At 42.5% G+C, this 144,179-nt stretch overlaps 1 protein-coding gene across 1 annotated transcript; it reads left to right on the top strand.

The window, feature by feature from the left end:
• Positions 1-25,775: 25,775 nt before the first annotated feature.
• Positions 25,776-132,389, top strand: LOC126428529 (uncharacterized). The gene is made up of 3 exons (XM_050090413.1): positions 25,776-25,864; positions 96,859-97,011; positions 132,281-132,389. The coding sequence occupies exons 1-3, from the start codon at positions 25,776-25,778 to the stop codon at positions 132,387-132,389; spliced, it is 351 nt and encodes a 116-aa protein (XP_049946370.1).
• Positions 132,390-144,179: the final 11,790 nt, after the last annotated feature.

Here is a 144,179-nt window from a genome sequence, read left to right as displayed (position 1 = left end):
CAACGTGGCTTCACAGCTGGTAGATCACGCGTATTCATATTTTCACATTAAGACAGATTTTAGAGAAGCAAAGGGAAAAATAAGAAAACATATGATTAATTTTCATAGATTTATAAAAGGATATGATCTTCTCCCGAGAAAACTGCTTTGAAGAGCATCACACTTGGCAAATATAAATGGTCCTTTAATTAAAATAATACAAGAATTGTATAAAAATAATATATGTCAAGTGAGAATTGGAAGTATACTTTCACAGAAATTTAGAACAGGCAAGAGTATGTTACAAGGCTGCCCCATGTCACCAACATTATTTAAAATATATATAGATATCAGTCTTAAAAACATGATCTCGTAAATGCAATGGGATTGACATAAATTACTATTTGCTTATGATTTAGTAGTTACAGCACATGACGGGGAGGCAGCAAATTATATGTGTAACCAATCAGCAACGAAATACGGAAACTGGGGATTGAAGATTAATTACCAGAAAACAGAATACCTGACTAATGATCGATATGACTTATACACAGAGGGAAAGAAAATTGACTTTCCGTTATTTAGAATCCATTTCAGATCTGCAGGGAAAGTCAAAAGTATAGATTAACAAAAGAATTAGCAGTGGAAGGAAGGCCACTGGGATGATCAACTCAATCTTATAGAGCAGAAATGTAACAAATCGAACCAAAAAAATCATATATAAATCGGTACTATAGAGCGTAGTGGAGACTTGGACTACAAATCTGAAACACCTAGAAAAACCTGCAAGCAATAGAAGTGGACTTCTGGAGAAGGCCAGCAAGAATTTCTAGAAAAGAGAAAGTAAAATACGACGAAATAATAAAGAGAATGGAAGTAAGAGAAAGAATACATAATGTGATCGAGAGAAGGATGTTACAATAGTATGGGCGTGAAAAAAGTATAGAGGAAGCCAGAATTCCGAAAATTATTCTGGAACGGGAACCACAGGGAAAGAAGAGAAGAGGACACCCTACGTACGATTGACAATGAGAAGACTTGGCGCACAGGAAGAAGATATACAAGATTGAAACGCCTGGAGGGACATCCTGAAAAATAAAAAAAAGTCTGAGAGGGTTGATAATGATGGTGATGAAGTTTGTCATCATCGTCACCATGATCGTCATCATCGTCTTGATATTTTGTACATTCATTAACAATGCTGCCTCATTTTATTACTTTCATTCCATCGGAATTTTCATTACACTAATTGCCTAGTTTCAGTTCAAACCACATACTTTTTTTTTACAGAATGAGGGTGCTAATGACGACGCTGTTGTGCGCGCCAAAGGCTAATAGCAGCGACGACGGTGTAATTCTCGCGCCTGCACATGGGCTGATGCACATCGTAGTTGGCATTTCATGGGCACGCCTAGTGCACTTTATTCGTTACATGTGTAACAGCCTAATGAGCACTGCTAAATTCTCCTCAACGCGGAGATGAGCTGCTTTCTCAGTTGCAAAACCGGCCTACCTGGAACGTGAATGATGCGCGCCACGGACGAACCGGTTTGTGACTACCGCCCGCTGTCATGATTTGTTCCGTACAAGGCTTTCCCGAACCACGGCAGATGCTCGCCGACGCTATTAACTCTCTGACAGCGCTCTCTGGGCAAATTACCGTGCGTTTAGATGCCTTGTTACTGTAAATGGGAAAACTAAGAATCACAAGTCCAACTAAGTTGTGCCTAATGGGACAGCGCGCATGTAATTATAATGCGCTCTTCGGTTTACGCACAGAGAAGATGTTATTTCGCAAAAGTTCACAAATACACAAGTAAATGTTCACAATTCATTTATTCGATAAGAGTAACTTTTCTTTGTTTTGAAGTTTTCCTAGAATTCTGATTATACGCAAAAAACACTACAATGAAAGCAATGTACACATTTTGAAGCACCTTTGAATTTTGTCCTTTTTCATGACAAATCCAATACCGTATTTTTTTCGATAGCGTTTTTCAATATTTCAAGCACCTTTATCGATAACAGTTCTTCGTGATCGAAACAAATTGGTGTCAAATTTTAAAAATTTCTCAGATCTATTATCTGACCCGGATCCTTGCCTTTTGCAGCCAATTTCGTTATCAACTGAGCCGTCCGCCAACACCTCACACTCAGATAACAGCGTCAGGGTGTCATCCTCTGTCCCAGATTCCACAGAAGTTATTTCCTGTTCACGTTATTTGCCTAGCACTTCTGGGAGATAATAATATGGTACACAATGGCGTAGGCGTAGCCTAGTGGCTATACTCAGTTTGAAATTGTCTCCTTTCAACAGATAAAAAGTGTATTCCTGATTGGCACTCGATCTGATACCTTATTTTGTAACAGTTGCTCAAGTCCCTATGCTACTGTATCATCTACTGTAAATACGCCGTGATGAAATGTAGAGCATTGTACGTCAACAGAGCATTATTTTGCTGCGCCTTCACACCTCCCCCTCCTCCCATTTTCATAACCCAACAGACGCTCGCACAATCAACATTTTCAGAAAACTGTCACCATCCATACTAAATTGAACGAATCGATACAAAACTTTCACATTCGTGCAGTTCTGAGACATGTTATGGTTCAAATGCCTCTGAGCACTATGGGACTGATGACATCGGAGATCATCAGTCCCCTAGAACTTAGAACTAATTAAACCTAACTAACATAAGGACATCACACACATCCATGCCCGAGGCAGGATTCGAACCTGCGACCGCAGCATTCGCGTGGTTCCGGACTGAAGCGCCTAGAACCGCTTGGCCACCGCGGCCGGCAGACATGTTATGCAAATATGGAACTACACTGCTGTATCAAAACTCGTTTGAGAAAATATATGAGAAATCGCAAGGCACAGGTATCACACAAATGTTGTGCAAGTCGGCAGATTGTTACTTCATAATTATCTTCCTAACAGACAAGCAGGTACGATGAGAGAAGGGCTTTAAAAAACCACGTCGATAATGTAAACAGTATTCGGCATTGGTCGTCTGTGGCAACAGAAGAGTGCCTAATGCATATTTACTAAAAGCGACATTGCAACCAGCAGCTGTAGGTATTATAACAACTTCAGAGGACTCGCGGTTTTTGGAACACATTCCCAACATTTCACTACACTTTCAGTTGAAAGAAGTTCGCCTGTGGTACAGATTCCACAAAGCGTTTATCACATCCGACCGGTATGGCAGGGCTTTGTAACAGTAAGTTATGCATTTTCACTGTTAGTTTAGTATTCTCTTCGTTATGCACTACGTAGAAATTTAACTTATAATTTACATAGCCGTATTCATCTTCCAGATAACTCTACGCTCACTTTCGTCTCTTCGTGTATCCTACTAACCACTTATTTGGGAGGAGTAAAGTGTGTCATGTAATAGGGCTTATATCGTTCGTTATCATTTTGATGAGCAGTATACGCGTTTTCATGAAATCTAATCAGTTGGGCAGTAATCGATTTTTCCGTTTATGCACAGAATACTTCAGCCCCAAACAACCATGCGCTTATAGATGGCTATCACGAACACAAGATTGTGAAGTAAAGCGAAATGGTTGCCTTTCGGCGACCAACGGTCTCTCTATTACAATAAGTTGGGTCTTCCATATAGTTTACCACTTGGATGTGATTTCTCTGTGCGACTGATCTTTTTAGCTATATTGTAGCATCACTTTGCTGCGGACTGTAGCTGTGGCGAAACGTCTAACGAACTAAATTGATCCTGGAAACGAACCCAGATCTCTGCCTTTCGTCGGTGACGTTCTTAACTTACTTTCCAGCAGCGAAAATCAGATATATAGATATATGTAGATAATAATTGTACTAAATTCTTAACTGAGTTTTAAGGGCCTATCAACGCTCATCAGTGAGAAAAGCGTGTATTGACTCTGAAACTAAAATTCTATCATCTGATCTGAATAAAAACCGTAAGAGGTTTTGATCTTCTGTAAAATCAATAAGTAATTCGACGAAATGGAAGATAACAGTGAGAATGCCGAAATAATGAATTTGGTTGTCCGAAATTGTTTCACAGAGGATGATCGTAACAAAATCCCTCCCTTCAGTCATCGTACGATCGTCGAAATGGCAGATACTGAGATAGCCGATCGCGCAACAAAAAAGCAACTACAATCGCTTATTAGTGGAAAGGTATCAGGACGAGATGAGGTACCTATAAGATTCTCCAAAGATTATGCGAAATAACTTGCTCCCCTTCTAGTAGCAGTTTATCCTAGATCACAGGAGCAACGAAGGGTACCTAGCTACTGGAAGAACGCCCAGGTCACTCCCATTTTCAAGAATGGTGTTAGGACAGATGTACACTATTATAGACCCATATCGCTGACTTCAATATGTTATAGAATTATGGAAAATGTCTTATGTTCAAGCATTATGACATTTTGTAGAACGATAATCTCCTCTATAAAAATCAACATGGATCTCGCAAACAGAAATCTTGATAAGCTCGCCTCAGTCTGTTGGTCCATGAGATTCATAGCACTTGTAGACAACGGCGCTCAGGTTGATGCCGTGCTCCTTGACTTCAGGAAGGCATTTGACACCGTCCCGCAATGCCGATTAGTAAAAAAAAAAAAAAAAAAAATACGAGGTTAGCAAATACCGGACAAGATCTGCGACTAGATTATTCAAGACTTCTTACAAATGAAACTCAACACGTCGCACTTAACAGAACAAAAGTGACAGATGTAAGGATAATATCGGGGGTATTCCAAGAAAGTGTGGTAGGGCCGTTATTGTTTACAATGTGTATGAATGAACTAGTAGAAAGCGTGGGATGCTCTTTAAGACGGTTCGCAGATGGTGTCGTTGTCTATAGCAAAGTAGCGACGCCAGAAGACAGTATCGATTTACAGAATGACTTGCAGAGGATCGACGAATGGTTCAGGCTCTGGCAGTTGACGCTAAACCTAAATAAATTTAACATACTGCTCCTGCATAGGAAAAGAACTACTCTATTGATGAGAAACTACTGGAAACAGTATCTGCCGAAAAATATCTAGGAGTAACTATCCAGTATGCCCTGAAGTGAAATGATCACATAAAAATGTAGCGGGAAAAGCACATGCCAGACTGAAATTCGTAGGAAGAACATGGAGGAAATGTAACTCACCCACGAAGGAAGTGGCTTATAAGGCGCTTGTTCGACCGACTACTGAGTCTTGTTCATCAACATGGAATCCTTACCAGGTAGGACTGATGTAAGAGACAGAGAAGGTCCACCGAAGAGCGGGGTGTTTCTCACGGGATTGCATAGTCGACGCGAGAGCTTCACCGAAATCCTCAACGAGCATCGCTGCCAGAAGTTAGAAGAATTGTGCACCACGCGGAGGTTTACTGTTGAAATTTCGAGAGATCACTTTCCGAGAAGAGTTGGACGACATCTTACTTTCTTCCAGATACGTCTCGTGCAATGATCACGACAAGAAAATGAGAGAAATTAGAGCTAATGCAGAGGTTTACCGACAATCATTCTTCCCATGTGCAATTCGCGAGTGGAACGGGGTTGAGACGATTAATTAGTCGTAGCAGAAGTACCTCCATCACACACCATGAGGTTGTTTGCGGTCTATGTTGCAGATACATCAACAGTTGTAGGTAAGAGTTCTGTTTTCAGTGTGATATACAATAAATCGTGAGCTAGTGTGAATATTATGTGCGATCCTAAACGTAAACAATATTTCTTAACAATATTGGAGAATTGTAAAAGGTTCTCAGATTCTCTAACCATTCTTTCCAATGTTTGGGTGTCTCTCAAAAATTGCACACCTGCTTCTACTGACTGACTGTAAGATGTACAGATACATCAAATATGTTTGAATACGTATTTTCCTAGTGATCTGCTTTTGTATATGAAAGCCTTCTCTGTGGATAAATGAAAGATTTTTCCGTAACTGTCACACAGCTTCTGCATCTTTCAATGCATACCTTGCGACTGTTTTCGCCTTTATCCTGTAATTGATCTGCTAATGGCCTGTTAGTAGCTGCTCCTGGAGCACTTATAGGACCTTTTAATAATACACACATAAAAAAAGAAACTTTTGCATCACCTTCTTTCCCAGAACTCCTGGAGACATATGTTGACCGTGGATATTGTATCAAAGACACAGTCCATTTAACTGTTTAGAGATGTCACTGAACCCGCTCACAGATGTAAAAAACCATGCACGAGCAGCGCCTATTAGACGTGGGGGGGGGGGGGAGGGAGCGGGGGGGGGGGGGGGGGGTCGTCCAACAGCCGATCAGTTGTTCCAGTCATTCCACCCACCAGGATGGAGGTACACGGCTCGTGTTGTCTGTAGTTCGACTATGCCTAGGCGGACAACACCGCGGTTCGATCGCGTACGCATTGTTACTTCGTGCCAGGAAGGGCTTTCAACAAGGGAAGTGTCCAGGCGTCTTGGAGTGAAACAAAGCGATGTTGTTCTGACATGGAGGAGATACAGAGAGGCAGGAACTATCGATGACATGTCTCGCTCAGGCCGCCCAAGGGCTTCGACTGCAGTGTATGACCACTACCTACGGATTATGGCTCGGGGCAAACCTGACAGTAACGCCACCATGTTGAATAATGCTTTTCGTGCAGCCACAGGACGTCGTGTTACGAGTCAAACTGTGCGCAATAGGCTGCATGATGCGCAACTTCACTCCTGACGTCCATGGCGAGGTCCATCTTTGCAACCACGACATCATGCAGCGCGGTACAGATGGGCCCAACAACATGCCGAATGGACCGCTCAGGATTACCATCACGTTCTCTTCACCGATGAGTGTTGCATATGCCTTCAACAAGACAATCGTCGGAGCATGTTTGGAGGCAACCCGGTCAGGCTGAACCCCTTAGACACACTGTCCAGCGAGTGCACCATGTTAGAGGTTCTCTGCTGTTTTGGGGTGGCATTATGTGGGGCCGACGTCCACTGCTGGTGGTCATGGAAGGCTCCGTAACGACTGTACGATACGTGAATGCCATTCTCCGACCGATAGTGCAAATATATCTGCAGCATATTGGCGAGGAATTTGTCTTCATGGATGAAAATTCGCGCGCCCATCATGCACATCTTGTGAATGGCTTCCTTCAGGATAACGACATCGCTCGACTAGAGTGGCCAGCATGTTCTCCAGACATGAACCCTATTGAACATGCCTGGGATAGATTGAAAAGGGCTGCTTATGGACGACATGACTCACCAACCACGCCGAATCGCCGTTGAGGAGTGAGACAATATGGACCAACAGTGCCTTGATAAAATTGTGGATAGTATGCCACGACGAAAACAGGCATGCATCAATGCAAGAGGACGTACTACTGGGTGTTAGAGGTACCAGTGTGTACAGCGGTATGGATCGCCACCTCTGAAGGTCTCGCTATATGGGGGTACAACATGCAATGTGTGGTTTTCATGAGCACTAAAGAGGACGGAAATGATGTTATGTTGATCTCTATTCTAATTTTCCGTACAGGTTCTGGAACTCTCGGAACTGAGGTGATGCAAAACTTTTTTGATGTTTGTATTATCCCACCACGTCTCTAATACGTATGCCAGTGTGTGTTCGTTGATAATTTTTTGAAACGACAGGCCTAACATCATGGGCTGCAGAGAATAACGATCAACAACGTACCTAATAATTCACAGCACCATCTTTTATGTCGTAACAGTATTTGGTAAATTAGTAAAGTGGAATAAAATATAAGCTAATTTTTGTTGTTGTAATGCTACCACTCACATTATTTATTTTGTTTTAATTTAATACATTGCCACACGATTCGAGTACGTTTTCCTCATCATCAGGCGTTTCTTATTGCATTTCATGTTGTGCTCTTCAGTTAGAAGAGTGGGATTACTGGTTTCGCTAAATAGGTCAGAAGTCCATTACACGCAGGACGGGGCTGCGTGATTAGCGGGGCTGTATGGAGGGGACTGGGAGGTTTTTTACATTAAAGGGTTTCCGGAAAGTACAGAAAGGGCTTCAGTTTCAAAGGGTGCAGGGCGAACACAGGAAGAGGGTCGACGTAGGAACAATCAATATTGTGGCTGTAAACTGTCGTAGCTGTACTGGAAAAGAATCAGAGCTCCAAGCGTTAATAGAAAGCACTAAATGTCAAATCGTTATAGGTACAGGAGGCTGGCTAACGCCGGAAATAAGTTCAGCCGAAATTTTTACAAAGAACCTAACCGTGTTCAGCTTGTGGGGGAGTGTTTATTGCCGTCAGAAGAAGTTTACCTTGTTGTGGAATTGATGCAGATTGTTCTGTGACCTATTAAGGGTAGATGTCATACTTGACAATCAGAATAAATTAAAAATTAATTCCTTTTGTTGACCTCCGACTCAATTATATAGTTGTTGACTGATCAAAGAAAACGTGAGTGTCATTTCAAGTAGGTAGTATAGTTGGTGGTGACTTCAATCTACCATTAATATCTTGGCGAAAATACGTGTTTAAAGTCGGTGGTAGGCACGAAACATCGTCCGAAATCGTTCTGAGTGCCTTCTCAGAAAATTATTTTGAACAACTAGTTCATGAGCCCACTCAAATGCGAAAACATGCTTTACCTCTTAGCAACAAATAATCCTGACCACAGAAGGGGCGTCATTACCGACAGGGATTAGTGACTACAAGGTTGTTGTAGTTAGAGTGGATACCGTAACATCCAAACCCTCAAAAATTAACGCAAAATGCGTCTATTTAAAAAAGCAGATAAAAATTCGCTTGTCGCCTTCTAAGAGACAGTCTCCACTCCTTCCAATCTGACTTGTAAGTGCATACCAGATGTGGTTTAAATTGAAGGAAATAATATCGACAACAACTGAGAGATATATAGCAAATAAATTAATAAGGGATGGCACTGATCCCCCTAAGTACACAAAACAGGACAGGTCACTATTTCAGAAGGAACGAAAAAAGCATGCGTGACTTAAAAGTACGCAAATCCCCAAGATTAGCGAAGTTTTACGGATGTTCGAAATTTAGCGCGAAATACAGTGCGAGATGCTTTTAATAGGTTCCACAATCTGACAAAAAACCCAAAGAGATTCTGGTCGTATGTAAACTACACCAGTGGCAAGACGCAGTCAATACCTTCATTGAGCGATAACACTGGTGATGTTATTGATCACAGCTCCACTAGGGCAGTGTTGCTAAACACCGTTTTCCGAAATTCCTTCACAAAAAAGACAAAGTAAATACTCCAGAATTCTAATCAAGAACAACTGCCAACTTGAGTACCTTGTAAGTAGATATCCTCGATGTAGATAAGCCACTTAAAACACTTAAGAAAAGCAAGGCTTCCGGCACAGAGTGTATACTAGTCAGGCTTCTTTCAGAGTACGCTAATACCGCTCGCTAGTAGAATTATCCGTACCCGATGACTGTAAATTTGCGCAAGTCACACCAATACCCAAGAAAGAAAATAGGAGTAATCCGCTGAATTACAGGTTGAATAACAGAGCGGACAGGCACAACTGCGTCTCCATCCCTTTTCAATTACCTCCGCCCTCTTTTGTCCTCTGACTCTTGTAACTACAGTCTCGTTTCTGTACAAGTTGGAGATAACCCTTCATTACCCGAATTTTATCCGAGACATTTTCAGAATTTTTAAGAATGTATTGAATAAAAGCTATCAATTTTTTTTTAAATCTACAATTGTTATAAATTTAATGTTGCCTATATTCAGCGCGTCTTCTAAGACAAGCGATAAGGTCAGTGTTCACGCATTTTTCAGAAACACAAAAATGATCTTCCGTGAGGATAGCTTCTACAATTTGTCTATTCGTCTGTAAATAATATTTTTCAATATTTTGCTTTTTATTGTATTTATAAGAAAATAAAAGTTACTGAAATGAATGAAAAAAATTGGAATAATCTAAAATTAAGTATTTGGTAATATTTCAGCGTTTTAAGCTTCATTTTTCAAGTATTTCGTGACGGAATCGGAAGTACATCACAACATTATAAACACTGAGCACCGAGCAGCTTGCTGCATAATTTTCTGAATTACGCTGCAAGTAAACTTTCGCAATAGTACTTCAGTATTACAGACATGTAGTTTCCGCCAGGATGTCGATTACTGATTCTGTCAGCATCGATCTTTACGGTAATGATAGCTGGATACAACTGATGCGAATTTCAGACACTGTAATATGCTAGGTTTAAGATTTCATTCCATGGTTTAGTTATTAATTCCATGGTATCATTATTAATCCCATAGTTTCGTATTTAAAGAAATAGTTATTGGATATACTGTATAAACGAATATTTTGTATGTTGCACTCTTGTACAATGTGCTAGTACATGTTCCTATATGAAACCACATGATTACAAAATATACATGAATTATTTAACAGTCATGTCGTATGCATAGATCAATATTAACACCGTTAATACTAATTTTCACGTTTAACATCAACTACTGAGAAGCATGTACCATATTATTAACTTTTTCTCAAAGTATTTAAATACATAAATTTGGTTAACCTTTCATTTGTGCTGTATAACATATTAGTTATTTCATATATTTACACTTCTGAAACATCGTCAATACAGTTTGCTATTTTCTTTCTCATACTCCGTCTTTGAAAACTATGTGCGTTCATACAGTACTGCAAAACATCATCTGGAATTACTTAATTGAGAAGGCATATGCAACATTAATTAGCAAATTTTAGATACAGTACAGATTTTGACAGAAAGTTCAATATATTATTCTGTAATTATTGTATGTCCCACCACGAATTAGCAAATTTCATCTACAAACGCTCTGTAGCGTCCAATAGATACGCTTCTCTGGCATGTTGACATTTCAGTGAAGGTTGGATAGAACTTTAGCAGTTAGAGTTTTCATTATTTTTATTGATCCTGTATATAGGTGGCTTGTTTTCCTCTCTCAGCCATTTAACCTTTTTATATTGCCATGTAGTTTATGATACATATTTCTTGTTGGAAAACGTAACAATGAAGTCCGTCTACTGTATTTACAGTGCTGTCTTTATTTCACCATTGTAATTTCAAACCACAAAGTCTTCGGTAGGAATGGCGAAATAAAAACAGTACTGTAAAGACAGTAGACGGACTTCAGTGTTACGTTTTCCAACAAGAAATATGCATCATAAACTACATGGCAATATGAAAAGGTTAAATGATTGAGAGAGGAAAACAAGCCACCTATATACTGGATCAATAAAAATAATAAAAACTCTGATAAAGTTCTATCCATGGGTTGAGAACACAATTTAATTCAACTTTAGTCAGAACGAATAAAAGATTGCAGATCAATACAAAATGAGAAAAAATTATCAAAGTGTTACAAAGAACACCATATGCTCATTATACTCGTAGATAGCTGCAGACTGTGCAAAATTTAGTACGAGACCAAAAAGCCAACAAAATTATACATTAACACAAAAATATCCACAAAACAAAGAAAAATATTTTTGAAATAAATTTTCTTAAATCCAATAACAACAAACTCCTTAACAGTTGAAACAGATATGGGACCCACAATAGTCCGTCCGAACAGCGGAATAAATAACCAGTACTTCACGAGGCACGGATTCTTCCGTCACTGTGTAGCGGAAGATTTTCAAATTTAACAAAGAAAAACACGTGTTGTGGGTTATCTAGAATACTGTAGGGTATCTACCGCGTGTGTTTTTCATTGATAAACACTTGATAACTTTCATAGCCTTAGTTACTGATTGTTGACTCGTACTTATTACTTTGTATGATCATGATCTTTCAGGGTCCGTTGTTACTCCAAAAGCCGTAATATTCTTGCTTGTTCTCAAAAAAAATGTTCAGCCAAATTGGAAGTGATACTAGAGAAAGTTGATGTCTGGACGACACTGTCATAATGATTTCATGAGGTGTAAAGAATTTATGCTGAACAAAATTGGATTAATTTTTTCTCACTTTTTAACTACACGGAACACTTTATACATTTTTCGTATGTGGAGGTCTTAATTCTTGAACATGTAGTACAGTTTGCCAAAATATATCCCTCCAGAGCCTTATATGCATTTTTTATTAACTAAGGAAGCTCAGTCAACCGAAAGCACTTTCTGTTGAATCGCTTTGTGTCGATCTAAAACGTTGTAAAATACACAACTACAGGTCGTGACCATGCAGCTCGTTAGAACGAAATTACAATGAAATGAACACCCTTAACTGCTTACAGGCGTTGACATACGTCAACGGGTACAGATGAAAATGTGTGCCCCGACCGGGACTCGAACCCGGGATCTCTTGCTTACACGGCAGATGCTCTATCCATCTGAGCCACCGAGGACACAGAGGATAGAGCGACTGCAGGGATTTATCTCTGGCACGTCTCTCGCGAAATCCACATTCTCAACGTATTGTCCCGCGCTACATTCGTAGTGCCCCCGCCCACTATACTCACTACTCGCGGCGCGTTGCCGATTCCCGTAAGAGTTCGGGAACTGTTTGCGCATTCGCACAGAAGAAGAAGATGGTAAAGTGGCCGGTGAGCCTTAACTATATATATACTAAGATGGTTCCGAAAGAACAGATACCATCTTAGTATAAAGGATTTTAGTAGCCAAATAATGTGAGAAGGATAATATCGCCAATAAATATTTACAAAAACTTCTATCATTCAAAAATTATTCACCTGTAGTGAAAGCTCCTGGTACACTATCTTAACCACACAGAAACATACTCCAAAACCAAAGATGGGGTCGCCATTCAACAAGATCTAAATAAGAACATTATGCTTGGGAAAGGCGTTCATTCACAATGACAACGAGACACTGATAAATTATTTGTGAATTATTTGTGGATAATAAGGGTCTAATAGTGATCAAAATTAATCACTTAACAATTATTGACATGTGGGTGGACGCTCCTAGGAACCAACACCTAAATAAGAAAAAGTCACGCTTGTGAAAAAGGCATTCACTCTCCATGACAAAGAGATACTGATAAATTATGTCTGACTTACTTCTGAATAATAGCGTTCTAATAATGATTAAAATTAAACGTTGTTTCATAATTCAATGACTGAGCTTAAAAGACCTGTAGTTAAAATATTGCAGTCAAGGCAAGAGTTAATTGCAATGGTGTCCCCTTTGGAATAATTGTGATGTATCTGAAGTGGGAGTGTATGGTAATGATAAGTGTAATGAGAGCTTATATTAAGTGGCATTACAGATGAATACGCAGAGCAGAGGAAGAAGCAGCGTACATCCTGATGCCTAATCACAGCTTAATCCCACGTAAGGGCGTTACGAACACAGCGAGGCGTCCAAGCTAACGAACAGATTACCTGCTGAAACTGAGATTTTCAAGTTCCAATAGCGATTTGCACTTTACGGCGATTTACCGACCTGTTTTCTGCAGATGAACCAACAATTGTTACTCAAAGTAATGCGAATACGCTAAAATAATAAACACACTGGTGAGATTGACTACAGTGTGTAGCGATTTCGTTCATACCTAACAGGAGTCCTCAAAAAATAAACTCTACGAACTAATGAACAACGGGCAACCTGGGCTGAAAGACGTTTGCATAAATACAATTGGTGGCTCGACTGGAGTATATATCCGAATGGCAGAAATTCGAATACCTATGCAGCCATCTTGATTTCGAATGAATGAAATTTCTTGACTGACCAAAACAATGTGAAATCGGGACTGGAACTCTGTACACGCCGACAAACACCGCACACTCCGCAATAGAATGAAAGATTGTTTTTGGAAACAGTCCTCTATATTGTGGCTGAGCTATTTCTCTGTAGTTTCCTTTATTTCAAGAGCGCTAGTTCCGATAGGCTTAGAGGAAATCTTCTGTAGACTTTGGAATGTAGGGGAGAGTCACTGGCAGAGGATAACCTGTGGGGGGCCTGGATAGCTCAGCCGGTAATAGTATTGCCCACGGAAGGCAAGATTATGGGTTCTGGTTCCGGTTCGGCACCATTTTGATCTGCCAGGAGGTTCCAGAAAGGCGCAGACTCTCTGTAGATTGAACGATTCGTACTGGAATTAAGCCGCATGCTGGATTCGTCCATCCTCAAAGTTATTTCGTTTCCCACTTTTGTCCAACAGAAGTCTGCAATAGTTATAATATAAACCACTTTCCGTGTTGGAAAGTAGAGTGTTTAAAGAAAGGTTCTAAAATTTCGTCGCTTGGTAATCTTAAGGAAACACAACATACACAACATTTTTACTCGTACTTGGTATACTGAATGACAGTTCTCTATAACTGTCGATAAATGCAAGGTATAACTCTACAAAACAGTATGGAAGAGAATGAAAACGAAGTCAGTAGTACAAAAAGCGAAAGGAAGACTTAGAATTGTTGGGTAAGTGTGGGGCATCTATACTGGAAAGTGAACTCAAAAGGCTACTGCGACCAGTTTTAGAGTACCACTCCGGGACTGGAGTTCTCATCCAGTAAATTGACGAAAGACACTGAAAGAATTAGCAGATGCACTTCTAGGATTGTAAAACGTCAGTACAAACCATACGAAAGTTAACTGAGATGCTAAGATAAATAAAATTGGAACTGTATTATCTCATGTTGAGAAATTAGAACGAGCGATCTGCTATACTTAGCAAAATAAAAACTTCCAATAGTCAAGACAGCATTTCTGGACTTCAAAAAAAAATTTGTTACTGTACGTGTTCATTGTGAGTTGGAGCCTCATGCCATGTTGTCATTATAGCGGGTAAAATATAGCGCTTCACACAGAGATTTGATAGAAATGAAACATTTGCAGAATAAAAAGCACCTTCCGCACATGGCCAAATCCGTGTAGGTAGCGCTCACAAATGAAGCAATTGTGCATTTTAACGTACATTGCGATTTTTGAGTATGAAACGTTTTATTTCTGACTGACCTTTGTATGAAATGCTCTATTTTATACACCATAATGGCAAAATCGGTTACCAAAGATGAAGATGAATTTATGCAATCTTGACTGTTGAAAGTTTTTACCAAATAAAATTGGAATGTTTGGATGAAACACCATGTTCACTCTTACTTTGTTGTATAAAATTAGAGAAATGGTATTAGTGAAAGACTATGCTATAAATCCTCTATCTCCATCCTATATCTGACGTAAGGATCGCAATAACAAAACGAAGAGACATTCGGTATCGTTGGGGAGTACGCGGTTTCATGTCTCCGCAGTCGGTAAGTGAATGGAATAGGGCAGAAAGTGGCTGTTATCGTTATGAAACACCCTCTGTCATCCGCATTACTACGGCATGCGGACTATACATATAGAAGTAGATAACAAAAGGAATTACTAGTTATGTTTCATAAATATGGAAGATAAATTCTTGAATAAGTTGCCGAAGGAAATGATAGACATGGAATACTTTTCATCGTAGGTTCCGCCCCCAGACAGGAATTGCGTTGATTCCGCACCGTCATGAATTAAGAAGACAGCAACATTATTAAAGATACTTTCCTAGAGGCTTTGAATTTAATGATAATGTGATTCTTCATCTAGTACACTAAGTAAGAAGTTTATTCGATGTAAAAGCTATAATATGAATGTGATCCGTATGGGTAGAAAATTCACAACACCCTAATATGTATTTGTCAAACTGAACATTTCCAGATTCAAGCCTAAGGAAAAACACAATAAGTGCACCACCGTCAAGACGACGTAAATCTTCTATAAAATGTTTTCGCGGCTCAATAAGTGATCCATTAGGTTTCACGCGCGCAACCGCAGGAACTCCCATTTCTTCACCTGATAATTCGGCCGTCTCGAAAGATAGTCGAAGGCTATGCAGCAGTAATATCAGGTAAATAAATAGTTTCAGCGATGTACATCCGAAATCTAATGGATCAACACAGCAGAGGCAATGATCTCTGGCCTGGGTGCTCTACAAGAGCCCATGATGTGGCTACTGGTTTGAATACTCGCCATCCGGTTCTCTTCTACGTGACAAAGGACATCTTCAGAGTCAAGAGCGTGGCGCCTCCGTGGAGCAGCACAGTCAGATCTAGTTGTTGGCAACTTACCAGTTTCTACCAGCCGTCGTAGTCGAACGCAACTGATATGTGACGTCATAAATACAACAGGGACTGACGACGGCGTCCTCTTCCCAGCTTGTGTGCGAACAGTGAAGCGGGAAGTTTGAAAGTGATCCGATCTTCAAATTTTTACGCTTTCTTACATTTCTGGGCATGGGTTTCTTATCAAAACGTTACCTACTAAAAACCTCTACAACCCCTAAAAATCGGTAATAGGAGTTGTGAAATATCCAATACATACAGGATGTCTCTAAGTCTTTGCGTCAAACGTGTAAGGATGATAGATCACGTCATGTGGAAAAATGTTTGTTCCCAACAATATGTTCGCTTCCCAGCGACACTAGGTCCTGGGCCTAGGATCTATTCCCGAGACGACGAGATTTCACCGAGATAGCAGGATCTCCTACCATGTGAGCCGCATCCCAGTAAATTGATACAGCGACTTTCAACAACAGCAAAAAACGTAAGAAAGTCTTTGAATGGAGAAAGATACGTATTTTACACTACTGGCCATTAAAATTGCTGCACCACGAAGATGATGTGCTACAGACGCGAAATTTAACCGACAGGAACAAGATGCTGTGATATGCAAATGATTAGCTTTTCAGAGCATTCACACAAGGTTCGCGCCGGTGGCGACACCTACAACGTGCTGATCTCTCATACACAAACAGCAGTTGACAGGCGTTGCCTGGTGAAACATTGTTGTGATGCATCGTGTAAGGAGGAGAAATGAGTACCATCACGTTTCCGACTTTGATAAAGGTCGGATTGTAGCCTATCGCGATTGCGGTTTATCGTATCGCGACATTGCTGCTCGCGTTGGTCGAGATCCAATGACTGTTAGCAGAATATTGAATCGGTGGGTTCAGGAGGATAATACGGAACGCCGTGCTGGATCCCAACGTCCTCGTATCACTAACAATCGAGATGACAGGCACTTTATACGCATGGCTGTAACGGATCGTGCACCCACGTCTCGATCCCTGGGTCAACAGATGGGGACTTTTGCAAGACAACAACCATCTACACGAACAGTTCGACGACGTTTGCAGCAGCATGGACTATCAGCTCGGAGACCATGGCTGCGGTTAACCTTGACGCTGCATCACAGACAGGAGCGCCTGCGATGGTGTACTCAACGTCGAACCTGGGCGCACGAATGGCAAAACGTCATTTTTTCGGATGAATTCAGGTTCTGTTTACAGCATCGTGATGATCGCATCCGTGTTTGGCGACATCGCGGTGAACGCGCATTGGAAGCGTGTATTCGTCATCGCCATACTGGCTTATCACCCGGCGTGATGGTATGGGGTGCCATTGGTTACACGTCTCTGTAACCTCTTGTTCGCATTGACGGCACTTTGAACAGTGGACGCTACATTTCAGATGTGTTACGACCCGTGGCTCTACCCTTCATTCGATCCCTGCGAAACCCTACATTTCAGCAGGATAATGCACGACCACATATTGTAGGTCCTGTACGGGCCCTTCTGGATACGGAAAATGTTCGACTTCTTCTCTGGTCAGCACATTCTTCAGATCTCTCACCAATTGAAAACTTCTGGTCAATGCTGGCCGAGCAACTGGCTCGTCAAAATACGCCAGTCACTACTCTGTGGTATCGTGTTGAAGCTGCGTGGGCAGCTGTACCTGTACACGCCATCCAAGCTCTGCTTGACTCAATGCCCAGGCGTATCAAGGCCGTTATTACAGTCAGAGGTTGTTGTTCTGGGTACTGATTTCTCAGGATCTATGCACTGAAATTGCGTGAGAATGTAATCACATGTCAGTTCTAGTACAATAGATTTGTCCAATGAATACCAGTTTATCATCTGCATTTCTTCTTGGTGTAGCAATTTTAATGGCCAGTAGTGTAGAAACAACAGTAAATGTTTCGTCTCTACCAAAGTTATTGACCTATAAGTGACAGTCAAATGAAAACGAGACTGATGGAAAAAAGTAAGTGAACTATTTATTACTTCATAAGCAGTCACGATAATGCATATTTATTCCAGTGTAAGACAAGACAGTCAATACCTTTATAGAATAATGTTTGCGGTTACCTGCATAACCATGATTGTAAATATGCGTCATCTGCACGCCATATCAGCCTGACGGCTGTTCTAGTGCCTGAGGGTTAGACAACCCCTTCGACACCCCCTGGTTGCGGTTTGCCTAGCTTCACGAGCTAGAGCAGCCACCTGGCTGATTTGGTATCAAGGTTTCTGACAGGTGTATTTGTAACGTGCTCCATAAAGTTGCGTGGGTGGCACCGAGGGTGTTACCGAACTGGGGTCTCAGTGGGACCGTTCGCCGTTTTATTCACGCACATGTCAATGTTTCACTCCCGCTTGATAATGACACAGGAAGGCGGACAACAACAGGGTTGATGGCTCTGAGCACTATGGGACTTAACATCTATGGTCATCAGTACCCTAGAACTTAGAACTACTTAAACCTAACTAACCTAAGGACATCACACAACACAACAGGGTTGATAAAACATAGTACCTTCTGCTCCTTCGCATCACGTTCAAATTTCGTTGAATGGTTTTGAGCTGTACCTAGTGATTACAAACTATACTCGAGAGCAAAAATTATAGTCGCACTGCACTTCAAAATGGTGCGATCACGTACAGTGGGGATGCAGCCCCTCAATGTTCTTAGAGAAGGGTTAAACGTCCGACGGTGTCAGCAGTGTCAAAGGTTGTCAACAATATCTTCCTGTTGTTTATCGCACTGCGATCTGTCGTTTACGACCGCGCAATGTGTGGAAATCAACCCCCCCCCCCCCCCCCCCTCCAGGGAAAGTGGTGGTTTCACTGACGTCGTTTATGCCAACCCCTAAGCCTCTCTCGTGTCTATTCTGAGCGGCGGTGTGTCGGATATGTTGTCCTCGACCACCCTCAAGAAAACGACGTACTTTCAACGCTGGGTGTCGCTGTTCTGACATCCATCGCAAAACCGTGAAAAGAAGGGCTGAAATGTGCGTGAGAGTGGCTGTGTCAACCTTCTTATCGAGTAACCCGTCCAAGATGGCGTTGGGCAAAATTAAGGTGAATTTTAGTGCCAATGTGATAGCATTAACTCATCCTACAGCTCACATGAATTTTTGTGCTGTTGACCTTTGTTCGCCTTTGTCGGCAGCTTGCTGTCTGAGGCGTCGCCGAGCTCAAGGATGTCGTCTCAGGGCTCCACGCTTTTGTATCATTTCAGAGAAAGGCTGTAGGTGCCTCTGAGCCAAATTTCAAACTTTCACGCCGTAATGGGAGACAATTACGAACTTTCGAAAAAGCGAGCCTTTAATTTTATTGCGGAGCATTATATGGTTTATTTTTATGGTGATTGCCTCATATATTTTACAACACTTGTAACATAAAAGGGAACTAACAAATGGACAGAAATAAGTAAAGAGGGGAAATAAGAGTATCTCAGATAGGAAATGGAGCGTTAGGCTAATCTTCTGGCGGTTGTCACTGTGTGGGCTACATTGTGGGACGTCACTATTATCAAATACGAGCCCAACTAGCCTGTCAAAATAATTTACTTTCCATATCTCTCAAAAATGTATTTGTGAAGTAGGAAACGACGTACACCAATTCTGTCACGCGCGAAGTATTTGCCTATGCAGAAAAATTTCAAACGAAATTGAAAGAGATTTATGTATTTAGAACGACTTGCGAAACGACGTTCTGCAGTGAATAATCGTTAATGAACCTGAGAATTACAAGCCATTAAGTAGGTGTCAGCAGAAGTCCTATTTCGTTGGACCAATCATTTACACCTTAGAGTACTTCATTACTGGAGGTTAGAAGCGCCATTTCACTGTTTGGTCTGGTGCTTATCTGCCGGCCGCGGTGGACGTGTGGTTCTAGACGCTTCAGTCCGGAACCGCGTGACTGCTACGGTCGCAGGTTCGAACCCTGCCTCGGGCATGGATGTGTGTGATGTGCTTAGGTTAGTTAGGTTTAAGTAGTTCTAAGTTCTACTGGACTGATGACCTAAGATGTTTAAGTCCCATAGTGCTTAGAGCCATTTGAACCATTTTTTTGTGCTTATCTGCAGCTAAAGATCATCTGAATACTATAGATGCATAAAATAGTGGTAGTATGGAATATATGCAGTTTACATAGTACTAAAGGAAAATAAAAATGGTCCTACCACTCACCACTGAGTAACATCTGGTCTGATGTCTCTCGACTGCGTTCCTTGTATTCCCTTCATTATACATCACTGTCGCCGTATAAGATTCAAAGCACTTCTGAGCCATTTTAAAGAACATTAAGTTTTCTTTTCCTGCAATTGCAATGTAACAATTTTATCGAAGGCTTTGCTGTAACCGAGGCGGATCAATGCAGTAGCTTGTCGTCTGCCTATAGAAAAAAATGTTCAAATGTGTGTGAAATCTTATGGGACTTAACTGCTAAGGTCATCAGTCTCTAAGCTTACACACTACTTAACCTAAATTATCCTAAGGACAAACACACGCACCCATGCCCGAGGGAGGACTCGAACCTCCGCCGGGACCAGCCGCACAGTTCTGCCTGTAGATATTTTCATGTATGTCACTTTGGTAAGGGCAGTTGTGACATTGTATTTTTAAGGAATACCTGAATGCTGGGTGTCTTTAAGTAATCAGTCAATTTATCAATGGAAATATATTAGTCGATCATGGAAAACCAGATGTTAATTGATTAAAAAAGAATACCCTCGACTACATTTATTCATAAGGGTTTTATTACGGCATCGTGAGAAGTACATAGGAATGTTAGCGTGTTGTGAGATTTATTAAAAAAATACATTCTTTAATTAAAACGAGTTTGTGAATGATGCTTCTATGAATCACGTGGTAGGGACAAGCCATCGCCCAACCGCAATACTTTCTCGAGCACCACGTGCTCTCTGTGTTTCTTGTTCTGCAGGTACCGGAAGCGCCTTGACTATCGTGAGTGGCTGCACGTCGGCAATACCAACCATCCCCCCACCCCCTCCCTGAAAGTACAACCACTCGACTTATTTTATTCAAGTTATAGTAGCAACTAACAAGTACTACACCGATGCAAATACTACAGATAGCACCATCATTTCCTACCGCAACAGCTTTGATCCGAATAAGCGCTTTTCTACCTCACGATCAGTGACACGTCTAAGAAGGAACTTCTCAAGTGTTTCAATTTGCACTGAGGGCGTGTAATGTATTTTTCACAAGGAGTTTGTTTCCACTCTAGGGCGTGAAGAAATATTCATTTATCTCTTCACAGAAATACGTATCCTGCTAAGGGCAAACTTCAATATTGCTTGACTACGCAATTATTACTTTCTTTTATAGATCCATAGAGGTCCGCGTCCATGACCGAGCTACTCCCCTCGAAAGTGGCCAGTTCGAGTCCTGTTGGTGGAAGAAGTTTTTCGTCCCTATCAATTGGCCGGTGAGGGAAGACGTATAGTTACGATTCACCAATGTCCTGGGCCAGATTCCAAATCTCTACGCAATGTTTCACGGGGTGATAGCAGGTGAAACTTTTGATGGTGATCCACCAGTTGGTTGGGGGCGATAACTTCTGTGGTCCCTTTAGAGCTACTAGCAAACAGCAAACAAAGTCCAACATAGGATTTCACCCTCTCCTTTCCCTTCCTCCACAACAACACAAAAATAGCATTTAGAAAACTCAGCCATAGCGCGCTGCTTTGTAAATACTATAACGATAACATCGAGTATTACTTGGTTCATTTGACTAGTTTTGCTCATCGGAAGCGAACATTCTCAGATATGGTTGCCTTGGTGGCAAAACATTAGAGGCTTAAATCACTGCTCGGTACCACATTTTGTGTTGACGATGCAGCTTTTAACATTTCATGTGTTGCCACCAGGGCAATAAACATCCGAAAATGCTCCTGTCTGATGAGTGAAACTAGTCAAATAATACGCTGTAGTTGCTGGTCAGTCTTCCGGGCTGTATGGTCGTGGTCCACCGAGCTGCTTTGTTAACGTTTCGTCTAGACCTGCGTACATGTACTGTTGTCTGTCGAATACAAAACCCATGTACCGATTCTGTAGAGCTAGTGTCCACACATCATTAAGTTTTATAGCGTCTTCTTTTGCATTACAATTCTCTTCCTCCTCCTCCTCTTCTTCTTCTTCTTCTTCTTCTTCTTCTTCTTTTCTTCTTCTTGCTCTTCCTCGCCTGTTTCCGTTTTCTGCGAATACGGCATTGTCATGATAATAAATAAGTAAATAATGAAATTTTCAAACGAGTTGAAGAAATGTAAAGTGGCACTTGGAGGCAGAGTGTCTTTCTCGATGTCACTAGCACCTTTGGTGAGGAATCTTTGTAGCTCATCTGTCTGTGTCTAATTAAATGTATGTTAGAGCATTTTCTAAATGTCAGCGTAGCGCGTATCTGAGAAATAACGTGGGTACCAGCCCGGCATTTACCTAACTAGAAATAGGAAACAGCCTAATAACCGCATCTAGGCCGGTCGGCTCACCATTCTTCATCGTTAATCTGTGAGGCTCGCTTCCCTGAATCCAAGAGCAGCATTCTATTCACGCGAACTTTTTCTGTTAAAGTTGTCCTCACGTTCATATACCTGGTGAAAGGGGCATAAGTGCAGATATTGTTATATGCGTTACTTTAATGTGTACACACATCACTGAGTTGGTCGCTTTTCCCCTGCCTTGAACAGTCTTCCCACAAACTTTATGACCTGACGTTTACTACATGGACGTATCTGGGCAGCGGAGTGAACGACGCCTGGCAGAATAGACTACCTGTTTTGCGTCCATGCGTCCATACTTCAACATCCGACTTGCTGCTCCTGGGAAAATAACCATGATGTGTTGCTCTTGTCACGTGTTTTTAGACGTACTACCCAACCTAAAAACACACGACTCATAATAGCTATAATTATTAGGCTGCAAATTACGTAAATACCTAAGTAATGTTGTTGAGTACACAGCCATCAGTCACCAATAGAATCATATGCACTTATTCCACGTTACATCCTGTACTTAGATGCCTTCTCTAAAAGTGGCGAGCATGTTCTACTACAGCTGGTGTTTCTACTTTCCCTAATCGATAAAAATTTCTGTCAAGACACAGAGGAATTAATGACATTAGCTGCCAGTTGGCATTGATTTAAATCAAACGAGAAAGTTGAAAATCTGTGCCGGATTGGAAATCGAACACGCTCACTAGGCGGATGCGCTAACCACTGGGCCATCCGGACACAGTGGTCATCGCAATTGCACGGACTACCCTAGCATACCTCCTGTCAGACCAAACTTCTCAACTTATCCATACACTACGGATGCAATGTTCCTTGCCCATTAACCTCATTACTCGCGACATGTCATCGATTGCCATGAGGTTTCGAGCGTGTTGTGCTTTTGCACTGAAGTTATCATTGGCCATCGTCGCCTTAATTATACGTGCGGTGTCTGTTCTTTCGGACTTGTCCGAAAATTTTGAGTTCCTTGAGACACCTCTGAAAGTGCTGAATGCAGCTCAAGATGAAATATTATACTGGGATAGCACAACCGTGAGATACATCATCAACTAAGAGAATATCCTGTTTATCGGTATATTAATTAAAAATGCAGTACAACAGTACACTGTAGAGAAGCACTCGTTGCAGTTGTCCACACGACACAAACGTATACTTCGTACTTTTTAGTAGTTCAAGAGAAGGCAACTACAAACCTCTAGGACTTTGCCCATGAGAGTATCTACTCTCAACGCTCATTTCTTAAGTATGGGACTGACATTCCGATAGTTATAGACGGAATATATCTGAACTCAGATTGGCACTGCCTGGCTATCACGAATGAGTAAATGGTTATATGAATACTCATGTTGAAGTTGGAGCTCATCTGTCCTTTTTTTCTTTATCAATAAATTTGTTTTTCCAAGGGTTTCTGCCTTGAGAAAAAGACAAATCTGACATTTCTTGTATTTTCCGTACATGTTTCGCTGGAGTTCCAGCATCATCAATGGTCTTCTATTTTCTTAATGTAAAAATGGAAAAATGCTCTTTACTGTTTGCAAACATAGAAATTTGTGTCTTTAAGACAGTATTTACAAATTTGGAAAACAGACAAATTTTGTATTTAAAGCTTGTTACCGTACGATGTGGTTTTCCTACGTTTTACACCGCTTGTTTTCTTTCGCAGATTGTCATTACAACCCTATATAGAACTTAATAAGGAAAGTTAATTACTTCGAAATTTTACGGATGGGAACATTATTGACGTTAACTACTTCTGTGTGGAACACTATCTCCGTGTGTGTGTGTGTGTGTGTGTGTGTGTGTGTGTTTGGAGAGGGGGTTGAGGTATGATTATGGGTTAGTGTTGTCTGATAGTTCCATTGCAGAGAAATGCGTATTCATGAATACACATTTCTGTGCAATGGAACTCTGGTCTCTGCCCTCAAAGATCCGGCCGGTGTGGCCTAGCGGTTGTAGGCGCTTTAGTCTGGAACCGCGCGACCGCTACGGTCGCAGGTTCGAATCCTGCCTCGGGCATGGATGTGTGTGACGTCCTTAGGTTCGTTAGGTTTAAGTAGTTCTAAGTTCTAGGGGAGTGATGACCTCAGATGTTAAGTCCCATAGTGTTCAGAGCCATTTGAACCCTCAAAGAACTATCAGACAACACATTAACACCCCAAACCCCCTCTCGAAACACACACACACAGTTTTACAAGCAGAATTAGTTAATTTCAGACCTAACCATAAAAGCCCATTTGTAAAACTTCGAACGAATTAACTTTTCGACATTAAGTTCTACAAAGTATATATGGCTGCAGATGACAAACTGTGGAAGAAAACAAGCGGTATAAAAATTTAAAACCCATGAAAACCACAGTGTGTGGTAAAATGTAAATGTCGTGTGACTAGGGCTTCCCGTCGGGTAGACCGTTTGCCGGGTGCAAGTCTTTCGATTTGACGCCACTTCGGCGACTTGCGCGTCGAAGGGGATGAAATGAAGATAATAAGGACAACACAACACCCAGTCCCTGAGCGGAGAAATTGTCCGACACAGCCTGTAATCGAACCCGGGCCTGTAGGAGTGACATTCTGTCGCGCTGACCACTGAGCTACCGGTGGCGGACCAGTGTGTGGTAAGAACGTATAAATACAAAACCTCTCTGTTTTCCAAATTAGTAAATATTGCCTAAAAGCTCAAATATATATGTGTACAAAATGTTAAGAGCGTTTTTCCTTTTTAATAGTAAGAAAATAAAAGCCTACTGATGTCACTGAAACTTCAGCGAAACATGAATGGAAAATGACAGAAAATACAGAATTGTGTTTTGCTCAGTGCGAACCCCCTGCAAAAATGTGTGAATGTTGGTTTTCTGAGAGTAGGTGATCCTACTACAACTTCTATGTGTAGCAACGCTCAAATCTGTGCTCAACGATGTCCCACGACGCCGACGTTTTGTCCCCGACGTTCCTTCCTCCTGTCACCGCCGTGGCGCCTATTGACAGTTCGCGGGGAGGCAGCAAGAAGCGGGCGGTAGGTGCCGGTGTGAGGGACACGTGCTGGCGACAGGTGCCGGCGACGCCGCGACTACGAATATGGCGGCAGGCCGTGTCCCAACTTGGCATTTGACCTGGTTTGGCCCGCTGCGCGCGTACCGTCGTGGCGTATGTGTGGATACAGACAGGTATTGGAAAGTGGTGACCGGCGGAGCCTCGCAGTGGCGGGTGGAGGGGAGGCGGCGGCAGCGGCTGCAGCCATGGCGGCCGGCGGGCAGTCGCAGGGCCCGCGTCTGCGCGACCCGACCGCACCGCCACGACTGGCGCGCCGCCGCCGCTCGCCGCTCAGGTAAGCACCAGCCCGCCGCCGCCGCCGCCGCCCCCAGAAGCGCCCCGCAGAAGCAGACGGCACCGGCCCCTGTCCGCGCGATACCTCCAGGACCACTGTGCCTGGTTGCGCGTACGACAGTGCCTGCCCCTCGCTGAACCCAGAACTGTAGCTCAGGTAGACTGAGCAGTCAGTTAACCCGATTCTCACCTAACAATGGCTTGCATAACTCTGTGCCAAGTGCAGGAAGTTTCCCACCTGCACTGTGATTACATCCGAAGACAAGGCCAAGCAGCTACCAAAGAGACGAAGCTTCGAATAGAGGAAGACGCGGAACAGAGTTACAAAGTTCTTTATGCATCGAAACTTAAGCCCTGTAGGAGCAACATATCGTCACCAACAACCGAAGCAAATTTTCTTAGTAAGAGTAACGCGTCATATGGCTGAGGTTAGGGCGGACATTGTCAAAATGCACTGTGGTGGCCGCATTTTAAAATAAGCAAGTTGGTGCCGTGACAGCTACTCGAGAAACACTTGGTTTCGTGCTGTTTCTATTAAAATCAAGCCGTCACATTGCATAAAAAGATGTGCTAATCAAAATAACGACAGCCAGTGTAACAGGTTTTTCTCATCCAGCGAACTTTTGCATCAAGATAAGAAAGCGGAAGCAAGTTTATTACACGGCCTGGCCTCAATTTTACGTCACGATTAGACGAATCTGGTGGCCTACATGTTTCTAGCTGTTATGTTGTGTCTCTCCTTCTATCTAAACTCTTTGCTAGGAGAGTTGAAGTGTGCAGAGTATGACAAGCTCAAAATGGTTCAAATGGCTCTAAGAACTATGGGACTCAACATCGGAGGTTATCAGTCCCCTAGACTTAGAACTACTTAAACCTAATCAACCTAAGGACATCACGCACATCCATTCCCGAGGCAGGATTCAAACCTGCAACCGTAGCAGCAATGACAAGCTCACCGACTTACTAGGGAAGTGATCAGCCCATTACAGCGTGCGGTCTCGGTGTTTTGTGAGTTTCCTAACGCTGTATTCCTCCTTTTACAGCATATCTTGCACAAAAGTTTTGTTAACTGTTCTCGATTTTGTTTTCTTGAGGATAGAGCAAATGTGATTGTGTCTGCCATTTAGCAAGTCTGCATTTTATACACTTAAGCGCATTCATTTCACAACGTACTGGCAGGGGCACTGATAACCAGGATGTTGAGCGCCCCAAACAAACAACTGGTCGCACTCTCACGTGACACCTCTGAAGCGACGAGAGCAATGCAGCCTGTCCCGCTGAAGTTGAGGAAGGGAAGAGGTAGCCCTGGAGCCACTTCCAGCCCCATGGTATCATGTCCTGCTCTGTACTATGTGGAATGGGAAGTGGCGGTTGCAAAGATGATCGCGTACAAGAGTTACCTGTTGACTAGCAATGACGCATCAGCCGGCAAATTGTTCTCAGCACCCATAAAAAGCACTGCCGGTAGCAAGATTCCCCGATCTGACAGAACATTCCACGCACCATCGTCTCGACGTTCAGTAAAACGACATATGGTAGCAGCAGTTGCCATTCGCTAGATCGGCTTATTAGTTGCTTTTATCCCTGAACCATCACTTACCTTTAAGCGTAGAAAATCTGTCAGTTTGACGTCCGTGTATACTGAATGTTCTCGGCAACCTCGTGCCGTTGAAGTGTTACAGATTTTTAACGTTTGATTCCTCGCCATAAAAAGCACCTATAGGAGATCTTTGTTGGTGACATTTTTAATATGTGAATCCTTGTAGCTAAAAATATAAGGTTATGAAATGTAAATTATAGTTAGTGACTAGCGTTCCTCATTGCACTTAGCCGGCCGGTGTGGCCGAGCGGTTGTACGAGCTTCAGCCTGGAACCGCACGACCGCTACAGTCGCAGGTTCGAATCCTGCCTCGGGCATGGATGTATGTGATGTCCTTAGGTTAGTTAGGTTTAAGTAGTTCTAAGTTCTAGGGCACTGATGACCTCAGATGTTAAGTGCCACAGTGCTCAGAGCCATTCGAACCATCATTGCACTTAACTCCTTTTCTGAGCGAAAATTGTATACCCGTCAACTGGTATTTCTGAGCGAGACATTTGTGTCATACCGATGTGAAGTGACACGTTTTATACCTGTAATTTCACAACTGACTGAAGCAGTAGCAGGTACTGGGGTGGTAAACATGGTTATTCCGAGAGGCCAATATGAGTCTCTAACATGCGTTCATGGCAGAAACGGTCCACTTAAATACTAGATTCCTATGTATTTCCGGTTTATATTTCTTGTCTCATAGAGTCTTCTTTAATAACAAAAACATTCGACAAATCGGTTAACAAGTAATTTGCTCACGTGAATTAGTTTCTCAACATTTTTCTATTTCATTGATTAAGAGAGGTCCGCTTCAGTTGTACTAATTATTTATTCAAATCACGACCGGTTTCGAGAGTTTAAAATCCCACTTTCATATCTATTTCAAAACCATTTTTGCTCCTCATATCTGAAATGAGAAATATATGTAAATGTTTTCACATATCGCTTCTTTTTCCTTAGAGTTACATGTTTACGTGCATGCATGGTCACCAAAAATCTGAAATAGCCTTCGCATTAACTCATTGCTTCACCATTCTCCGCTGTCATATCTTAGTGTCGATTTCTTATACTCTACCAATAGTCGACTATGAATGTCTATATCGTTTTTTTTTTTTTAGTTGTTAGTCATACTGGTGTCACACACAAGAGACCTCATCCATTTCGGTTATAGGCAGAATATAAACTACTGAGACTCCACACACAGTTTCTGCTGATGTGTCGTAGCATGCCGTATATGACTACTGTGCGATTCAGCTTTACCCGGTCAGCAAGAGGCATAACATCCAACACGCTGCACAAACAAGTCCAATACATATTAAAATCAGGACTCGTACCCGCTAGACTTTCCCTATTCTTTCCTCGTATCGGTGTTCAGTACCAACTAGAGCAGCAATATACTTTTAGTAGTAGTAGAATACAGACCATACAATGTAACTTTCATTTTCTATAACGTTCATATACTGTATAATGCTCATGTTTGAACTGTGTAACTTTTACGTGGGATGTTCAAGCTGTAACTTTTACGTTGATATCTGTGACTGTGGTTGCAACGTAATTGTGAATGGAAACTTTGTAGCTGTAAATTGTTTATACGACGCCCTATTAATAACGGCTATTCCCTGCTGTAATACGTGCAGTTCATACGCTGGAACTAAGTACTGCATAACTTAGTGGCCGTTTGTTTCTCATGCGAAACTTTAATTTATAGACTTTTCCCTGATTTAATAATTAATGATTTCATCACGAGAAGTAATTTTCTGTGAAACACATTACTCAACAACTTGCCGCTCAACAACCAAGACTTTGTAATATTAACCATCGTATGCGAAAACCTCTTGGAGTTACTGATATTACTTCGGAATTATACATAAACAGATAAATGTTTACTGCTCCATAAACACTCCAGACGATGGTTCTCATAGCCCTGAAATTAATCTTTACTTGCACAACTAAGATCTCTCCTGTTCTGCAACAGTACATGAAATGAATCAAGTAGTGCTGTTATGCAATACGTATGAATAAATCACGGTAAGTGCAACGCGTGAATGCAAGCTAATGAATCAAATCACGCGACTGTGCCATGCGTATAACAGCGCTCATGCTAAGTGAGTTTTTATTCATTAAGAGGAAATATGGAAGTTCGGGATAAAGTGAATCATAAACCTGTTTCAAAATCATGCTTATATTTTAATGAAGAAAACACGGACGGTTAAAGAGTTGATATTTGAATGCAAGTACATGGCTTTCTTAGACAGCATTGTAGCAATCAGTTTGGCACAAGCAAGGAGAGAAAAGGCTATTTCATTTATTACTTAGATTTTGTTAAGAAGAAAAAAGGAAAGTCCCTTGATACAATCCACTTAAATTCTTATACAACTTCCTGAATATATGCGTGGCAATTGTAAGATAACTGCCAAGAGAAAGATTTGATAACCGTGAATTTAGTCTCCACCAACGACCGCGCTATAAATAATTCTACGCAAATTCCGCGAATATTAACGATCGTAGCAAATTCAAGAGTTTTGATGTACGTTACATTTCTTACCATATACCGACAGGGAAAATCAGCGTATCAAAATATGGTTCAAATGGCTCTGAGCACTATGGGACTCAACATCTATGGTCATCAGTCCCCTAGAATTTAGAACTACTTAAACCTAACTAACCTAAGGACAGCACACAACACCCAGCCATCACGAGGCAGAGAAAATCCCTGACCCCGCCGGGAATCGAACCCGGGAACCCGGGCGTGGGAAGCGAGAACGCTACCGCACGACCACGGGATGCGGGCAAATCAGCGTATCGAAAACCGGTCTCCACACACTATAACCGCCATTACTACTATGTAACGAGTTAGGCTGGCAAGAAACAAATGCCGTCATCTATCCGTAACGTTTGCCGAAGAGATCTACTCCACTCATGTGCTCAACTATAAACATGGAGGAATAATAAGGAGAGCTGTCAAGACTCACAAACTTGAAGTCGACGTCCGCCATGTTACTTGCCCCAACGATTAACTTCTGGTGGAATCGTTTTGTTCAAAAATGCCGGCTTGCTTCGTTTTGGGATGTACTAATCATTCTGATTTTAGTCTAAAGTGTGAAGGAATCACATTCCATTCGTAAGTGGACTCGTTCAAGCGGTATTTTGTTTTATATACATGAAGTTTGGTTGCACTTATTTTCTTTGACTGTGGTGGTTTTATTTCTCTCATTTGACTCTAACATTTTATCAGTCTAGCTCTAAAAGCTCTCTAAGTGAACGCTGTGAGAAGAAAATATTGGAAACCGCCCAAGCATAGCTAAATATATTCTCAGCATTTTCGGGAAGTAGACATAGACCAAATATTAATTTCATCAGGGGTATTAGGGAAAAATGCCGAACTACCTTTTCATATCACATATTTCTCTTCTTGGTTATTCGAAATGTATTACAAAAAGAAGGTTACATAAGCGAGGTGAAATTCGTCATGTTACTGAATCAAATAGGTTATATTATATTTATGACCAGAAAAAAATCTTAAAGTTCTTTCCTAACGCTGTGTTGTTCACGGAAGTACTGGAACATTCTCTGTGTAAAACAACTTTCGGGTGCCCCCGACATAAATTAAGAACAAGAAGCAATCGTAACAGTAGTCTGCTAATGTTTTGAGGCATCTAACGTGGAAGTGCAAGCTTCGAAGCAACGTACAGCGTAAATCCTTAGCGTCACATTCCCTTATTATACCTCCATAGCTATAAGACACTTTGTAGAAAAAATTCGTAAAAACTACACCGACCTTTCATCATATAGGCACTTTTCATACCGTCGAAGAGAAGGAGAAGCGTAGTGCTAGATACACAGACAAACTCAGAAGAAGTTTTGACAAAAAAAACCGTAATACATCTGAAAGCTGAACGAAAGTATCAACAAAACGTTCCATAAATGCATAGAAAATCGCCTTCTAGTTGCCAGCAGCAGATCCTGAAATTCATGGAAAATCCGCTTGTGACTGTTAGAACAAGTATCGCGAAATGCACAGAAAATGTGTTTCTGGTTATCAGCAGGAAAATCCTGAAGCGTAAATCTGCTCATTAAATACGACGGTCTTCTCGAACGTCTTCACAGTTTGTGATTACCCGGTAGTAGATGGCATGGCAGCTATTCCTAACAAGCTGGGCCCTATAAACACTACATTATAATAGTCAAGAGCAGTAATTTATCCATTTGTGGTCCACGTGAAATATACACCTGAGAATCAGTACTGTGGCGGAACAATTTTTACCTCTAGAAAAACCAAGCGGCTTTGATCAGCGATATTGTGCTGACGTCATGCGAAGCGGAAGGAACAGTGTGCGGTAATTAAAGACGAAGGTTTTCATTACAGTATAGAAGTTTTTAACACACTAAATCTAGCAGGTTTCGTGTATAATAGGATTTTACTTCCGTGTTGGCACACCTCTGATGCAGAGAAGTTTGAAGTCGCCAACTCGTGGATGGCTGAATTTAAATTTAGTGATTGCCAAATACTGTAATTTTTCCGTACTTCAATTGAGCGGATGAACCGGAAGTCCAGATTAATGGCGGCAGGATAAACGACGTTACACTGAGTCTTACTCAAAATGAATAACGGAACGTTAAAATTACACGAACTCCTGGCAGAGACATGTGAAATTCCGGGTTCTGACATCGGTTCTGTCACATCGGTTAGGCGATTCATTAAGCTTCAATCTCTCGTGATCGCAACACTAAGGGTTAGCTTTAGTCCACGAATACTCTTCGCTGACGTTGTATTCGAGTAAATCGTGTATGTCGCCATTGCCTTGAATTAACTTGCTTGCCATACTTCTAACACTGTCTTCGATAGCTAGTTACAAAAAGCTGCTTTAGCTTAGAGTCAACGAGGTCTCTGACTTTATCTGGTCAAAGCCTAGACAGCTGCACACAAGAATACAACGCGTTCCAACTTTCCATTCTCCGTGGTTTCGAAGGGAGATACGTTTTAAACTGTGTGCTGTGACGTTATGACAGTTAAACCATTGGGAGTGTATCGGCATGGAGTACACTAGTAATCATTTTAATGAGAATGAGAAAGTTCCTGCTCGAGAACACCAATTTCCTGAGCGAAGTACTGGCCGGATTTTTTGAAACACTGTTTTTATGTAGTTTTCTTAGTGGCGGTATTTATTACAACATTAAGGCCAATAAAAGTTTGAAATTTTTCCAGCAAAGGGATTAATGGTGGAATACGTTTCTTCCGAATATACTATAACGGCGCACAATGCACGAGCCAGACATGTTTCGCGCGGTTCCAGACTGTAGCGCCTAGAACCGCTCGGTTACCCAGGCCGGCTCAAATCACTTACCACAGTTTCACAAATTCGTTGGGGGGAGGGGGGAGGAGGGGGGGGGGGGCTGTCATTTACGCTTGCGTGCAAAACTTAAAGAGCGAAGGTAATTTTCGTATGATGTGACACTGCCAAATTGCACAGGTCGATGAATTTTGAACCACACATAGAAAGAACTGCTACAGTATAATACAGAAGGTAGCCGAAAGAAATGTGCTTTGAGACGAATAGAAATGACACTTTTATTCAAAGACAGTAACTACACTGGAGTAACCGCGATTCCTGACTGTCCGCTGGCCTTCACAAACTATAGGACATGGTTCTAAATAGGGTGTGTGATAATCACGGACAGCAATACATAATCTGCAATGTGGTCCCATGTTGGCCACAAATTTGGTAAGGAGTTTGTGAGGAAATTGGCGAGTTGTGGCGCCCTGAAAATATTTGAAGTTCAGAGTTGGCGGCCGCCGCTGGGGCCGCTCGGCCAGCCGTGGCTCATTAGCAACTGCGTGATGCTGCACAACGGCCGAACCAAGTGGTCCATCGACTGCGTGGCTGGGAATTCCATGGTGACGCTGTGTCGATGAAGGAGACATGCAGGGAGTGCCAAAGTTGGCGGACCTTGTGAAGCGTTAATGGCAGACATTTCACAGTTCGTATAGAAATTAACAGTAGCCAGATGAATCACGATACCTTAAAAAACATGTAAATTGCCATTATTTGCAAGACGATACTGATGGTGTAATCAGATTTTCAATATCTTTAATAGTTTAAAGTTTAGTATCTGGCGGTAAATTATACAAGTAACACCCAGCAACGAGTTTCCAAAATCTAAACGGTTCATCCGATTTTGTCTGTCGGCGTGTCTTTTGAAAGCTGTTAGTGTAAACCTAAATTGGTATAGATTACAGGCATGTAACTTGAATAGTACATGAGTTATTGGAGATCAAAGTGGCCAATTGCTACCGATCGCGTCAGGCCATAAGTACTCCACAGTTACACGAAAAAACGGTATCAGCATGCTTATAAATATATTTATTCATCTATGTCTGTTTATATCCGATATATACTATTCATGAAGAAATTAGTCAATTGTTTACTGTGTTTAAGGAAAGCACAGAGACATTAGGTTACTTGCTTACGGCTGTTCTAATCGTTTGATATATGTTTATATAACTTGTGTGTGTCTTTAATAATGTGTGTTAGAGATTGTTTATGGTCCAGCCATAGGAATATTTATTTAATTTCAAGTTATTTAAATGTAACTCCAGTATTTCTAATGTATTTCAAAATGTTTGTGAGTGTGTGTTGGCTTGGAGACATGACGGGATCGCCATCTCCAATCACAGCGCTCATTACTAAGGGAGGCGACTACCGAAGTGAATGGAGGGGCAGCTCTGAACAGTGAGGAGCGAGGGACAGTCACAGAGGACACGGGGGAGTTCTGGGCAGGACAGGAGAGGACACTAGAGGGTCCTGGACAGTACGGCGCGACGGACGCATGGTCACGGGAAAGACTAGGAGAGTGGAGCAGTTTGCGTGTGGTCGCAGGAGATAGAAATATTTTGTAGTGCCAACTTGTGCACTTGTGAGATTTCCGTGGCTTCTGCAGTGAAGACATAGTACGCGTTTGGAAGTGAATGTCTCGCGAGCTATGTTGTTGTTCATAACTAAATTACGTGAAGTAGGAATCTATTGTTTCCCTGTTATTCAACATATGTTTTATTCAACTGCTGGACCATCGACACCAGTAAGTGTTTTGCAGTAATAAAGGACATTCTTAAAAGTACTTCTGCTATCGTACTCATCATTTAAAGTCGTTAAAATAGTAACTGCAGAATTTATTTAATTGCAATATGTCATTTATAAATTTATATTTTATATTCATAATTAGGAACTGCCGAGTGACAGGAACGTTCGACCATTCGGTTCATGAGTGTATTCATATTGTATACTGTAGACTCAGCAGTATTTGGCTTGTAATTGCGACAACTACGTATCCCAGACCCTAGACAATGAAACCAGCCAAAACCTTTAATATTTCAACTCTGAGTCAGGGGGTATGTAGTTGAGGGCCACCACACCCCCTTATCATTATTTTTGAAAGCTTGCAAGTTTCTGTGGTAGGTCTTTCCTTTTTCCCACCTGCGCGGCCGACAACTTCTTGATGGTGCATGGTACGTGTGGACGTGCTGTAACACGTCTTCTCAGCGCATCCCACACGTGCTCGATGGGATTTGAGTGGGGGGAAGAGGCAGGCCAGTCCATTTGCCGAATATCTCTCCTCCCAGGAGCTCCAACACATGCATCTATATCTACATCCACATCCATACTCCGCAAGCTACCTGACGGTGTGTGGCGGAGGGTACCTTGAGTACCTCTATCGGTTCTCCCTTCTATTCTAGTCTTGTATTGTTCGTGGAAAGAAGGATTGTCGGTATGGCTCTGTGTGGGCTCTATCTCTCTGATTTTATCCTTATGGTCTCTTAGCGAGATATACGTAGGAGGGAGCAATATACTGATTGACGCCTCGGTGAAGGTATGTTCTCGCAACTTCAACAAAAGCCCGTACCGAGCTACTGAGCGTCTCTCCTGCAGAGTCTTCCACTGGAGTTTATCTACCATCTCCGTAACGCTTTTGCGATTACTAAATGATCCTGTGACGAAGCGCGCTGTTCTCTGTTGGATCTTCTCTATCTCTTCTATCAACCCTATCTGGTACGGATCCCACACTGCTGAGCAGTATTCAAGCAGTGGGCGAACAATCGTACTGTAACCTACTTCCTTTGTTTTCGGATTGCATTTCCTTAGGATTCTTCCAATGAATCTCAGTCTGGCATATGCTTTATTGACGATCAACTTTATATGATCATTCCATTTTGAATCACTCCTAATGCGTACTCCCAGATAATTTATGGAATTAACTGCTTCCAGTTGCTGACCTGTTATTTTGTAGCTAAATGATAAGGGATCTTTCTTTCTATGTACTCGCAGCACATTAAACTTGTCTACATTGAGATTCAATTGCCATTCCCTGCACCATGCGTCAATTCGCTGCAGATCCTCCTGCATTTCAGTACAATTTTCCATTGTTACAACCTCTCGATATACCACAGCATCATCCGCAAAAAGCCTCAGTGAACTTCCGATGTCATCCACAAGGTCATTTATGTATATTGTGAATAGCAACGGTCCTACGACACTCCCCTGCGGCACACCTGAAATCACTCTTGCTTCGGAAGACTTCTCTCCATCGAGAATGACATGCTGCGTTCTGTTATCTAGGAACTCTTCAATCCAATCACACAATTGGTCTGATAGTCCATATGCTCTTACTTTGCTCATTAAACGACTGTGGGGAACTGTATCGAACGCCTTGCGGAAGTCAAGAAACACGGCATCTACCTGTGAACCCGTGTCTATGGCCCTCTGAGTCTCGTGGACGAATAGCGCGAGCTGGGTTTCACACAATCGTCTTTTTCGAAACCCATGCTGATTCCTACAGAGTAGATTTCTTGTCTCCAGAAAAGTCATTATACTCGAACATAATACGTGTTCCAAAATTCTACAAGTTATAGACGTTAGAGATATAGGTCTATAGTTCTCCACATCTGTTCGATGTCCCTTCTTGAAAACGGGGATGACCTGTGCCCTTTTCCAATCCTTTGGAACGCTACGCTCTTCTAGAGACTTACGGTACACCTCTGCAAGAAGGGGGGGCAAGTTCATTCGCGTACTCTGTGTAAAATCGAGCTGGTATCCCATCAGGTCCAGCGGCCTTTCCTCTTTTGAGCGATTTTAATTGTTTCTCTATCCCTCCGTCGTCTATTTCGATACCTACAATTTTGTCATCTGTGCGACAATCTAGAGAAGGAACTACAGTGCACTCTGTGAAACAGCTTTGGAAAAAGACATTTGGTATTTCGGCCTTTAGTCTGTCATCCTCTGTTTCAGTACCATTTTGGTCACAGATTGTTCGATACGGTCGTGCATTGCCTTCTAAGAAAATAAAGCCAGCGGCGATCGCACCGCATGAAAAGACGCACATGAGGAAGCAGTACAGTGTCACAATAACGTCGACCGGTGAGTGTACCGTGTTCATTGATTTGGAGGTCACACCCGAGCAACATTATACTCCCCCACACCGTAACATCTGTATCATCAAAACGTCCAGATCAGCTCAGGTCGAGCAACTGTTGCAGTGACAGGATATCCAGCGAATGGACTGGGCTGCCCATACCCCCGACTTCAGTCCCATCGAACATGTGTGGAATGCGTTGGGGAGCCGTACTGCAGCACGCCCACAAGCACCAACGACCATCCAGGAGTTGTCATCTCCGCTGCTGGAGGAATGGAACGCCATACCTCAAAAACTCCTTCCCAGTACGTGGCCAGCACGACAGTACGTTGCAGAGCAAACTTTGGATCGAATGGCTCTGAGCACTATGCGACTTAACTTCTGAGGTCATCAGTCGCCTAGAACTTAGAACTAATTAAACCTAACTAACCTAAGGACATCACACACATCCATGCCCGAGGCAGGATTCGAACCTGCGACCGTAGCGGTCGCTCGGTTCCAGGCTGTAGCGCCTAGAACCGCACGGCCACTCAGGCCGGCAGAGAGAGAGAGAGAGAGAGAGAGAGCATACTTTGTCGTGCGTGGTGTTCACACATCTTATTGGGAAATATGTCCCGCCTTTTTTTTGTGCCAGGGGACCATCGTAAATCGCGCTGTTTCCAGTGTAATTATTGCCTTTGAACGAAAGTTTCACTTCTGTTCGTTTCATTCATCCAGTTAGCTACTGTACTTTATTGCAGCAGTCCCCAAGTTCCATCGAACTACGTTATTTGGCAGCGACACATCATCCGCAATTTACTCCTTCCTCAAGTTTGCACTCAGTGTACCTTCGATATTTTAGTTCGTTGTCATCCTGAGACAGCGACCACGATAACAAGAATTGTGTATAAAATGCATATTTGACCATCAGCTGCTTTTTTATTTAAAACTCAAATACCGACGGGTTTCAGTCACAGACAACCTTCACGGATTTGGGTTAAAACAGTTTAAGCCACAACATAGCATTTGTCATTATTTAAATAACGGCCACATCTCATATGTAGAGTATGTCATAAATTCCATTATCCCGCACAGGACTTTTAAAGGCAAACATACTAATTTGAATGACATGCTCTACATATGAGACGTTGGCATTGTTTAAGTATGTGATGATGTGGCTTCAACTGTTTTAACCCTAATCCGTGAAGATGGTCTGTGACTGAAACCGGTCGATATTTGGTTTTTAAATAAAAAAGCAGCTGATGGTCAAATATGTATTTTATACATTACTTGACAGCTGTTAATACCCACCTTCCAAAATTGCTTATAACAAGAATTGTGGCTACAAACTCACACAGGGTATTCGTAGGGCCCTGTGGCAGAGCTAGACCTTCACGTTGGCTGGTGTCGGCAATGTGGCGCACACTATGCCCCATTTAATCGAATATCCAGGTATGGACTCCTGTTAATAATCAAAACATATGTTTTGAATGTAGCCAGGTAGCAAATACTAATAAATGTCGCATCAAGAGCGTACAATAATTGTGCTACCAGAGTATTTTCCAGAAATGTTCATTCTTACAAACTCTCGTAGCTTGCAGCAATTTTCAAAGGCAGCGCTGTAATACTGTCACTTTCTCAGTGACAGAAGGCTTCCTTTGTGCTCATGGGCCTTCCATGACCAGCGCCACACAGTTTCCTTGCCTTGTAGCACATTAATCCCATGCTGTGACCTCACAATCTGATCATGGTACTGCCCAACACCACATCTGTCAGTTCAGACTGTCAAACTTCATAGTTCTAGATGCGATTTCAGCCACTGATTTCTTTTCTATATGTATAAATGTGTGTGTGTGTGTGTGTGTGTGTGTGTGTGTGTGTGTGTGTGTGTGTGTGTGTGTGCGCTCCACATCTCTTCCTAAAACACAGTATCTATTTAACAAAAGTCGGTACATATGTTACTTATTGTGTGGAAGAAGTACTATGGGGGTAAGAAAAACACGTAGCTTCCATATACACTCCTGGAAATTGAAATAAGAACACCGTGAATTCATTTTCCCATGAAGGGGAAACTTTATTGACACATTCCTGGGGTCAGATACATCACATGATCATACTGACAGAACCACAGGCACATAGACACAGGCAACAGAGCATGCACAATGTCGGCACTAGTACAGTGTATATCCACCTTTCGCAGCAATGCAGGCTGCTATTCTCCCATGGAGACGATCGTAGAGATGCTGGATGTAGTCCTGTGGAACGGCTTGCCATGCCATTTCCACCTGGCGCCTCAGTTGGACCAGCGTTCGTGCTGGACGTGCAGACCGCGTGAGACGACGCTTCATCCAGTCCCAAACATGCTCAATGGGGGACAAATCCGGAGATCTTGCTGGCCAGGGTAGTTGACTTACACCTTCTAGAGCACGTTGGGTGGCACGGGATACATGCGGACGTGCATTGTCCTGTTGGAACAGCAAGTTCCCTTGCCGGTCTAGGAATGGTAGAACGATGGGTTCGATGACAGTTTGGATGTACCGTGCACTATTCAGTGTCCCCTCGACGATCACCAGTGGTGTACGGCCAGTGTAGGAGATCACTCCCCACACCATGATGCCGGGTGTTGGCCCTGTGTGCCTCGGTCGTATGCAGTCCTGATTGTGGCGCTCACCTGCACGGCGCCAAACACGCATACGACCATCACTGGCACCAAGGCAGAAGCGACTCTTATCGCTGAAGACGACACGTCTCCATTCGTCCCTCCATTCACGCCTGTCGCGACACCGCTGGAGGCGGGCTGCACGATGTTGGGGCGTGAGCGGAAGACGGCCTAACGGTGCGCGGGACCGTAGCCCAGCTTCATGGAGACGGTTGCGAATGGTCCTCGCCGATACCCCAGGAGCAACAGTGTCCCTAATTTGCTGGGAAGTGGCGGTGCGGTCCCCTACGGCACTGCGTAGGATCCTACGGTCTTGGCGTGCATCCGTGCGTCACTGCGGTCCGGTCCCAGGTCGACGGGCACGTGCACCTTCCGCCGACCACTGGCGACAACATCGATGTACTGTGGAGACCTCACGCCCCACGTGTTGAGCAATTCTGCGGTACATCCACCCGGCCTCCCGCATGCCCACTATACGCCCTCGCTCAGAGTCCGTCAACTGCACATACGGTTCACGTCCACGCTGTCGCGGCATGCTACCAGTGTTAAAGACTGCGATGGAGCTCCGTATGCCACGGCAAACTGGCCGACACTGACGGCGGCGGTGCACAAATGCCGCGCAGCTAGCGCCATTCGACGGCCAACACCGCGGTTCCTGGTGTGTCCGCTGTGCCGTGCGTGTGATCATTGCTTGTACAGCCCTCTCGCAGTGTCTGGAGCAAGTATGGTGGGTCTGACACACCGGTGTCAATGTGTTCTTTTTTCCATTTCCAGGAGTGTAGTTAGGAGTGAGGCTGAAAGAGTTAAGAGCGCCTGACATGTGGGCTGCTTTGCACGACTGGCTTGTTGTGTGGGTAGTATCGGTAGGTGCTCCAGGGTGTACACACTCGGATCGCCACTGCTGATGAGAGAGAGGATGGAGGGAGCAGATGGATTATGAGAGGGAGAGGGGAAGGTGATGAGAGAGGGGGGAGGGGGAAGAGGAGATGTATGTTACCTATGCCACATACACATACGCGAGTAAAGCAGCAGGTGAAAAGCGAGTTTTGAATAAAATTTATCAGTAACAGTGGCCGAAGAGTTCCTCTTCAAGAGTCCGCAGCTCGTGGTCGTGCGGTAGCGTTCTCGCTTCCCGCGCCCGGGTTCCCGGGTTCGATTCCCGGCAGGGTCAGTGATTTTCTCTGCCTCGTGATGACTGGGTGTTCTGTGATGTCCTTAGGTTAGTTAGGTTTAAGTAGTTCTAAGTTCTAGGGGACTGATGACCACAGATGTTAAGTCCCACAGTGCTCAGAGGCATTTTCCTCTTCAAGGACTCAACACCGTTCTGGCAATGGCCTTGTCAAAGTGGGTGGAGGAGCAGGAGGTTCGAGTGGGAAACTGTCCCTAAAATGCGGAAGAATCAGCAATGATTAACGGCATGAGCATGCAGAAAGCCATGGAAACCATTCCAATAACGGCACTTATTGTAAACGAAAAACACGTATGGCCTGTAACCGAAATGTGACATGGTGATCTGTCCAGTGCTAAAAGATTCCGGATTAGCGCTCATTCGGATCTCCTGGAGGTGACTGAAAAGGGATAACCGACAATGAGAAAATGTAACGAAAAGACGTCATTCCACGGTGTGAAAGAGAGCAAGGGCAGATAAGTCAGAAAAATGAAGTAAACCAGATTAACAGCTCATGAATCCAAGATGCTAACAAGAATAACATGCAGAAGACTGGAGAAGGAAACTAGGGATCTCTTAGGGGACGATCAGTTGAAAAGGTAAGGACACCACAAAGGTAGCTGCGACGTCGTAATCGATAATGGAAGCAAGACTTATAGAAAGTCAAGACACATCCATAAGGTTTGTCGGCCTAGAAAAAGTTTTCGGCAATTAAAATAGCGCAAAATGTTCAGAATTCTGAGAGAAATAAGAGTAAACTCTATGAAAATACGGCTAATACACAATATTGACGAACCCATCAATGCTTTTCAATTGCTAAATATGTGTGGTAAGTGCATATACGTCCTGATCCTCTGATTCCCCTTCTCTCAGCCCCTCAGCTCCCTCCTCTCTCTGTTTCCTCCACCCCTTGTCTCCATCTCCTTCTCACCCCTCTCTCTGACCATCTTCCCCTTCGCTTTTTCTATGTGCATTTTCTCCCCCCGCTCTCCCTCATCCTTCTGTCCATCCCCTATTTCGTTTTTTCTCTGCCCCTGAAATTTGTTTATTGTTACTCAAAACGAAACTTTGATAGGGAATTGAAGTCGATTAAATGAATGGGTACACAGTATGAGAGGTAATTCTCCAGCTCCTGGTCTGTGAATAGTAGCTCCAGAGGCAGTATTTCGCATAGCTTTAATCTACGAACGGGTTGGATTACGAAGTTTTGGACGAAGCAGTATTCGAATCATATGCCAATAAGCCACAAATACAACTTTCCTGTTTTTTTCTTTTTTTTTTTTTTTTGTTAAAATAGAACTGCGAGGATGAGGACAAGTGAACTTTTGTTTAAAATTGTGTATAAATGGAGAAAGAATAAATATTGAAGAAACACTTTGTTTAAGCGTTTCAATGCACTGCTGTTTTGCTAAAACTGACTGCAAGAAAGAAAAAGAAACCGCACGTTTTCATAGTACAGCACAGCATTTTCTTTCTTGTAGTAGATTTTCACGGAAAACCTGTCCATTATACAACTTATGAATGTTTATTAGAGTATCATGTAAAAATGTGAAGTAAATCGTTCTAGAACTTCTCGTGATTTTTGGTAACAACATTATAAACATCTTGTCTTTATACAGTAGTATACGCATAGATGAATCAGAACCAAGAGGGAACAATGAGAATGGAAGACAAAGAACGAAGTGTTCGGATTGAAAAAGATGTGTGTCATGCATGTGTATTTCACTCCTACTTTTCAGTTAACAGATCCAAGAAATAATGACGAAAATACAAGAAAGGTTCAACAATGACATTGAAATTCAGAGTGAGGGGACATCAATGGTAAGATTCACTGATGACATTGCTATCCTCAGTGAATGTGAAGGAGAATTACAGGATCTGTTGGATGGAATGAGCAATCTAATGAGTACACGCTGTATCGCCACGGGCCACAGCCACGGACCGGTGTCGTAACAATGACATTAACAGCCGCTTCCAGCATCTGCAGTCAGCGACCTACCGACGCAGCAACCAATCCGCCGTGTGCCTGCTTCCGCGCCGGCATTCTTCCCCATGAAGACAGCCATGACTCAGATACTCTCCCATGTTCGAGACGTTTCAGTGTGACACAGGCGCGTGACGACTTTTTTTTTTAATTCACTGGCATTAACGATTTAGCAAGAGAAGTAACTACAGATTTGATATACTATATCATATACACTGAAGAGCCAAAGAAACTGCTACACCTGCTTAACAGCGTGTAGGGATCCCGCGAGCACTCAGAAGTGCCGCAACACGACGTGGCATGGACTCGACTAATGTCTGAAGTAGTGCTGGAGGGAACTGAAACCATGAATCCTGCAGGGCTGTCCATAAATCCTTAAAGGTACGAGGGGTTGAAGACCTCTACTCAACAGCTCGTTCCAAGGCATCCCAGACACGCTCAATAATGTTCATGGCTGTGGAGTGTGGTGGCCAGCAGAAGTGTTAAACTCAGAAGGATGTTCCTGGACCAACTCTGTAGCAGTACTGGACGTATGGGGTGTCGCATTGTCCTACTGGAATTTCCAAGTCCGTCGGAATGTGCAATGGACATGAACGGATGCAGGTGATAAGACAGGATGCTTACGTACGTCTCCTGCCAGAGTCGTATCTACGTATTAGGCGTCCCTTATCACTCCAACTGCACACGCCCCGCACCATTACAGAGCCTCCGCCAGCTTGAACAGTCCCCTGCTCACATGCAGTGTCCATGGATGCATGACATTGTCTCCATACCCGTACACGTCCGTCCGCTCTATACAATGTGAATCGACACTCATCCGACCATGCAACATGTTTCCAGTCATCAACAACCTAATGTCGATGTTGACTGGCCCAACGGGGCGTAAAGCTTGGTGTCGTGCCATCATCAAGGGTACAGAGGTGGCCTTCGGTTCCGAAAGCCCATATCGATGAGGTTTCGTTGAATCGCTCGCACGTTGACACTTGTTGATGGCTCACCACTGAAATCTGCAGCAATTTTCGGAAGTGTTGCACGTCTGGCACGTTGAACGATTCTCTTCAGTCGTCGTTGGTACCGTTGTTGCAGAATCTTTTTCCGGCCACAGCGGTGTAGGAGATTTGATGTTTTATCGGATTCCTGATATTCACTGTACACTCTCCACTTCAACACTACCTCGGAGATGCTGTGTCCCATCGCTCGTGCCCCGACTATGACACCACGTTGACACTTACTTAAATCTTAATAAACTGTCCTTGTAGCAGCTGTAACCGATCTAACAATTGCGCCAGACATTTGCTGTTTTATATAGGTCTCGCCGACCGCAGTGCCGTATTCTGCTTGTTTACATCTCTCTGTAACTGAATACGCATGCCTGTAGCAGTTTCTTTGGCGCTTCAATTTATATAGCATAGGCATTAGAAATTGTATTAATTTCAAGTAAACCTCATGGAACAGTTTGTACATTCACACGCGAAACACAGTACGTATATCACATCTCCTCACGCTCGATCCTTTATGTCTTATTTATAACTCGGGATCTGCTTCTTGCAGAATACAGAGATTTCTGACCTAGTCTGTTGCGTTCTGTTGTCGAAGCAGGTCCATCACAGTCTTAGAATGGAGAATTCCTCCTCTGATCAAGTTGTTAAGAAAGCTGCGGCGTTGTCCGCCATAGTGTGAATACCTTAGTGTCTCATGATTGAGGTCTGTCCGCATCTCGTGGTCGTGCTGTAGCGTTCTCGCTGCCCACGCCCGGGTTCCCGGGTTCGATTCCCGGCGGGGTCAGGGATTTTCTCTGGCTCGTGATGACTGGGTGTTGTGTGACGTCCTTAGGTTAGTTAGGTTTAAGTAGTTCTAAGTTCTAGGGGACTGATGACCGTAAATGTTAAGTCCCATAGTGCTCAGAGCCATTTGAATCATTTGAATTTGAGGTCTCAGTACGGAGATGGCTGAACTTTCATCCTATAAAGATGTGAAGCCTAACAGCCATGACCCAGTCGGATGCGCGTTATAATAGTGGTACGACGTCTGGATAGCTTGGTTTCAGAGAAATAAGTTCTTTGCGGAATACTCGGCTATATTGCGCCACAATATCTTCTTCTGGATTGTTGTGGGGTCTCCCACGTATGTGACCATTCTTGATGGATGCCTCGGGCATGGATGTGTGTGATGCCCTCAGGTTAGTTAGGTTTAAGTAGTTCTAAGTGTAGGGGATCGATGACCTCAGATGTTAAGTTCCATAGTGCTCAGAGCCATTTTAACCATCAATCACACCATCGTTTCACCAGCGATGCCTTCCGCATGGTCAGTCCCGAACAGCTGTATGTACCACCCCCCGCTCCCCCCCCCCCCCTCACCCGTAGTACAGCCTGTTATCGTATCAGTATTGTGACGTGCAGTCTGTGCCAGTGAAAGCCACCTCGCCAAGACGGTCGCCACAGCCTTATCCGGGCTTTGATCGTTCAACCGCCGCGTGACTGGCTGTGCGCTTCGGCAACTCAGCACTCTGCCGTCTTCGGAGATCTACTATGGCGGCGCCCAGCCACCTCTGCATCTGCCGATGTTCACACATAGGAATTCTTCGCCCTGCCGCACTGCGGAGAGACGCAGTCTGCCGTCTTCTCGACGACAGCAGTTGACGCCTGAACGTCCAGCTTCGAGTCAGTAACGCGGGACATCGCTTGACACAGAAGCAGCGGCGGCCGCACTGCCGCTGACAGAGTGGGAGATCAACACACCGGGAGGCGCTGTGTAGGTGCACCTGCCCCGCTCGCCAGAGATAACACTAGCAGCATCGAAGACGGGTGAATGTAAATAAACAGCCATAAAGTATTTCTTGTATTCACGGGCTGTCTTCTTCTGCTGCGCCCACATCCATCTCCAGCAGGTAATCACCACCCCCACCATGCCACCCTCGATATTCCATTATAACGCAATGAACTGAGAGTAAACCGAAGAAAGACAAAAGTACTGAGGAGGAACAGAGATGAGGAGGGCGATGAACTTAACATCAAAATCGGTGACCACGAAGTAGTCGAAGTGAAAGAATTTTCGTACCTTGGATGCATAACAACACATAACGGGCGAATCAAGTATCATATAAAAAGCAGAGGGCATTCCTGCTAAACGAAATCTATTAGCATAAATCATAGCTCTTAGTTCGAGGAAGAAACTGTTGACAGTGTAAATTTGGAGCTTAGCATTCCATGGCAGCGAATCATGGGCAGTGGGAAAACCGAAAAAGAGGAGAACCGAAGCGTTTGACATGTGGTGCTACGGAAGAACGTCGAAAAGTAGGTGAACTGATAAGATGAGGAACGAAGAGATTATTCTTTCAAATCAGCGAAGAAAATAATGTATCGGAAATACTGAGAACTTGTTATCTTCCATAGCCTTATTTGAGAGCTGTAGAGGGTAAAAATTGTAGAGAAGATAGAGACTGGAATAAATCCAAAAAATAACTGAGGATATAGGGACAGGTACTATTCTGAGATGAAGAGATTAGCACAAAGGATGAATTCAACGTGGGAAAGAAAAGCGTTAGTCATCGGCTGGTACCTTCGAGACATGTATTGTTATAGGGAAATACAATCTGATTTGTGATGGGATAGCTTACGTTTCATGAGAATGTTTTCAATGATGGGGAACGCCCTAAAACGGTTGACTTCAAAAGATTTAAACAAAGCATCAAATAATGTAACATCAACCGTAAAGTATACTTTTAAACCATTTTGAACCATGATTTCTATCACTAATCTAAATATACTAATCACTACGCTGTGTGCTCAAGTGCGGAAAAAGGTAGATATACTTCTGGAAAAATCACAACACCGAGAATGAGTTATACCACATAAACGAAAGTTGGTAGGCTTGTGTCTGCATCTGAAAGATGAAAGATGATGTCTATTCAAATTTCACTCCCGTCGCATAAGAGTCGTGCTAGTAGCGCCACTTCCTTGTTTTTTTGTTGTTGTTTTTTTGGGTCATCAGCAGCAGTTGGCACCAAAGTGACACAACGAACTGTTAAAGATCGGTTATGTCAAGGACAGCTCCGAGCCAGACCACCAGTAGCGTGCATTCCACTGACCCCAAACCACCGCCATTTGCAACTTCAGTGGTGTCAAGCGAGAGCTCTTTGGAGGGCAAAATGGAAGTCTGTTGTCTTCTCTGATGAAAGCTGGTTCTGCTTCGGTGCCAGTGATGGCAGTGTTTTGATCAGAAAGAGGCATTTGAGAGCCTGCACCCAGCCTGTCTACGTGCTGGACGCACTGGATCTAAACCTGAGGTTGTGATCTGGTCTGCAATTTCCTACGACAGCAGGAGCACTCTCGTGATTAAGTCACCCACCCTGACATCAAAACTATGTCAGTCTGGTGATTCGACCTGTTGTGCTGCCACTCATGAACAGCGTTCCAGGGTGTGTTTTCCACCAGTATAACGCACGCCCACGTACCGCTGTTGCAACCCTACACTCTCTACCGGGTGTCAACAGGTTGGCTCGGCGTGCTGGATCACCAGATCTGTCTCCAGTCGACCACATATGAGACATCATCGGACGACAACGCCAGCGTCATCCACAAAGAGCATTAACCATCCCTGCATTGACCCACTAAGTGCAAAAGGCATGGAAGTCCATATTAGAAACTGAGATCCAGCACCTGTACAATTCATGCACGTTTGCATGCCTGAATTCAACATTCTGGAGATCACACTGCTTATTTGTGCACCAGCATCTCAAATTTGCAATGGCTTATCTCGCTTTTGTGCACCAGCATCTCAAATTTGCAATGGCTTATCTCGCTTTTACATTAACCTGCGATCTTGCAATGTTAATCAAATGGTTCAAATGGCTTTCAGCACTGTGGGACTTAACATCTGAGGTCATCAATCGCCTAGATTTAGAACTACTTAAACCTAACTAACTTAAGGACATCACACACATCCATGCCCGTGGCAGGATTCGAACCTGTGACCGTAGCAGCAGCGTTGTTCCGGACTGAAGCGCCTATAACCGCTCGGTCACAGCTGCCGGCCAATGTTAATCACTTAAATATGTTAATCACTTAAATATGTTACCTAGGCAAATGTATTCCCCAAATTTTATTACTCTACATTAATTATTTTTTGGTGTAGCGATTTTTTCCGTCAGTGTAATAGTGTTTCTACGACAGCAGTTCCATAAATATATTATGAAGAACGTTCTCAGTGTCCATCTACTATTCCCAAGTGTTTTGCCCCACTTGTCGTAGCGTAAGGGAGAAGAAAGACGCTTGAGCCAGAGTTCAATTTCGGTGCTGAGTGTAGTTTGAAACATTTTTACGGAGAGCGTTAATTATGCGCCTTATATGGAGATGAGCGGCACGTTGCGCAGACCGGAAGCCGCACAACGTCAGCCGGTGCCGCGCGCCGCAGCTAATTTCCGGCGTTGGCACTGCGGCGCTCTTTGAGGGGGCACAGTCTGCGGGGGCGGCAGAGGCAGCGCGTCTGTCGAAGGACGCCTCGGAAGGCGGCGCGGAGGCGGGGGCGTGCACCGCCTTACCGGCTAAGGCCACCGCTCGCTGTTGCGCTCTTTCCGTCTCGTTGCCGCTTGCAGCTGTCCACAGTATCTGTTCACCAGATGCCAAGTTTCGCCATCATCTACACTGATCATGTGAAATCCATCTTGCTTTCTCCGTTCGTGGGACACAGGAGGCTGTCGTTCGTCCCCGGGATGGAAATGTGTTACCTCATTTTTCTGGAGTCTTCGATACGTTTCCGCAATATGCTAGTGGTCCGTCCCGTGGAGTAAGAAAATTCTCATAGCGCGATCAAGCTACATTTTTATTTACTTTTCCTTGCTGCGGCTCCTCAAATTCGCAATTTCTTCTTTTTTAAATGTTACCTCAATCCGTACTTTATTTTCTATAATAATTAATTCTTTAAATATTAATACAAAACACTATTTATTTCATTCATATCCAGTCACCTACATCCACATCTAAGTCTACATGATTACACCACAGTTCACACTTAAGTGTCTGACAGAGCGTTCACAAAATCACTTTCAGACTGTTTCTCGACCGTTTCTCTCTTGACCAGTACGGGGTTAAAAAGTAAGCGACTAAATATTTCCAAGCAAGCTCTGATTTCTCTTATTTTATTTTATTTCATTTCTTCTTATGTAGGTAGGAGTCAACAGAATATTGTCACATTTGGAGGAGAAAATAAGTGACTGAAATGTTGCGAAAACATCTCGTCATAAAGAAAATCTCTTATTATATCCTTTCACGGTCTTGATCGGAATAAAATGTAACTACATCTTAATGATTACCGGTTTCAGTTGACCAGCAACCATCCTCAAATGATACTTACAGTATTAATAGTACACCAGTACAGTGTCGTGCACAACAACATCGTTATTAGAATCAAATTTTCACACTGCAGCGGAGTGTGCGTTGATATGAAACTTCCTGACAGATTAAAACTGTGTGCCGGACCGAGACTCGAACTCGGGACTTTTACCTTTCACGGCGTTATTAAGTTAAACTTTCCAGTATTAAATGGATGGTCAAAGCACTTCATTTGCATCTTCACCCATGCTCTACAAATCATTGTGATGAGCTTGGCAAAGCGACGTACCAAAACATGCTTGGACCACCCTTTTAATACCATTTTGAAATTTGTTTTAATCTTCTAACGACTTTGCTAGACGGTAGACTACCTCTTTTCCAGACAGTCTAAGAGACTCCGCAGACTGTCTCCTAAATCATTTATATAGTATTTTATCCATTCTCAGCAACTGTAGTCGTATATAATGAAATAATAAGCAATGAGCTGCATAAAAGAAATTTAATTTCTTTACCGATTCCGGGCACTTAGTGTCCTTCTTCAGAAGGTTATACCTATCGCATTATTTGCGGATGTGAACAGTGAGATGCATACAGCAAAGTGCCATGATCATATGGATCATACTGTCTGTACAGACTAACCGCAACTTCCGTTGCTGTTGAAGATGTTTACGAGCTCTCGCACTGTATGCGTCACTAGAGTGAGCAGCATATGAGAACAACTATTGTGAGTACACTGAAAGGAACATTGGAACAATATGGTTTTGAACGTCCAAATGTAAATGAAATTTATGAGTGTTTGCATGAAAAGGTAGAACAATGACGTAATAAGCTTTCAATATGACTTTGTTGCGTATATCGTACAAGAGACAGACCAGAAACAATATTTAACGTTGACAACGTAGTTAAGAGTGCCATTACTGATTTGAACGAACATTTCCCATCATACGTAATAAATTCATGAATTTAAAGCGCTTGTAATATACGGAGGAAAGCCGAGCACTTGTGCAGAGGCTTGACAGAAGTGTGGAAAGACCACAAACACAACACATTACAATGCCCATAACGGTGAAGTAAAACAACTGGTATTAAGAACAGCTTCTAGTCGTCTCGGAATGGATAAATTGAGGTCCTGCGTCGTTTTCAATGGAATCTTGTACCATTCCTCCTGCAAAACAATGGCTAGTTCAGTTAACCGCGATGGAGGTGGATAGTGATCACGTACCCTCCTCTCCAAACTAGACCACAAAGGCTCAACGATATTGAGATTTGGAAATTTGTGGTAAGGTCTTATGGGACTAAACTGCTGAGGTCATCGGTTCCTAGGCTTACACACTACTTAATCTAACTTAAACTAACTAAGGACAACACACACACAACCGTGCCCGAGAGAGGACTCGAACCTCCGACGGTGGAAGCCGCGCGGACAGTGACGAGACGCCCTAGACCGCTCGGCTATCCCGCGCGGCGGTATTGACATCTGGTGGCTGTGGTGGCCAGGTGAGACGTGACAATTCATCCTCGTGCTCACAAAACCAGTACTGGACGATGCAAGCTGTGTGAATAGGGACCCTGCCCTCTTGAAACACAGCAACACCACTAGGGAACAGACATTGTAGTACAGTATGGACCTGATCACGCAAAATGGTCACATAATCTTTGGCAACCTTGCAGGTTAACCATCGGGCTTTTGGAATTTCACGATATGTTTGCCCAAATTACCACCGAACACCTGCTCTGATTCACTCTGGGGACGTAAACTTGGCACGAAGTTGGAAACAGTGAGAAACAAGACTCTTTCGAAAAAGTAACATTCTTCCACAGCTCCTTAGTCCAGGTTTTATGACCTCACGTTTTCCTGTTTCGGACATTTCCATCACGGTGACTGGTTCTGTAATTCCAGTTCGCCCAACAATTCCCTGCTTATGGTGCTCCCGTTGTGTTGTTTTGGTGCTGGCAGGGTCCGCGAGAGCAACATTCAGTTCTGCAGTGACTTTTGGAGGTGTCGTCCTCTGAGTTTTCGTCACAGTTCTCTTCAGTGACCGTCCGTCATGATTACACAACATACTGTCGTCTGCGTTGTGGCTTATCGGGTGATGTTTAGCCTCTTTCGCTGTATGTGGTATAAATCTTCGATAAGGTGTCTCTTGAAACACTAACCATTTCGCCTGCCTTTCTTACAGAAGTACCCACCATACGGGCAACATCAATTTTCCCCCGATAGAATTCACTTAGTCCGATATAACACACTCACAACTACAATGAATGCTGTTCTGACCACGACTGACACTTACAACATATTGACGACATTACATGCGTGCATATTCATGGTCAACTACAATACAACCTACAGACTTCATTTACATCTGTGTTTATTTTCAAGCACGCATTTCTCGCGGCGTTTCCATATTCGTTCAATCCCTGTAGATCAACCGGCCATCTGAAATTACCATGTCGAGAAGCAAACAATCCTCACAAAAATATGGGCGTCCACCCAGACACGGAACGTGGAAAGTCAGGTAACAGTCTAACATAGATAAGTGTACCAAGCACACAGACAATAATACTACGAAATTAGAAGCAACATACCTAAACCTTTATGATAACTCCGGCACAAACGAATAACTTTACAGCGAGAACTGTGACTCTAAAGCCTAACCAACTTACTAATGTTGCTTAATAGGACAGACGAATAACTGCACCCGAGCCACAACAATCCCCTTCACCTGTAACTACTAAGAGGGTAGGTACGGAACTTGGTCAGCAACAGGAAGAGTAAGCGAAATGTCAACTGGCAGCGCAGCGTGTAATTCTACTACAAGCAAAATCTATTTCGACTAATGCTGCAAAATCAAAAGCTATAATAACAGATGCGGCCACAAACTTAGAGGAAGATGACACACAATGTAGAGGACTGAAGACCGAAACAGACCACCCGTAAACAAATTTCTGTAGAATTACTAAAATTAAAAAACAAATCACGAAAGACGCATAAAACGTTGAATTGGAAGAGGGAAGTCGCACAGACATATAAGTCGACAGATATTGAACTATATGAAAGAAAAAGTAAGTTAGTTACAAACGACGGCGTGCACATAATTTATTCAACATGTAAACGTCACTATAGATATTTTCATTTAGATTATGACATGTTCGATATGCCTGCATCATTGGCGATAATGTGGCGCAGACGTATAGCGAAATTCTGCATGACCCACTGAAGTATCGGAACATCGACGGTGTCGATGACCTCCTGAATGCTTGTTTTCGGCTCAGCAAAGGTTTTGGGGTTATTGCTGTACAAGCTGTACAACTTGTGCTTAATATAGGCCCACGAAAAGAAGTCGCGTGTGCTCAGATCCGGAGAATAGGGCGGCCAATCGAGGCCCGTGTCAATGACTCTGGGTACCCAAGGGCCACAGTGAGGTCTTCGAAGTGCTCCTCCAATACATCAAACACTCTCTTGCTTCGATGGGGTCGAGCTCCGTCTTATGTGAACCACATCTTGTCGAAATCAGAGTCACTTTAGATTTTGGGCTGCAATCATTTTCCAAAACATTCACGTACCGTTCGATTGTCACTGTGCCATCAAGGAATATCGCACCGGTTATTCCGTGACTGGACATTTCACACCACACAGACACCCGTTGAGTGTGAAAAGACTTCTCAATCGCGAAATACAGATTCTCAGTCCCCCAAATGCGCCAATTTTGCTTATTCACGAATCCATCCAAACGAAAGTGGGGTTCGTCGCTAAACCAAACCATACATGCGCATACTAATTCCCATCATGCCCCCCATGCCAACTGCGCAGTTTGAACGTCCTAACGCAAACCGTTCGGAAGTTATGGCGGTTTTATTTCAAGTAGTTCAATAATTGTAACCCTGTAGGAAGAGAACGCATGAAATCCCGGAACGACGAAGAGATGGCTCTGAGCACCATGGGGCTTAACTACTGTGGTCATCAGTCCCCTAGAACTTAGAACTGCTTAAACCTAAGTAACCTAAGGACATCACACACATCCATGCCCGAGGCATGATTCGAACCTGCGACCGTAGCGGTCGCGCGGTTCCAGACTGTAGCGCCTAGAACTGCTCGGCCACCCCGGCCGGCGACGAAGAGATCGATGGTGCGAACGTGCAGGAAACCGAAGCTACGGAAACGAACGCACTGGACACTATATTAGACTTCTTTGAAGAGGTGCATGACTGATCACCAGCCCGCATGAGCATAATGGAATCGTAAATATCGAGCCGTATGTTAAAATTAAAAATTGAGTGGATTATCTGCCTGCCGCGTATTTACACATCTTTATACCCGCAAGCAAACTCGTTGTCTTTATACAAGAAGCCGTGACGCACAAAATAAGCAACATCTTAGCCTATGATGTAGTTTTTAAACGCATATATGCTGCTAAAAGGAAAAAAGAATCCTTTTAAATCGCCTCCAGACACTTTCAGAGACTATACTACCTGAGTCTCAATACGGGTTTCGACCTTCAAGAGGGACAATTGACATGATTTTCTGTGCACGACAAGTACAGGAGAAGTGCAGAGAACAACAAAAGCCTTTACTACTTGTTTTCTACGATCTAGAAAAGGCCTTTGATACAGTTCCCAGAGAAGCCATGTGGATGGTCTTAAAACGCTTCGGCTGCCCTGAACATTTTGTTGACCTGATTGAAGCTCTCTACGATGATATGACAGGACAGGTCCTCTGCCAGAATGAAACGACTGGTGAATTCCCAATAACAAGTGGGCTTAAACAAGGATGCGTTCTTGCACCAACATTATTTGCATTGTATGTGGCAGCTATGCTTTACGAGACAACCGTAAACAATGCAGGAATAGAACTAAAGTACAGGTTTGATGGAGGATTATTCAACCAGTCCAGACTCCATTCAAAAAGGTTCACCAGTACCACTCCTGTGACAGAGCTGCATTATGCTGATGACAATGCTTCTCCAGCTCATTCACCTGCAGAGTTGCAGCTGTCAGTTGATTTCTTCAGCAGGGCGTACGAACGATTTGGTCTCTCCATCAATATTCCAAAGACAAAGGTGATGGCGCAGCCAACTCCTGGCTCCTCCGTTCCTGACTTCAGCATCCATTGATGATACACCCTTGGAACAAGTGGACCATATCCTCTACCTGGGAAGCATACTGTCATCTAACTGCTCATCTGGAAAAGATGTGGAGAATAGATTACGTGCTGCCCATGTAGCATTTTGACGTCTTACAAAGCGTGTCTTCCTGAATAAAGACCTAACACTGTACACCAAACTGATGGTGTAAAAGCTGTAGTCATTTCCACCCTGCTATATGGTTGCGAAACCTGGACGTTATATCGCTGTGATCTGAAGAAACTAGAACGCTTCAACCAACAGAAGCATAATATCATGTACCTGAAATGGGATGACTTCATATCCAACACGGCTGTTCTTGAGAAAGCAAAAATGTATAGCATGGAAGCTCTTATCATTGGGCATCAACTCAGATGGGTCGGACATGTCCAGCGAATGAAAAATTACAGACTTCCACGCCAAATGCTGTACAGCGAAGTGAGCACAGGTAAAAGGCCACGAGGTGCCCCTCTCAAACGTTATAAGGATCAGTACAAGAAAAATCTGAAAAACTTGAACATCGATCCGAGTAACTGGTCCACAATAGCAGAAGATCGAAGTCGCTGGCGCATAGTTACCTCAAATGCTCTTCAAAACTTTGAGCTGGAACGTCGAAGAATGGAGGATGACAAACGCCGGAGACGTAAACTCCTCCAGGCTCAGCCACGTCCTCCACCTCCCATCAGCTGTAATGTCTGTGGCCGCCTGTTCCACGCTAGGATTGGATTGCTAAGCCATCAACGACACTTCCACACCTGAACCGTGACAAAGGAAATCTCAGGAGAGAAATGAAAACTCGGATACGAGTATCAGCCGCCGCCGCCGACGACGACGACGATATGCTGCTAAGAGAAATAGTGGACGGAGACAAAAAAGTATATTATAATGGGACGAAATAACCAAAGAGTAGATTAAATTATGTTTGTGTTACCATGAGACTGATAACTTTTCTGATAAATGAAATGCAGTTTAAAGAGTCGATGAAGGAGTGAGCTGAAACACTCAACTTAGCGTTTCGTTGTGTGACGCTTAACACAACACCACGAGCAGATACAGCACCAGAACAGCACTGACGACAGACAACACTTCCTCCGGAACTTGCAGTTCTACCAGATAGTGCATATGGGCACAGTGAAGGTTGCTGCCGCCTTAAGTGAACGGCTCGAGTTCAATCTCTGCGGTAAGTGGTGGGCAGTTAGGTATTATGAAACTTCCTAGCAGATTAAAACTGTGTGCCGGACCGAGGCTCGAACTCGGAATCTTTGCCTTTCGCGGACAACTGCTCTACCATCTGAGCTTCCCAAGCACTTGCATGCGAAAGGCAAACGTCCCGAGTTCGAGTTTCGGTCCGGCACAAAGTTTTAATCTGCCAGGAAGTTTCATATCAGCGCACACTCCGCTGCACAGTGAAAATCTCATTCTAGTTAGGAATTATGTCAAACACTAAACGTCCCAAGACAAGTATAGAAAATATTTTTTCCTCCCAGATACGCCTCAAGTAGTGACAATGACTTAAAAGAATTTACGGCTTACCTGAATGCGCCACACGTGGTGTCCTCATGTCCAATAGAAATTACAATGAATTGCGGACTACATATTCCCCTGCCCAACATACAACTCGTCACAGTCTATCTACTATAACACGTGTAAAGCAATACCCCCTCTAATCGACACCATTTCACCCAGACAACTCCGTGCGTGCTTCATTTTTATTTGTAAGTTCTGTTCCGAGAGTTAAAGCGCTAGATATGGAGAATCTGGAGGTTTGACTGAAATTCTCCTGGTTTTTTTTCCCCCTCCTACATTATTCTTACAGTCATCTGGTTCATTCGTACCACCATCGTGCGATGCGTCTCACTAATTACAGTAATGCATTCGCATAGTGAATTGGACATGCGGACTCGCAATTTGAAAGGTTCTATATAATCAGTTTTGATCAGTATCTCAACAGGTTCTCTGACAGCGGCACTATTAATTGCTTCTTCTCTCTAAAATGAGACAGTTGTCGCTCTACAACGACGTCGTTGAAGAAATATCGAATACTAAAACAAATTATTCTTACTCAGCAATTTTTCTGACAGATGAAAAGCAGCTGACGACCGAAAATGGTATTTTGAACCACAGTGCTTTGAAATGGGAAATATCCTCCCAGTCGTCTTACGTTCTGCCTAACCCGTATACAGTTCTGTTTACTGAATCAGTCTACGGTACGCTCTGAGAAAATAAAAACCTGTAGTCCCGTACGAAATTGAAAGTACTGTTAGACAATCGTTTTTAGTGTTCTTCTATGACAGCAGTCTGCAGTAAATAAATGTCAATGAAAAGATAAGTGAATGAAAAAGATTTCTTAACGCGTGTGGTGGCAGAGAAACTATGAGAAAGCGGGTGACTTGCTCACCGGTGACAATAGACCTTTTTGGGGTTCCGCATCGTGGTTTCTGCTCCCTTCCTCAATCGCCATCACACGATACGAGCAATATCGAAGGAGCGAAGGCCATCTTCCCTAATTTGTGTCACCAAGGAGTTATGTTTACGTTGGACAGTAGGCGTGTACACTCTCGTATTGACCTTAACTAATTGCTAACCATAGCTGCTTTAAGAGCTTGTTTACTTACCACCTGTGGGAATATTTAGGTGTATCTCTTCGGCGCTCACATTGTTATATCTGTATAACTACTTTCATTTGACCTACTCGGGCAGTTCTGACAAGTACCAAGCCGTCCGAGTTGGCCGAGCGGTTCTAGGCGCTACAGTCTGGAACCGTGCGACCGCTACGGTCTCAGGTTCGAATCCTGCCTCGGGCATGGCTGTGTGTGATGTCCTTAGGTTGGTTATGTTTAAGTAGCTCTAAGTTCTAGGGGAGTGATAACCTCAGAAGTTAAATCCCATAGTCCTCAGAGCCATTTTTTTGACAAGTACCCACATTAGCCTCTAGCCATTTATTATCCATGCTCAGAAGATATGGTTTTAAAGGGCATGGATGTGTGTGATGTCCTTAGGTTAGTTAGGTTTAAGAAGCTCTAAGTTCTAGGGGACTGATGACCTCAGATGTAAAGTCCCAAAGTGCTCAGAGCCATTTGAACTTTTTTTTTTTTAAGAGGCTGCCACTTTGCCAGGCACAAACCCCAGACCAATTGAAAATTTCATCTAAATGAGGAGAAGTATGTTCTAGAGCACCACAGCCATTCGTTGCCTTTTCCATCTCTTTAGCGTTCTACGTTATCAAAGCATATCGAGCAGTATCACGGTTAAGCTGGTTCAATGATTTGGGGGAGAGGACCAAACAGCGAGGTCATCGGTCCCATCGGATTAGGGAAGGATGGGGAACGAAGTCGGCCTTGCCCTTTCAAAGGAACCATCCCGGCAATCGCCTGAAGTGATTTAGGAAAATCATGGAAAACCTAAATCAGGATGGCCGGATGTCTTCCCGTATGCGAGCCCGGTGTGCTAACCATCGTGTCATCTCGCTCGGCCACTGTTCAATATTGTTGTATCTGTTGCAGGGAATATGTTGTTTTCACATTTGCTGCAAAGAGTAAGTTGTGCTTCTTTTAGTGTATATGCCATTTACATTTCTGTGCAAAGAGCGTGAACGAATTGATATTATATACTGGGTCAGTGAGTTATTGCTTACGGCATTTCCCATGTACCACACGAAATTAAATTGAAATTTAAAAGACCTCACTTATCTTTCATGTGATTTCATCGTAAATGACGTATATAGAAGTGGAAATATCTTGTAAAGGGAAACTTTAGTTTGTTTTGGGAAGAGTTGAAACTACAGCGAATTTAGTTACTGAAGACAATCTTTTGTTGCCGATGGCAGTGAATAAATAAGATTAAATTTTAAAAATACATAGGCAGTGTAAAATTTATTTTTTGTATCGAGAAACTTTATATTTCCTTTCGTTTGTAGATGTAGTCTGCTCATTTCTCGAAAGCTTGTCAGTTTTTCAGTGATGAAATGCTATTGTCATATCTCGTAATTGCATATTTGTCAATTTGCATGTGTCATTGGTGTATCGTTGTTAAGACGAGATGTCCTGAGAAATAGTATGGAACACTGAACGGTATCTATTTGCCTTTTACAGCTCATGGGCCTGGCAGTTATCACGTCACATCGGCTTGTTGTCGTATAAAATACAAAACTACTACATCTCTTCAATTGCATTAATAACACATTGTCAGCCAACATCCATCTATCATTGTTTCTATTAAGAAATGGTGTGTACTGTATTAGATTTAGTCAATCATTCGATCATTTCACGCTATCAGAAGATAATATAACGGGTAGTCAAATGAGAACGAGGGAGATGAAAAGAACGATATGAGACAAGACGATCAATGCATTCACGGAAATAGTCTGAGGCTGCCTACGGAACTGTGATTGTTCCCAGGCGTGCACCTTATCCGCCCGAAACAAATAGATAACCACAAATGTGTGTCTTCAGGAATCCAAAAATACGTGTCCACGTGGACATTTCGAAAAATTGAAACGCACCATTAAATTCAAACGCCACGAATGTTGACGGACGGCATCATACTGTTGCTGGATAATTCCCGCCCACATGTTGCCAAGGTTGTTTCAATTATATTGCAGAAGTTTCGCTGGGACGCCCTTACACATCTTCCATGTAGTCCTGGTCCCTCCCCATGCGATTTCCGTATTTTTGGAGCCCTGTAAAAAGACATTCGTAGCCGTCCGTTTGCTTCAGACGAAAACGTACACGCTAGGTACAATCATGCTTCCGTAGGCAACCGAAAACTTTTTTCCATCAAGGCATTGACCGTCTTGTCTCCCAGTCCGATAAATGTATTAACAGTTATGGCGAATATTTTTGAATTAATAAGCAGTTTCTTACCTCTTTTCCCTCTGTCTCGTTTTCATTTCACTGCCGCCGATACAGTGTCTCCAACTGACAGTAATACTCGTATCGCCTTGTAACTTTATAGTTTAGTTTCTGTTACCTACAGATCTCATTTTAAATTACTATACTACGTAATTAATACTGCAAATTGTCACATGTTTGAGTTTACAAAAAATGGTTCAAATGGCTCTGAGCACTATGGGACTTAACTTCTGAGGTCATCAGTCCCCTAGAACTCAGAACTACTTAAACCTAACTAACCTGAAGACATCACACACATCCATGCCCAGGCAGGATTCGAACTTGCGACAGTAGCGGTCGCGCGGTTCCAGACTGTAGCGCCTAGAACCGCTCGGCCACTTCGGTCGGCTTGAGTTTACAGCTCCAGTCACTTGGTGACATCTAGCCACTATAAGGAGCCTCCTTCGATGCGCGATACCCACTTTCTTACATCTCAATTGTAAACTAAGGATGTACAATGTATTCCAAAAACAAATATATTAAAGAACAACATATAAATGCGGCAGATGCTGCAGAAATGTAAGCACCGTCGCGCTGGTCCTAGGATTGAAGCCGATCTCTTGCGTTCCAACCTAATCACAGTCTCAGAACGTGCAGCGTGTTCAATATAACGACGCTCAGGAGGCTGAGACAGTTACTGCGGAGCCATTAAGCACTCTCGCTTTGGCAGCGCCACTTTAAAATAAAGTCTGACGCTTTAACGTAGACTTGGGCTACTCTCTGTATGGGCAAGAAAGGGAAAAGTAATGAACATGTTTATTTTGCATATCGATTTCGGAGCATTATAGCTATCTTCACAGAATTATTTCTATGGGCACTAAAGCTGCCTGTTAGTGAATTAGGGATTATTAGGGACTTTACACGAAAATTTTACATTTCTTAAAAAATTCTATTAATATTTTAAAATTAATAAATCATTTTGACGATGGAGAATTGCCACATTAGTTGGCAATGGTTGATAATATCTGATTACAGAATTAAATTTTCACTCTACAGCGGAGTGTGCGCTGATATGAAACTTCCTGGCAGATTAAAACTGTGTGCCGGACCGAGACTCGAACTCGGGACCTTTGCTCTACCACTTGCCCGCAAAAGGCAAAGGTCCCGAGTTCGAGTCTCGGTCCGGCACACAGTTTTAATCTGCCAGGAAGTTTCAGTATCTGATTAACTGTTGTAAGGATTTCGTTTACTGTTTTGAATAAGGGGTACGTGCAAATAAGATATAATTTACATCTTGCACACTCATCTGTCATATTCACAGTAAATAATATTTCTTACGTGTAATCAGAGGAGATGGCTGAATAGTGATCCATATTTAAATGTCATCCGAATTGTGGAACATATGATTTCTTCCATTCGCTTCGGGTGTGTGGACCGTGTGCTTCGAGAGAATGTTTGGGTGTGTTTATGTTCAACATTTCTCCTTACTGCATTTCGATACTTGGTATTGCTCTTCCCATTCGAATCTTGTTCTCCTTGACAATGTAGTCCTTATATCTGATGCTGGTACTTTAATTTTTTAAGTGTGTCCTTTTGAACGGCCATGTTAGCTATGTCACCAGTTATTTCAATATTTAATGTTTGCGTGTTGCTAGACCCGTAAAATTTTATCTTCTTCTCGAGGTTTTCGTTTTTACTGGCGACTTTTATGACGCTCATTACCAGTGGGTTAGATTTCTTCATAATAAAATTAGTTCTGCATCTACTGCAAATATACAAGTACAGTTGTGGCTTCTACAGAAAACCTAGAAGTCTCACTGGAACGTGATATCAGCTATTTGCACCTAGAGACTGAAAACAGGAATGCACAACTCACTCCGCCAGTATTATAAATGAAGCAATCCGACATATTAATGCTGTTTACGTTGCTAGGCAAACATATTTGAGAATTGGGGATGCACAAGTACTGTACAAACACCAGCTAAGAGCTTTACCACACAGACCACCATAAAAAGGAGTATATGTGCCATTAAAAATGTCACAATGTGGAAAAGCCTCAAGATTGTAAGAAATAACGAAGGGCATGAAACAAACTCCGAAAGATATTGAAGCCTTTCAGTTTTAGCAACTGTTTTCTCATCACTCTTTCATTTTCCTGCAATACCGTCGCACAGCCTATCCACATACAATACAGAAAACGAATCCCGGTCGTCACTGCCCCATTGTTAACTTCAGTCTTAAATGTTAGTTCACTTCATGGGTGAATTACTAAAGGTAAAAGACAGAGAGCGTTTCCCGAAGGTAAATAATTTGCTATTGGTTTACTATCGAGAAATCAGTATGCAAGTAAATGGATCGACAGTGGCAAATACTTGACACTGGTGATTGAGGACGTCAGAGACGTCAATGAGTCTAATTATTAGGGTTTGTCTGTCAGATTTTACACTTCAGTTCCACGTATTTTGTCACCCTAGGCAACTAAGGCCCCTCCCTCCCTACCCAACTCCTGGTCGCTCCTTCGTACACTCTCCAACACTGCTACAGTTGGTGAGTTGTAATAATGCGTTGTGTCAGCGGTAACACGGGTTCCCTCAGATCACCGAAGTTAAGCGCTAGCACTTGGATGGGTGACCGTGTGGTTGTGCAGAGCGCTGTTGGCAAGTGGTGTGCACTCAGCTCTTGTGAAGCCAATTGAGGAGTTACTTGTTGACAAGTAGCGGCTCCGGTCACGAAAACTGACATCGGCCGGGAGAGCGGTGTGCTGACCACATGCCCCTCCGTATACACATCAAGTCGGGCAAGGATGATATGGCGGTGGGTCGGTACCGTTGGACCTTCCGAAGCCTGTTAGGACCGAGTCAGTACTGCGCTGGTTAAATTGATAATATATGGAAATTGGTTTAACTAAATTTTGCTAGATTTGATTATGAAAGACTAGAAGAGCTGAATAGTGTAAAACTGTGACATAATTATGGGAACTCGAGAAACAATAATAAATATTACTGACTGACCAACAGTTACCGAGCCAAAGTTCACTCGTCGCAGTCCCGCCAAGATTTAGTTTCTTGTTTTAATGTGACTAGTCTGCACACCTTCGTTTGACGTATATTGTAGAATACGATGCACAGTTAAATCCACAATACGATCCAATAGTATACAAGTTGAAATTTAACATTTAGTGTAACTTTGGCAAAATAATTACCATTATTTACATTTTCTTTTCATGCACAGATAAAACACGTGAAATCAACTTCAGATTTATTTCTGAAGAAACAATTATTTTTAATATTTACAATTTTTTTCGATATTGTAATCACATTTGAAAGTATTAGCTTCTTTCTGCAATTTATCGTGAGTAATAATTTGATGATATTTGTAAAAGAATTAATTATTTCTGTAGTAATCTCTTCGCATGTAAAAGACGGATACTTTGTAAATTGCTGTGCTGTAACCTCTTGTATCTTTGTTCTTGTTGATCTGCGTAGATCGTTGAAGAGACTCTGTTGTGAGTAGCTGTCCTGTGGAGTCGTGTCTTTGCAATGCAGGAAGATTTGTGTTAACAATAAGACTCCGTGGCCACGTGTAATTGAGGAGAAATAGATTTGTCAAGTTCCAAATGGTATCGTTAAAAATTGGAGACAGTGCACCATAACCTCACCGCGGTGTAGACGGCGTTCTCGGTAACTTCAGTCTTTAGTACATTTTTTTATAATTGAAAATTAAGACTTGTTACATGGTATGGAATGTTAGAGTGCCTACATCACAAGTTGGAGGCAACTCGAGATTCAAATTTGATTCTTAGAGATTTTCTCAGAAACTGTATTCTCGTACGACACGGCCTTCGGAATATGAGACTAAAGACCGGACCTCAAGAGAATTTGAACCCGTGAATTTGGGCACGAGTAGCACTAACCATCGACACTAACAATAATAATACAAATAATCACATAATCATTCATTAAGCGTACAGGAAAGAACAACTAGTAACAACAACTTTCGTGGTGCAAATTAAACGTTTCAGATTTACAAAGAATAAAAAAAATACTCTTAATAAGTATACAACACCTTTTGTAAATATAACTTGTAGTTTTTAATGTGCTATTGGGAGCGCCAGCGAATGGGCTCAGAAATAACTCCTGACTGTGTAGCCACAAGAGTAAAGCTTTTAAGTATTGATCAGAAGGAGAAACCAGTGAGAGAGTAAACTGACAATAAACACGATTTGTCAACATTCTGTGTATTTCCTCCCCGAAGTTTGGCAAACCTTCGTTCCCACCAAGGAAAAAAGTAATAACCCTGTGTTAGGAAAAGGGATTGACAAAGACTTACTTTTATTTGCTGTCTTGAGATCTTTAAGATTAGGTTTGAAATTCTCAACTGTAAAACGTATTCATGAATTTGCTTATTGACTTCTACATAGGCGTAATATTTATCTGAGTGAGACCAGAGTGAATATACTGCCTACCTGCCATACCGGAACACTAGTGCCGTTGCTTGACCGCACTGTAACACAGAAGATCGGCACACAGGTTTTCTGAAGAGTCGTGATATTGGGAAAGATCTAATGAACAATAAGGTACCAGAAATTTACAACGTCATTAAAACATAATCAGCGTTCTGCGAGGCTCTGTAGAATTTCATAAGCATCCACTTCATAATAGTTGTTGACAGTACATCCGACCTCATGTTGTTGTTGTGTTGTTGTGGTCTTCAGTCCTGAGAATGATTTGATGCAGCTCTCCATGCTACTCTATCCTGTGCAAGCTTCTTCATCTCCCAGTACTTACTGCAAGCTACATCCTTCTGGATCTGCTTAGTGTATTCATCTCTTGGTCTCCCTCTACGATTTTTACCCTCCACGCTGCCCTCCAATGCTAAATTTGTGATCCCTTGATGCCTCAAAACATGTCCTACCAACCGGTCCCTTCTTCTAGTCAAGTTGTGCCACAAACTTCTCTTGTCCCCAATCCTATTCAATACCTCCTCATTAGTTACGTGATCTACCCACCTTATCTTCAGCATTCTTCTGTAGCAGCACATTTCGAAAGCTTCTATTCTCTTCTTGTCCGAACAAGTTATCGTCCATGTTTCACCACCATACATGGCCACACTCCATACAAATACATTCAGAAACGACTTCCTGACACTTAAATCTATATTAGTCCTTTGCTGTCTCTGACATCATAACCATTGATTTAGATACGAATTTTAAACGGAGCACGCGTTGATACGGCACGCGTAAGCACTTAACGGTCTTATGTAGACTGCCGTTGGAATACTGAGCTTCCTTTTCCTAGACTGGGCCGTATGCGAAGAGAAACTGTTGACTGGATGCGGATGCTGCTACGTAGTTAAGAGCCGCGTGGCGCGATGTAACGTGCGGAGCCACCGAGCTGCCGGTTTCTGTCGGCAGCCTGGCGCCTTGCTGCGCGCCGGAGACGAACTGCAGGAGCCACTTAATCACTGGCCGGCAATTATGTACTTGTTTGGCGGGAAAGCGCCGCGGTGCTACACCCACAAACTACGCCTTTTCTGCATTCATTTAAATACGTAATTATCCGCGGAGTGGCGCATGCGAGGTGTTGCCGAGGCGGCTCGGTAAGCCGGGCTGCCGCACGCTGTTATCTCGTGTTGCCTGCCTCCTCAGCCGAGGCTGCAAGCGCACGCTGGTGGCAAGGTGCTCAACCGGGAACAGTCCTGGAAATATGGGAAAAACTTGTCGCTAATAGCTGAAGAAATGAAAGGATTCTCCTATCTAGGAAGCAAGTTACAGGGTGGCCGAAGCAGGGAAAAAATCAGGAGTATATTAGCTCAGGTGAAGAAAGTGTCATTCAGTAAAAGAGCTCCGCTGGTATCAGATTTTGAAATGTCACTGACAAAGTTTAGTAGTTAACAAGGATTACACAAAGATTTACCGAACATGACTAAATTAAAAGTTACACTTCTGGCCATTAAAATTGCTACACGAAGAAGATGACGCGCTACAGACGCGAAATTTAACCGACAGGAAGAAGATGCTGTGATATGCAAATGATTAGCTTTACAGAGCATTCACACAAGGCTGGCGTCGGTGGCGACTCCTACAACGTGCAGCAGTTGACCAGCATTCCCTGGTGAAACGTTGTTGTGATGCCTCGTGTAAAGAGGAAAAATGCGTAACATCACGTTTCCGACTTTGATAAAGGTCGGATTGTAGCCTATCGCGATTGCGGTATATCGAATCGCGACATTGCTGCTCGCGTTGGTCGAGATCCAATGACTGTTAGCATAATATGGAATCGGTAGGTTCAGGAGGGTAATACGGAGCGCCGTGCTGGATCCCAACGGCCTCGTATCACTAGCAGTCGAGATGACGGGCATCTTATCCTCAAGGCTGTAACGGATCTTGCAGCCACGTCTCGATCCCTGAGTCAACAGATGGGGACGTTTGTAAGACAACAACCATCTGCACCAACAGTTCGACGACGTTTGCAGCAGCATGGACTATCAGCTCGGAGACCATGACTGCTGTTACCCTTGACGTTGCATCACAGAGAGGAGGGCCTGTGATGGTGTACTCAACGACGAACCTGGGTGCACGAATGACAAAACGTCATTTTTTCGGATGAATCCAGGCTCTGTTTACAGCATCATGATGGTCGCATCCGTGTTTGGCGACATCGCGGTGAACGCACATTGGAAGCGTGTATTCGTCTCGCCATACTGGCGTACCACGAGGCGTGATGGCATGGGGTGCCATTGGTTACATGTCTCGGTCACCTCTCGTTCGCATTGACGGCACTTTGAACAGTGGACGTTACATTTCAGATGTGTTACGATCCGTGGCTCTACCCTTCATTCGATCCCTGCGAAACCCTACATATCAGCAGGTTAACGCACGACCGTATGTTGCAGGTCCTGTACGGGCCTTTCTGGATACAGAAGATGTTCGATTGCTGCCCTGCCCAGCACATTCTCCAGATCTCTCACCAACTGAAAACGTCTGGTCAATGGTGGCCGAGCAACTGGCTCGTCACAATACGCCAGTCACTACTCTTGATGAACTGTGATATCGTGTTGAAGTTGCATGGGCAGCTGTACCTGTACACGCCATCCAAGCTCTGTTTGACTCAATGCCCAGGCGTATCACGGCCGTTATTACGGCCAGAGGTGGTTGTTCTGGGTATTGATTTCTCAGGGTCTATGCCCCCAATTGCGTGAAAATGTAATCACATGTTAGTTGTAGTATAATGTATTTGTCCCATGAATACCCGTTTATCATCTGCATTTCTTCTTGGTGTAGCAATTTTAATGGCCAGTAGTGTAGATGTGTATGAAACATTGCATCTACATATTATCCACATTTATGTTCAGCACATAAACATTTCTTATCTACGACAAAGCAACCCTTCTCTATGTCATCACAATGAATAACGATGGAATCTCGCCTGTCAGGTAGTAGGTGCACGAATCTTTTCTTGTAACAGCGACAAAAGAGTGGGCCGATCTATTTTTACCAAATACTTGTGGTCACAGCTATAGACTGCAGCTATAAGCAAACTGGTCTTCGCTATTTTTTTTTTTTTTTTTTTTTTTTTGGCACTGTAAAAACGCTCATACGCGATTCGTTCGGATAGCGCTGTTGAATAAATGGGCTCACAATTCTATACATATAACTACTATTTCCTGGTATGAAGCGGAAATACGTCTAAATTTAAGCAAGAAGAAAACTTGACAATTCGTTACCTTTACGCATCATGTCATCTGCACCATTCGTAGATACGTGCGACATTATTGAATGTGAGTAGTTTTGTTCGTTTCATGAATTGGTGAATAACCACGTTCCTTTATTTACGCAGTATTCTTGGATCTAATCCAAAACCACAGTGTTGCCGATAAATGTTACAATCGAGGAGTAAATGTTCAAATAGTCCTGTATTTACACGTGACTTTCCTTTCCTGGCAGTGCAGTGTACGGCAGTGACCACTGTACCACATTATTAGAACAGAGTGGGACCCAAATACTTCTCCGGAACTCTTGATTTACATGTTCTGTGGGTCCCTTTCACTACCAGAAGCATAAGTAAGGATATTTATCTTCAATTTAAGGCCAATTTCCGTTCTGATATGTATGTATTCAACAAAACCAGTAGTATCAAGGTCCACATACTAATTATGTTCCCTGGGATTTATAGGATATCGGACTTTGGATATGGATTATGACGTCTGAGTTAATAAAAACAAACAGTTTCACATCCTGTCTTTATCAACAAAATTCAGTATTCGCAACGATGAGCAAGAAACTCGCTCTGATACGAGTGAGAGCCGCCAGTTCATAGTTAAGTTTGCTTATACAGATCTGTACATTAGGGGCAGAAGTTTCGTGCACTCTGGATGGGCTACGAAGACTGTGAAGCCACGATCCGCTCTGCCCTGTGTCACGACACCGACTTCACTGACTTCTCGTAGTTTGTTTCGACAGTTCTCATTTTATACTCATAGAACTCTAAGCACCTGTATTCTGTAGGAGGGCTGCTCAAATTGAGCAAAACATTGGCTGCAGTATCTTACATTCTCGAATAAAGACGTAAACAAACACCAGGCCTCCATATTTTTATTGGATTCCCTGTCTCAGAAAAGAACTAAAAGTAGTTTCAGTCCCTGGTTCCTATCGAGACGGTAAATCCTGGAACTGGCGACCCGCTCCTAAATGTCCCCCCCTGGGAACCCGTCTGACCAACTCTCAACTCGTGATTTGGCATTAAAGAAGCGCTCTCTATTTTTAGGTGATTTCTTACTTGCTACAGATGCTTCGGAAATGTGACCAGAAATATGGGGGAAGGCTGGAGTTAGACGTTCTTCACAGACGGGACGGTCACACCTGCCCCGTGAGACGTTTCAGGAAACGTTCTCTGTGTCGTTGTTTAAATCATCGTTAATATTACCGTGCAAATGTTACTCATTTACATTTTAATTAGTACCTGAAACCAATTACGAACAACTTAAATTACAACCACGACTTGGAAAAAACTGCGAGTGTGCCGAACCAAAGACTATGTTTTATTAGAAGCTACAACCAATCTACTAAAGAGAGTGCCTAAGTGCCTACGCTACGCTTGCCTGTTGTGTTCTGGACTACTTGTAATCTGGTAGTCAGGGAGAGCCAGGATAAGGCAACGATTGTGGATGGGGCCATAATCAGCTACCGTTGGCTACACTAATCACATACACTTTATTTGAAGAAATAACTTCCAACAATCATTTTAAAAGATTTTACTACACTAAACAAGAAAAAAAATTTTTTTGGTTGGCTGATGGCTACAAGCAACTTCAGAATACTCAACAGCTGAAGGCCTGCATTACAAGTGAGGAAGGCAGTCACACATTAACAAATACTAAGATATTTTCTTCTTAAACAATGAAAACTGTAACAAGCTATAGTGACAGCTGAAGGCCTTATCAAGACAGCATTGAAAATTATTTGTCGGCTGAAGGCTACAAGCAGTGCTACAAACAGTTCACGGCTGAAGGCGTGAATTACAATTGAGGAAGGCAATTACATGTTAAAACATTAGGGTAAATTTTAAACAATTAGGACAACTTGACCAAGTAAGACGGAGTGATCCACAGACAGTGCTCCCTGAATCGACCTGAGGAAGGTGACTACAGCTGTGTAAGCGGTGAGACTGGTAGCCAAGAGTAATGTTCACCTAAGGAGGACAACTCAAACTAGAGACGGTTTAAACGCCGATCAACCTTCTTAACAAAACCATCTAACACCAGATAACAGGTACAACGATGAAATAATTCAGGCGAGAGCGGAGTGATAGACAGCACTGCGTCTCCAGAAGCCGGTGTTTAAAACACCAAAAGCAGAAGGAACCACTATAACCCAGGTAGACAAGGAAAACAATTATCGATACCCCAATCAAGGAAGCTGTCAAATTACACGCCATGCCGGATGGCATCGGCAAGATGAGGAAAAGTACACTGCCGCAAAATACGCTAACCCGCAGGGCAGGTAACTGGGGTGTTAACGGCCACTAGGCAGTAACATACCGCTGGTTGCACTTCAGCAATAATAACACTAAATCCAAACTAACATCAAGCAGCAGTAGGCAGCTAATAGCTTCCGCCACCCTGACAGACTCCACTTGCTGCGGCTGGTCTCACCGACCCTGGGAGCAGCAACACGCAAACAACAGCGAGATCTCAAACAGTGGAAGTTTCACTACTCGATAAGGTTCATTCAACTTCAGACGTCCTGGGTTCGGTCGTCGGCTACAGCCCCTCGATCCGACAGTGCCTGCACGTCGCCAGCGGTCCCGGCCTGCTCTCGCTATTACAAGACGCGAGGCGCACACGGTACGGGATCCTTACCAGAGGACTGAAGCAGGATATCAAAAAACTTCAAAAAAGGCAGCTCGTTTTGTACTATGGCGAAATGAGCGAAGAAGTGACATGAGTTGGGGTGGCAATCATTAAAACAACGACATGATGGTGAGAATTTTTCACAAAATTTCAATTACCAACATTCTCCTCCAAATGTAATAATATTTTGTTGATGCCCACCTACACAGGGAGAAATAACAATAAATCAGAAATCACCTGGAAAAATTCAGATTTCCATTTGTCCCACGTTCTATTCGAGATTAGAACGGTGAAGAATTAGTCCGACTCTGGTTTTGTGAACTCTGTCAAGCATTTCAGTATGAATTGCAGAATACTCATGTACATGTAGATATAAATAAGTAAATAATTTATTTTCTGGTACAATCACAACAGTTTCAATACGATGTTTACCGATTTCGTTCGACACCAGCCATCCCCAGAACTACGAGTCGAATAAGTTTAAAAGTTAAAACAGAACTTCCGCAGTATGTCTTGAAATACGGCATCTCTTTATTTTATTGCACTTTGATTTTGACGTAATCCGTATAACTTCTCTTTCAACTTGCAGACTTATTGATTGTAGATGAGAGGCTGGCCGGTGACGGCCGAAGCTGACATTTTTGAATTTAAATTGTCATGATTGCGCCGGAAAATAAACTACTTTAAAACAAGTTTTCAAAAAATGGCTCAAAAGGCTCTGAGCACTATGGGACTTAACTTCTGAGGTCATCAGTCGCCTATAACGTAGAACTAATTAAACCTAACTAACCCAAGGACATCACACACATCCATTCCCGAGGCAGGATTCGAACCTGTGACCGTAGCGGTCGCTCGGCTCCAGACTGTAGCGCCTAGAACCGCACGGCCACTCCGGCCGGCAAACAAGTTTTCACTGGCGTCTGGAGTATGACTCAACTATCGTTCTTTCCCAAATGATGAGTATCGTAACACTTCTTCTTCCCCTGCTAGCAAATTTCCGATAGACTGTTTGTCCTGCTAGCAAGATTTCAAATGAACACTTTGGGCGTTGTCACGACGACGAAGCATTAATAGGCATTTTAGCGCTTTACAATTAATAAGATTACAGCATTATTTCCGGGCACTATAGTCTCTTGACACCTAGACTACACAGAAGGGGACAATGAGTACTTCCTTACTGTATAATCTTAATCATTTCTTGTTGGTATTCTGCTTTATACATGCTATCAACTACGATACATTCCACCATTCATTCTGGATGATGCAGTTCTCGCTTACGTTGTTGTGTAATAGAAATAAATGCGGCCTAATGCGTTCAGTCAACTTGTGCTATGGCATATCCGCAAGATGTTAACTGCGCTGGTTTGCTAACATAGATGAACGATTCACAAGAGATATTTACATACATTACTGCAACACAAACTACTAGAGCTGAGTACGTGTGTTATTTGGACACGCTTTCTGAAAGAGAACTACTCTGTTATGATAAAGTGGTTATGTAGCACTTTCCTAGGCAATCGATTATTCATGATTCTCATTTCCTGTGGAGCACAGATATGTGGATAGATGCATCGGTAACTGGTCACGAGATTGATATTAGATGAAGTTTGCCGAGCTGCAGTGAAATTATAAGATATGTGGATCTATCAGGGAGTCACTGTTATCCTAGAAAACGACCATTCGTATGACTTCCAACAAATCCAGGCAATCATTGTTACATAGAGACGTGTGCAGAAATGCACTGACGAGGACAGGTGAATTTTAACTAAATGTATTTAAGGCCCATCACTTCTCCAATAAATCTATACGACGACTGCAATTCTGTGATCTGAAATTGTTGTTTCGGTCGTGTACAATTAATTAATTGCATCACTTTTAGTTACTCTCTAATATAACAACTGTCTATTAATGTTTGTGCCCTGTAAATGTCATTTCTTTTTTCTTCCTTTTTATTTGCCCAACAGTTTTATTTTGGTATAAGCCAAGCTGACTGCAAGAGGAAACGTGAGAGAATCTTTGATACGCAATATTTATTCTTAAGCGCTGAAATCCACAGTATTTGTGTTAAAATTGTGTCGTGATCGATCTTTTATGCTTGAAGAGATGATTTCAGGAGCGTGGCAATCACATTCTCTGTTTTACATGCAACATGGTGGCGAGCCCTAATTTGAGTGCGTTGCTCGTTTCATGGTGATCTTTTGTGGTAAGATGCTAAATTAAAGAAGAGACCTACAATTACTCGTCTACAGTTGTAAATTAGAGAAATGGGTCTATTACGGACCACGTAAGCCATAATTGGTATAAAACTTTATCCGTTCTTTCGAAACGAGGTACAGCTACGTAACACCTTTTTTGAACATTTGCTTTGGTGTAAAGGGCAAAAAAACAAAGATTTCTAATGAAAGCAAAACACAGAAAGACAATATTTTCTACGACTTACAATTCGAGATGTAAATAGAAGGTAGATAACCAATAATTGTCTAATATTCATTGTAATACAATGAATGTAAATAAAAGTTACATAATCAATAATTGTCTAATATTCATTGTAATACAATGAATGTAAATAAAAGTTAGATAACAAATAATTATCTAATATTCATTGTAATACAATGAATTTAAATAAAAGTTAGATAACCAATAATTGTCTAATATTCATTGTTACACAATGAATCTTCATTGTCCGCACAAAATTCATGCGCCTAGCACTCACATCTTTCACACGGGATCCAGTTTTCTTCAATGTTAAAAAAAAAACACGTCCGCGATGTCACAGATGTGTGTTGAACCGTACATATGATTTTAATCTTTTCTGCAGTATAGCTCTAGGATCGGCAACAGCCCTTTTGGTAAATGCGCCTTCCAAAACGCTTGAAATCGCTTCCTTCATTGGAGTCTCAGATCACTCACTGGACCCTCTCTGGCAGGCCTCTTCTTGAACCTTAGCATCGTGCTAGAAAACCAAAAAAACAAAACTTTAGGTATGTGGCCCACACCGCCTGTCTTTGATATGGCCCATACTTTGCACATTACAATTGGGCACAAAATGAAACCGGTTTCAATGAATGGGATTCCATTGTTACAATACAATCTACATAAGAATATATAAATATTAATGTTAGCATAATGATGTTATTTCTTACTTTCAACGGTATAAACCGACACTCAAAAAACGAAAACAAAAATGTTTTTACCATCAACTTAACACCTACATCACTCAAGTTCTAGCATATCGGAAGTGATGTCTGCGCTTTCTTCCTAGCGCTACATGTATCCACCTTTTAACGGGAAACCAAAGAAACACTAATGGCCCAACCTTCCCTCCGATCCATGCGATCCATGCTAACCGCTGTTCCTTATAATTTTCAATTTTGTCCTTCGTCATCAACTGTCAATATACAAGTCTAGTATCGACTGCACAGCCTTGATTGACGTTTTTTCTAACCTTGATATCACTTTTGTACTTGTTTCATTATTTTGCTTGCGATACTCGCATCTTTCTTGTACCCTCGACATTTTATCCCAAATGTTAATTTTGTCAATACTTTGGACGCAGTTTCACGTCATCCGATTCAAATTGACTTAGTGTCCTTCCAGCGGGTGCGTCTACTTGCGCCGCACTCTGTGATCACCGGAACAATACACGGGGGTTGACAGCAACAAAGCATGTACCTTTCACGTGATCGTCAGAAAAGTGTAATTCTGTTGTCGTCAATTCCTTTTTTTACGGTGTTTCTATAACCAAAGAAGTACACCACAGGCGCAGTGGATTCAGATATTGTTTCTCGTATCAGGAATTTTAATCATCTGTGAATTAATATAGTCACCTTACAAAAACTGTACGTGTAATGTTCCTATCAAAGTTCAGCTTTCTTCTTTCTATAACAAGCAATGTCATCGAGCTATACTTCTTTAACATTAGGATCCATCTCGGTAGCCGCGCGGGTTTAGCCGAGCGGTCCAGGCGCTGCAGTCATGAACTGTGCGGCTGGTCCCGGCGGAGGTTCGAGTCCTCCCTCGGCCATGGGTGTGTGTGTATGTCCTTAGGATAATTTAGGTTAAGTAGTGTGTAAGCTTAGGGACTGATGACCTTATCAGTTAAGTCCCATAAGATTTCACACACATTTGAACATTTTTGAACATCTCGGTAGCATTGCCTTGGTTCACGTGTCCGCATCATCACAAACAGGACGTCACCGAGTTACCGACTCTCCAACGGCAGCTACTGCGACATATCTGTGAACTGGATTGCATTTGGGGCCAGGGCATCAAACGAATATGTTAATAGCGTCCATAAAAACGTTGTGTGCAGTAAGTACTGTGAATAAAAATCCAAACTAAAATAAACAGTGACACACACTATCTATACTTTTTAAAATATAAGAATACTGACGTTATGCCCTGTCTTTTCCTCACAACCACATTAATGTTCTTTATTTGCCTACATCTTTTCCATTACGAGGAAGCCCACTGCAACACGACCAAAACGTCGAATAGTTCAGTATTTAGTATTTCAAGTATTTTATAAGATGATTTCGCATTACAACCTGAAGGATTTTAATGTGATTGACATCGACAGTGAAAATCTACGAATTTATATACAGTTATTATTTAAATACATGCTACATACACTTTGCAAATCTGACAAAGGCAGATACGGCGTCGAACTGGCCCCCGGAAAAGACAATTTATTTCTACAGTGTCGATATACATGATATTTATTGATAGTTTACGTTGTTTCCTACACAGTATCAAATCTATTACATCCCGCAACACTATTCTGCAAGTTACTTTCTTGACATTCAGCTTATACTAGAAAATGTGTGCCGTTTTGAACAGACGGGGGGCAAATACACATCTTCAGAACACTTACTGTTAAACACTGTACATACAGATTTGAAGCTCCTTGAAATCAAACTAGTTATTTCTAGAATAAAAATAAATACAATGCTGGAAGAGAGAAACTCATTATGGAGAAAATCTTGAATGTAGATCACGAGTTGTTTCAGAATAGGGAGGTATACTAGATTAAATTAATCGACACATTTAACATCCACGGAAACGAACATTATTCTGACATAGAAAGGAGAGCCACAATTTTACAAAATTCCTTACAAGGAGAACACGACAAGTACCACAACCTGATTTCCCAGAAACTTCGCTCAGTGGAGGAGGAGTAAACGAACATGTGACTCGGCTTGTCTTTAGGTATTCGACCGTTTGTGAAGAAACGACGGTCTAAGTTCTCGACGTACTTTCCAGATACTTTATGTGGCTTTTAACACTCCACATCCTCAGACCAAACGGTCCACGAATATTTTCCAGTATATATTAATATAACGTTGTCCTTATTCTACTGTTTATTGTACGTAAGATTAATGAACTTTTTTTAAAAATGAGAAAATTATTTGAAATTCCTCTAGTGTATCTTGGTTCATAATCAATTGCAAGAGCCAGTTTTCGGAAAAATGATCCGTTATGCTCAGTTTGCCAACGGGCGAAATCTTCATCAACGTGAATGGCGTTACTTACGCAAAATTAAATACAACTATTCGGAAATGGCTTCCAGAGGAAGAAAAAAGATATATATTTGAGCTAAAGTAAGATGATTAATTTTAACGAGTCCGGTGTCTTAGCACTGTGCCTCTACTATCAGCAGAGATGATTGAAAATAACGCGTGACGAACAAAACCTAGAAATTTATGGTGGGTAGACATCACAGTTCATCCACTGAGTTGGTAGAAAACTGAGTAACTGAAAACAGTGCGACAGTTCTCCAAATATTGTAAAATTTCTTAAACGTTTGTATAACTTAAGCACTGAGCCATAGATAGAGATAGTTGATAATGACAGATATGATATTCCGGAAATAGTGATTGATTCAAGAAATTATTTAGTACGGAGAAAAAGTCATTCATTCCGAACTTTGAAAATTATTTGCAAAATGACTCAGGGAGAAAACCTCCAAAATTGAAACAGACTTAATTCTTCTATTTCACAGTATCAGGAACAGACAAAACAAAAAACTCTGTCGTCGTAGACTTGTGCAATTGGGAAGGATCCTCCTAAACGACGCAGGTGTCAGGTGTGTACGACACATCAGAGGCTCCTATTCAGGTAGCTGATTGTGCGTGGAGTACACCAAACGATTTTTAGATTAAACTATTCTCCATCCAATTAAGACAGCGATAGCTGTAGGAAACCCGGAACTATAAGCCTAAGATCCAAAGAAATGCTAAACCCCATCCCCTCCCCTCCATACACACACATGAGAGTGTTAAAATCCTAGTGGTTAACTGTCAAATCATTAGCAACGTAGTGTCAGCGTTCGAAGCGCTCCTTAAGAGCTTTGGAGCTGAAATAATCAACTTCAAGTGCAGAAATTGATAAGAGTGAAATTTTTCGGGAGAATTTAAGGGTAAAGCGGAAGGAGAGGCTAATGGGAAATAGAGATGATGTATTTTTTGCAGTAGACAAAGTCAAATCCACCTAGATACGAAATGAAGCTGTATAAGAGATTGTTTGTGCAAAACTCATTATCAGAGGTGGACATAAACTAACGGTTGTATCATTTATCGACCGCCAGATTCACCTTTTGATGTAACCGAATACCTCAGTGCACTACCTTGGCTAGGGAGTCATCGGCAGATGTAGAAGTAACTTAGTGTTTGCCCTAGGAAATATGTTGGGCGATTACTGCGCACGTCGTATGTTCTTACAGGTTAATAGTTAGCTCAGACTTTCCGCAGATGATGCAGTTATTTAGAATGAAGCACTTTCTGAATACAGATGTACAAATATTCAGTCAACTCTTGATAAGACTTCAAAGTGGTGCAAAGCTCGCCAATTTGCTTTACATGTTCGGAAATGTAATATTTCGTAGTTGACAGAACGAAAAAACCTGTTGTATAACTGCAGTATTAATGTGTCAAATTTGGAATCGGGGTACTCATACAAATACCTAGGTTTAATAGTCTGTAAGGACATGAAATGGAATGGTTTCATAGGCGAAGTTGTAGATAAAGCAGATAGCAGAAATTTTTTATGGACAGGATACCAGGAAAATGTAACCAATCTACAAAAGAGATTGCCTGCAAAACACTCGTGCGAACCGCCTTAGAGTACTGCTCACGCACGTGAAGATGATGAATGTATACAGAGAATGGTAGCACGAATGGACACAAGTGCTGCTGGAATAGACAGAAAAACATTTAAATTAACATAAGCTCCAGGGTAATATATCAAGCATGAGTAATTTAGTTAACGCATCAGTTAATATCGGTAAGCGTATCAAATCACAGCAGGTGACGAGCACCTATAAAAATAGTATGAAATATAACCTTTATGTAAATCAGGATAAGATTATTTGAATTCTCATAAACAGGCAGCTATTGTCTCGTCAAAGAGCTCAAGATTAGGAACAAATAGCCAAACGCAGAATTACATAGAATGCAAATCTCACCCAAGAGAGTATGTACTGCTGCACTTAGCTTAGATTTAAGTAGTAATAATGCAGGCCAGTACTATAAAAGAATCTATAAATAAATTTTTACCTAGAACGTCCACTTGGCTTAAACTAAAATAGCGGGTAACAAAATCGAACTTACCTTAATCCTGAGTATAAAATAAAATTACACGTACAAGTAATTACCACATATAATATTCGTAAATTACCTACAGGGTTCAAACTCGATACTTAGGAACTAGACAACCCGCCACAAATAATTGCGGCATAAGCAGTTTTATCAGAGTAACCTAGGCAATTTGGAACTGGTAAACTGTTTACGTAAGATTTTGGTTAACTCAGACCTAATACAAATAGTTTACAGAGCCCTGCCGCATAGTGGACAGCTCTGAATAACCTTTCGTACTGTCTACATCTTAAGGTGCTCACCAAATAAGTCCAACGAGCGCCGATGACTACAGCTGACTAATCCCACTTTCTCCGTGAATACTGTATACACAAATAACGATGATCCACGTAATCCGAGCGACACGCTTTTCGGGCGTGTAAGGTTGTAGTCGTATTCAGTTGTGGCAAATTCTCCTGGCATTCGCGTGCCGCGTGACTGACAGTACTCGTCGCTGGATGACCAACCTGCAGTTATCGGTGGTAAGCGAGGGAGAGCGAGTTCACGGGCGACGCCGTTAAGCTGGTGCACTGTAAAGTGCGTATGCCCCCTCACAGGACAAGTGGGAAGCGGCTGCTTAGCATATGCAAAGAGATTACTCGTTCACCACACTTTAGAGTTCGTACAAGAGCTTTGCACGGGTCAGTTTCATTTAGCATACTCTGGCAAGTGAATACATTATTTTATATGATTCTCCCTGTAGTACGCAATCGTGTTTGTTAAAAATGATACCTACTCTGTCCACATATACACCTATACTCCGTGCAAGCCAGCTTACGGCGTCTGGCGCAGGGTTTTTGTGTAAAGCTGTCACTTCCCTTCTCTTTGCACCAAAAGCCCTGAAAGACTACAACGGGGAGTAAAGAAAATCTGCTTGTACCTCTCGCAATAAACATTTTTCTTAGTTAATACTAGTACTGGTCACCACAATGGGACGTTTTGGTATGAATGGGCACATATGAAGGGTTTATTTCAACAGTGGTACAAGTTTATTTTTGTTCATATTGAGATACAGAGTCGTAAAGTTAATTGAGCGCTAAAAAATCTGCAGTTCAGATACCAGAAATATTCAAGCATATGGCTTCTTGCTACAGATGAACCTTTCTTTCTGTTTGTTTGGCTCATTAATTTCAGAAGCGTTATAAACAGAAAAGTGCAGGTAATGGACTTGTAGCACTATTGAAATAAGCCCTTCATATAAAGTATGTGCAGCTGTTGGAGCGATCCTGGAAGAATTTATTCAAAAGGCGTCTCCCTAAAACAAACAAATGAACTGTTTAACAATATATCGCCGGAAAAACGCGCAACATTCTCATGTGTACAACAGGTGGATACTGAGGGGTAGTAGTGTAGTCACGGTCGTCGGCGACCAATTGGCACTCACGAGGCCTGTCTGTCGCCCCTGTGTTTTGATTTTGCAGGCAGTAACTGATCTGACTTAAGAGGTGAACAGTGCGTGCAGCAGTCATTCCAGAATACAATGGTGCCTGCAGACAAGTTCGTACTCTTGTTGAAGAAGTTTAGCCATTTTAGTCGGAGTCGCACCGGGGGCCTGCGGGAAGCTGGATGCACGTATCGAAGAACTGCTGCACGTGCTGCACATAATGTATCGTGGTGTGTCGCTGCTTTCAACAGTAGCCTGTGGTACATTCCCACCCCGTAGACCAGTCTCTCAACGTCCGTTTAGCACAGACGAGCGTCACAATTGACTCATTGTAGGAGCACCGGAGGCCGAACGAACATCATCCCGGGAAGAAATCGGGGCACACGCATCACCGCCTGTTTCACTAGGGACCACTGGGAACCGTCTGAATGAAACGGGGCCAAGATCACGTATGACTCTCGCCATGGTATCACTGCCATCACGACACCGCCAAACACGTCCACTCTGGTGTCACGAAAGAGTCGACTGGACAGTGAAATGTCGCTCTGTTGTCTTCAGTGGTAAGAGTAGGTTCTGTCTGTATTGGAGAGGTGGACGCAAACGTGTACGGCACAAACCTGGTGAGCGGCCTATTCCGGGATCAAACAAGTCCCATCCCATGCTTACCGTGTGGCCATCAGTTACAGCTCGTGGTAACATTTGGTGTATGTGTAGGGTAAAGTAACTAGTGCCCGCTACATGGCACGGGTTAATCACCTTGATACTGCCATTTCTGCGACAGGAAGGTGATGTGCTTTTTCAGTAGGACAATGCACACCCACATACCGCTGCTGCGACGCAACGTGCTCTTCGTGGTGTAAAATAAGAGCCCTGGCTATCATGGTCACCAGGGCTAGCGCCAATTGGACACGCATGGGACATGGTGAAGCAGGAACTTACTCGTTCTCCAGAGCCTGCAAGAAGCATTACCGAACTGCAACAAAAGATACAAGGTACAAGATGCTTGGGACAATCTATCGCAGGATGCCATTCGGCACCTTTACGATCGTTTGTATGCGAGTATACATGCCTGTTTTGCCGCTAGAGAGGGGATCACTGTCTACTAATGCGACTGTTCGAGCATTCTGTATTGTGACATGTGAGTTTCATTTAGTCTGATTTTCTTATCATATACTCCTACAACGATGAACTATCTGTCATACCATTTGTCTATAAAATGGCCTTATACTTGCGTATGTCGCATTTTCTCCCGCGAGTGTAAAAATGGTTCAAATGGCTCTAAGCACTATGGGACTTAACATCTGAGGTCATCAGTCCCCTAGATTTAGAAACTACTTAAACCTAACTAAACCTAAAGACATCACACACATCCACGACCGAGACAGGATTCCAACCTGCGACCGTAGCAGAAGCGCGGTTCCAGACTGAAGCGCCTCGAACCGCTCGGCCACAGAGGCCGGCTTCCCGCCAGTGTATTTAGTTAACTTAAAGAGCTACTTTTTCAAGTAAAAACTACAGTTTGTTCCTCTTATGGAAGACTATTACAAAACGCAAAAACTGTTGTACGAGTTACGTAATGTAGTCCTTTCATGTATCCACAGGAACCTTCGATTTAGAATGCCGGCTTAAAGCACACTTGAGTAGAATTTTATTTTGACGTTTCAAATTAATTTACGAGTAACTTCTCATGTCTTCTAGAGAACTCACCTTTGAATGAGGAAGTAGAATACAACATTTTACTCGACTTACTGAAAACTCTTATTGCAACGACTCTGCGTAATTCGCTCAAATTAGTAACAGGGAAATATGCTGCAGTCACCCCGCAATGACGTCATCTACGCTACGGCATCAAGTTCCTTAACCAGCGTCACTTTCCCAGTCGTGTCATTTCCGCGTACGGTTAGCACTTCATCCAAGGGAATTTTCTGCAGTCTGCAAACATTGCGCAATTATTCACGTGAGCCCGCAGCGCTTCACCCTCGAGAATGCGGAACACTTCTTGTAATAAATCGCACAGTTTCCGATGAAATTGCCCCGAAACGATTTGCCTTTCTAATCCATTAGCGGATGGAGCAGCGCCAGCTTCTCGTGACAACGAGCGGCGGACTGCAGTGGCCAGGTTTCCCCGCCTCCCAACACACAAGGGGGCCGCTTCCCCCACAGCGACGGTAGTCCCTGCATATCCTCTCAGCTAGGTGAGTCGTTACCTCACATGGGCCTTTATGGCATTCTATGGAAAGACGATACGGTCCAACACCGACAACTACGTCGCGTACTTCAAATTCACCAATGTACGCCGCACCATCAATTCGGTCTTCTGTATCTAATATATATGCCCGTAAATGGATTAGTTAATTTCTAGAGAGATAAATGTGTAGGGAGGGTCATAAAAAAGAAGCAGAGTATCTGTCGCGATATACAGACCTTCCAAAAAGCAGGCAGTTTGTTTTATTTATTCATTCCTGTCAATATGAATCTCCCTACAAACTGGCAGCAGGACGTCGTAGAAACATCGCGTAAAAGTTTCGCTCAAAATATGCTGCCAGTTTAGGGAGTACTAGTACAGTCAAATATTTTGCCTGTGCAATTTGTCAAAGATAAATCATTGTGAATCAAGGGGCTCACATACACAAACCTCTGATAAATCATTGTGGGGTTCGCTTATTCTTTACGTGAGAGGCAAAAATTAAAACGCAGCTCACGTTCCGGCGAAAAATTTAGAAGCCAATAGAGCTGCCCATCTATAAGGAGTAATCAAAAAGTTTCCGTTCTAAGCCTATACAGTTCAGAATCGGTATGCCAATCATTCAAAATCGCCGTGAACATTGAAGCAATCATCTCATCGACGCACCAGGTTGAAGATTCCCGTTTAATAAAACACCGTGTCCTGCTGCATCAAGAGTCCGTAACTGCCTACTGCACATCCTCGTCCGACTGAAATCGTCGCCCTTCAACGTTTTTTTTTCTTTTTTTTAGGATCGGAGGCGTGACAATCACAATTGGTGAGATCACGACTACAAGGCGGGTGCTCGAGTGTCTCCCACTTAGGTTGGCTGGCCTCCCAGAGCAACAGGCGTCTTGTGTCGAATCGCGACCGCAGGGAACTTGGCTCACCACACCACAACGGTGGTTTGTGTTTGTCTTTCGGCAGCCAAGAAAAAAATAACAGCCCGCTGGTCCTGTTTGGACGCATTTGGTAATATTATGTTTCAGCATTTACTGTATGCAGGCTGCAATGGCCACACTCATTGCATGGCTACATTTCGGTGCTTGTATACCCGCATAGCAGTCGGACTACGTTGCTTATACTCTGCAGCAACGCACTCAAACAGTAACTTTTTTATAGCTTGCTATATTTACACTGAAGAGCCAAAGAAACTGGTACACCTGCCTAATATCGTTTATGGCCCCCGCGAGCACGCAGAAGTGCCGCAACACGACGTGCCATGGTCTCGACTAATGTCTTAAGTAGTGCTGGTGGGAATTGATACCATGAATCCTGCAGGGCTATCCATGAATCCGTAAGAGTACGAGGGTTGGAGATCTCTTCTGAACAGCATATTACAAGACATGCCATATATGCTGAATAATGTTCATTTCTGCGGCGTTTGGCGACCATCGGTAGTGTTTAAACTCAGAAGAGTGTAACTGGAGCCACTCTGTAGCAATTCTGGACGTGTGGAGTGCCGCATTGTGCTTCTGGAATTTCCCAAGTCCGTCGGAATGCACAATGTACATGAATGGATGCAGGTGATCAAACAGAATTTTTACGTTCGTGCCACCTGTCGGAGTCGTATCTACACGTGTCAGGGGTCCTACAACACTCCAACACTCCAACTGCACACGCCCCACCCTATTAAAGAGACTCCACCAGCTTGAGCACTTCCCTGCTGACATGCAGGGTCGGTGGATTCCTGAGGTTGTCTCCATAACCGTACACGTCAATCCGCTCGATATTATTTGAAACGAGACTCGTCCGACCAGTCAACATGTTTCCAGTCATCAACAGTCCTATGTCAGTGTTGACGAGCCCAGGCGAGGCGTACAGAATTGTGTCGTTCAGTCATCAATGGTACACGAGTGGGCCTTCGGCTTCGAAAGCCAATATCGACAATGTTTCGTTGAACGGTTCGCACGCTGATTCTTTGCGATGGCCCAGCACTGAAATCTGGAGCAATTTGCGGGAGGGTTGCCCTCCAGTCACGTTGAATGATTCTCTTTAGTCGTCGCTGGTCCCTTTCTTACAGGACCTTTTGCCGGCCTCAGCGATGTCGGAGTTTTGATGTTTTATCGGATTCCTTATATTCACGGTACACTGGTGAAATGGTCTTATGAGAAAATCCCCATTTCATCGCTACCTCGCTCATGCTGCGTCCCATCGCTCGTGCGCCGACTGCAGCACCACGTTCAAACTCACTTAAATCCTGATAACGTATCATTGTAGCAGCAGTAACCGATCTAAAAACTGCGCCGGGCACTTCTATTATACACACGTTGCTGACCGCAGCGCCGTATTCTGCCTGTTAACTTATCTCTGTATTTGAATACGCACTCCTATACCAGTCTCTTTTGGTTCACTGTATAAGTTACTAAAAATCGCTGCGGAAACTGAGCCGCAGCCTCACTATGTACATAGTGTATGCACTGTGAGAACACGCCACCTCGATGTCATATGATGTAGTTTTCTGGTTCTTACAGTCTCGTAAACAGATCGTAACTGAAACAACTGAACAGGTGATATGTGCATGGGAACAAATGTATGAAGTGGGAAGTTATTAGTGTGTTTCGTCAGGAAGATTATTATTACAGATTCCGCGTTCCTGCCTTGAGGAACATATGATGCCGAGAAGGCGCCATATCATCCTCTGCTAATGGCATTATTTGGCTGCAGCATGAAGGGTGAGGGGCCAGAAGACCATTCTGCTCGTTGTTGTTTGCTTTCCAGAACTTACAGCCATACTTCTCCTTCAAATTAGCTCTCCTGTGGACATCACGAGGCACAGTGCACCCCGCACCAGTCGTCCCATCAACGAATACTGCTGAGAATTGAACCCAGATCCTCAGCATGGGCGTCAGATATGCTGACCACTTTGCTACGGAGGATTATCCGTAAGAAAGATATATTATCAGTTACAGTGACATTAAAACTGTTATTAGACAATGTCCAACAATAGCTAAGGGTACCTGATGTAACTCTGGGACAACAAAGCGCTAAAAACTAAGAATATGGACAAGAGACTTTCTTGGATCGTTTGCACTAGTGCTCCGACATATTTGTATTTTGTCCTACTAGTCTTCAAACTGCCTTATCTGCATGGCCAGTTGCCATCACTACCCAATCATTGCCAAGTGTTTCCCTCCATATGCTAATGTAAGAGTGTAGAAAGTAGGCAGCTATATCGGTACACATATATTCAACAACCTGAAAAAGCATATTAAATGTTTTCTACAGCTTCAGTGTATTTTAAGAAAGACATAATGGAACCATCAAAAGGCATTGTAATGAAAATTTTAGTCACCTACATATGTATGAAATGTATAAGAAATATTACATGATAAAATAGTTTCGGTAAACATAAGAGAAAGTGCGGATTAAGGCAACATGAAGTTGAATGAATGTTTCTTAGCATCACATAGATAACTTGTTTCTTTGTTGCAACTTCTAAAGGAATTAGTCATACATAAAATATGCATAAAAACATTCTAATACATATGTAAAAATGTTTTGTATGCACAATATATTCCGTTCTGCCTCTAGAATGTGTGATATAATCCGCATATCTTATGTTATAGATTTTCTACTAGTCATCGAGAGCAAAAATCGACTGTGATTTTGCTTTGGACTATTTTCATTTAGATGCAGTAATTAAAAATAATTGTGTATTTTATGACAATTAACCTCCCTCAAACTTGGTGCAGTGTTAATCTGATCAACGAACTATTGATTTCAGGTAACGTTTCTTACACATTTTATGCACAAGTGAATGAATTGAAGATGGTCACATGACCGGAACTGGTTATCTGTTACAACATCTTTTGATGGTTCCATGATGCAGTTCGTTAGAAAGTTACAAGCTTTTTTCCAGTTAATGTGGAGGAAATTAAGCCCGAAGTAAAGAACGTGGTGTTGGGCAACTCCTTCCACTTTGTAGAAGAGTAACTTCACAGAAACTCTTAAAACTGATATTTTAGAATACTTTATGATTAATATTAGAATTGCAGTGCAATAATATTTCGTAAGTTATTAAATGGTACCGCACTAGCGAAAATGTTCCTGTTTACTTTTTTCCGCGCCTTAGGAAACCCTCTCCGCGGCAACCGTGTTATGCGACTAATGTAATGTATCAATCACGTAGATATTAAAATATTCCTTAGGACGATCATCCTGTTCTAAATGCAGTTTGGCCGTCCATGCCATTCACCTTTATTTCAGTTTTGCCTTTTTGTACAAAAACCATTACCTTCATAAATAGTGGTGCCACATATACCCTTGTATTTTACACAAACACATTTGACACCAGTTTTATGGAGTGGAAACATATACTCAGTAATCTATTCACCTGAAAACCTCCTTTAGTTATAGATTTCTTTCGGTGATGTTCTTTCACCGCCTCTTTTCGTATCACGTATTCTCTTATATCTCTACCGCTGCCACTCTCCCTTTAAAAGTTTTCCGTCGAGATCGCACATTTATTCGATTTATATTTGACATCTGTCCTCAATAACTTTCCGACTTTCTTCGATCCCACGACATTAGTTGCACCCATATATCTTCCAATTCCTGACAGCCTCTTCCGATTCTCTGCGTGTCTTTCCTCGTCGTGATTTATTTATTTATTTATTTATTTATTTATTTATTTATTTATTTTTTTTTTTTTTTTTTGCATTCTCTCCTCGGTCTTCTTTTATACCGTAACTACGTATTTCAGTTCTTCACAATGTTCTCCAGTTCGTATTCAGAAACTGTACCAATTAAAGTGTTGCACTGTTGATATTGTAGCACTTATTCTGCACTTGCGCCCCTGGGTTATCAATTTTTATTAAGTTTGCTCTGATCAGTGATCTAGCCGACACACTGTTCCCAGCGTCTAACGTTTTCCAGGAGGAACCTTCTGTTCTGCCGCTGTATGAAATAGTATAATACAGATCTAACATTTTGTCAAGTACTAGACAAGATGCTTTTGTGTTTGTTTTGTACTGGAAGGATCCATTTATAACTTTCAGTGCTCACTTACCAACAAGGCGCGTTCAGATGTCATTTATATGTCCTTCTCCACGCCGGCCTATTATCTTACTGTCTTCTGCTTTACCAAACAGAACCATTAAATAGCCAAAAATTTATAAATGCGTAGAATTTAATGCCTGATCAATTCTGCTACTGTGCATAATGACTTTGTACGATGATAATAGCGGTCAGGATAGAAATGTGTGAAAACACTGACAAGAGCAAATAACAGGATGATTAGACATAAGACACCACAGAATAGCTTCCAGAGCAGTGGAGGGAGCTGTAGAGGGTAAAACTGTAGCGGAAGACAGAGACTGTGATACATCCAACAATTAACTGAGGACGTTGGGTGTAAGTGCTACTCTGAGATGAAGAGCTTGGCACAGCAAGGAAGCCGTGGCGGACCTCATCAAAGTAGTCCGAAGACTGAAGACTCACGACAATCACATGGAAATACGTATGTGTTCGTGACTTGGTTGAAGTTGTCTAATCATACCATCCTGTTTCACCCAAAGTAGATAGCCTGAGAAAAGCTTTCCGTGCTTCCCACAACTAGACTGTGTTGTTCGTTACGTATGGTGTCCTCGTCACTGGAGGAATGTAAAACAATTAAATAAATATAAACATACATCAACGTGGCTGATCTTTTTATTCTTTCCCAACGGTGGTTTCCGACTTGAGTCTACGCTTCTTTTTGTCATCTCACAGAAATTCTCATAATGAATTATCCATAAATGCCAACTTCTGTAAGTCGCACGGAACCCATAGCTTTCCGACACAAGTCCCCAACATTATTGTTTTTGGGGTCATTTGAAATATCGGAAAGATGTGTCTGATTTTAATAAGCATGTATTATATAATTATCAAACCAGGAACTTTAACGGCTTTTAAAATAAATTTCTAAATATAATTTTTACTTAAAAAGGCTTTAAATGTTCATATTTTCTTAGTTTGTTTCCCTTTGGATGCTAAACATATAACACTTAGTTGCAGATGGCCCTTACAGCCTAACCACCGTTGATGCATTGTGCTGTTTAGGATTCTGTTGCATTCTATTTGGAAGTAAGATAGAACGTTCAGCCCCTAACACTGAGTCGACACATGTTCATTAGAGACTCGAAAACAACCTAGGATTGGAGAAAGTTGAGGACGAACATTGTCTTTACCGTAAAATGCGTTTAATAAAAACAGTTTTCAATTTCGAAATAAAAAATTGATGAATTTTAAAAATATATAAAAATCATAATTTTAAGAGTTTATAAGTCTTTTGCATGACTTCAAACTTGTATTTGGATTTGGAACTAGCTCATTCTTTTATAACATAAAAAATAATCCTACATGTTGCTGTACGCCCTGCAGAGAGAGGTGAATACACACAGCAGTTAAATCTTGTTTAGCTATTTTTGTTGCCTGGTCTTTGAGGTGAATACGGACATATCAAAATCTGTTTTCATATCTGGTTTAAGAATGGTTTCGTTCATTACAAGAACTAAAAATATTGAATTACTTGTGTTTTTGGTTCTGTTTCCCAACCAAATTTGAATCGTGGAAAAAAACAGTACTAAGCCATTTCCGAGTAAGAAATTTCTGAGAAAATGTTATGCAGAAGAAAATACAGGCCACATGCATCTTGTTGTTGATGGAAAAGATACAAAAGCATGGAACTTAAGAAAGTGTATCTCTCGCGCTTGATAAATTCAAAAGGCTGCACTGAACTCCAATTTTCCACTATGTGGCTTTTGCCGTTCCCGACTAAAGAACATCTGTCTTCTCACTGAGAACAGTTGTGACAGAGAATGTTCCTCCCATATTTCCCTGCTATATACAAAATAAAAATTCTCTACGTGGTGAACTCTCTACAGACGACGCTGCATTACACTCCACACACCACAGCGGCAACCGTTCTATTATTTCCTTCTCTCTCTCTCTCTCTCTCTCTCTCTCTCTCTCTCTCTCTCTCTGTCTCTCTCCGACGAGTATCATACGTTCTTTTCCCGTTATTATTCCTCTAGGTAAGCTAATTCGTCTTTTAATTATAAATATAAGGAGTACACAATTGTAACTTTTTTTAAATAACATACGGGCTGCATCAGTTGCCCAGAGTGCAAGTGCAAGTGATAGACATTTAAAAAAAAGATCTCCCGTCTCTCGTCGTGCGAATACTTTGAAATTCTATACAAAGCATTTTCGAATGAATCCCACATCTTTGTCAGAAATACGAGGATGGCCCGTTGATTTCGTTTTGCAGAGGCATTTTCTGTCTTTGAGCTGTTAATGCCAACGTTGTATACTCAAAGCGGTCAAAGTTTCAACATTATATTGTTGTTTGAATCTATTATGTACTGCTGTAACAAATTCCCTCACTGTAAATAATGGTAGACAGATCTTTGTTGCGATGTCACCATCTTGACAGTAAATAATACGAGAACAGGGAGGAGCGCGCTACAAAGACGCATCGACGACCGTGTGAAACTCCAAACTCTCTTCTCCTAACAGAAATTATTCGATATAAGTGACTTCAAAACTTGATTAATTCTTTTTGAAACACCCTGTATTTCACTGGGTTGTTGAAGGAAAATCACAGCGAATCTTACAATCTATGAAATTTCCATGCACTTCGATGGCTATAAAATAAGAAGAAAGGCTGCACTGTGCTATAAGCAATTCCGTCTCATACATAAGGATTATGTACAGTTCTTTCTTGATGAAAGGTACATATAGTTATGGATTACACAATTTAGGTTAAAGCTACCGCAAATTGTTGCTACGAGAGTGTTGTGGAAATTATGACGCTACTTATTTGGGAATCGTTTGAAGAATTTGCATACGCGAAAGGCTGCTTCGTAAATTTAGATTGAATTTTATACTTTCTATTACGAACTTAATAAGCAGACAAAATAGACTCGGATGCTTAGACAAGTACGCATCCATCCTCACCCCCGCTCTCCCCCGTGACTTCGTAATGGAGCATGAAAGGAGACAACTAATTATGGTATGAAATACTCTCCGCGATGCACCGTGCAGGGAGAAAGGAAGGACGTTGCAGAGAAATGTTTGAATTAAAAACTTAAAATTATTTCCAGAATGAATATTTTATTCTGCGGGATAGAATCCCTAAGCTGTGGCTCAGCCATTTCTTCCCAAAATATTCTTCCAGGAGTTGCAGCTCTTGGTACGTTTGGAAAATTAGATGAGAGGTGTTGCAGTACTGTCTGATTCGACACTATAAAGACGAATCGTGAGTCCTGCCTGAACAAGTCAGCCGACAAGAGCATTGCGTGGGGAAGGCAAGAGTCTGTTTCGAGGCCAAGTTCAGCACACGGCTTTAATTTGTCAGGATGTTTCCCTGTACAGAACTCTGCATATGTGCCAGTGGCGGTATCACTGATGCCTTCGCTGATGACAACTCTTAATACTGTCGCGTCATAATCAAAATCAAGTCCAATTTCGAAAGTAGAACCGTCAATGAAGTACAGCAATTAACACTGAAAGCATGTTTACAATCACACCGGCGTTCAGCCAGAATAGAAATGAATTTCTGGACGAAGAGTGTTGCTGTTTGACCAAACTTGAATATTCTAGAATATGCATTGGATCAAACTACAACACCTTGGATATAGATCTTGTCAGTGATCCTCCGTATGGCAGCGCTGGCGGGTTGTCAGGTTCATGTCGACTTGTCACATCGGCTTCACAAGGATGAGTATCAAATGTAGCCCCTCCCATCGAGCTTCGCGATCGTCTAGTTGGTCTTCAGTTTCCTTGAACGAGAAGCCCCCATCGTCTGTTTGCGCCTCAGGATCTTAGTAGGGCTTCATACGGAGAGCATGGACGACGACTCTGCAGTTCTGCCTTACTGATGAAGGACCGTAATCGACTTCGTATGTGACGTCCGACAAGCGTCAAAGGCTATGCTGCTGCATAGAGTTGTGCTTTAGTAACTTTTCCGGTAGTTCCACTTCCCACACAAGCGTAAAAATCCATATGGAGTATCCTGGGCTGTATCTCACTGGCCAGTGCTTGACATTTTAACGCTCTCGAATTTCTCCTGGGAGTGCGATGTCCGTATGCGAGCCAGCTGTCTTGCTTGTTTTGTCCTGGTGATGAGTTGTTTCACGTAATCTTCCTGAATATCGTCTAGTTGAAACAGGAAAAGTATGTCCTATCAAGAGCATATATGCCAATGCCTTATTAAAGCGTCCTATGAGATCATTCGTGTGTGGATGATGGGTAGCTGTCATCCTGTGCATGATGTCACAACGTAAAATTACCTCTCATACTAGTCTCGGCTGGAAAACTTTTGCTAGGTCAGAGATTAACGCATTGGGTGCTCCATGTTCCAAACCGATTCCTTCTCCTATGAGCCTTGAAATTCCCGGAGCTTCGACAGTCGGTTTCGCTTTAGTGACAGAGCAACGGATCAGGTAGTCAGCACAGACTATTATCAATCGATTACCGTTTGTCGACTTCGGGAAACTCCTCATGAGGTCGATTCCAATTCGACGGTACAGGCAGAATTGATACCAGGTGCTCTGGAGGAAATTGAGGTACGTGCTTCCGTCGTTGGCACTCATTGCGGTGGCTCACATAGTGTCCAACGGATCGATATAGACCTGGTCAGTGATACCTTCGTCTGATTCTGTCTAGCAGCTTCACGAATCCCAAATAACTAGAGTGTTGGAGTGTCGTGTAAAAACTTAAAAATAGTTGGACGTGTCTGAGCTGAGATGATGAGCAACAATTTCCGCCCCATCGAATTATAGCTCCTCTTATACATTGTAGCATCTATTAACTGGAATTTTCCTTTGGACGATTCCTCCTCCTTAAAGGCTTCTATGGTTTTCAGCAATGCTGGATCTTCCCTCTGTTCAGCAGTAATGTCACTTAATGTTGCGATTACAGTTTTTCCGCCGACCGCTGTAGCCGAACGGTTCTAGGCGCTTCAGTCCGGAACCGCGCTGCTGCTACGGTCGTAGGCTCGAATCCTGCCTCGGGCATGGATGTGTGTTGTGTCCTTAGGTTAGTTAGGTTTAAGTAGTTGTGTCTAGGGGACTGATGACTTCATATGTTAAGTCCCATAGTGCTCAGAGCCATTTGAACCATTTTGAACAGTTTTTCCTCCACGCTGCTGTGTTCCGCAAAGGATTCCTTGGAAGGCAGTCGGCGACCTTGTATTTGTGTCCGGTATTGTATACAACTCTGAAATCGTTCTCCTGAAGCCTCGGTGCCTATCTCGCCGGGCAACCCGATGAATCCTTCAGACTAGTCAGTCGGGGTACAGAATTGTTGTAACGGTGAATTGTTTTCCAAATAAATAGGGCCGGTACTTGTTGATGGTCCAAACAACTGCAAGGCACACTTCCTCGTTTGTGCAATAGTTCATCTCGGAGAGTTCTCTGGAAGCATATGCTATCACCTTCTCAGCACATTCCTAAATTTGTACTGGAACTGCTCCTATCCCATACCCGCCAGTCATTGTGAACATCTGTCTCGGAAATCTCGTCATGCGATGCTAGTACTGGACAAGATGTTGGCACCTCCTTAAGGACAAGGAAAGATCTTTCTTCCAACTCTTTCCACGAAAATTTGCCGTCTTCCTGTAGTAGTTCTAATAACAAACGTTCCTTGGTGCAGAAGTCCTTTATAAATCGTTGGTAGTACGATCACATTACGAGGAAATGTCTCACAGTGCGAATGTGCTGGGCAGTTGGAAAGTTTGTGACTGCTCTTATTTTCTCTAGGTCGGGGTGGATTACACCGCCATTCACTAGGCGCCCCAAGATTTTTATTTACTGGATAGTGAAGAGGCACATTTTCGCGTTCAGGCGGAGGTCTGCAGGCTGAAAACATTTTAACAAGGTTGTCAGGCGGCTCAGATGTTATGAAAATGTCTTTGAAAAACGACAGTTATCATCCAGATAACGAAGACACGTCTGCCATTTAAGGTGCCGTAGCAAGTAGTCCATCACACTTTCTAAGGTTGCTAGAGTGTTACGTAGCCAAACTGCATAACTTTGAGCACATATAGGCCGCCAGGAGTTATGAAGGCAGTCTTTTCTCTATTAGCCTCGTCAGCCCGATTTCCCAGTGGCCTATCTGCATGTCCATGGTTGAGAAATACTTTGCTCCTTTCAAGCAATCTGGGTTGTCATCAATGAGCGGTAGTGGGCAGACATCTATTTACCTGATTTTGTTCAGTCGTCGATAATCGACGCAGAAATGGCATGTGCCATCATTCTTCTTCACAATGACCACGGGATAGGACCAAGGACTCTCTCAGGGTTCAGTAATGTCATCTTGCAGCATCTTCTCCACTTCTTTCCGGTTTATCCGTCGTTCAGCCGGCGTCGAATTATGTGAGCTTTGGTTAGTCGGTGGGCGACCCACTGTTTTAACATGAGTCGCTTGGTGTCTCTTTCCTCCAATCTGAATTTGAAAGCATCCTGAAATTAGTGGCAGAACGGATGACACGCGTTGACATTTTTCTTCCTTAGGGCCAGATCATGTTGGCATTTCGATAGTAGCTTTCTCCCCTGCCTTGTCTGCAGTGGTAACAGACCATGAGCCTTCTTCGATGCCACTAAGCTTGCTCTGCTGACCTAATAGGGCTATTCGTACCCACATCCCTTTAGGGACGAGTTAAAGCTGCTCGTGACAGTTTCACAAAGTTCTCCTTGCCAACGTACAATGCATATTATCGTCAGTGGCATGTAGATCCCTTTTTTGAGCCTGAGTAGCTATTTTCAATCGAAAAAACGCTTCACGCTTCTAATGAGCATCTCGATTGATGAATAGATATCGACTCTTTTATGACAGCGGGAAAATAACGTCTTCAATGGCAAACCACCGCTCATAGTAATCTTTGTTATGTGTGCTTGTTGGAATAGCTTCGTCATTCTGCAGTTCTAATCTTCCATACTCCATGACTGCCTTTGATGTCTGCAGGGCTTCATCTATATCAGCCTCATCTGCACAGATGTTTGCCTCGCTTAGTTTTGTTGAATTCGGTGGCTTGGCGAGCGGCTAGTACCTCTCTGTGAGGCAACGGGGAACCGCTACGGCGTATTGGGTAACGACTTCCAGAGTATAGCGATTGGCATCGTCCCATAGGTCTACTATAATGCAATTGACTGGAGTGACTAGGACTGTTGTGATGGTCAACGCCTGGTAGCGTAATAGTCATCGAACACTCGTATTCTGTCTCTCTGCAGTAGCGTACAAGCCCAGGGCGCCCATAGTGGAACATACCTGCACGTTGTTCTCTGTCTTCCAAACGTCCGTTTTTTAGTGGGGCGTCATACTTGGCATACAAGTTGGTTGTATGCCACCTGCGTTGATCGGATACTGCGCGTCTGTTTGACGGCTGCTGCCTAAGTCAGAGTCGGCCGAGTCCATTGTATGTGGCGCTTTCGACTGGTGATGGAAATCGGTGCTAAATATCGATACACCTCTTCTTCATCATGACGTGTGAGGTCGACATTCATGATTTACATCTTGCTTTCTCGATCCGACGGTTTTGGTTACCACAAATAACTGCTGTTACTCTTCTCTTACCCCAGGCGTCTCCATCAAACAATGTCATGCCGTAACCACAATCAAGTCCAAACATGAAAACAGGGTCGTCAGTAAAGTATAACACTTACCAGTGAAATAACGTTTGTTACATCAGCGTGCAGCCATAACAGAACTGTACCCCTGAAGAAACGTTACACAAGATCGAATATTTTAGAAAATACTAACATTACAAAAATAACGGATTCCGCGAACCTTCCAGAAATGTTGAATAAGAAATGGCAAACACTTGCTGGTGGTCGGATGTAAACTGGCGACCCGCAGCACGACAGTAGGCCTACAGCGACGTGAAATCCTACGCCACACTGCGTGCCCACAGTTCGTCGCAGTATCACTAAGAAGAATGAGGTGTCTGGCATAAGACGTATTTCGTTTACTGAATCGTGAGAACAAGTGAGAGCAACTACACGTATCAAAGAAAACCTACAATACATCTCAGTCCCTTCCAGCCAGAAGAAGAAACATATCACTTGTAATTAACTACACGCCACAGTAAAGATAACCGCACAGTGATTCTTTGCTTATACCCACTTTTAGACGAAGCTATCAAACGTCAACAGGTTGAGGAATTAAACAATCTAATGAACAGTTTATGGTGAACGATTCGGTAGACAACTATTAAAATAACAATTACTTACGGGTCGTTTTCTGACAAATGCACTTAATGGAAATATTCGCCCATACAGTTGTACCTCGCAGCTGCGCAGCTGTCTACACCAGGTTAGCATTTGATTTGTTTCCGACACATACCTTTATGTTGCCACACTTTCTACACGTATCACTGCTTTCATTCTCTGCCGTTAAACAATTAAATTCTCGTTTAGGTTGCTTTATCGCTTTCTGGATCTCGCACAATATTCAGATCAGTTGCAATAATCATTTTTACATCCGAAGGGACTCCTCCTCCCGTTTGCTAACTTGTAGATGCGTTAAGCAGAAATCATAAACACAAAGTAATATTGAATTCAGCGAGTAAAAATCTAAACGTTTAAGGGTTTAGTATAAGCAGTTTCTTACAGTATGTGACACTTTCAAAACAAATTGGCAAAATAGTTCATAAAACGGTTCTAAACGACTCCATTATCAACGTTTCAACATTCCTCACTAACCTGTACAATTAGTACCCTTGGGATAATGGATGTGATCTACAACAGCTTAGTCACTTTTTGTAGGTGGTTTCATTGACAAATCCTGCAATCCTCATCGGTGTGTATACTACAACGAAACTTTCAGACACTAAGATTGTGTGTCGAGTTGTTACCTGATCCAGAATCCTTCTTTGCATTCCTAACGCCACACATTCCTATTCCAAGAAGAGGGAAATTCTGTAGTTTTAATTCAAATCCAGGGTCAGATGCTAAAGGTAGCCTGCAATCGAGTGCCGATTCTGTAACGTTTTGATTTGTCGTGACATTTCTTCCTTATTATGAATTAAAATATAATTGTTATTATTCATACATCTCCACATCTACTTTACTATTTTCCTAACAATTATAATATTTTCCTCAGTTGTTAATGAACATAAAGCTTCGTTGTTAATGAAATCGCTCATATGATAGCGCTACAGGGTTTTCAATCACTTTGTGAGTTCGAAATTTTTTACTATCCGCTTTACTAGGCTCTCAGACAAAGCGTATAGAACAACTCTTCAGACAGTTTTTAAAGTTAGATAGCCTATTAATAGAGGTAAACAGGCACCTGTAAGATTTTAGCTCGATTATATACAGGTGAATCAAGGAAATAACAGGTCCATGAAAGGTACCTGAAATGGGTAACGTCACAGATATCAGCAAGATGTAAGTAATGATGGACCACATTGCCAGTCATCGCTAGGACCAACGTGTAAATTATATGGAACACAAAAATATCTTCCTCAGGCAAACGGATCATGTGACCCAGCAAGCTTTCGTGGCCGTCGTCAAACCAACTTAAATCTGATACATTGCTTGAGGTTGTCTTTTTCTTTAACAAAATTCACGTGTGACAGGCTCTATGACCAAAGCTGTTATTTTTGTTCAAGCACATTTCCTTATAAACTGATCCGCTTGCCTCTGGGTAACGAATATTGTGCCATACATAGACAGCTGAATTAAGTCCTTGTTTACACATAAAAGCTAATCTATCGAGTGCTGTGATCTACAAGTATCTGCAAAGTTAATCTAGGCAAAAGTTCAAAGAATGCACTTCAGTGAGAAAGAACAAAACTAAACAATCGAGCCCTATACACACAGAAAATGATAAAAATGTGATACTTTAATCTATAAGGTTTTTCTGTTTCTGCAGTATAGTTTACAGCTGTGGGTTCTTGGCCAGTGAATTCCTGCCCTAATTACGGTTCTACTTTTTTAGTCGTTTAATCTACGCATCTACATTTAGAATCCTGTTTTTACGACAGGTGTTTTATGGTCAAAATTGTCCCACTCTCCTGCAGTCATTTCACGAGAACAACACAGTGATCACGCGAGTTATCCTCCATCAAGATGAAATTGTCACCAAAATATTGGCGATGCGGTCCCACCATTCATTGTAGAATCTTGTCAATGTACCGTATATCAATTACATTACCCTCGACAACCACGAGATATGTGCGGTTGCTCCTTTTAATGCCCGTAATGCCACCCCATTACACAACTCTATCACTACCTCGTTGCACATGTCAAACACAATTTTGAAGACGTTCGATATTACCGGGTCGTTCCCAAGCAGGTTGTCCTCGATTATGAGTGTCAAACATGTCCGAGTTTCGTTCGTAAACAACATCCGACACCAATCCTGGGGCGTCCATTCTGCATAAATTTTGTCCATCTGTAAATGAGTACGTGCAGTTGTAGTGTATGACGTGGTGCTCGCAATGGTTGTCAGGAATGGAGATTTGCTTCATGCATCGACTCCTAACAGTTTGATGCGATGTACAGCGTCATGTAAGCTCTTCGAAGGCCGAATTCAGTTCTGGAGCACTCAGCCCACGGTTTATTTGACCCGTCGACATCGATCATCCAGTGCACATATCGAACGTGGACAACCTGTGCGATGTCAGTCTTCAGCCCTACTTGCTAATTGGAACCGATTTCATGTCTGCACCACATCATTTTGACTCCGGTGCACACGTCGAGCAACTTCCCTGGTTGACAAGCATTCTGCACATAACGTGATGGTGCGGACTTGATCATTGGTCACGACTGTCCGTGGCATGACGGATGCTCACTCTGGTGTTCCACAGACCTTTCCACTCCATCCCTGCTAGTGCTTTACTTTCAACTGAAATGCCGCAATCCATTCGAATGCAACGTTCTACCTGTGGGTAGCGGTCATGGTAAGAGTGTGTATGTTTATAAACAACGTCAGAGGTGACCTTCCGATCGGTACGGGAACAGTCACAATAGCAACATACCTGCACGAGATATAGGGGTGATGCCACATTTTTCTTGATATGTACATACTGCTAGCAATATAGCTAGTCATGTGTGTATTCTGATATTTTGGTAATCTGATTGCTCCATCATAAATTCAGCTCACTTCCAGCATTCTTGGCAGGCAAAAATATAAGATATTTCACTTTGTTTTTTACAGTGACAAGGCAACACCTGCTGCAGCATTGCAATACTACATGGTACTTCTCATTCCTGGTACCTTGTCCACAGCCTTATCCCACACACTAAACATGAAATTATTTTCATTCAAAGGAGCGCAATATTCATTTTTTCTGAAAGAACTAAGGCTACTATATAAGTAATTCGTGAATGCTAATAGCAGTTTCTGTCTGTTTCAGGCATGACCAATCAGAGGAACTACCCCGGTCACGTGACCAATGTGGACGCCCATCATGGCGGCGCAAGGTGACGCATTCAGAGCGCAACGATTCACTCACCAGCCGCAAGATGTCGTCCCAGCGCCACAGCAAAGGCCCAACGCAGCATCTCAGGTAGAGAAATATGTATATGTGTTTAACACATGCCTGACAAAAAAGTGAAACACTCAGAAGGTGAGGGGGAAGCGAAATGAAACTTCACAGGTTGAAAAGATAGTCATCTCATTTAAGTGGTCACGAAATCGAGTCAAATTTATAAAGAACATTGAAGTATGAGCCAGCTTATCAGTATGACGTTTCACTCTCTCTGGCCTGGATGCATTTCTGAGGCAAGCTGGCCTACAATTGTTGTCACTGGCCTTTGATAACCTAGACACCAGCAAGTTCGAGAACGTCCCACATGGGATCTATCGGGGACAGATCTTGGGATCTTGCTGGCTATGGGAGTACATCTACAAGCATTGTCCTGTTGAAAAATGGCACCATGATGCTGTCGCATGAGTGGTAACACAATAGGATGCATGGCATCCGTGACGTACCATTGGGCCATCAGGGTTCATTCAGTCACTACCAGGCAGGACAGGACAGGAGGCTATAAGCGATGGCTCCCAGTACCATGATGCAAGGAATAACACCGCTGTGCCTCTGCAAAACGTTGGAAGAATGGCGGCTCCCCCCACATTACCGCTATACTTTCCGACGATGGTCATCGGAGGTAATGCATAACTGTAATTCAGCGCTGAACACAATGCGACACCATTCATCAACAGTGCAAGCTTCCAGGTGACGGCACCAACCCAAATGCAGCCGTTTGTGTTCTCTCTCTCCCCCTCTGTTTTTTTTATTTTTACGGCAAACTAGCATGGTCTGGTAATTCCCTAGTCCAGCTGATGCTAGCCTCCAACGAATGGATGACAAAATGTTGCAGCGAATCCATTACTTGTTCTCGGATAACAGGTGCTGTTGCTAACGTGTTACGATGTGCCTGCTGCGTAATACAGAGATACTCCTTTGTATTGGTAAGATAAAGTTGACTGGAACCTCGACGACAAGTATGGATACTCTCACGTTCCCATGTAGTCCAACATTGAGCCACTCTTACATCTGAATGCCCACAAATCTAGATATTGCACTTTTCGACCACCTGACCAAATGAAGACTGACAATGAGGCTCCTTTCAAACTTTATCAAGAACTGATAACGCTTTCTCGCACGTATAAGTGACATCTCCCTGTCCTTCAGAGTGATCACTCAACATCTACCTTAGTTCGTGACCCATATAACCCTAACAGGCCTGGTAACAACACTAAACATGAGAAACACTAATGAATTCTGTTGGCCACTGTGCGTCTCAAAGAGAATGGCAACTCTAATCATTTATATACCTGCTGATGGTGTGTACGAAGTTACACAGACATCCGGCCCTGTCTTTTGAGTGCTTCGCTTTTCTTGTCAGACAGTTATAAGATATGTAACAACTAAGAGTTTCACGATTCACTTTTTGGCACTGTTAATTTATTGCTAAGAAATCAATTATAGTACCGTAGTTGTCTGTAAAAGAAGGAGATGAGATTAAAAACGAGCAATACTAACGCAGAATGGAACTTACATCCATTCATGACAACGGCTACGTTAACTTGGTCATCATTTCTGCAAGATTTTCGCACTGTTTCAGCAAACTAAGGACTGACCACTGTGTGTTCCTGTACCAAATTCATCGTCTTCTACTTGTACTTGTACTTGTACTTATATATATATATATATATATATATATATATATATATATATATATATATATATATATATAATACAAATTGCGGAACGCAGCCAATAATTGTCCGCCTTTCATGGAATAGAAACGCTAAAAGGTGAAGCGCTCAAGGCCTCATTCGGCTTGAAAAAACCTAATTCTGTTCATATCATTAATCGATATGTGTACATAGAGATTTACAACCGCCGTGCAAGAGCGGCAAAGATAAAGAATAATAGATTCTGTCGCTGCTACGTGACGGTTAAATTACAATTGTTTGATAACTTCAGGCCATCAGGCGTTTACTATTGAGGGTATACTAATCTTTGTGAGGTGAAAATTACCAATATTACATGCTATACATCACGTATCCTGTACGTCAACACGTATCAAGTAAAGGTAGCAGATGACTGCTTTCCAAAAGATGTAGAAAAACCCCAATATCCAATCAGTATTTCAAAACCTTCCACTTATTTACTAGCAACTGCAGCTATACGATCCTTTAATTTGGCAACCATAGTCTCCGTCACTCAAAATTACATTCTACAAAAGAATAATTCCATGTGTTTGATAATCAGTCTTATAATCAAAGGCTATCCCACTTCTTCCTATGGAATGCTTTCTATGGACATATAATTATTATTTTACTTTAATAACCTAGTCCTTACACCACCCAATAGTTACTGAATCAGATTAGAACTTTGACAAGTTTCAGTGTGAAGAAACTTTCCCATAGGTACTTAAAATGGTAAATTATTAAAATAATCAATGTTGTGGCCATGTAGAAGCAGCCTGCATTACGACACAGACTTTGCCGTAAGTAATTCACGCCTCTTGTCTAAGCATTGTGCTAGTCACATCAGTGAGTAGGGGAATGACCTCATTCATCAAAAAAAAAAAAAAAGAAACGTGTTTTTGAGGAAACAAGTTACGCATGGATTGATGTATTTCTTGTAGAAACTCGCTTTCTCATATTTGACACCCTGGTGCAGCCATATACCGAGGGAAGTAGCCGTGACACCCTCGTAGTACCTCTGCTGCATCAAATTGTGCTTGCGGTTCCAGGCAGTGAGGCAGCTGGGCGCCCTCGTGGTCAGTGGTTTGCGCTAAGCCGTGAGCTCTGCGAAGAAGGGCGCCTCGCAGCCGCCGCGGGCCCCTCGCCAAATACCAGAGCCGCGGCCCGTAATTTCGGTGTGGCCAGCCCAGCCCAGCCCAGCCCAGTCCAGCTTAGCGAGGACCCTGCATTAGCCATTCCGTGGCCAGCGCAGCCGCGCGCCTCCACGCAGGCCGACGGCCCTTCACTGTGCGCACATCAAATTTCGTTCACCCAACTCCACATGCAGCGCAGCACTTCCTACAGCACACACGACGGTCATTCCAAATATGCAAGCCGTCTGCTCACTTTGAATTTCGGTTTCCTAGTGTAAGGTAAACCCAACACGTATCATCGATACAGTTCTGATCCGTATAACAAATTAATGAACGCGAAGTAATTGATCAGAACGCACATTCACCGTGCAGTGTAAAAATAATAGACACATTGTCAGCAGACCCAATATGAAAAATCAATTATAAGACTCCACCAAAGGTTATTATTTATTTAATCGTATCCAAGCCATAGACAACCCACATATTACATATACACACAAATACAAATACAATACACATATGTATAAATAAAACAAACCCAAATGGGGAATCACATTACAATATAAAGACAAACATAGTATATATATCATATTACGTCCCGCCAAAATTCAGCGCATTTAACTGCCACTGCCGTAGTGTTCGCCAGATCTTCTTTCCTGCACACTTCCCCCATGTTGCTGCATTCCAGGAGGTGGTCCACTGTTTCGGTCTGTCAGCACTGGCACGTGTCCTTCCCGTCTCGGCGTCCCCATTTACACATGTTTACGTTGCATCTGCCCACCCCAGTTCGTAGGCGGTTGAGGGTTCTCCATAATGGCCATCTTAGTTCATTTCCAGAGACCAATTGTTCGTTGGGTGAGATTAGAGGTGCCTGGTCTCCCGAAGGCAGTGTTGTTTGCCATTTTGACAATCTGGCCTTTTGTTTTGAGGTTTCGAGCGGTTGAACTGAGGCGAGGAAACTCCGTCATGATTTTAGACTTGTGTGTGGATGGTTTTGTCCGAAGAGAGGATGGCGCTGGTCGCACAGCTGCTTGAGGCGCTCTGCTTCGCTTGCTATAGCTCGTCTGACGTTGGATGGAACTATGCCACTAAGCAAATAAAGTTGGCTAACCGGGGTGGGTCTTAGGCATCCCGTGATTACGCGACAGGTATCGTTCAGCAGAGGATCCACTCGTTTCGCATGCGCTGATCTTTCCCAAACTGGGGCAGCGTATTCAGCAACCGAGTAGCAGAGTGCAAGTGCCGACGTACGTAAAGTATGTGGGTCGGCACCTCATTTTGTGGAGGTGAGCTTACTCAGGAGGTTGTTTCTTGCTGATAGTTTGCCCCTGACCCTGTCTACATGATGTCTGTAAGTAAGTGTGCGATCAAGGGTGACACCTAAATAACAAGGAGTGCTGCTGAACGCGATCCGTTGGTTGTTCCACGTGATGTTTTGGTTATGTTTGGCGTCTCGGTCTCGAAGATGGAATGGGCAGGATAATGTTTTTGCTGCGTTCGGGCGTAGACAGTTGGCTTCGTAGTACGGCGTTAGACCGTTGAGAGCATTCGTAAGGCTAATTTCTATGTCGTTAAAGTTCCGACCCTGCACGGCTATTGCAAGATCGTCCGCGTAAGCAAAGCTCCTAGTCCCTGGTGCAACTGGTTGATCATTCACATATATGTTGAAAAGAGTGGGTGCGAGGACACTGCCTTGGGGTAGTCCATTTTTCTGGATACGCCATCGGCTTCGCTTCCCTCCTAGGTTTACGATGAACCGTCTGTTGCTGAGAAGAGTTGATATAATTTGTATCAGCCCGAAATCATTAGTCATAGCGTATATTTTAGTGAGCAGCAGTTTGTGATTTATAGTGTCGAATGAGGATGAGAGGTCGACAAGTACCGCTCCAGTAATTAGACGGTTCTCGTACCCATGCTCTATGAACTGGGTAAGATTCAGGACCTGTCCAGTGCAAGTTTTCCCAGGGCGAAACCCCGCCTGTTCCAGAATTATCTGATGATCAATATTAGGCACAAGTCGATTCAGCAGCATGTTCTCTAACACCTTGTACAAGCAGCAAAGTAATGTTACCGGTCTGAAATTTTTTGGCTCGTCCAATGGTTTGCCGGGTTTTGGAATGGCTATGACCTTGCCCTTTCTCCAGATTTTCGGGATGTTGTTCAGCCGGATACAGGTGTTGAAAAGTAGGAGCAGCCAGTTTTTCGTGTACTCGCCAAATTTAAGGATCTGTTCATACCTAAGGTCGTCTAGCCCTGCTGCTTTGACAGATTTCAGAGATTTAAGTGCGGACTCTAGCTCTTCGATGGTAAATGGACGGCTGTAGTAGTCCGTGTTACTTGCGCCAGTTCTTATTGGGATGGTTTTTGCTGGAGTCTTCGTTTTCCCATTAAGAACGAGTTGGTGCGCTACTTGGTTGGCTGTTACTCTTGGTGCTTCCGTTTGCAGCTTAGGGTCGTTATTTAGCTTCTTAATTGTCTTCCAGGCAATCCGGCTAGATCATGTCTACACTTTCAATTAGATGTTGCCATTCTTCTCGGCGCTTCTCGATTAGCTGGTCGGTAAGTGTATTTGCAAGTTCAAGAGTTTCTTCAGAGAATGGGTTCTCCTCATACTTTTCCTTATATGCATCGTATAGTTGCGGGATGTCTTTCGTTAGGCCCGGTACAAACTCCGTTCTGCAGCCCTTAGGGATAGACTTTCTTGATACATTCTGGACGATTTCTATGAACTTGTCGTAGTTGCTGGGTGTTGGTTCTAGATTTTTCAGCTTTTCGTCGATTGCAATGGCGAAACCTTCCCAGTTTGCCCTCTTGAAATTAAATCTTCGTCGAAATGGAATCCGCATTGGCACCACTGCTGAAGTAACTGTGAGTTTGATGGGTCTATGTTGGGAGTGTGGAATAGGACCCAGGACATCTTTCACGCACTCAGTTACCAAGTTCTGGCTGACGAAGACGAGGTCAGGGTTGTATCCCCTTTGCCACCTGCCGCTGTTAAAAGATGGGGGGAGTTTGGCGTCGTGTATGAGACAGAGTGATTCAGCATCTGCGCATGTCTCCACCTTGAGTCCTTCTTCATTAGATTCATTGTATCCCCAGCGTGTATGGTGACTATTGAAGTCACCCATTACAATACTCCCCGTGGGAAGGGAATTATTGCGCGGCAGGTCATATTCGAATGGCGTATTTGGAGGCTTATATATTGATGTTATTGTCATATGATTAGCCTCAACTCGGAGAACTTCAATTTTGATTTTGTCCGAAAGTTGAAACCCGTCGTAGGCTACTCTCTCTCGTATGAAAATTGCACTTCCGTATTGATCGTCAGGCCGTTCGATTGCCAGTTTCATGCCCGCAATTTTAGGTCTATTGCTGTTTGGGCCTCGGTGCGTTTCCTGTAGGCATAGGACGTGACATTCGTTCGATCTGCACAAATCAGCCAGTATATCGTGTTTGACAGGTGATAATCCCTCCACATTTATGGAGATGATAGTCAAACGTGGTCTTAAGAAGGACCGATTATGAGCGTCGTCATGCATTTTGTTCTTTCTTGTAATGGCTTGGTGGTAGCAGAATCAGCAGGACTACAAGTAGTGGCCCCTCCACCAAAGGTGAATATTTACTAGTAACAGGACTTAAAGTCGGATGAGTCACGTGCTTCGAAAAATTTCAATATACATAGTTTATTAAAATGTGTTTATCGCTTCCAGCGATGTGGAGACAACCTAGGAAGGTGGCTGCGATACTATTTGCATGGCGCACAGCGCCGCCTTCGCCTGACAACTTCAGGGGTTGTAGTAAACCCATCGCATGGAATGGTTAAAAATGGTTCAAATGGCTCTGAGCACTATGGGACTTAACTTCTGAGGTCATCAGTCCCCTAGACTTAGAACTATTTTAACCTAACTAACCTAAGGACATCACACACATCCGTGCCCGAGGCAGGATTCGAACCTGCGACCGTTGCGGTCGCGCCGTTCCCGACTGTAGCGCCTAGAACCGCTAGTCCACTATTAGCTGTTAAATTCATGCAGAGAACAGGAATACGTAATGGTGAATCTGGAGGAAGTTACTTGTAATAGGAAACACTAGGCGAAATTTGGCACTTGCTTCTGACAGGTGAGAAAGGTATCGTTTCATAACCCGTTATCACATAATGATCATATAACTGGAACTATACCATACACTAAGTATCAAATCAACGACCAAGGATATTTAAATAGAAGAAACTATGTGATTTCCAACTTTCTAAAGTTAATTCAAAAAGCCGTAGGCCGGAGTAATACATAGCCTCCTACCAAAACAAAGGCAGGCAAACCAGTAAACAAACATAAAAGAAGCAAGTAATATACACAATATAAACCGGCTAATAATCTAAGTTGAATGGAAGAGTGAATAACCTGACTTACCTGCTCTTTGGATTGAATGATTGAATTTGGATTCGTACCCAACTTTGTGACTGCGGACCTCATGAGACAACAAATTCCCAACGACACGTCGGACATGTTTCTGCTCACAGCGTTCACAGCAACCTCTGTCTGTAAATCAGTCAGAATTTGACCATGAAATGCAAATCCCCAAGAATACTAAATGAAAGCACTTTTCAAATAAGCAATGGCTACGGATAACCACAATAATATTATCTTCCTCGCCAAACAGCAAACACAGCGTCGACTCCATTTAACACCGATAGTCTCACCTGCCCCGCGACCCGTATAGACACTTTAGTTCAAACATTTAACCCACAGGATTTTGCCTGGCGGGGAGAGCTACGACTATTGCACTGGACCGGAACCAAAACACACAACTTCTCGAAAGCTTCAAAGCATATACTAGCTAACCAGAGTGTTTGCTGTCGATCCTTGATACACAATACCATCTTTGCATAGCACCAGAAATAACTGACTCGCGAAGTAGAGTGATAAAATAACCGAAAATTGAAAGTGGCTACCTTATAGGTGACTTTCAACTTATCGGAAACAGAAAGACCTAAAGATGTCTATAAGCTGTGCAGATTACTGGCAATTTATTGGCAGTACTCTCCCCACAGGCGCGGAAGAGATGTTTTTCTGTCGCTGTGGGATGTGCAACCTATCAAATTCACTTGTAATAGGCCATGCCACTAAAGAACATACTGAGTGATAGCCATCTTTCCTCGTGAAAATTCATTACCACGACTCCACGTAACATTTCTTTCGTCTGACGATCCACTAATCTCTGGCCCCAGCACTCACTAGTAGCTTTCCTCAGTGACACGAGCCGGTCACCCGCACTATTGATGCCTCTGTGGTTCATGTTGTTCCCTGGGCGCCACCGTCAAAGCTAACGAAACGGCACGTTCACTAAGACTCATTATCAGCACAAACATTATTGTTACCGATTCCCGTATGACTTTGAAAATGAAGTATAATGAAAACTCTGTCATAATCTCTGTTTGATTTGCTACTCCAGAACTCGCTTCTTATTCAAACTATACATATTTCAAGGCCGATCTCATCATTAATTTTCCACTTCATTTTGGGTATGTCTCTTATTCTAATGTTCTGACTTCGAAGGCATTAGGGTGCGTCACATCTTGACGCGAAGTTTCTGGAACCTGTAAGTACGAGGCGTGTTCAGATTATTAATTCCCATCGATAAAAGCGCAGTTGTTCGTTAGCGAATGGACTGTTTCACGAGGGATTTCATGGTAACAATACAAAGTACCGTAGGAAGAACAAACAGACAGAAAAACATTAAGAACGAATTCAAAAACCTGAGGAAAAGTCGGCATAGCTTACGAGCCCGTTTCTAGAGCATTGCAAAGAATTAACATGGACAGCCAAAGTAACGGCATTTGACGGAACAACCAGCCTTCTCCCCAAGACACATTACACATTATATATAGTTGAACATGACTCAAATGCTACACCTGAAACATACTAGACAGTGCAGTGAAAAACTTTTTATTCTTCTTCACTTCATGTAATAGACAAATTCTCTGTTTCCGTAAGCCCTCCCTACATTTCTTCTTCTAGTTTGTTTATAATTGAAAGCTATTACAGGGAGCATTTCTCCATTCATATGGTTTACATATCCCCTCCGTTCTGCTTCATTTTATTTATTTTTTCGTTTAAGTTATACATTTCTACATCTTTCCTTATATCGTCATTTCTTTTACAACCTTCTCTTGTACATCCTCTCACTCTTCTTAAAAGCCTAATTTCTTGAGCCTATATTCTACACTTGATCTTACAGGTGATTACTCTGAAAGAAGTTAAACATTTTAAATACCTAATCTGTGACAATAGGACCGTGACGTGGGTCAAGAATTAAATAAATATAGTAGTATACGTGAAACGATTTAAAATGTTGCAGAATAAGGCCAGGAAAGAAACCCGTCTAAAATTAGAAACAGGTGCTAGTACGTGATGTCTGGTAAGAAGAAACAGTGACTTGCGATGGAGCTTAAACACTTCTCTTTTCCTGTACAAGCATACTTCATAATGAACACACTTCCTCTAGCGCCGTTTCCTCCGTACTGAAATGCCCTCTAGAACGCAGCTCCTGACGTGGCGCTATTTTGTTGCAGCGACCTTTTCTTAATCTGTTGTGCGGTGTCGTACCTGCCTCATTTGTCACAGGATCTCAGTAATGACAGAATAGGAACTGGACTGCCGGACCAACTTTGGTGAATAGGGATACTGTAGCAAGGACAGTATATTTTTCTCCTCTTAAAATAATTTAGTAACAAATACTGAATTTGCTCGGGCACCGATATAAAGCAGAACCAAGAAGTCGTTGAAGGGACTTCAAAGTACTTTGATCCTCGTATCAGGTGCTCATTGTGGCAAAACAAGAAACACAGTCAACACCATTTCAGCTTTGAGGGATTTTGGCATGCTTTTCTTTTGCGTCCATATCCAATTCAAAAAGTCGAGTTTCATTAGCTATTATGTTCTTGAGAAAACAGTCATCCATATATTTCCATTCCAAAATATCACGTCATATGTCAGCAAGTACTTGTCTCGGGTAAACATTTGTCGCATTAGTGCAGGAGCCCTATGTTATTATGAACGGAACGCAAACGTCGCCTCAGATCTACACTGCTGGCCACCGTAAATGCAACACCAAGAAAGACAAGAGGTAGCACAATAAAATTTATTTTGTAGATTACATGTTGACCAAGTATCAAATGATTACGTTTACAGACGTCTGTGACATGTGGTTCCTGCCTGAATCAGTAGCCAGAGTAGCCGCCATTGTTGGAGATCACCGCTGCCACACGTCTCGGCATTGAGTCAAAGAGACGTTGGATGTGTTCCTGGGGTACAGCAGCGCAAGCAGCTTCCACACGTTGCCAAAGATCATCTGGTGTGGCAGCTGGGAATGTAATCTGGGTCACTCGTTGAGCAACCATGGACCATATGTTTTCTATCGGCGAAAGATCCGGAGAGCGAGCCGGCCAGGGAAGCAATTCAATCTGGTTATTGACGAAGAACCTTTGGACAATGCGTGCCACGTGTGGTCGCGCATTATCCTGTTGAAATATGGCTGTGGCCGAGCCCTGAAGGTAAGGAAGGACAACTGGCTCCAGCACCTCGGATATGTAGCGCCGGCTATTTAAAGTAACGGCAATGCGTACTAGAGGCGTGCGAGAGTAATATCCAATACCGCCCCATACCATAATACCCGGTGCAAGACCAGTGTGGCGGTGCATAATGCAGCTGTCCAGCATCCTCTCTCCACGGTGTCTCCACACTCGAATCTGATCATCGTGGTGCTGCAGACAGAAGCGTGCCTCGTCAGTAAAGACAACGTCATTCCATTCTGCCGTCCACATGCGTCTGTCATCACACCATTGGCGACGGAGACGTCTGTGGTTCTGCGTCAATGGTAGACGAAGCAATGGACGTCTTGCGGACAGACCACTCTTCTGTAAACGGCGTCGAATGGTACGCGCAGATACTGGATGATGCGTTACAGACGCAATGTGCTGTGCTATGGTTCGGGATGTCACTGAGCGATCCGTCACTGCCATGCGCACAATTTGCCTATCAGCACGTGCAGTGGTGCACCGAGGTGAATGCGATCGACCACCTCGGTCCGTCGTACCCTCCTGCATCCAACGGTCACATATCCGCATTACAGTTGTTTGGTTTCGTCCAACACGACTAGCGATTTCTCTGTATGATAATCCACAATCTCGGTAAGCCACTATCCTTCCTCTGTCGAACTCGGATACTTGATCAAAAGATGTTCGCTGTTGTCTACAAGGCATAGCTGATCGTCTTGTGAAACAACCACAAGGTAAACACACGTGCCGAACGTACACTCGTCGAAATCGCCAAGCCTTAAATGGCGCTATGAGCTGGCGCCACAGGCGCGCGTGATGTGCGTCTGCGCTGAAATTCTAATCAGTTGCATATCTCATCGCTGCAAACTCATGGTGTAAATTTCACTCGATTCGGATGCTTCCTTCAGGGTGTTGCATTTACGGTGGCCAGCAGCGTAGTTCCATAGACACTGGAGCATGGCAACGGAGCACTTTGCATTTCAGTGAAGACACTGAACGCTTTAAAGAGCTGTAGCACATTTTTTTCCATGAGGACGTGGAAGTTAAGGGCTTAAAATCGATAATAATAATCCCGCAGCCTCACTTCAGACATTTTTTTAGACGAAATGTTTTAGATAATCATTCGTGAAACTGTTCACAGAACTGATTTTCGCTCATTATTTCTGTCCCTACATCCTTCAGTAAGTAACACTTGCATTCAGCGAGTAGAATTCTGCAGTTTTCATTATACATTCTGCACGTTTCATCCCTCTTCACAACTACTGAAGCACAGGAAATAAGGCATAGCAAATAACATATCATCGCTGTTCGCATAATTAAATGTTCGGAAAGTCGCTATTTCCCTAATACATTTTTTATTTTTTTAAATTTGTGGTAAGGTCTCATGGTACCAAACTGCTGAGGTCATCGATCCCTAAGCTTACTTAATCTAACTTAACGCTAAGGACAACACAAACACCCACGCCCGAGGGCGGACTCGAACCTCTGACAGGGGGACCCGCACGAACCGTGCCAAGGCGCCTCAGAGCGCGCGGCTCCCGATAGAAACTGACCACCTCCGTACTCTAGTGGTTAGCCCTGCCGGCTACTAACAACGAAGCTCTCTGTCCACTCAGCCCCGTGGTGCAAAATGACCAGCTGCTTTATAAAATAAGAGACGAAACTAACAAGCAAATCCTCAAACAGAATGTTGGTACTGTGGGGTCCTGCCCACTCCTATCATACAGGGTGCCTAAAGGATGCTTTCTCGGATAGCTAAACGGCAATTCAAGCAAATCACGTTAATGGTTTTTATTACAATAAAGTAGATTGACAACACTTGACTTTGGATTACAAGAACGGGTCGCAAGCGATTGGCGACATGCAAATAATCAAAGTCCTTCGCTATCCAGAATGTCCCTGCAAGTTACTCACACCCACTCATATGTCACTGCCGTCGTTAATATCACTGCTCTTCTACGCCTCTCTGCTAGTGTCCGTCTTCTATTGTCCGGCCGAAGCTGGCAGGAGCGGCGCTTATGTTCTCTTCGTACAGGTGCCGCTCCTGTCGTGGTGCCGTCCTAGTCAGCGCGCTATTGGCTGTCGTCACCTCGCAGCCCTCTCTGCTGTAGCGTTCTTCATCTTCGTGCCGGCGCTTGTCGATACGCCGGAGCAGGTACAATACTAGAAATCATCTAGCATTTACCACTTACATTATACGAAGCTGAAATTGAGGGCTGCTACAGAATTCAATACACGTAAAATGTATACAGAGTGTATCACGTAAAACTTGCACCGGAAATATCGCAGAGATGGAATGTGCTATTGCCACAGAATGGATTGATAGTCAGGGGCTCGTATTGTTAGCCAATAAACAGATTTTAATAGTACTTATAAAGTGTATTTTTGTGCAAATATACTTTTTTAAAATAGAACAATGCGTAGTGGCACTAACAAACTATAAGTAGAATAAATCAAAATGTCAGAGGCGTCCGTTGCAAGATTCTAGTGCTAGACGTTTAAGAGATATCGTATTTTGAAAAGTTCTCACTATGAAACTTGTACAATACCTGTGGTAGCACACACTAAAGAACAGCACAAGGGCATTTTGTGTTAGCAGAAGAGCCAACACCGTGTTACGAGTGGAGGCCAAAATGCACGCGTTTTAGTTCACACAGGCTGGCGTGAGGAGGGAAGAACCATACTGACGCGAGGTCTGGAACATGACAAGGAATGAGAATTCAGAAAGCGGACGTAATTAGTTTCATACTTAACTTTAATCCATTAATAATGAGCGTCGCTCTTGACGGTACATGATTCACAATATTATCTGCTCAGGATACATAGTAACTGAATATGGCCCCTTGCTAGGTCGTAGCAAATGACGTAGCTGAAGGCTACGCTAAACTGTCGTCCCGGCAAATGAGAGCGTATGTAGACAGTGAACCACCGCTAGCAAAGTCGGCTGTACAACTGGGGCGAGTGCTAGGGAGTCTCTATAGACTAGACCTGCAGTGTGGCGGCGCTCGGTCTGCAATCACTGATAGTGGCGACACGCGGGTCCGACGTATACTAACGGACCGCGGCCGATTTAAAGGCTACCACCTAGCAAGTGTGGTGTCTGGCGGTGACACCACAGGGCATACATTAGTTATGTAGATTGTTACCGGTAACGAGACAATTGACCATCATCGGTTGTGTTCAAAATGACCAGCGGCAGCGGCAATACACTCTTCCAGTCTGGTATGGAATTACTGTCGCACATGTGCTAGGATTACGGCGGAGATGGCCGAGCAGACTGCAGTAATACGTCGTGGCATATCATCGGGTGTAACTGATACGCCCTTGTAGACAGCGTCTTTCAGCTTTCCCCGCAGGAAAGAGTCTACAGCGTCAAATCTGGAGAACGGGCCAGCCGTGGTACACGTCCTCTGCGCCCAGCAACGACTTGGAAAGAGTTCATGAAGACATGCTATAGTACTTCGTACACTATGAGGTTTACGGCCACCATGTTGATACCACAGGTTCCTCCTAGTCCGCAGAGGAACGTCTTCTAGTATCTGTGGAAGATGATCTGTTAGGAGGCTGAGATAACCGTGCGCGTCACCGTTCTGTCTATCAAACATGGGCCTGTGAGCTGATGGTTCGCTATCCCACACCACACGTTTACTCTCCGTGGACGCTGACTTTTCACCTGACGAACCCAACGAGGATTTTCAACAGGTAGTGGATGTTTCGGCAGTTTAGCAGGTCATGATTGGTAAAAGTAGCTTCTGCTCTAAACAAGGTACATGATACATCTGCAGTGTGCTATCTTAATGGCAATGTACAGAAGTTAACACGGTTCTCGGAATCGCTTCCATTTAGCTCTTGATGGAGGAGATGTGATAGGGATGGAGCTTATATCAGTGGAGAATTCGTAGGACACTGGCCTAACTCATGCCACTTCCTAGTGCGATTGCGTGGGAGCTAACGTGCAACTGCAACCGCAACAGCAGCAACAACACTAATTTCCCTCTCTTCTATCGTCACTTGTTTCCCTCTGTCACATTGTCCAAGAGTTACAGTACCACTTTCACGTAACTGGTTGAAGAAAATGATAAATACTTGCAGATATTGTTGTCATCTATTGGGATACCTTGTCGCATACACCGAACACGAACTAACTGTATTCTTGCTACTCTCTCCATAAATCATGAACATGTCGGCTTTATGTGCACTGGTAAATCGCGTTGCCAACCCATGATGCCCCACTTTGGCTGCCACACACTAACTGACTAGCAAGTCGCAGTGCACTCAAGGAACACAAAAGCACACTGTAATAAGACATAACAACACCGTACCTAGCAAATGCGCAGGTTGAATGGCACAAACAAGTGTCACTGTGGAAAATTTTCAAAATACGATGTCTCGTAAACGACTCGCGCTACCATTCTGCAATTAAAACCACTGACAATCTAATTTGCCCTACCTTTAGTCTGCTGATATCAACAAGCATTGTTCCATTTAAAAAGTTTATGTTGCTCACAAATATGCTTTCTAGGTATTATTAAAATCTGTTTGTTGGCTAACAATAGGAGCACCTGACTACCTATCCATTCAGTGACAACAGCACATCAATAGCATTTTCCATTTCCGCAATATTTTCTGTTTAAGTTTTAGGTGATATCTCCACTCAGTGATGTAAAATTTGAAAATGAGAAAACGTCCCTAAATACATCCCGATTAAGGTAAAATAGTAGAAAACCAGTAAACCCCGATTCTGTAAAGAATCGAATTCCCACATGTGAAACACCTTCAAACTTCCGATTGTTTTACAAATGACTTAATGTGTTAAAAATTTCGCGTTACGCTTGCAAGCGAGAAAACGTTTGGAGCGTTTAAAAGTCATTGGCAGTCGTTAAGTGCTCTCATTCTCGAAAACAAGATGAGTACAGTCTTGGTAATTTTCTCTCCGTTTTGAATAAAACCTAGTGTTTCAGGCGTCTCAAAACAACCACACAATATCTCCTGAACTATGTGACGTGCCACGATATAATTTTGCAGTTATATTTAGTGTTACATGCGGATGCTGTATGCACAATGTGTTGCGCGTAAAGCTGATAGAAAAAAAGGTCAGAAATTTAAAACGTCATTGCAGATGCTGAAGTATTACAACATGAACAGCGAAAATGTAGAAAGCGATAAATTCTTTTTCCTTTCATCATTTTGTAGGGTCAGCGAGGGAAACTGTCGTAAAGGTTTGATATTACGTGTAAATATTGTTGCAAGGCAGAAAGTGCTGCCATTCTGAAATACTGAATGAATACTGTATGGGTATTTGTGCGCCTTAAGTTACGCTACCTCGAGGCATATACACAGTTTCGAAATCTAATATTGCCTTACTGTGTTAAGGGGCTCCGGAACGCCCTATACTTGCAATGTTAAAATAACGCTTATAAATTACATCTTTCCTCACAAAGTATTTGAGGTAGGAAGTTGAACTTTTTACAGATTATTTATTGGAATATGGGCTACAACTTAACACAGGGATTTTACAAAATTTTAGTTCAGTTATTAAAGATGATTTTTTTTCAATTGTAATGATAATTCACAACATTTTTTTGCAATTTTTTATTTATATATTCAAAAATATACAGTTTTTTGGAAAAAGGCTGTGTTAAATTATGCAGAAGGTACTATGTAACATCTACTGAAAGTTTGAAACAAATATGTTTGGAAGATCCTTAGAAAACATGTAATTAGTATGAGAAAATAAAAGTTTTGGGAATGGAGTGACAAAGACAGGATTAACTTTTTAGTGCATTCCAGGTCCATAGAATGGATTATCTTCATCCTCTGCAAACTCCTCCTCCAGCTTCCTCTTGTTCCTCCTCCTGTTTACTCTTGCTTGTATTTCTAGACTCTTTACAGCCCTGTCTGCAGCCCGAAGGCGTTCCTTGTCTAAAGCAAGCATCGCTCGTACCATGTTAGAACCTATCTTCATTCCCATATTTCTAAATACCTTGCACCTTACAATGTTGCCATCATTGAAAGTCGCAACAGCATCATACACACCAAAGTGAAGTGTTTCTATTCCAACAAATACAGTCTTGGGGATTCTCGACCATATAACACTATTTACACTTTCATTGGGGTTTTGAGCTTTTCCGTGAATACACTTTTACAACAGTTCAGGTGCTGCTAAGTCTCTGAAAATAGGTTTTATCACCTCCATTATTGCATGAGGCAGACTATGCTTATGAGTGTACACTTCACCAGTTAGCAATCCTTTGTTATATTTACACCAACTGTCTTCTTCTTTGAGACACAAGCTATGTTGGGGATTTTCATCGGTTGAAGAAGTATGAAAAAAAAGAGCCCAAACAGCCTTCTTCATTTCGTCGACACTTTGTGTATTTTGCCTAATAGCCATTCCATAATAGTTCTGTATTTTGTCAATTACACTGTCAGTTAACCTTCCCTTCCCATCCAACCCTTTACCATCACTGAGTTTTTGTTTTTTGTACGAAGCTTTCAGTCGCCGAAGTCTTGTTCCCATTCGCTTCTGTTCGTGTCCAATACACTCAAATTTCTGCACTACAACTTCATCACCATAGGGCTTCAGTCCTTGAACATGTTTGAAACTTTTAGAATCACCGTCACCAAGGTAATTAACATATCGCACTTTATCACACGACTCAGAACGCTGGAATATACTGGCAACACCAGCCACTTCCATTCCTTCACTACTGCCACTATAGTTAGCTTTGCAATTATTTTCATGTGTACCTTTATATTTTTGTGGACATCTACAATACATTGATATTACTACTACATCTAAAACTTTCCCTGTATACATACTGGTGGCAGATACTACACCATGAAGAGATGTGTGTCCCCGTTTATGCCAGGTACCATCGAACGCTGCAGTCAAATCTCTGTTACCATTATTTTCCATTACTGCCTCATCCACAACGTTCTTCATAGATTCTATACAGACATCTTCTACTTTAGACCCTATTAATTTATTATAGGTCGTAAACTTGGTTGGGGGATTTGGAAGATTCATGATGCCACAGAAAATTGCACCTGCAGTAGCACCCTTACCAACTGAACGCAAGGAATAAACAAATCTAATGTTGTGATCGTAGATTTTGCTACCATTTTCTTCAGTTGCAGTTACTGCAACACTCTTCCAAAAGGTGGTCATGTATGAACACTTATCACATTTCAGTTGTATTTCACTAGCAAGTCCTACGTGCTTTATTATGGAGAGTTCCAGACCAACTTCACTACAATGAATACATCTTACACAGTTTGAAAAAATTCCTTTGAGAACCGACATATCAAATATTTCATTCACATCCGATTCCCCCATAAAACATTCATAGTTTTCACTCATTGAACCAAGCTTCTTCTGTGAAGTATTTTCTTTCCCACTTTGACTGCTATGGGCAGGTGTACTTGAGAGGTTAGGTTCACTCACTTGGTTATCGTCTTTATTGTTTACAGTAATAACACATTTCCAACATTTCTCCTTTTCTTAAAAGCCTTCAGAGGATTTCTAATAACTTTACTTTTACTCATTATTATACTTCAACAAAACAGAGACTCAAGAAACAGAATTAATTACGAATATTTTCGAGATAACGACAGAGTAAATAAACATGAAACAATCGACAATCACACCAGCGATATATATTGAACCATCACAGGTTAGCCACAACACATACTTTATCTCACATCACTAAAATGTACCTGATGAACACGGACGTTAATAATAACACCATTTGACAGCAGTTTAACAGCGCCACAGTGGGTCACGCCCATATAGAACACATTTCAAAAAAAATTTAAAAATAGTTGTAGTCTTCGGAATTGAATAAATTATATATCTATTAATCGGTAATAGTCTGCAGATTCAGAAAACGCAAAAAAGTAAAAATTGAACTTTTAATGATTTTGAGCCTTTCCGGAGCCCCTTAAACATTTGAAATAAGACCATACCTTTTTATGAGTAGATTATTACAGTATCTTAAATTTTCATAGTCGGTCTATATTTATATGAGGTACCGAAAATTAAATTTTTGTTGTCCCTGGAAGCTGTTAGATAGGCAACCTGCCACTTGGACCATGCTCCATAAACCATGAACTAGGTTACCCGTTTAGATAACAGCTGCCAGTAGTTAAATCATTCAGCAACCATGTAACTTAAATATGGCAAACAGAAATATTTCTTCGCCCTTTTATTTCCTTGCCGCTTCTGCAGCGAACGCTTTATCAGTGATATAGATACCGACAACTGAGTAATTTAAATTGGCGATTGACGTGGGTACACCTTGCGACTAGTCGTTTTTTCTGTTTTTTTGGCCTGCGGCATTAGCCTAGCGTCTAGCTGCATTTGGTGCAATATACACTGTTCCTGTAACACCGTCGATGATAACACAGCACGGGCTTGATAACTAGTTAATATTTCAATAATTTGTATCGTAATGCAAAAAAGCGGCTGATTGCATATTATACCTTCGTAAATCGCCAATTTAAACTATGTTCGTAAGACTTTAGGCATCTGAACACCGACTGCATTGAAAGAAAGAACCGCCACTACTTTAAATAACTGATGAAACATGGAATTTAGAATACTTCATTAGCATTGAAAGTCTTTGAGAAATAGAGGCTATGGTGAACATTCTCCTGAATGTTAGTCAGTAACGTTGACTTTACTGTTTTAGCTGTTTGCGCCATAGATGGAGAGTTTATTTACTTTTCCACGGGAACTGCTTTGTGATATTTCCTTCAATGAATTTCTGCGTCAAACAAGCTATCTGAACAATCGACTTGCTCCCCAGATCCCGTCTAGAGCGAACTTGGGTTCAGTCTCTAACGATGCTCCAGCTAGCGTAACGTGAAAATCTAACGTTCCTTCCGTCGGTATCCTCAGAACGTCTGTCAGTCATAATCATCCCTCTGTAGTTCTGCTGCAACCCCTCTATAAGAAAATGAACCATGAACGGACGCTTCATAGTGCTTTAAAGTGAAAGCATTATCTATTATATTTTGAGGGCCTGTATATCTATCCGCTCCACTACACAAATAAAAGCAATGCCTTTAACAGGGAATTATTTTCCAACTACAATTCAGTTAGAAACTACCATAAAATGAAATCCAGCTAACACATTTACATATTCTGTTACTTTGTTGAATTACTGGGTGGCTGTAAATAAACGTTCATTACTTGAGAGGATCCTCATGAAAAATGAGTGATCGTAGGGCAATGAAGCTTTGCGGAAACGTTTGTAAAAACATGCGAAAGAGAAATAACGAATAAACCATTGAAAGAAACAAATTCCAATTTCCACACGAGAGGGTAACATTCGTTAACTGCGTATCATGCTTACGTCTCAAGTTCCAAACGTTGCTCACTGTGACGATCATATGTATCTACGATAGCCTGGAACCGCACTAGAAATTGCTCTAATGTTGCCAGAAACATCTCGTGTGGGATACTGGCTACCTGCCTCGTCACGCTCATCTTATGCCACCAACGTGTGTTAGTATTCCCCTTGATAAATCCCGTCTTTCACATAACCGCCGGCCGGAGTACCCGAGCGGATCTAGGCGCTACAGTCTGGAACCGCGCGACCGCTGGAACACAGCCTCAAAACGCGACGCGTAAGCTGCAAAATGAATGGTTCAAATGGCTCTGAGCACTATGGGACTTAACATCTGAGGTCATCAGTCCCCAAGAACTTAGAACTACTTAAACCTAGCTAACCTAAGGACATCACACACATCCATGCCCGAGGCAGGAATGGAACCTGCGACCGTAGCGGTCGCGCGGTTCCAGACTGAAGCTCCTAGAACCGCTCGGTGATAACGGCCGGCCGTAAACTGCAGTCATGTCTCTTCTTGAGTATCTCAGTCAAGAATTCAAAGTAAAATAATACTTCATGGACATTGCATGGAGCACATAGGTTCCCCCTATTGGGCTGTGAAAGAACTGAGTCGATACCTTTCATCATTTGTGTGTAATCTCGACCACGCTCTTACTTAACCGACTATGAGGAACTGACATAACATTTGTAACAGCTACCTGACAATCTCTGGTGAAGGTGATACAGCAACTTAGCAGGCCGCAGTGGCCTAGCGGTTCTAGGCGCTACAGTCTGGAAGCTCGCGACCGCTACGGTCCGAGGTTCGAATCCTGCCTCAGGCATGGATGTGTGTGATGTCCTTAGGTTAGTTAGGTTTAAGTAGTTCTAAGTTCTAGAGGACTGATGACCTCAGAAGTTAAGTCCCATAATGCTCAGAGCCATTTTTTTTCACATAACCCAACATCCATGAATTACACGCTTTCAAATCTGGTAATCTTGGTGGCCATGCAGTTTGGAACGAACGGCCAGTCATTCGGTTTTCTCCTAATATGTCTCAGAGTAACCGAGTAACCTCACCAGCAATGTCTCGATTCTAGCGAAGACCAGCAGCGACTATTGCTTTTTCTTTTTTTTAGTAATGTAGCTTTACGTGTAAAACTCTGCTCAACTTGTTCGGACCAATGTCGACTGTCCGTAACTGCAATGCACATTGGTGCCTGTTTTCAGCCCTTCGTCGCTGTGCCAGTACTGGCGCCTTAAGGGCATGTCACGACACTAGCACTACTAACAACGCAAATACTGCAAGCACACAGTCTAACCATCACTTCTATAAAGTTGTACAGGGCTATTACAAATGATTGAAGCGATTTCATAAATTCACTGTAGCTCCACTCATTGACATATGGTCACGACACACTACAGATACGCAGAAAAACTCATAAAGTTTTGTTCGGCTGAAGCCGCACTTGAGGTTTCTGCCGCCAGAGCGCTCGAGAGCGCAGTGAGACAAAATGGCGACAGGAGCCGAGAAAGCGTATGTCGTGCTTGAAATGCACTCACATCAGTCAGTCATAACAGTGCAACGACACTTCAGGACGAAGTTCAACAAAGATCCTCCAACTGCTAACTCCATTCGGCGATGGTATGCGCAGTTTAAAGCTTCTGGATGCCTCTGTAAGGGGAAATCAACGGGTCGGCCTGCAGTGAGCGAAGAAACGGTTGAACGCGTGCGGGCAAGTTTCACGCGTAGCCCGCGGAAGTCGACGAATAAAGCAAGCAGGGAGCTAAACATACCACAGCCGACGGTTTGGAAAATCTTACGGAAAAGGCTAAAGCAGAAGCCTTGCAGTTTACAATTGCTACAAGCCCTGACACTCGATGACAAAGTCAAACGCTTTGAATTTTCGGCGCGGTTGCAACAGCTCATGGAAGAGGATGCGTTCAGTGCGAAACTTGTTTTCAGTGATGAGGCAACATTTTTTCTTAATGGTGAAGTGAACAGACACAATGTGCGAATCTGGGCGGTAGAGAATCCTCACGCATTCGTGCAGCAAATTCGCAATTCACCATAAGTTAATGTGTTTTGTGCAATCTCACGGTTTAAAGTTACACGTTACAGGACACGTGTATCTGGACATGCTGGAAAATTGGCTCATGCCACAACTGGAGACCGACAGCACCAACTTCATCTTTCAACAGGATGGTGCTCCACCGCACTTCCATCATGATGTTCGGCATTTCTTAAACAGGAGATTGGAAAACCGATGGATAGGTCGTGGTGGAGATCATGATCAGCAATTCATGTCATGGCCTCCACGCTCTCCCGACTTAACCCCATGCGATTTCTTTCTGTGGGGTTATGTGAAAGATTCCGTGTTTAAACCTCCTCTACCAAGAAACGTGCCAGAACTGCGAGCTCACATCAACGATGCTTTCGAACTCATTGATGGGGACATGCTGCGCCGAGTGAGGGAGGAACTTGATTATCGGCTTGATGTCTGCCGAATCACTAAAGGGGCACATATCGAACATTTGTGAATGCCTAAAAAAACTTTTTGAGTTTTTGTATGTGTGTGCAAAGCATTGTGAAAATATCTCAAATAATAAAGTTATTGTAGAGCTGTGAAATCGCTTCAATCATTTGTAACAACCCTGTATATCCACACGGTAAATAGTTTCCCGTCTACACCGGCTCAAGTAGCGAAAGTTTGATTATAACCAACCTGGATACAAAATTTATCTATAAATTGTAGAATATTGTATACAACCCCTAGCTATAGCTGTATAGTGAAGGCTTCCATCACTGGTTGTCTTATTTGCCGCTGAATATTCCGAGTTGTATGGTCTTGTTCCATGAAGCTTTTTCGTTCCTAACGTTTCGTCCAGAGCTGCGCTGGACGTCTTGAGACACCTCTGAAGATGTCCAGCACAACTCTGGACGAAACGTTAGGAACGAAAAAGTTTCATGGAACACGACCACACAAACCCCAAAGGATTCATCCAGTTACAGGATGGAAAAACTGAAATCGGCCGGAAAATGTTGATAAGACTGATGCGGAATTGGCCCTTGACAATGAACAGGAGTCTGACCATCACAGAAAACACTATACTCTGTTTATCATAAGAATAAACCTGACGTAAACATTACGCCATGTATTTTTCTGTTTTTGCTTGGATCTAATTGGATTTCGTTACACGTGCAGCGGAAGCCAAGCTTTGTTCAGTACAGTCAAGTACGATCATAAGGATGTAGTATGCTGTACACTCACATAGACTGAGCGATAATGCGGGACAACAGCTTTACCGGCGCATTAATCTTGGACAGCACTGGCCAGCCAGCTGGTCCAACTAACCTGCAGTGATGTAAGTAGTTCAGTTCAGATGTAAACAGAGACGAGCGAAGGAACACCCTATCTTCGAGTGTCATTTAATTTTTATTTTAGGTGACCAGACGGAAAGCATAAAATGCTCTCGTTCTCACCTACCATACTATTCTAATTACAAACAAGAATGATGAAAATTCCCAACGTAAACACAGGATAATTTTTCTGACCGGGCTATGTTTTATGCAAAAGCATACTTCAGGGATTTAACCGTACTGTTCAACACTGGAGCCACAGAAGGTATTAATTAACGAGCCGATCAACAAAAGGATCCACGAAGCCACCAGCCGCCGCATTTTCTCCTCTTCTTTCATGCCGTTCTATATCCCGCCAGTGTTCGGCAGTGATATGTGTAAAAGCTGCTTGCGTTAGTTCCAGTGCGTCTGGCAGTTTCAGTCTCGGACCAAATCTCTTAACTAGGCTTCAGATCAGTTCTGCTGGGTTCATTTTACAATGGTACAGTGGCAAATGTAAGACTGTAGCATTTGTATGGTGTTCTCGATGCTGTGAAAATGATTGTCTTTTATGTTTCTATGATACTTATCACTCCGGTTCGTGTGAGACTACATCTGGGGTACAAAACAGAGGACGCAGTCCAATTAACGAGCATTTGGTATTTCATTTTTGACCTAAAAATTATGTTTTCTTAATTTAAATAATCTTTATTAACAATCTTTCATAAAATGTCAATAATTAAGAATTTATATTTGAAAACAGGAATTTCGTGTGCAGCATGTAATTAAAAACAAGAAGACGTGCATTATTCATAAAAAATTATGATGAATATTACAATTACGAGATGCAGGTATTTCAAACTGAACGAAAAAAGATGACTAATTCGAGACTTGAACCAGCGATCCATGAACTGCACTAGATTATTAGTCTACTACTCTAGCTATACCGCTATACATCCATTGTGCATTTGTATCTCACCTCATCAAATACAGTCCCTCGGAAAACTTCAAGGCCGATTTTTCCTGTACATTTATGAAAAATATTAAGAACAACCTGTTTTTCGGCACTTTTTAAGTTTTTCACACGCGTGTTTCAGTACGGAACAGGAAGCAGCCTCAGCCATTTTCATACTGCGTAAAAGTGCAACAGTCAGAGCACAACAGTATAGAGACTACGACTGTAAACGGTACTTGAAATAAAATCTACATAGATAAAGCGTTATTAAGAAAAACGTTTATGGCTGTTAATAAATGAGAATATCTTAAAGTTTCCTTTAACGAATTTAGTAATAATATAATACATAAGTAGGACCTGCTTCCAAGAGCGTAATAACACCAGTGTACGCATGCTACGACTTCCGACCAATCATCACGTTTGTGTTTGTTCACATCAGCAATCGGCTGCTGTCACATGCCTGGGCATGCGCGTCTCCCACTGCTCTGTCTGGAGTACTTCCCTGAGTAATTATGATTGAATGAATAAGCAGAGCACACATGTTCAGTGAGCACTTGGACTTAACGGAAAAATTGTGGTCATGATAAAACAGAACCTGTTCATTGGCAAGTAACAATACGAAGCACTATTCGTGAAATACGTGTGTGGAACTGTTGGCACAAGAGTTTAAGACTGGAGGTGTTTAGTCAAAACTTCCAGCAATGCGTGCAACGTGAAACTTAGTAGCAAAATAACGCGAAACGAGCTGCGTTGCGAATAAAAGCAGTAAATATCCTATAAGAGTTCGAACACCGGAAAAGAAGGAAAGCCTGGAACGAAGTCCGACGAAATCGTAATGCCGTTTATCTGAGCAAGTGGTAATTAAAAGACTGTCATGTCGAAACATTATCAAAGATGACCTGCAACTCTATCATTACAAATTTACTGTTGTGCATAAGTTAAAGCAACCAGATGAACTTTCACGTGTTGATTTCTGCCAGTGATTTCTGAGTGAAATGGAATCAGGACTCCATTAAGCATGGGAAGATCTCCATCAGTAGTTGAAAGAGCTGTTTCGTAATCCCAATATTGGTGTTTGGTACGCAAAGTCCGATATCTACATCGTAACACAATTTTTCCACTAATCTTTTAATGCTAACCGGCATGTCCAGAAACAGTATAATCCATGTCTGGATCATCTCACAGGACATGAAAGACCTTTCAGCAAGACGGAGCGACAGCACACACCGCACTGACAAGCTTGTCACGGGTGCATGAGGTGTTCGCTGAGGAGAAGACAGTCAGCAGAGGCAGTGCAATCTCCTGGCCACTTCGATCGCCCGATCTCTCTTCCTGTGATTTTTATTTGTGAGGCACATCTAAGTGTCATGTGTAGTCAAATAAGCATCACCTTGGAATAGTTACAGCAGAACACGAAAACACTATTGCTCCTACCCCACAGGTAGAGTTGCTACAGATGTCTCACTGTTTTATAAACCGAGCAGAGCGCTGCGTCTACGTCAAAGGTGCTTATTTCTAGCGTCTTCTGCGACGTTCGTTAATAAGGGTCAATTCTGCGTCAGTCTTAATACTCTCCAGGCCTTTTTTATTTTTAACACGATGTATAATGTTGACATAACCCGAATGCCACAGCAACTATACTTTTTTGACTCTTCTTCATGACTCACCCAAACTCTTACGAATGTCAAATTTTCATCTTAATGGAGTATTCATATTCTCTTCTTGCGGAATGAACCTTGGACTATTAGTTACAGATTTCGATTAATTTAGGTTCTAATTTATAGCTCATACTCTTTTACTCATATCACGTAACATTTTTATTTGTGGCAGTGGTGCATTCTCCAGTAAGATAATCATTCTTATATCCTCAGTGAATAAAATACTCACTGTTTTATTAACACCACCTACAAGCGTCATAAAAGTGTAAATTTTCTTGTGTAAGCTACTGTGTGTTACTGCACAATCCAGATATCTATCTTTTCTTACTACAATACCCAGGAAACACTGAATGTCAAAAGTAAAGCGAACAAAACTGCTCGTTTGAACCTGGTGAGTGCAGGTTAACAGAGCTTGCATCAACTCGTCTTTAAACTCTTAAATATATAAACGAAAATCACGCCAGAAGAAGGTTGTACGTCACAATAGTAATTTTTCATAAAGTAAAAGTCATTGTTGCTTCCCTTTGGTACTATTTATTTATACATTTGTATGAGCAAGTGATGTAGTATGTATTAGAGAACAACAACATTTATTTAGTATATTTTATAATATTTAGATAGTTAAGTTTTATGTCGCTTTCTGTATAAGAACGTAGCATATCCTGTAAAAGTACATTGTGGGATAGCGTTGTATATAACAAATGATTTTCTCTTACAGTGGCAAAAAGTCAACAGAATGTATTATCTGATATATTGAAGTAATACAATGTGTTTATTAATTAACCACCAAATTCAAAAAAAAAAATAGTTCTATACAGGACAAGAAACAACCAAAAAGAAAAAATTAAACAGAAATAAAATAAACTTAACTGTTCAGTCAGAAGTGAAGTTCATACGAAATTTCATGAATCGTACATCAAGGTATTTACATATATCCTGTAAGTCCATTATTTTCCCTGCTCATAGAGGAAGAGTAACTTATACAGCAAAGGAATTAAGATTTGACGAAGGACATCGAGAAAGTTCAAAGAAGGGCAGCTCATTTTGTATTATAGCGTAATTGGGAAGAGAGTGCCAAGGATATGTTACGCGAGTTGGAGTAGCAATCACTAGAACAAAGGCGTTTTTCATTGTGGCGACTTCATTTCACAAAATTTCAATCTCCCACGTTCTTCTCCGAGTGCGAAAATAATTTGTCGACGACATCTACATAAGGAGAAACGATAATTGTAGTAAAATATGAGAAACCAGATTTTTCACGGAAAGACTGAAATGATCGTGTTTCCCGCACTGTTAGACAACAGAACGATAGGGTGGAAGACATTATGGCTACGACGCAGATCCACTGCATCTGGATCATCTGCATTCAACAACGTAACTAGCAATTTTCAAATTTGAGTAACATTCCCAATTTCTTGAAGAACAATGACTGCAACAGAGCCATTATGTCTCATTTCCTTTATAATGAATACGTGCTTAAACACGCTTCAGATACTACATACATCCATTCATAGGTAATCATGACATCCAACACTTATTTTTTTCCGATTAACGCAAACGAAATCAAACAAACTTTTGTTTAATTGTTGTACAATATCAACGTAGTTGTATAAAAGTGTCACAGTTTTGCCCAAACCAACGGCCAGACAAAATAAATTATTATATTGTACAATTTTTACGTTATAATGATATACAACGTTCTTTCACGTACCATATTTGATGTCGTTTTGTCAGGTAAGTCTTTACCATCTGTAGATTTTCACTGTTCCTTCTACTTTTTTGACATTATGCTTCGAGTTTGATCGATCTGTTTTCCTTTCTATGCTTTTATTTAATGATAAAATTTCCTTTGGAGTGTAACTTACATCAGCCACATCCGCCGTTTTCGTTGGCATACGACTTTCATCCAGGATGTTCAACTTTACAGCTACAAATTACTCAACAGACAAACAGAAAAAATACATCCCTTGTATGATATCTCATCTCATGAGATGTACCAGTTTATTCCAGTGGAAAGTCATATTGCTGGGAACGTGATGTACAACCTTCTTTGAGGGAGATCTTCAAATGGTCCCGCAGTCTGGACTGCAACAACAACCTGAGAAAAATTCCACTCCTTCTTTTGGTTAGAATGTGTAAGACGTCCGCAAGCAGTCACGAAAAAAAAATCCCATTAACATGAACTACAGACTAACCGCAGCAACAAATGAAGTACACATTTTGAAGGAAGGAGATGATAGTTTCCGCGTCATTCCTATCAATTTGTGAATCTTCGTCTCGTACTATAAGGAAATGCTGATCACTGTCACCATTCCACAACTTCCCGTGGAGAACAAATCATATGCTAGCATGCTAGTTACCAAATTCCTAAAAACTTTACTATTTCTCGTCAGCTAAATATTCTACTTATAGTTTTCATTGCAACCCTGATTAGTCTATGTATGGTTTATCGATGGTCGTACCTACGGGTAGTATTAATTCTTATGAAACTATGGTCGTTTCTTGATGCGCCACCTGTTGATTTTCTTATGACCCTCGTTGAATGATTTCTGATATGCATGGAAGAAGGAGCGAAGACTTTGGATTAACGAACCACCGTTCTCTCCCGACTTCGAGTCCCGTGCCTGGCGTCTGCGACTTGTAATGGAGGATTATTCCTATACGACACCTCTCACTAGTGGTAGCAAAGTATTAGAGAAACCATCAAGCAACAGTTGGCGGAACAACCCGAAAAGAACGACAAAATCTAATCCATCAGTAAATTTCCTTTCTTCACACTCTTCTTGATTTTGTTTAAATGTGGTTTATGACTACTCACTTCAATCACTGTGATTCTGCACACATATTTTCTTACCCCAGGATTAAGTGAAGAATTTGTGTAGTACAGTCTTTTTTCCTTCCTCTTTACAGAATCTGGTCAATTCTAGACCGCTTATAACCTAAAGCTGTGGTACAATCTTTTTTCTCTTATCTTCCTAAAATTTCTGTAAGTATTCGCTGGCGACCTGCCTCAATTCGTTCCATATCACTGGCCTATGTTCCGGTTTTTGTTGTTGGATTGGAAATTTTTTAGTACTGACCAGTAGCCTAAAATTTTCCCTGTCTTGTATAGTGTCTTCTGTGACATTAAGTCTTCTCAAATCCATTCTTGTCTCTTCTAGCAAACCCGTGGAGTTCTTTAATACGGAAATTTAAAATTTTATTGTTTAGCGTCTTCTCATTTATTCTGCCAATATGTCAGTAAAGCCTTAATTGTGTCTGTGGTTGTTTCTACCAGGTGGCTATAATTTCATTGACAGTGTCCTGAGCACTGCAGTGCAGGCTGTGTGCATCATACAAAGCTGAATCATTGCAGGTATGTTCACCAATCGGTGCTCTCGCGGAATATGCTGAAAGAAACAATACTTTCACTTCCTGCCAACAAGTGAAAATGTGGCGCGATAATCAGTCATACCGTGGTGTTGATGCAGGAAAAGTGCAGTAACGATCAAACACATTATAAGGTGGCTCTGGCACGTTTAGAAGGATACTGCCACAAGTTACAACATGCGTTCAATATGTCTACCGACTCAGCAACATGCCACATCCGTAACGCGGGATAGTCGACAGTTGCTCGCGGGATATCCGGTGTAATCAGATCGATATGCCATCGTCTGCTATCATTCAGGTCAGGAAGATTCCGGATGTATCCCTGATAGACACGATGTTCCCGATAGCCCCACAACCAAAAGTCACATGGATTTATCTTGAAATTGCCATAAAATTATGCGGTCGTTAGCGAAGATTTCTCGAAGAAATCTTTCACCTGGTAAGTCACATTGTTGTTGCCTCATCTTGCATGAATATAGTGATGTGGACACAGTTACGTTCTTCCAAAGCTGGAATCATGTGTTGCACAATTGTTCAAATGGCTCTGAGCACTATGGTACTTAACATCTGAGCTCATCAGTCCCCGAGAACTACTTAAACCTAACTAACCTAGGGACATCACACACATCCATGCCCGAGGCAGGATTCGAACCTGCGACCGTAGCAGTCGCTCGATTCCGGACTGAAGCGACTAGAACCGCTCGGCCACGGCGGCCGGCTCACGTGTTGCACAAGGAGGTTCTTATAACGTTCAGATGTTACTTTGAACCTAACAAATCCGCGAGGTATCATATCCTCGAAGAAAAACGGACCGAGGATGAAGGAACTTGTGAAACCATACGACACAGTCACATAAGATGAGCTCAGTGGCTGCTCCTGCACAGCACGCGGCGGAGTAGAACCGCATATGCGACAATTCTGTGCATTCACGATACCATACAGAGTAGAAGACCCTCGTCCGTTCAAAGAATATTCCCCGTCTATATGTTATCCAATTACAAGTGTGCCAAGAAACGAAGGACAAAGTCACGGCCTTGTAGTCTATTTTGGGGCTTCATTTAGTGCACATTATGAATGTTGTAGGAATACCAGTGTAAAATGCGCTGCAAAATCTTTTGCTGCAGAATTTGAAGCATGTGCTGCACAGTCGGCAATAGTTGCAGCAATTTCATCAACAACTGCTGTGGGAATGGGCCGCCTCCCTCTCTCTGCTGCACCACTTAATTCACCTGTTTCTTCAAATTTCTTGCTCACATTCATTAGCCCGTTTGTTGACATGGGACCTCTTCGAAGCTGTTTCTGTCGCCAACACTCTACAGAGAAATCAGCTCACGTCACCAGGCGACAAACAGCTTACTGACGTCAAAACAGGAAACACTTCACGTTCTGTTTACAGCGCCATATTTTCACCTGGTGTCAGAAAGTGGAACCATTTTTTTCAGCATTCTCTTAGAACGCACCGATTATTGGAAATACCTAAGATGTTTCAGCGTCCTGCGATGTATACAGCCCGCACTGCAGCACTCGGAACACCATTTTAATTGTAACGACCTGGTTACTTCTGTATAAATCTTCATTTCTCTTCATCGTCTAATTGTTATCTTTGATGCTTTGCGGTCCATTTTTTCTGAATGTTTTTCTTTTTTTCTTTTCCAGTTCTTCTTATTTACCTCTTTTATTCAGTGTAAGTTAATCAGACCACTGTAATTCTTCCTGTTTAATTACTGAAATTTTGTGAAGTGTTCCTGTCATTATCTTTGTACCTGTTTTGTCCTTAGAAATTATTCCAGTATCGTAAGTAAAAGCAAGACATTTAACCGCAAATCTTCCTTTCCTTGTCCCGGATAAATTCATTCAATGTTTTTCTCATTTACGTCTTTATCCCACTCTCTCATTGCCCTTTCTAATATCAAATTAGAGAGAATCAGTCAGAACTCGACGCGTTGCCTAATTGCTTTGTTAATTCTGAACGGTTGAGAAACATCTTGTACGAATTTAACTTTCGAAGTCGTGTGTGTAAGTATCTTTTCGACTAACTGACTGTTCGACTAATTATCTCTTCGCCGGCCGAAGTGGCCGTGCGGTTAAAGGCGCTGCAGTCTGGAACCGCAAGACCGCTACGGTCGCAGGTTCGAATCCTGCCTCGGCCATGGATGTTTGTGATGTCTTTAGGTTAGTTAGGTTTAACTAGTTCTACGTTCTAGGGGACTAATGACCTCAGAAGTTGAGTCCCGTAGTGCTCAGAGCCATTTTTTAATTATCTCTTCGTTTTGTCCATACTTGCTTCTTCTATTAGTAAGAATACTCTCAGAACGTCTACGGAATCGCAGGCTTTCTTGAAGCCAATTCTGTTACGGCTTCGTATTGCTCTGATGGTGAGGACTGTTTTCAAGTTAAAAATTTGTTCTTTTCTACCTTTTCTGAACCCCGCTTGGTACATTTTACTTCTGTGTTCTCCTTGGGGTTCTGTCTTATTCAGTAGAGCTTTCGATGTAATTTACAGGTGACTGGAAGTAAGGATATGTCTTGGTCATTGTTGGTGTCTATCTCCCTGTCTCCATATGTAGTGAATAAATTATGGAGTCTGGCTAATCTTCCGGTATTCTGCCTTTCTCCCAGCAACCTAATAAATAGTTTCAGCTAACCGCTTCCCTCCCACTTTCCACATCTCTGATAAATAACCCGCCTCCTATGGGCGCTATGTTGCTTTCAGCAGGCCAGTGTATTTTTCAACCTGATACAGTGGATCTGGGTTCTCCATTTGGGACTATCTGAAAATAAGTCGTTGTGTTGGCTCCTCACAGTATAGAAAACTCTTAAAATATTTTTCTGTTAGTTCACAGTTGTATTTGTTGTTGGTTATCAGTTCGCCTGCTGAATCTTTTAAGTGAAGTCTCATCGGGTTGTATCCTGTCACTTCTTTGAGAATTTGTGCGAAATCCCTAGTGTTGCTCTGCTGAAACTTGTATCTATTTCCCATTTTTGTCATATTTCTGTTTGCCATTCTAATAATTATCTATGTCTGACCACAATTTTGTGTCATTTTTATGCAGTTTTTAAAATTTCGACGTTTGGTCCTTTACGCTGAAATCTGGCTTTGCTTTCTGTTGAAAAGTGTATGCCTTGTCCTCTTCCGATCCGTAAGCTCATGAGTGTGGTTTTGTTCTGTTATTACCGCATGACCCAGTTGACGTGAGCCTAGATGTGTATTAGGAAAGGATCAGATCTTTTCTCCCTGGTTGACATTAGTTTTAAGTCGAATAGTCTGCAGAAGTTGACGAGCCTTCCTCAGTTATCATCAGTGCGTTTGTGAGCGAGAAAATTTCATGTTTCCTTTTATTTCTCTGCTCTGTCGAGCTGCGCGCTGAAGCCTCCAGCGAGCAGACTTATGCAGTGCTTTAGTATTTTTTATGTCTCTCTAGTGCTTCCTAAATTGGTTCAAATTTTTTCTGGATTTTCTTATGTCGTTATAGTCCGTACGTGACATTTAGGATCCTAATGCTGTTGGTTGCTGCTCCAAACGACAGAAGTGACGTTCGATGTGGATGTAAAATTTGTTACGGATTCTGCTACATTCCGTATGGTCGTGAAAGCTGATACAAGCAGAGTGACTTTTTTGTTAATTCTTTATGGCCTCTTTTCCTTCATAATTCTTGTATCCCTCTGACTCAAATGTGTTCTCATCTGAATATCAGGTTTTATGACGTCCTAGTATTAGTATATTGGATCTGTTCAATACGTACGTCATTTGTTCCAGTTTCCCCGTTTTTAGTAAAATGTTAATGATCAATGTCGCTAGAAGATGATTTTTCTTAAGAATTATGTGGGAAGTTCTCGAGATCTTCGATTCTTTCTTACATTATGTTCTAGACTCAGCAAAGTCCGACACCTAATTGCATTACTGTTTTCAGTAATGGGTTATTTACCTCCTGGGGAACTTTTCCTTCACTGTTTACCACCATGGCTTGGTAGATAGGAAATTAGGAAGATGTGTTGAGCGCTTCGCGGGATGTTACGTCTGTGATCGAATCTCCAAACGGGTTTTAGCAGGTCGCCCAATATGGGAACAGACGCCTTTCGTAGCCGACCAGTTTGGTAACAAACGCTACTGATTTTTTGCAGCCGCCATCAACATGCAGACAAACGCTAACCACGTGGCCGCTTGTTGCAACTCAGACGCCACGTTGATTTTTGTTTTGCTTATTGGGCTGCATCGTCCCCTAGATCCGCCATACTGAAATACGTCCTCTCCGCCTTCACTATCTTTGAGGTATCGCTGTCAGGAGAAAATGACTCATCCGCCTTTTTCCCAGTCCGATTCATATCTTCATCCACCTCAAAAGCCATTGATCTTCACCTGCTCCCCCAAACGGCTGTCTTAAAGTACACAAAACCTAAACTTAATTTCTTTAGTGAGTTATGATGCTTGGCGAAATCTACTAGTCTGAAGGTTGTGGACGATCAAGGCTCAAATTCCCATCTGTCCACCCTTATTAGCACTTCGCGTTCTCTACTTAAATCACTTCAGCCAAATGGCAGGCTGGTTCGTCGATAAGGCCATAATATGCTTGCTAATATGCACCCTAATACACTACTGGCCATTACAATTGCTACACCACGAAGATGACGTGCTACAGACGCGAAATTTAACCAACAGGAAGAAGATGCTGTGATATGCAAATGATTAGCTTTACAGAGCATTCACACAAGGTTGGCGCCAGTGGCGACACCTACAACGCGCTGACATGAGGAAAGTTTCCAACCGATTTCTGATACAAAAACAGCAGTTGACCGGCGTTGCCTGGTGAAACGTTGTTGTGATACCTCGTGCAAGGAGGAGAAATGCGTACCATCACGTTTCCGACTTTGATAAAGGTCGGATTGTAGCCTATCGCGATTGCGGTTTATCGTATCGCGACATTGCTGCTCGCGTTGGTCAAGATCCAATGACTGTCAGCAGAATATTGAATCGGTGGTTTCAGGAGGGTAATACGGAACGCCGTGCTGGATCCCAACGGCCTCGTATCACTAGCAGACGAGGTGACAGGCATCTTATCTGCATGGCTGTAACGGATCGTGCAGCCACGTCTCGATCCCTGAGTCAACAGGTGGGGACGTTTGCAAGACAACAACCATCTGCACGAACAGTTCGACGACGTTTGCAGCAGCTTGGACTATAAGCTCGGAGACCATGACTGCGGTTACCTTTGACGCTGAATCACAGACAGGAGCGCCTGTGATGGTGTACTCAACGACAAAACTGGGTGCACGAATGGCAAAACGTCATTTTTTCGTATGAATCCAGGTCCTTTTTACAGCATCATGATGGTCGCATCCGCGTTTGGCGACATCGCGGTTAACGCACATTGGAAGCGTGTATTCGTCATCGCCATACTGGCGTATCACCCGGCTTGATGGTATGGGATGCCATTGGTTACACGTGTCGGTCACCTCTTGTTTGCATTGACGGCACTTTCAACAGTGGACGTTACAATCCACATGTATTACGACAGTGGCTCTACCCTTCAAATGGTTCAAATGGCTCTGAGCACTATGGGACTTAACTACTGTGGTCATCAGTCCCCTAGAACTAAGAACTACTTAAACCTAACTAACCTAAGGACATCACACACATCCATGCCCGAGGCAGGATTCGAACCTGCGACCGTAGCAGTCGCGCGGTTCCGGACTGCGCGCCTAGAACCGCGAGACCACCGCGGCCGGCTGCTCTGCCCTTCATTCGATCCCTGCGAAACCCTACATTTCAACAGGATAATGCACGACCGCATGTTGCAGGTCCTGTACGGGCCTTTCTGGATACAGAAAATGTTCGAGTGCTGCCCTGGCCAGCACATTCTCCAGATCTCTCACCAATTGGAAACGTCTGGTCAATGGTGGCCGAGCAACTGGCTCGTCACAATACACCAGTCTGGGCAGCTGTGCCTGTACACGCCATCCAATCGCTGTTTGACTCAATGCCCAAGTGTATCAACGCCGTTATTAAGGCCAGAGGTGGTTGTTCTGGGTACTGATTTCTCAGGATCTATGAACCCAAATTGTGTGAAAATGTAATCACATGTCAGTTCTAGTATAATATATTTGTGCAATGAATACCCGTTTATCATCTGCATTTCTTCTTGGTGTAGCAATTTTAATGGCCAGTAGTGTACTTTTGTGTGGTATTCCTTTGCAGTGCTGGAGACAACGTCGGAAAATATTTCTTTCGTCCATTACGTGAGGTTGTTACAGTAGTCACTGTGTCCACTGTGTTGCAGGACCGGCCGGCAGCGGCGGCGGAGGCGGCGGCGGAAGCGGAAGAGCCGTCGGTCCGGACCCAGGTGGCGGTGGTGCAGCTGCCTGACGCCAGCGCTACCACCGGCGTGACGCCGCCCTCCACCCAGGTCGGTCCCCGTCTCTCTGTCTACTTCTCTCATCTTTTTACAGCGTTTCACATTATCAGAGGGTCGCAGTGACATAGCACAATGGCAACACCATCGGAAACTACACTGAAGCGCCAAAGAAACTGGTATAGGCATGCGTATTCAAATACAGAAATATTTAAACAGGCAGAATACAGTGCTGCGGTCGGCAACAAGTGCCTGGCGCAATTGTAAGCTCGGTTACTGCTGCTACAATGACAAATTATCAAGATTTAAGTAAGTTTGAACGTAATGTTACAGTCGGCGCACGAGCGATAGGACACAGCATCCCCAAGGTAGCGATGAAGTGGGGATTTTCCCTTACGACCATTTCACGAGTGTGCCGTGATTATCGAGAATCCGGTAGAATATCAAATCTCAGACATCGCTGCGGCCGGAAAAACATCCTGCAAGAACGGGACCAACGACGACTGAACGAAGTCGTTTAACGTGACAGAAGTGTAACCCTTCCGCAAACTGCTGCTGATTTCAGTGGTGGGCCATCAACATGTGTCATCATGCGAACCATTCAAAGAAACAACATCTATATGGGCTTTCGGAGCAGAAGGCCCACTCGTATACCCTTGATGACTGCACGAAACGAAGCTTTACGCCTCGTCTGGGCTCGTCAAACACCGACATTGGACTGTTGATGACTGCAAACATGTTGCCTGGTGGGATGAGTCTTGTTTCAAATTGTATCGAGTGTATGGGTATGGAGACAATATCATAATCCACGGACCTTGTATGTCAGCAAAGGACTGTTCAAGCTGGTGGAGTCACCTTAATAGTGTGGGACGTGTGCAATTGGAGTGCTATGGGACCCCTGATAAGCCTAGATACGACTGACAGGTGACACGTACTTCAGCATCCTGTCTGCTCAGCTGCATCCATTCGTGTCCATTGTGCATTCCACCGAACTTGGGAAATACCAGTAGGACACCCCACACGTCCATAATTGTTGCAGAGTGGCTCCAGGAACACTCTTCTGAGTTGAAACACTTCCGATGGCCACCAAACTCCCCAGACGTGAACATTATTGAGCTTATTTTGGATGCCTTGCTGCGTGCTATTCATAAGAGACCTCCACCCCCTCGTAGTCTTATGGATTCACGGACAGTCCTGGAGGATTCATGGTGTCAATTCCCTCCATCACTACTTCAGAATTATTCGAGTCCATGCCACGTCATACCGTCGCACTTCTTCGTGCTTGCGGGGAACATACACGATATTAGGCAGGTGTACCAGTTCCTTTGGCTCTTCAGTGTAAGAATTCGTACGCAAGTGTTCAGTTGCAAGTCTCTGGCTCCTACATTCGTGCACCTCAGTTTTGGGCGTACCGTGCGCCAGGACTCACTCGCTCCCCTTGTTTCCACTCAAGTCAAGTACAGGAACATAAACTGTTAGATATAAATACACATTTCTTCTCGTAAATGCTTTTAAAGACGGGCAAGACGCCCGTTCACTGTGGCGTTTGCTTTGCTGAGACACACGTCTGCTCACTGTGGTTTCCCCACACTACCTGCGGCCCTGAACGAAGAGCCCCAAGCTTCAGATGCTCACACAAAGTTACGACATTCTAGACAGGGAGTAGGCTATACTGAACAGCCTGGCCTGGCCAGTTGTAAAATGTAGCAAGTGATGACATTAGAAGAGGCAAAAGTGAGTGACACAGTTTCATAGAGTGCAATACAATAATTATAATACTAAAAATTAAAATTTTACACCAGGAAATTTTACTTATTGTGCTTAAACAGTACAGCGTCAATAAAACGTCATTAAATTTCTACGCTTTACCACTCCTGGCATCAATAATGATTCTGGATGAATAACTAGTCGAAGTGAGTTTGAATGACAGATACGGTCACATCATTCATGCTGCTTCAACACTGTACCAGAATTCAACAATTGTAGTGGTTAGCACATCAATGGTAGTTATACCGTACAAGGTGTAACGAAAAGATATGGCCAAACTTTCAGGCAAAATTCCTCACACGTATAGGAATAAAACGTGTTGTACGGACATGGGTCCGAAAACCCCTTATTTTCATTTTCTACTTCTCTGCATAATCACGTTAATCATGGGAAACACACAGAACCAGAACGTACTCGAGTTATATGAAACGTTTTCTTACGTTAAATGTTTGAAATACCTTTTTTATGGGACTTAACTTCTGAGGTCATCAGTCCCCTAGAACCTAGAACTACTTAAACCTAACTAACCTAAGGACGTCACACACATCCATGCCCGAGGCAGGATTCGAACCTGCGACCGTAGCGGTCGCGCGGTTCCAGACTGTAGCGCCTAGAACCGCTCGGCCACTCCGGCCGGCTTAAAAATACCCTCTGGTGCAGTAAGTTGTACTTCTTAGGTTCACGGCCCGTGTTTGTTGTTCCCAAGGAACGAAGGTAACGTTGAAACGTGTCTCGTTTCACTGCTTCTGTTGACATGCGGCTAACCACCTCGCTGCTCTACTCGCACTAAACAGGTAGCATCAGCTGTTTGGTTTTCATCGCGGACTTGGTTTTCGGTACATTTTAATGGAAGTGCACCAAACGCGAAGTTGACAAATGCCCATTTGCTGCGCGACTTAGCAGATAGTAATGGCCGCGGCGCTCAGCGGTTGTATCAGAAGATATTTTCAGAACGACGTTTCCCCTACAAAGGACATTTAAAGCAACTGGTCGTTATCTAAGCGAGGATGGGACGTTTAAACCCACTGCTCGTGATGAGAGAGACCTATAATGAGAGGACACTTCAACTGGAGTTGATGACAACCATAGCGTCAGCGTAAGACAATTAGCTGCAACAAGTAATGTTGACCTACATGAGAACTCGCAGTATCCGTACCATCCAGTGTGTGCAAGCACTACCAGCAGCTGATATTTATGCACGGGTAAACTTCTGCAAGTGATTCCTTCAACAATGTGTCAACCCTCACTTTAGTGCAAATGTGCTGTTCATGGATAAGGCTTCGTTACAACGTGACCAGATTCTAAATTTTCACAAGCGGTATATAGGGGCTATAGAGAATACATGCGAAATTGTGCAATCACGGCATCATCAAAACTTTACCTGTCAACATTTGGGTCGGTATTGTTGGTGACTTTGTTAGGATCTCACGTTTTTCTATCCAAGCTCAACGGAAAAAACCTGCCTTGTTTTCTTAGAGAACGCTCTACCTGATATGACATGTGCGTTTATGAGTAGGACGAAACATGTACTCATGCACGATGCAGGTTCTCATCACTGTAATGTTAATGTTCGTAGGTTTCCATTTAACAGATTCCGTGACAGATGGATTGGTAGAGATAGGCCAATTCCTCCAAGCTCTCCGGACCAAAACCCACTAGAATTTTACTAGTGAGGGACATCTGAAAGCTCTTGGATGCGGAACTCCGGTTCAAGATGTACGTCTTCGTGCCCGTATTGTGGAGGACTGTGAAACAATACGCAATTCTCCAGGAATACATCAGCGCAGCAGGGGTCCAAAGAGACGGTGGGTTGATGCATGCTAACGGAGAGCATTTAGAACATTTCTTTTAGGAACGTAATTCATACTGTGCTGATAGATGCTTTTCTTGAGTGTATCTCTTGAGTAACGTTTGAAGAGTTTGTACAAACTATGCGCGAACATGGAAACAAATGGTTTCCGGACCTATATCTACGTAACATATTTTCTTCCTCTACGTATGAGGAATGTGTCCTCAACGTTTGGCTGTACCTTTTCGTTACACCCTGTAGTTCTTAGGTCATGAACTGATATGTATGATCGTACGTGTGGACATTTTGTGCTTTGAGAAAGTAATTTAAATTATAGAGCGAGTGCAGGCATTGCTTGCAGGGGAACAATGACAGTTAGAAATGAAAACTGCAGAAAGGCCACAAGTCACATTTTCTCAGGAAAGTTATCATTCTTTCAAAATGCTGTACGTATAATATCGCAATTTGCTCATTGTGTCTATTGTCTGAATTGTGGTTATTTTCCCTCAACTAAGGAGTTAGATAAACTTCATTTTTATATAGTTTGTCTAATATCATCCATAAATCTTCGTAGAATTCCTTCTGTATTCGTTCTTCGAGTGCTGTAGTTGCTGCCCTCACCGAGAACTATCTGCTAGAGCTTTTATAAGGGACACTATGTTTATCTAATTGTAAACTAATGCTTTTTCCAGTTATTCTAAACAACAGGACGCATATGTTTTCGTATTTCCATTCTACTTCACCCTACGTATCATTGCAGCATATCTTCAGGTTCGATTGCAGTTTTCAGTGCCTGTTTACCCAGTACAATGAGTAAACTGGGCCATGTGGCTCCGTGATCATCAGGATGAGTCCTTTAAAGTACTGTGAGGGTCTAGTCTGTTAGGTTATCATGTTATTCTAACATGATAGCGAAACGAGAACAGTGGTTATTCCAGAATGAAATTTCACTCTGCTGCGGTGTGTATCCCGATCTGAATCTTCTTTGCAGATTAAAATTGTATGCAGGACTGATACTTGAACCTGGGACCTTTTCCCAATCGGACAAGGGCTCTACCGACTTCTTTATTTTAATTTTTTAAAGGATCTACCTCCATTTCAGCCCTTCCTTGCGCTCGCCAACACTTACCTTCTCGGCATGGCTTCAGATAACATTAAACAAAATTTTCTCTTTTTAAAGAAAATGTATTCATTTCTTGTTGATTAACAGGTAGAGAAACTCGAATAAACATAAATATTTGCTTCTTAATAAAACTGCTACTTCAGTTGCTCCTTCAGTTGAATAAATGGCATAAGTAAAATAAATTCTTCTTCTTCAAATAGGTGGGTGCTCATAAAAAGTGAGTTTTTCTTTTCACTTGTATTCTTTAAAGAAAAGAAAAAATAAAATAAGTAATACAGTATATTTAATTATGCATTACATTATCATATTCCTCAGATAAAAAAATAAAGACAGAAAGTATATGTAAATAAATTGATTCTTCCTTTTATGTTATTAATACATGCTGTGGAACTGACGTGAATTAAGTAAATATCAAATCATCTACATAAAATAGTTACACACAGCTGAAAGCAAATTCGCACAGCACATACTTCCTGAATTTTGGTAACATTCGTTTCGTAGATGGCATACATTCAGTAGTGAGTACATGATGTTGATATTTTGATAGTTTAATAGCAGATTTATGTTCTGCTTCAATTTTATTACAACAGGAGTATTAACCTATTCCTTGCTTTGGAATATTTTTAACGTATTGCCAAAATTTGTCTTATGATCTTAATTAATATTTATATTTTCCAACTGAGTCGGTTCGTATTTTATTGATCACATAACTGACAAAGTAACCGACAGAAACACCTCATCAAGGTGTGGTGTCTAAGCGCTGCGACCTATACGTCCCGTAATACAGAAAAACCATAGATTTTCCACCCCTTTCTGCAATAACTCAGTTTAAATATAATGAATGTTGTCATTATCATTTCCAGCATCAGTCAACGATGAAATTGATTGGTAAATCTTTAACAACGAAAATCGCTAAGAGCCGTGCAGTTGAGATGTTATTTATTTTATTTTTACTACCAGTTTTGGCATTCCATTATGCCATCTTATGGCCCCATATGCATTCTCAAAAATAAACGATACTGGCTTACTGGGCCATATGTTCCTGGATTTCGTGAATTCTAAATCGTATTCCTTCTAAGACCTCATTACAATCAGGCACTTGGGATACGGTTTAGAATTTACGACATCCAGGAAAAAATGGCCCAGTATGCCGATATAGTTCATTTTTGAGAGAGACATCTGGGGCTTGAAGATGGCATAATGGAATGCCCAAACTGGTAGTAAAAATAAAATAAAATAACATCTCAACTGCACGGCAGTTGCGAATTTCATTGTTAAATACTTGACCAGCCGCTGTCCCGTTTCCACAATGGATCAACAGAGATTGATCCGTAAGTCCTCGATATTTGACTTCGCTCCTTAGCTTGCATTTAAGTAGTCCGGTTTAGTGTACCTAAGGTTTTGCAATTATCTGTGAGGTTTTACTTTTCTTTTGCTGCGTTATGCGTTTGTTCTTTATCCTTCAACTTGATTTGGCGCGATTTGTCTTTCGTTTTGGGAGCTTCAGTTTCAGCTGCTGAATGACCTATTCTTCTTTTTCTGTCCTTACCCATTGTTGTCCGTTTCCAAGATGTTAATGTCATCTGGAAAGGATTTTTGGAGGAGGTTCCACCGTTTTCTGTGAATGTCATGTGCATTTGTTAGTTTTCAGCCACGTTAGCGACATGAAGACAGCGCCACCGCGCCTCTAGCCGGTAGCTGGACCATGCATCTCCGGGAGCACTCAGCACGCTAATGCTCAGTGGAGTTGCGTAATGCACACGTTCTACGCTATTGATCGTAGAGAAATAATGCACGGTTGTTGTTGTTGTGGTCTTCAGTCCGGAGACTGGTTTCAAGCAGCTCTACATGCTACTGTATCCTGTGCAAGCTTCTTCATTTCCCAGTACCTACTGCAACCTACATCCTTCTGAATCTGCTTAGTGTATACATCTCTTGGTCTCCCTCTACAACTTTTACCCTCCACGCTGCCCTCCAATACTAAATTGGTGATCCTTTGATGCCTCAGAACATGTCCTACCAACCGATCCCTTCTTCTAGTCAAGTTGTGCCACAAACTCCTCTTCTCCCCAATTCTACTCAACGCGTCCTCATTAGTTAAATGATCTACCCATCTAATCTTCAGTATTCTTCTGTAGCGTAACATTTCGAATGCTTCTATTCTCTTCTTGTCCAAACTATTTACCGTTCATGTTTCACTTCCATATATGGCTACACTCCACACAAATACTTTCAGAAACGACTTCCTGACACTTAAATCTATATTCGATGTTAACAAATTTCTCTTCTTCACAAACGCTTTCCTTGCCATTGCCAGTCTACATTTTATATCCTCTCTACTTCGACCATCATCAGTTATTTCGCTCCCCAAATAGAAAAACTCCTTTACTACTTTAAGTGTCTCACTTCCTAATCTAATTGCCCGGGTTCCCGGGTTCGATTCCCGGCGGGGTCAGAAATTTTCTCTGCCTCGTGATGACTGGGTGTTGTGTGCTGTCCTTAGGGTCGTTAGGTTTAAGTAGTTCTAAGATCTAGGGGACTAATGACCATAGTGCTCAGAGCCAACCTAATCCAATTCCCGCAGCATCACCTGATTTTATTCGACTACAACCCATTATCCTCGTTTTGCTTTTGTTGATGTTCATCTTATATCCTCCTTTCAAGACTTTGTCCAATAAGTTCAACTGCTCTTCCAAATCCTTTGCTGTCTCTGACAGAATTACAATATCATCGGCGAACCTCAAAGTTTTCTTCTCCATGGATTTAATACCTACTCCGAATTTTTCTATTGTTTCCTTTACTGCTTGTTCAACATACAGATTGAATAACATCTGGGAGAGGCTACAAACCTGTCTCACTTGGTTCCCAACCACTGCTTCCCTTTCATGTCCCTCGACTCTTATAACTGCCATCTGGTTTCTGTACATATTGTAAATAGCCTTTCGCTCCCTGTATTTTACCCCTGCCACCTTCAGAATTTGAAAGAAAGTATTCCAGTCAACATTGTCAAAAGCTTTCTCTAAGTCTAAATTTATGAATGGCGGGATGTGTTTCAGCTGATCAATCGTAACTTGTCTAACTCTATTGAGAACAGGCAAGGGAAATTCGTTTCCCCACCTCTCTCCACAAACAAAAATTGCTGTCCTAGATTGACTTAAAATAAGTTTTACATGATCACATGCAATTCCAAAGTGGAACTCAATTACTCGTACGGTAATTTTACTACAATTCCGTTTAGAAAAGTAAATGTCATAGTTCTGTTTCTTCAATTACACAACTGCAAATTCGCGAATCTTTAAGCTTCTCATAAGCAAGAGCGTCATGACTGCGAAAGGTGTATAGCAATAGAATCACCCAAAGAAATTCTAACCTTCTTAACAACAAAACTGTCAAACTCAAGTGGACCAGACCTCACATAGTAACGATCAAAACCAAACTTCAAAGTGTCTCGTCTTGAAATCAGTGACATCTCCAAATAATACATATTAGGAAAAAGAGGTGTGCAGTATCCACATACTCAACAACCAATACAGCAAGCTCGTCTTGCTTTCTGCAGTGCACAGCTCAGCGGCAACACGTCTACTCGCGACGAGGTTTCAAGCCAGACTTGTCCGACTGAAGTATCCAAGCACACTCCACGACAGGCCCACGCAGCCTTACTTTGGAAGCTAAGCGAGTGAGGTGCTGCTGCAAGTAAAGCTGTGAGGGCGAGCTGCTTGGATACCTGAGTTGCCGGAATGGTAGCTCAGCGTGTTCGGTCAGAGGGCCGGTTGCCGTCTGTAACAAAAATAAGTAAATAAAGTAAAAAACTGAGTGAAGTGTTCATCGATGAACTTGAAGAGATCGTGTGATCGCAGCCCAGACCATAGTGACAATATCGACGAACAAAATTAAGAATTATAAAGGAAAAAAGTCGGTAGAGCACTTTCCGATGGAAGGCAAACGTCCCAGGTTCTAGCTCGGTTCCAGTACATAGGTTTAATCTACTAGCAAGTTTCAAAATGTTCACTGTCTTACAACGTTAAGGTAGCAGTGTGAGACTCGCACATCTGTCTTTCAAAGGTCGTATTTGTGGGACGCTCTAGAGTTTCAGTAGTTGAAATGTATCTTCAATACTATTAACACTAGAACTGGCAACTATTTGGATCTGTTGTGGATAGAAAAGCTAACGGCTTAAAAAAATTGAGATGAATAACGGCTTCGGACCTGGTGCCACTCATGCCGATTCATTAGCGAAAACTTCTCGACTGGTGAAACAAAAATACCCTTAGGCGATTAAAATCTGGAAACTAGGCCGATAATATAGCGAGTTACAAATTATACTGCACTGTCTTGGTGGCTGAATGCGTATTTAGCCTGAACCACGTGTTATCATGGGTGCATTCTGCATAGAGCCCCTCTATAGGCCGTTGTATCACGAGACACTGTCGTACAGCAACCAACTTTGGTCTCTGTTGGATGTAATTTAAGTTCGGCTCTCAGCGCCATCTCCTTACGAAATGGGCCTATCCGGCAAGTTACACTGACTTTTCTAACGGCAATACCGTATCCCGTTACAATTGACGTAATGTGCAGGACAACAAAGAGCTAGTGATCTTGAGATACCCCAAACGTTATCAGGTCTCTGCCCTGACTAGCACTTCACGGAACGAAACATCTCGCGTCACGACAAGTTCTCATACACCAGTAACATCGATGATTGTTGTAGTGTGGTTGGTCTTTCCACGAAGAGCATGGCGTATAGCAATTAAATCTGTATCGAAAACTGTACATATTCTGTCGGTTACTAAACTAGTAAAACAAATAAAACATTTCTTTATACCTTTGTAAATGGAAAACCCTTATTCATTACTAAAGGTATCGGAAAGTAACGTCAAAGCTGTGCAGTTTTGTAAGTGTTTAGACATGTTTGCGGCATACCTCTTCAAAACTCTAGCTATAATTGTGGAAACAGCTGTTGTATTGGTGTGATACACCTCCTCTTTCGTCCAGTCGCTGAGGAAGTTGTAGATGGCCAGGCGAAGAATCATTGCTTCCTCCCGAGTAACCACGACGAGCCAACAAGTGTCATTGAAAATCTATATTGAGACAAAATGGCTCTGAGCACTATAGGACTTAACATCTGACGTCATCAGTCCCCTAGAACTTAGAACTACTTAAACCTAACTAACCTAAGGACATCACACAGATCCGTAGCGGTCGCGCTGTTCCAGACTGAAGCGCCTAGAACCGCTCGGCCACAGCGGCCTGCTATATTGAGACACGTATGGCCAGGATACGAAATAATGCAGCGATACATCTGCATAATGACTGGGTTGCTGAGATTGTTTACAAGGTGAATACACTATGAAATGGCACTCATATTACATTGTTTGCAGCAGTAAAGAGGGCAAAAAAAATCTGTACGGGATTTAGTTCGTAATCTCATAGTGCATATTCTGATAAATCTTCTTAAATACTATTTCTTTCGTAAAAAAGAGATTCCCCCCAATTAAACTAGTTTGATTCGGTTTCCACAACTTTCCAAACGTTTTCTCTATGTGGCGTGCCAGTCCTTGATTCTCTCAGTCAAGGTCCATACTGGGCCGCCCAAGTGTACTCAGTTTTTGCTGCCCAGCATCTTCGTCTATTTGTCACCGATTTCACCATCAATTTTCTGAAAGAGCGCGCTTGTCATATTCTCATGTTCTAGGCTGGAATACGAATGCACTACTGGGTCTCATTTTTATATTCCTTCATTGAAGAAAATTTCTGTTGATTATTTTTAGAACTGCAGGTGAAATTTGAGGGACTTACAACAGGCGGCTCGCCATAGCAAAATATATTTCTTCTCTTTACTTTGTATCCTTTTAAGAATTCGCTCATGGCTCGAAGATTCAGACCATACTGCTCACCATAGACAGAATTTTTCTAGCGTGTGTCTGCAGTGGCCACAGCACACGTACTCATACAATGCTTTTATTTTATCGTTAAAAATAACATTTTCAGAAAAGAAAAACAACACGTATGTAGCACCGAAGAACAGTTAGATACAACGCGCCATATAGTCATGAACAGATGACATTTATTTTTTACGGTGAGGTATGCTTGTGTTTGTGGATCATAAAGACAGAAAAGTAACATAATATCTCTTAACTTCATAGCCATTTAGATTAAGAAATATTTTCAGGTATTACTGTCAGATATGTCTTCAATGTAATAAAAAGCGGCGGAACGACTCTATGCTGAGCTGTTCTAGTAGCGACGGCAATCGCGTCACAGTACCATTGCATCTGCACATGTATTGTGCGTTTTGGTGATTGCATATTGTACGCATTTCACTGTTCCGAAAACACACTCAAAGACAAAAATAAGCGATGCACCACTAAGAAAGTATCCAGATGAGGCGGAAAACGATAGGTGTGGTTTACATGTAGCAACAAACACATGATTACAAATAGATTTGCATTTGGGAGAAATCCGCCTTGCGCAAAACAATTTTATCTTTTCTCCTATTTCCCAGACAGGTTTCAATGCAGTTTCAGCGTCGTCAGTGGGCTTTTATTCTCTTTCTGTTAAACATGAAAACTGCTCCACTACTTATACACATACAAACTTGAGTTTTGAAGACAGTATTTACAAATTTGTGAATATGAACAACCATCGGCAGTATATGGAATGGCGAAATGACAACAACGAAAATGTGTGCCAGACCAGGACTGGAATCCGGATTTTCCGCTTTACGTAAGTGTTCACCTTATGTGCTTTGGTTATCCGTGCACGACACACGGCCAGACCCAAATTTCCATGCGTCGTCGTTCCTGCGTCACATGTTTGCGTGTCCGAAGGAACATTGCATCATTCTTCTTAACACAGGCACTGCGGTATCGTATTTCGCACAATTTATTTTATTACCGTGTGCTGTACTGTTCCTGGTTTTCTATATCACTTGTTTACTTTCACAGTTTATTATCTGCAACTATGTACAACGTAATGTAGAAAAGTTATTCATTTCGAATAGTACGATTGGGAATCTTATGATTAGGCCTAGCATTATCTCATTTTATGTGAAGATTGTGTGTGTGTGTGTGTGTGTGTGTGTGTGTGTGTGTGTGTGTTGGTTTTTTGTGCACGCGTTTGTGACATGCTTCACTTACTTCCTCTAATTT

Source organism: Schistocerca serialis, chromosome 1 (assembly GCF_023864345.2).
Source record: "Schistocerca serialis cubense isolate TAMUIC-IGC-003099 chromosome 1, iqSchSeri2.2, whole genome shotgun sequence".
Taxonomy (NCBI): Eukaryota; Metazoa; Arthropoda; class Insecta; order Orthoptera; family Acrididae; genus Schistocerca; species Schistocerca serialis.
The sequence above is the reverse complement of the archived record's forward strand: the minus strand, read 5'-3'. Positions and strand labels throughout refer to the sequence as shown.

Excerpts from the sequence above, each read along its gene's own strand:
- LOC126428529 (XM_050090413.1), top strand. The coding sequence starts at position 25,776 with ATGGCGGCCGGCGGGCAGTCGCAGGGCCCGCGTCTGCGCGACCCGACC. Across the intron at positions 25,865-96,858 it reads CGCCGCCGCTCGCCGCTCAG|GCATGACCAATCAGAGGAAC; the intron begins GTAAGCACCAGC and ends TGTCTGTTTCAG. Across the intron at positions 97,012-132,280 it reads GGCCCAACGCAGCATCTCAG|GACCGGCCGGCAGCGGCGGC; the intron begins GTAGAGAAATAT and ends ACTGTGTTGCAG.